At 31.9% G+C, this 142,940-nt stretch overlaps 13 protein-coding genes, 2 long non-coding RNA genes and 2 other non-coding genes across 21 annotated transcripts; 9 read left to right on the forward strand and 8 right to left on the reverse strand.

Moving 5' to 3' along the window:
- Nucleotides 1-5,358: 5,358 nt before the first annotated feature.
- Nucleotides 5,359-8,112, reverse strand: LOC105798960 (secretory carrier-associated membrane protein 3). The gene is made up of 12 exons (XM_012629234.2): nt 8,047-8,112; nt 7,547-7,657; nt 7,084-7,146; nt 6,899-6,932; nt 6,604-6,726; nt 6,422-6,484; nt 6,241-6,334; nt 6,105-6,150; nt 5,956-6,023; nt 5,787-5,835; nt 5,633-5,698; nt 5,359-5,547 (listed from the first exon to the last, which is right to left on the reverse strand). Exons 1-12 carry the CDS (start codon nt 8,110-8,112, stop codon nt 5,458-5,460), a joined length of 873 nt encoding a protein of 290 aa, XP_012484688.1. The 3' UTR covers nt 5,359-5,457.
- A 1,742-nt stretch (nt 8,113-9,854) lies between these two features.
- Nucleotides 9,855-14,735, reverse strand: LOC105798961 (katanin p80 WD40 repeat-containing subunit B1 homolog KTN80.1). 2 transcript variants are annotated; one of them, XM_052620479.1, is made up of 16 exons: nt 14,465-14,735; nt 14,087-14,217; nt 13,870-13,987; nt 13,478-13,704; nt 13,294-13,396; nt 13,044-13,114; nt 12,897-12,971; nt 12,670-12,813; nt 12,450-12,576; nt 11,856-12,275; nt 11,231-11,703; nt 11,034-11,108; nt 10,794-10,906; nt 10,604-10,720; nt 10,431-10,499; nt 9,855-10,287 (listed from the first exon to the last, which is right to left on the reverse strand). In XM_052620479.1, the coding sequence occupies exons 1-16, from the start codon at nt 14,487-14,489 to the stop codon at nt 10,230-10,232; spliced, it is 2,346 nt and encodes a 781-aa protein (XP_052476439.1). In that variant the 5' UTR covers nt 14,490-14,735; the 3' UTR covers nt 9,855-10,229. The 2 variants fall into 2 exon arrangements, with proteins under 2 accessions (XP_052476439.1, XP_012484690.1); XM_012629236.2 differs by lacking the exon at nt 14,465-14,735 and having other exon boundaries at nt 13,478-13,709; nt 14,087-14,106.
- A 16,909-nt stretch (nt 14,736-31,644) lies between these two features.
- On the reverse strand, nt 31,645-34,553 carry LOC105798962 (protein GID8 homolog). The gene is made up of 7 exons (XM_012629238.2): nt 34,415-34,553; nt 34,146-34,248; nt 33,174-33,333; nt 32,974-33,080; nt 32,581-32,712; nt 32,295-32,451; nt 31,645-31,985 (listed from the first exon to the last, which is right to left on the reverse strand). The coding sequence occupies exons 2-7, from the start codon at nt 34,197-34,199 to the stop codon at nt 31,864-31,866; spliced, it is 732 nt and encodes a 243-aa protein (XP_012484692.1). The 5' UTR covers nt 34,200-34,248; nt 34,415-34,553; the 3' UTR covers nt 31,645-31,863.
- Nucleotides 34,554-36,209: 1,656 nt separating this feature from the next.
- Nucleotides 36,210-40,993, forward strand: LOC105798964 (uncharacterized protein At4g04980). The gene is made up of 10 exons (XM_012629240.2): nt 36,210-36,281; nt 36,355-36,546; nt 36,644-36,739; nt 37,043-37,172; nt 37,261-38,482; nt 38,571-38,736; nt 38,947-39,111; nt 39,405-39,557; nt 40,025-40,191; nt 40,699-40,993. Exons 1-10 carry the CDS (start codon nt 36,210-36,212, stop codon nt 40,796-40,798), a joined length of 2,463 nt encoding a protein of 820 aa, XP_012484694.1. The 3' UTR covers nt 40,799-40,993.
- Nucleotides 40,994-43,439: 2,446 nt separating this feature from the next.
- Nucleotides 43,440-45,445, reverse strand: LOC105798965 (polyphenol oxidase, chloroplastic). Its single transcript, XM_012629243.2, has one exon. The coding sequence runs from the start codon at nt 45,311-45,313 to the stop codon at nt 43,559-43,561; it is 1,755 nt and encodes a 584-aa protein (XP_012484697.1). The 5' UTR covers nt 45,314-45,445; the 3' UTR covers nt 43,440-43,558.
- Nucleotides 45,446-50,712: 5,267 nt separating this feature from the next.
- LOC105798966 (probable polyol transporter 4) lies at nt 50,713-52,387 on the forward strand. The gene has a single exon (XM_012629244.2). The coding sequence runs from the start codon at nt 50,844-50,846 to the stop codon at nt 52,197-52,199; it is 1,356 nt and encodes a 451-aa protein (XP_012484698.2). The 5' UTR covers nt 50,713-50,843; the 3' UTR covers nt 52,200-52,387.
- Nucleotides 52,388-54,201: 1,814 nt separating this feature from the next.
- LOC105798967 (uncharacterized) lies at nt 54,202-56,039 on the forward strand. Its single transcript, XM_012629245.2, has 5 exons — nt 54,202-54,365; nt 54,472-54,686; nt 54,811-54,978; nt 55,041-55,276; nt 55,622-56,039. The coding sequence occupies exons 1-5, from the start codon at nt 54,296-54,298 to the stop codon at nt 55,866-55,868; spliced, it is 936 nt and encodes a 311-aa protein (XP_012484699.1). The 5' UTR covers nt 54,202-54,295; the 3' UTR covers nt 55,869-56,039.
- A 2,230-nt stretch (nt 56,040-58,269) lies between these two features.
- Nucleotides 58,270-60,401, reverse strand: LOC105798968 (stem-specific protein TSJT1). Its single transcript, XM_012629246.2, has 4 exons — nt 60,118-60,401; nt 59,271-59,511; nt 59,044-59,164; nt 58,270-58,590 (listed from the first exon to the last, which is right to left on the reverse strand). Exons 1-4 carry the CDS (start codon nt 60,327-60,329, stop codon nt 58,370-58,372), a joined length of 795 nt encoding a protein of 264 aa, XP_012484700.1. The 5' UTR covers nt 60,330-60,401; the 3' UTR covers nt 58,270-58,369.
- Nucleotides 60,402-65,512: 5,111 nt separating this feature from the next.
- LOC128032704 (uncharacterized) lies at nt 65,513-66,404 on the reverse strand. The gene is made up of 2 exons (XR_008188981.1): nt 66,147-66,404; nt 65,513-65,780 (listed from the first exon to the last, which is right to left on the reverse strand). It is a non-coding gene; the product is annotated as an uncharacterized LOC128032704 (long non-coding RNA).
- An 8,405-nt stretch (nt 66,405-74,809) lies between these two features.
- LOC105798969 (E3 ubiquitin-protein ligase AIRP2) lies at nt 74,810-78,168 on the forward strand. Of its 3 annotated transcripts, none has more exons than XM_012629247.2 (5): nt 74,810-75,082; nt 76,279-76,435; nt 76,517-76,583; nt 76,676-76,910; nt 77,666-78,168. In XM_012629247.2, exons 1-5 carry the CDS (start codon nt 75,003-75,005, stop codon nt 77,874-77,876), a joined length of 750 nt encoding a protein of 249 aa, XP_012484701.1. In that variant the 5' UTR covers nt 74,810-75,002; the 3' UTR covers nt 77,877-78,168. The 3 variants fall into 3 exon arrangements, with proteins under 3 accessions (XP_012484701.1, XP_012484702.1, XP_052477326.1); XM_012629248.2 differs by having other exon boundaries at nt 74,811-75,082; nt 76,285-76,435; XM_052621366.1 differs by lacking the exon at nt 74,810-75,082 and having other exon boundaries at nt 75,139-76,435.
- A 12,115-nt stretch (nt 78,169-90,283) lies between these two features.
- Nucleotides 90,284-94,392, forward strand: LOC105798971 (putative nuclear RNA export factor SDE5). Of its 2 annotated transcripts, XM_012629250.2 has the most exons (12): nt 90,286-90,618; nt 91,206-91,893; nt 92,008-92,033; nt 92,324-92,434; nt 92,546-92,589; nt 92,677-92,918; nt 93,035-93,117; nt 93,245-93,301; nt 93,614-93,681; nt 93,781-93,887; nt 93,963-94,033; nt 94,107-94,392. In XM_012629250.2, the coding sequence occupies exons 2-12, from the start codon at nt 91,209-91,211 to the stop codon at nt 94,221-94,223; spliced, it is 1,611 nt and encodes a 536-aa protein (XP_012484704.1). In that variant the 5' UTR covers nt 90,286-90,618; nt 91,206-91,208; the 3' UTR covers nt 94,224-94,392. The 2 variants fall into 2 exon arrangements, 1 of the variants encoding a protein (XP_012484704.1); XR_008189061.1 differs by lacking the exon at nt 94,107-94,392 and having other exon boundaries at nt 90,284-90,618; nt 93,598-93,681; nt 93,963-94,003.
- Nucleotides 94,393-95,208: 816 nt separating this feature from the next.
- LOC105798972 (heat stress transcription factor B-2a) lies at nt 95,209-98,717 on the reverse strand. Its single transcript, XM_012629256.2, has 2 exons — nt 98,288-98,717; nt 95,209-95,804 (listed from the first exon to the last, which is right to left on the reverse strand). The coding sequence occupies exons 1-2, from the start codon at nt 98,555-98,557 to the stop codon at nt 95,505-95,507; spliced, it is 570 nt and encodes a 189-aa protein (XP_012484710.1). The 5' UTR covers nt 98,558-98,717; the 3' UTR covers nt 95,209-95,504.
- A 2,640-nt stretch (nt 98,718-101,357) lies between these two features.
- On the forward strand, nt 101,358-110,509 carry LOC105798973 (lipoxygenase 3, chloroplastic). The gene is made up of 9 exons (XM_012629257.2): nt 101,358-101,771; nt 105,869-106,140; nt 106,446-106,683; nt 106,882-107,217; nt 108,410-108,498; nt 108,606-108,713; nt 108,903-109,204; nt 109,293-109,559; nt 109,636-110,509. Exons 1-9 carry the CDS (start codon nt 101,405-101,407, stop codon nt 110,390-110,392), a joined length of 2,736 nt encoding a protein of 911 aa, XP_012484711.1. The 5' UTR covers nt 101,358-101,404; the 3' UTR covers nt 110,393-110,509.
- Nucleotides 110,510-111,133: 624 nt separating this feature from the next.
- Nucleotides 111,134-115,470, reverse strand: LOC105798974 (probable hexosyltransferase MUCI70). Its single transcript, XM_012629259.2, has 9 exons — nt 114,851-115,470; nt 113,961-114,218; nt 113,628-113,841; nt 113,411-113,520; nt 113,132-113,322; nt 112,826-112,929; nt 112,476-112,663; nt 112,184-112,383; nt 111,134-111,511 (listed from the first exon to the last, which is right to left on the reverse strand). Exons 1-9 carry the CDS (start codon nt 115,089-115,091, stop codon nt 111,365-111,367), a joined length of 1,653 nt encoding a protein of 550 aa, XP_012484713.1. The 5' UTR covers nt 115,092-115,470; the 3' UTR covers nt 111,134-111,364.
- Nucleotides 115,471-120,992: 5,522 nt separating this feature from the next.
- On the forward strand, nt 120,993-121,082 carry TRNAY-GUA (transfer RNA tyrosine (anticodon GUA)). Its single transcript is given in 2 exon segments — nt 120,993-121,029; nt 121,047-121,082. It is a non-coding gene; the product is annotated as a tRNA-Tyr (tRNA).
- Nucleotides 121,083-125,306: 4,224 nt separating this feature from the next.
- LOC105797896 (uncharacterized) lies at nt 125,307-126,044 on the forward strand. Its single transcript, XR_001134845.2, has 2 exons — nt 125,307-125,469; nt 125,711-126,044. It is a non-coding gene; the product is annotated as an uncharacterized LOC105797896 (long non-coding RNA).
- A 3,213-nt stretch (nt 126,045-129,257) lies between these two features.
- TRNAY-GUA (transfer RNA tyrosine (anticodon GUA)) lies at nt 129,258-129,347 on the forward strand. The gene is given in 2 exon segments: nt 129,258-129,294; nt 129,312-129,347. It is a non-coding gene; the product is annotated as a tRNA-Tyr (tRNA).
- Nucleotides 129,348-142,940: the final 13,593 nt, after the last annotated feature.

Below are 142,940 nucleotides of genomic sequence, written 5' to 3' on the forward strand. Positions count from 1 at the left end.
CTCTTGGTTTTGGACTGCACTTATAAAATTTTCAGCCAAACCACTCCTACACATCTGTTCCATGAATTTGTAATTGGCATGACCAAGCCTTTGATGCCAAAGCTTGGATTCATCTGTTGTAGCTGCATAGGCAGTGTCTGAGTCATTTGTCCAGTCCACTACAAAGCTCTTATCAGCCATAGGGACTACCATTAGCATGGATCCACTCTGATCACTGATTTGGCACTGATTATCCTTGAACACCACAGAATAACCTTTCTCCAGCAACTGAGCTATGCTGAGCAGGTTCCTGTTAATTTCAGGCACCAAGAGCACATTTGAAATCACCTTGGCACCTGTGGGAGTGCATATCAGCACATCACCCTTGCCTTCTGCTTTTATGAAGTGACCATTACCAATTTTAACTTTGATTTTGCAGCTTCTGTCCAATGACTTGAAGATTGTAGCATCAGGTGTCATATGGTTGGTACATCCACTGTCTAGGAGCCAACCAGTTGAGAGCCTTCCCTGTCCAGCTGAACATGCCACAACAAAGACTTGCTCCTCTTGGTCACAATCTTCTTTGGCTACTCGAGCCTCAGCTTTCATCTGTTGAGTCTGGTTTTGCCTTGGTTTGCCCTTGCTGTTGCAGACCCTTTCAACATGTCCTTTCTTCTTGCAGTGTTGACACACAGCTTCTGGATTGAACCAGCATTTTTCTTCTGGATGACCAGCCCTTCTACAATGCTTGCAAGTCTGACATTCTTTTCTTGCAGCATCAGACATTGGCTTGTCTTTCCAGGCCTTCTTGCCTTTGTAGGCAGTGTTTGTTTTTGCCTGAAAGGCACCTTCTTGGTGCTCCTCCAGTCTGCTAGCTCTCCTCTGCTCTTGAGCATATAGAGCATTGATCAGCTCTGTCAAAGAGATATTGGACAGGTCCATTGAGTCTTCGAGGGATGATATTTTTGCCTCATACCTCTCAGGCAAAGTTGCAATAACCTTCTCCACTATCCTAGCTTCATTAAACTGCTCTCCAAGGAGCCTAATACTGTTAACCACAGCCATAATCCTGTCAGAATATTGCTTGATAGTTTCTTCTTCCTTCATCTTCAAATTCTCGAAATCTCTCCTCAAATTCAACAACTGTTGCTGCCTTGTCCTTTCTGTCCCTTGAAACTCCTCTTGCAACTTATCCCAGGCCTACTTTGGTGTTTCACAAGCCATAATCCTTGTGAAAATCACATCTGACATTGAGTTTTGGATGCAAGACATGGCCTTGTGCCTCTTAGTCCTCTCACCAGCATGCTGCCTGATCTGAGCCACTGTTGGATTGGCTCTAAGTGGTTCTGGTTCAACATCAGAGTTGACCACCTCCCACAGATCGAAAGCCTGCAGGTAGGTCTTCATTTTGACCACCCAAATATGATAGCCTTCCCCATTGAAGACTTGTGGTGCAGCTGGTGAAAAGTTCGATGAAGCCATTCTCTGAATACCGGGTCCCTTAAGAAATGAGCTCTAGATACCAATTGTTGGTGCTGTAACTGAAAATAACAGACTTGGCAAATCACTTGCACAACAAGTCTCGATACTTGCTAAACAAACAAGAGAATTCGAACAAGAAGAAGAAAGAAAAACTAAGGAAAAATGGAGAGGAAATTGATGAACAAAAGACTGATTTTTCATTCATCATAAGATCATTGGCATAATGCCTATACATAACCAAGCACTAAGCTTGTCAAAAAACAGTAAACTTACACCTAATGGTCACCTAACACCACTAAGCATTGAAACTTGAAATAATTAACTTGTGCATACAAGCAAAGCTGAATTATCAGCTCATACATCAGCAAAAGTACATCAATCATCTACCTAACCTTGTTCTAAATGAACTAATTACATTTCATTAACTAAAATATTACAAAATGAACAAAGCTTGATCAATTGAGCTTGCTCCTATAGCCTCTGCCTTGCTCGACCTTCTTGGCTTGCTTTCTGTCAAGTGTTGGCTGCATGCTGACCAACTTCAACACTTTAATTATCGCTGCTTTATCAGGAGTAATGCCAATGGCTGGATTTGGATCATAGTTGACAGGTTCGTGTGAATAATGTGAAGGGTTCTGCAAGTTTACACCAAACTATACTGTTGAAATTTCCAAACATATATACATAAGTCAAATATGCTATTAGACCCTCTACTTTGTGTAAATTGTGAATTTAGTCCCTTTATATTTTAATTTGATCAATTTTAGTTTTCTTCTACAACTAGGTCATTCTTAGTATTTATATTTTTTTTTTAATTTCAAATTTTCAGTTTTAATACACACTTTAGTCATTAAACTAGTAATTGGCTATTTTTAGTGTTCTGTGAAAAAAGTAAATTGACACAGCATTACACATACTATAGTATTTTTGCTGCATCAAAATTTGAAATTTAGTCAGAACTAAAATTTGAAAGGTATAAAGACCAAAAATGATCAAATTAAAGTCCCGAAATTAAATCCACCACTTACACATAGTACATGGATTAATAACAGAATTTAACCTATATATCATTATATGAAAAGGGTTGAGAGAGAGAGAGGAAACTCACTGAAAAAGGATTAACTTGATCATCTTCTTCGCAGTCAAAAGGGTTCTTATCGTGGTGGGCAGCCATTAATAGGGTTTGAAGTATTTCTGTAGAGACCAATGGAAATGCAATGCAAAGTTATATATTAATGTATGATGAGCAAATTGGGGTTGCTCAAAAGGGAGGGGAAAATGTTCATTATATATACACCAGCGAATTGAAGGAACTTTGTCTTCACTAATAATATGTAACATTGCTTTGAAATTAAAGAGGAAACCCAATTTTGAAACTTGTTGTTATATGCTTGCTTCATTGTTTATGGATTATATATGTCTCGGTATTCTCAGAGAAACATCAACATAGGGTGTTTATCCTGATTGAAAGTGGCGCAGCCACGGCTGCTCGCAGTGTTCCCAACTCCTCAAATCAAATATTTTCTATTTAAATCTTTTATAATTTATAAAATTTAAAATTATTAATAATAAAATTGTACTTTGACTTCTAAAAAATAACAAAAATTTGATTTGATCCTTTAAAAATCATAAAGATATAGATTATTAAAATGGTAAAAATATATAACTTAATTCTGTCCCCAAAAAAATTTTTCTAACTCTGCAACTGCTAATTGATTTCTTAAGGCATAGTGACTTATTTGGCTCTCCAATTTTACAAAAAGAAATTATTTTAGCTATTCATTTAATTTTTCTATTTTTTTTAGTCCTTAAACTTACACGGTTTGTCAAATTACCCAAAATAGATTGAAAAGTTAACAAACATTAACTCTGCTAACGTGACATACACGTGGATTTCCACGTGGGTGTCACATAAGCAATTAATTAATTTTTAAGATTCAAAAAAGTTATAAAAAAAATATTTTTTAATATTTTTAATTTTTAAAAAATTAATTAATTGCTACTTAGTCTACACGTGGGCTGCCACATCATCAAAGTTAACATATGTTAACTTTTCTATCAATTTTGGGGTGGTTTGATAAACAATACATGTTTAAAGGTTAAAAGAAATGAAAAATTAAATGAAATGTTAAAATAATTTTTTTCTATAAAGTTGAAGGCTTAAATAAATCATTATGTCATTTCTTAATTAAATTGAAGTCTAGGTTTTGTTTTTGATATACACAATGTCGTAATTTGAAGTGATTCCAACTCCTAAATTTAAATTTAGGTTAATGAGCTCCAAGCGACGATTCAACGAGCGGTACAATGGATTAGTACCCATCAACAAGTAGAAAAAAACATACCTTAGTTCTAAGTCAAATTGACGGTGAGTGTCAGAAATTGTAGAAGAAAGCTGTTTAGATTTTGGTTTGCAGATTTATGACATTCAAAGTTATTTCATGAAAAAAAAGCCGAACTATAGAAGAGAAGGGGAAGGGGAGTTTTCGATTTATGTAGGTGGTGCGAACAAAGAAGGCCATACAACAACTATTTTAACAGTTCAATAACTTAAATGAAAATTTTCAAATAATTTAGTGACCATTTTGTAACTTTTTGAAGTTGAGTGACCAAAATATAAACTTACTAATAGTTTAGTGACATTGAGTATAGTTTACCCAAATAATTAAGATATCAGTTAAGTCCCTAATTGAAAATTACAACTTATCAATTGTGTACTTAACTGAAAGCTAACAATTAGTTGAAACATTGAAATATAATTTTTTGTCGAAACCCTAATAGATCATTAAGTGATAATATAGTAAATGACGTAACGGCTGATGTGACAATTGACATTGTAAAATGTTAGCGAGGAAGTGAAGAAAATACTGATATAGAGAGCTTAATTGATTTTTAATTATTTTTGGCTTATATGTATTAAATAAACCCTTTAAAAATTGGTTAAGTTTTATTTGGACAAGGACAACCGAATAAAAAGGAAAATCATATCTAAGATATATATATACATGGAGAAGACAAATGAACGAGCTTTAAAACAAATAAATACATCCAAAGAAACCCTACATTTGGCACCATCAAACATACATGTTTACATTCTTAAGATTTTCAATACTTTGTTTTATTATAGTTACAAATTTGTGAGAAATTTAAGGGTGAAAATCAATACATCTAGATGCCACCTTAATAATTTTACGATTTGATAAATATTGTAAATTTAATAATTAAAAGAGATGAAAATTAAAATAATTTTTTTGTAAAGTTGGAAGAAATATTTTATTTGTTGAATATAGGACCCATATTCAATATCTTAAAATCTTTGTCTCGTGAATTAGAATTTTAATCCGTAATTGTTAAATTATTTTAGTATTTGTAACAAATAGTATAGTTGTGTATGTCGAAATATACAATTTATTGTTAATATCACTTGCGTGGGTTTGTTAGTCACAATTGAATCTCTTTAGTATTTTATGTTATTATTAAATTAAATTCTTAGCGTTTTATTCTAAACTTATTTGTTATTAAAGACATCAAATTAAAATTATCAATGATAAACTTCATGAATCAAAATTAAAATCAAGATTTTCATTATATTAATCTCAAATATTATTTTTAATCTCTTTTAGTTTTCTTTCAATTTCAAAATCCTTTTTAAATTTATTTTGGTTTATTGAATAAATACTTTTTATCATTTCTTATAAATAAGATCCTTATTACCCTTATATGAACTGTATAAATTGAATTGCATTAGCTATATAAAACAGGAAAAAAAATACATAATTAACTGGTTCCAACATAAACAATGTATTGAATGTAAATTTCTAAACTTAGAAAACATTGAAATTGAATGATTTTACATCGTCACACGACCCCCCCCCCCCAAAAAAAATACAGCGTCATTGTTCTTTTTCCAGAATAATAATGTGACCTTGCCATGGCAAGGGCTAGATGATGATCAACATGAGAGCTTGCTCAGCTATTTTATTTCATTTTCCTTCATTAACTTGCTGCAGCCATTGCTCTCCCTCTTGCAGCTTGGCTCTTTGCCTCTGCAGCCTTACCGGTTCCCCGGAAAAACCTGTACACTCTCTGCAGAAGCCGAAAACATGGTTAAACAATGATTGTTAGAATAGCAAATGTCAAATAATGTAGTTGACCAATAGTTAAAAGAGACCTGAAAGACCCAGATGCTTAACAGCGCCTCGGCACTGAATAATCCGAACCCGATAAAGTACAAGATCTGTGCAAAGCAAACATCGGTCATGGCTTAAGTTATATAAGCTTTCGAAAATGAAGAAATGAGATTTTGAAGGCATAGCTATCTTTACCCCAAGAATAGCACTTTGGCTCATAGCATCCAATGCACTCAGTATTCCCCTGCATCATGTCATACAGTCCGGCAAGCTATATTACTCAAACTCGAGTCTAAATGTAGGATACTCTAAGAAAAACTTAAGAGTCCAAGCAACGTAGCCGGAAAGTTAAAAAGGAACTTACGGTAACGAAAACCCTTGACGGAATATAGGCGGAGCAACAGCAGCAAAGATGCAGAAGCATATATGTACCTGAAACCAAAGGAACAGTTTATAATAGCTGCCATGCCAAAGCTTGGGGGGGATCACCGGATAAATAAAATGCAATTTTACCATATAAAATATGAAAAACCATCCAAATCTAAATGCACTGTCTTTCCTGCAAGATGATCATGAAATGATAAGTTAAAAGACTGATAAGAACATTATTCAAAGTTTGAAAGCTATATGATCATACAAGTTTGAGTACCTGCAAGCGCGATATAGTGGACGGTACCACAAAAAATAGGCTCCTGGTACCCCAACTATTAAGTAGATGACGGCAAGGAACCAGATTACAATTCCTAAAAAGCAGATGTTTTTTAAGATTCAACACTCAGAATCTAAACAACAGATTATTGCAAATATTAAAGAAGATATGTAAATCCTACCTCTCCCTTTGAGGCTTGCAGCAGAAACAGATATGACATTCCAGACAAGGCAAAGGATCATTCCTGGAGAAATTTACCACATCATTCCATTACTATTAATAGTTCTTTAGGACCAAGTGAAATATATGCAATAAGCTATAATCTAAGCTTTGCATCTGACATGAAGGGTTTACATTACATACCTAATAAAGTGGCGAAAGCTACATATTGCACACGGTGTAGATAATCGGGTATTTCATTTGCAATATCATGGTGTATGATTGGGAAAAATGGTGGCCAATTTTTGATATCCAGAAAAACTCCAGCTGCATTTCAAAACAACTGTTTAGTGTGGGTGACATCAGTGCTAATTGCCAAGACCATGTTAGCCGGACTCGAGTGAGTGATGTATACAGGTATGTTCCAATACAGATAATTTTAACTCCAAAATTTTCAAAAGAGAAAAGATTAATCAAATAGAAAATACAAAAATGTTACCTCTTGCAAGAGCTTCTTCTTTCTTTTTAACTTCCTGCATTCCCCCCAAATATGAGTAAGCATCTAGTTAGTTATAAAGATTAGCACAAACACACTAGATTAACCATAATTAGAATGTAAAACGATCGAACATAAATCAGATAGAATCCACGAGTGTTGGTACTCGAATTTGTTCAGGTATTTACCTCCTCTCTCTTTCTGATTTCAGCTTCCTTGGTTTTAAGTTCTCTCTCTTTATGCTGTAAATTCTACATTTCAAATCTCACAAAAATCAATGTTTCACTTTGAAATAGTTAAAGTAAGGTTAAAATATGTTGTTAGTCCCTGTATTTATCCAGAATTTGATATTTAATCCATGTACTTACAAAGTTAAAAAAATCAAGTTTTCTTATTTCTTTAATTTAAAAATCTCAATCCAACCACTAATATTATTAGTATTTTTTTATCAGAATTTGTTACCTTGACATGTTGATTAGACTACCCTGATATGACGTGCACAAACCAATTTAGCAAAAAAGATTAATAATATTGACAATTGGACCTAAATTTTAAAATCTAAAAGGTAGTGAGATTAGATTCTTAAAAATAAAAGGATAAGAACTAAATTTCAAATTTTTGAAGAGTATAAAGACCTATGACTTAGTTTACCATTTCTTTATCAAGAGCAACGTCAATGGCTGGATGCCGATGACCATAATCAAAGTTGGCTGGTTCATGAGGTAATGCCGAAAGCCTTGAGTGTGAATACTGTGAAGGGTTCTGCAAGAATTTTTTTTTTTTAACAATTATGCAATCATTTTACTGTAAATATTTGTCTAATTGTATTTTAGTCCCTCTATTATATTGAAATTGAGATTTAATACCTCTAGTTTAGTTTGACATAATTTTTTACATGTTAGGGCTGTTAATCTCTGTACTTGTATAAAATTTGAACATATCAATACATCATATTTTAACCACCATATTATAAAAGTAAAAGGATCAATCCAAATTTTCAGCATTGTAGAGGGACTAAAATAAAAATTCGACCTATTTTGTTTTGTTCGTAAAAACTCAAAATAGAAAATAAAAATAAGATTTCAAGTTACTGTACATATATATATTATATGTATATGGAAAGGGTTGAGAGAGAGAGAGAGGGAACTCACTGAAAAAGGATTGACTTGATCATCTTCTTCGTTGTGAAAAGGGTTCTTATCGTGGTGAGCAGCCATTAACAGGGTTTGAAAGTATTTCCTATAAAGACTAATGGAAATGAAAAGTTATATTATTGTATAAGAAGCAACTTTGGGTTTGCTCAAAATGGGATGGCAAATGCTGTTATATATATAAATATATATATACAGAGAAATGAAGGAACACTTGTCTTCATCTTCATTAAAAAAAAGGTGTATTTGCTTTGAGGTTAAAGAGAAAAACGAAATTTAGAAACGAGAGGGTCGACGGCAAGAAAATAGCAGATGATATTATATTTATTTCTTGGCATTTTGTTGAAACAAACGGATTGATCGAAGAAATTGATTTGTTGCTTTATAGCTTGTTTCATTGTATATGTTGGAGAGCGAATAGGATTTACCTATAAGGTCTATTAACTAAAATTTGGGTTTTGATTTTTAGGAATAATTACAAATTAAGTTCTTTAACATTTACCTTTTTTCATCCATTTGATTATTATTATTTTAGCTAAATTTAAGTATTAATCTTAAAAAAGTCTTTTTAATAGAATACTGATTAAAACATTACTTTTTTTAACAATGTTGGTGTGTCAATCCTCATGCTAAACAAATATTTTAAAAATTAAAAATATATATAAAAGTTCATAAAAATTCATAAAAAAAGCATGAAGTTCACATAGATCACCATGTGAGTTGCTATGTTTAAAAGTTTAACATTTTAGCCGGTATTTTCATTAAAAATTAATTCGATATTTTTTTAAACGTTAATGATCAAGCTCAACTCTTTTTAAAATGTTGAGGACTAAATTTAGCTAAACAAAAAATAGGCTAAACCGACAAAAGATGTAAACGGTTAAAGATTAATTTATCATCATGCTTTGATTTTAATGATAAAAGTAACTACTATGTGTAAATATTCTTGATTTTATTTTAATCATAAAGTTAAGATCGTGAGTAGTTTGTGATCACAAGTCCTACTATGCTTAAATAATGTGAAGTTAAATCTCATTAATTTATTTTAGTTTGTGGTGATGATGGTAGTAATAATATATAGATTTATCTATGAATAAGTGTATGGGTAGTTGTATTAAAAATTGATAAAAATAAAATATTATTGAAATTTGGTTTAATTATCAATTTAATTGAATTTTTAACTCAATTGAATTCTCGATTCAATCGATACCTCAATCAATTTCTAGTCCAATCGATTTGATCGGTTGATCTAATTCAATTTAGATAAAATTGAATAAGAGGTAGATACTTATAGGAATGTGAGAGGATTTGACCTCAAAAATTTATAAAATTGTCATTAAATCTTTCCTTTTTTTTTTTGAAATTTTAATTAAGCTGTCAAAATTTAAAATTTTTTCTTTTAATTTTTTGTAAATTTTAGTTAGACCCCAAATTTTTTAGAAATTTTTTATTAAACTCTACTAAAAATTTTAATTAAACCCTCCAAGAGTTAATCCAAAATCCGCCGGTGGGTCAACTCCAAACTACAGTGGAATAAACTAATATGCAAAGCAAGTCAAACTCAAAGAGAATGGACCATTATTTTGGGCATCATTCTCTTGTTGTAATATGGAGTGAGAAGGACATCCAATTTTTATTAAAGACACCAAAAAAACCACCCTATCTTTTGTCTTTCATGAAATTGAAACATTAATACAATGCATTTGTAAGAAATTCAGAAGCCTTATGATCATTCTCTAGTACGATGTTGACCAACAAAGACAAATGAATGCTACTTTTACCAGCTTCAAAGAAATAAAAAAACCAACTTCCAAATAAAGCCTACATTTGGCACCATCAAATGAAGATTAAAACAATATGTATGTATGTATGTATGTATGTCACAGAATATTAACAGGAGAATATTTGCATTGGCACATGCTTACAGAGTTGCATTCGTACATTTTTTTAACGAAGAGCTTACAAACAACAATATATAGCATCAAAGAATGACAAGGCAATTTCCATCTTCAAGTTGTAACCGGCTCGAGTGCCGATGCTTACCGAGCTAGCAGTCGACTACCACCAAAAGCAGGCAGAGCAAAATATAGTAAAGTCACAACCGGCAAACACTGCACTCGAGTCAATTTTTCATGCTTCGGCAGCAAACGGTTTAGATGGTGCCTGGTCGGGAACTTCCATTGTCATTCTTGAAGAACTAGATTCAGTTCGTGTGCACATCGAGCTATGGTACCACCTCTCCTGTAGTAACACAAAGGAAATACCTATTTTTCATGGGGGATATGTTGATATTATATAAACATCATCGCATGCAAACTACCATTGAGGATATCGAGTAATCATTACAACGTTGGATTCGATTAAAAAATGTATTAGCATCTTACCTTTGGAGCAGTGGGAGAAGTTTGTGAATCTTCTCCAGTTGCATGGAACATTGGTTGCAGCATTCTCGCCTGTGCTCAGAAGAAAAATAATCGGTTCATTGCGGCTTTTTCAAACACAATAGATGAGAAACCATAAATGCAGGTATTTGTAAATCAGTATTAATCAATAGCACCTTTGCTCGCCGTGAAGATCAACACTGACACTGCGTGGAGCCAAAGCAGTTAAGCGTATCACAGGACCAAAAACTGCTACAAGCTTCAGGAGCATCTCCAACGAGACAATTACGTGCCTGCATTTTCATATCTCAAGCATTACAAGAACTATATCCTACAACAAGAGCTACAGGTTTGCTCTGAGATTACCTTTCGATTTTGCTATCTAATAAGCCGGTAAGCACCGGAAGTAGGCCAGAGAACAGATCTAAGGTGAGAATCTCCATTTTTTGCATGAAAACACTGATCGAATCTACTTGCACCTGCACCACAAGTAATTTGAGACTTATCTAGCGACAACATGCAAGAAAAGCCTCTGGGTACTACTTGCAAACCATCATCAATAACAGAATAAAGCAACACACATGAAATCTTCCAATAAATACCCACAGAATGGTCTGGCAGCTTCCGTAAGGCATCGATTGCACCTTTGATATCATTCTTTACCCAAAAAAGCCGCACGACCTACATGTTAACCATAAATCAATCAAGAAATCCAACGAAAGAAAGACAAAAATATGAATGATGGAGAATTCATTTCCCAGTTTCTTTTTACAAAAGCAACACTATATACAGCTAAAGTTTACCTGTAACTTTGTCAAGCGTGACCGGAGAGTGCTTACGAATATGTCGTGTGTTTGCATCAGGTTATCAGTTATGCTTCCATCGGTAGCAGAGCTTGGTTCACCCTTTGGAATTTGGCTTTCAATAATACTGACATTCTCATCATTAGAAGAATTCAATCCTCTCAAAGGAATGTGATTTCCAGTCATTGTAGCAGAGGTTGCTTCCCTTTGAGAAAATTGATTTCTCAAAATGATACCATCCGAAGCAGATGTTGATTCCTTTATAGAAATGGCAGTAACGATGCCACTAGATGCATGGCTAGAAATTTGATCTCCAGTAATGCTACCCTTAGAGCTACAAGTTGATTCCATTCTAGAACTTCGATTTCCGGCACAGTTCCCATTATCACTTGCAAGATCGCGACCGCTATTCAATTTCTCTTGTCGTTCAAACCTCTCAACCAAACTACGCGTTGTCCCTGGAACAACCGCCACTGCCAAAGAAGAAATTTCTAGTATCACTACATCATCTAGTTTATATCTCATAAGACTTGTCTTGAATGAAAGAACAATATCACTATATAATTATAGAAGGAAATGTGTAACCATAGAAGCAAATGACAACATGGTATAAACCAAAACTTACAAATATCTTGATTAGGGGATGTCCTAGTTTCAGAATCCAGATCAATTGCACTATCTAACCCAGTTTTCATATCACTATGAGTTCCGGGTTCAACTGCAGCTGACAGCTTTTCAACCTCAAAATTGTTGAAAGATAGTCTTCTAACATGACCTGGTTTGAGCAACATGCCTGATTTTGTCCCTGAAAAGGTAATAGATTCTTCTCCGGTATTCGTATAGTCTTTATCGACATCCTGCAGAACAACACTCGGCTTGGTAACAGACTTGTCACCCGATTGTCCATTGGATTTAATATTAAGTCCTGCTCCAGGACTCTGGTTCTCTGCTGCCTGATTTTTTTCATTGGCATCCAATGGCAGTACCGGTTTCGGAGATTTCAAAGAGACATCTTTTTGCATAACAACGGGGTAACCACCAGCAGCTTATAGCAGAAATGACAACATCATGTCAGAAAAACTATAGCTAAAGGCTTTCACATAAACTATACATTTGGAAACTAAATTCTCTTCTTCACATTTATTTGTCATCAGTGGAGCAATATTTAGACCAACCAGTTCAAAAGGACAAACCCAAAGCAACAGAAAAGAGAACTTACTGTCAACATAGATGTTCTTAATTTCCTTTGTCTCGTAATCAGGCGATAAGGGCCGTGATCCCAAAGTTGACCTCATGAAATTCCCTGCTTTCTCCATATGATCTTTTTGTCCATATGGCACAATATGCTGAGACTTGCACAAACAAGGGTTATACTTGATCAACAGTTCAACATTGAACCAACATAAAAGGAATATGAGTTAAGAAGCCAATACAAATACCGCTATATCTGCTATCCAAACTCCGACCGAATTTCGATAATACGAACAACCCAAAAGTTTGCCTTTATTTATGCAGAGGTCACCGAGTGTCGACCATCCCATATCAGCAGAATTATGACAAACTATTGGCTCCCATGAGTAAACCTACAATTATGAAAAAGAAAATTGAGATGTTTGCTCTTTGATTTCAGATAGAATCTAACCAGTTTTACAATGGAAGATATAACCTTAAAACCATCATCTGATCCACAGAAAAGGGTTTTCCCATCAGGGTGAAAGGTAACTGACCGAGCCCCTTTAGCCTGAAACATAAACATTTCATTGAAGCATGATGAAAAGGCTAATTATATCAACTAGGGGGGTCTTATGTATACCTCAGGTTTGGAAGATCCAATCAGTTCAAAGGTCTCTAAATCCCAGAATTTCACTGTTCTATCTGCTGAACCTGAAAATTTTGGTCACATATCAGTTAGGTTGTTCCCAAGAAAATGCTGGTCTCTAGAGGCATAAAGAGGACTAAAACAAAGCACAAATATTGGATTCATGTGCTCCACATACAAAATGCCAAAAGGAACAAAGTACAATGCATGAGGCACTTAAGGAGTCCTACTGAATCAGGCTCACCTGTGGCAAGGAGAAACTCAAGAGGATGGAAGTTGATGGAACGAATATGTCCTTCGTGAAACTTGAACTCATTCAAGAGTTTCCCAGCAGTTAGATCCCACACCTATTCAGCAGTGAAAAGATGGATATGATTATACTAAACAAACTGACGATTGATTCAATGCAGATTATGATCTCAAGTTACCTTTACAACATTATCGAATCCACCCGAAACTACCCAGCGGCCATCAGGAGAGAATCTAATCGAACTAATGCCTCGAGTATGGCTCTTGTATGTATGTATGCACCCCTTTTTTCTAATATCCCATATCTTTAGACTTCTGTCCATGGAACCAGAAGCAAAGAACTCACCAAATGGATGGAAATCCATGGCCGTGCAATTAGATCTGTGTCCGGTAAATCCACGAACCACTACACTTCAAGAACATCAAGCATTTTATAAGTTACTTCAATTAGATATAAACAGGAGGATATCTTATCCAGCATTATTCTTTTTGTCTACACCTAAGAAACACTATAGCATACAGGTTCAATGCAGCTCATGACATGATTTCCAGGCAGAAATCAATGACTTACTCTTAGTTTCTTCGAGATCCCAAAGCTTTATCGCACCCGTAGATGCTCCAGCAAGCACCGAAACTTCCTCGGAATCGAAAACTAGCGATTCAACCGGACTAGAATGACCACAAAGACTCTGCGCATCAACACACTTAGTCAAGCTCCAATATATATATATATATAACTCTTATTCTTATAAGCATCTATTTATCCAAAAATTAAATTAAAACTTTACCATTAAAGAAGTGGTTTTCCCAATTGCCCAAACATATACTTTATGATCATCTCCACCTGTAATAAGAAGTTTACATGTCTTCTTTCCTATACTTAAACAATTCACATTTGCCGTATGAGCCACAATTTCCTCTATATTCATTTCATCAAGGAAGCAACTAAAGTAATAAACCAAATGCAAATGCCTTTAAGTTTTCATATTTACATTAAATTAAAAAAAAAAAAGAACGAATTTTTTTTCTTCAACTTGAGATTACTTGAGCTCAAGTAACGCTGGTGATTTTTTTTTTTTTCATTTTCCTCTAATTTCTTTACAGCATTTCAATAATAATGACGAAAAATTAAAAACACACACACAAGAATTTAAGGTAAAGGATACGCAGCTTATATCCACGCTTCGCCATTTTTCAACGAAACAAAATCCAGAAACGAGATCGGAAACGAATCTGGAACCGCGATTATAATTAACTTCACTTCACTAGAAATTGTTCCTAAAGAGTAAACTTTAATAATAAAAAAATCGAAAACCTGGAAAAAGAAATTACTTTTCTTAGAATGCAATACCAAGAAAATCTGGAAATCAAAATTCTGGTGAGAAATTGAATATAAAATAGAAATAAAAAAAATGCTTGCTTTTCTTTTTCTTTTTCCTTTTTGGAATATGAGGACGAAAGACTATAAAGTATAAATAAACTATTACATTCAGAATTTCGTAGACTATGATTGATCCTCTGTTTATTATTCATACTAAAATACCATTTTTTGTCTTTTGCTGTCGGAATTCCCAAACTTACTTAATTGCCATTGTCTTCTTTACTCTTGCCCCCGTATTAACGGTTTAATTCGATAGGGTTGATCAATTTTTATGGTTAAAATATGTTGTTAGTCCCTCTAATCTGACAAAATTTGAGATTTAGCCCTTCTAATTAAAAAGTTAAAAATTATGTCTTTTTACTTTTTATTTTATTTAAAAATATCAATCAAGTTATTAAAATTATAAGTATTTTTTAATCAAGATTTGTCAACTTGATATTTTGATTTAACTATCCTCATGTGACATGGCATATGATGCTATAAATTGAAACTTTTTAGAAAACCTACCAATAATGATAATGATTCGACTAGAATTTTAAATTGAAAAAATAAAAATAAAATTAATTTTTAACTTTTAAATATAAGGACTAACATAATATTTTAATCATTTTTTATTTTAATTTATTTAACTCATCATCATGAACAATATTAATGCAATCAATTAATATATAAACTTAAATACAATGATTTTATATTTTAAAAATGATAATAAATATATTATAAAATATTAATACATTAAAATAATTAAAATATATTAAATAGTTCGATTCAATTATAAAATTCAATAATTAATAATTGATCAACATAACTAAATATATCGATACTACAATTGATTTAAACCCTAAGCCCTAAATTAACTTAATCAAATCTATCGCTTAAGTCAATCTTAACCAACTTATGCTCTCCTTAAGAATGACCTATTGAACAATCATAAAATTTTGTCAATGCAGAGTGAATTTAACCGTAAAATTGAAATCTAAATTTTTAAGATTTTAAATTGAGTCTCACTTTATATAAAATATATATGGATTTTTTTTAAAATTATTCTCATTTAAGTTTCACCAAATGGTTCTAAGTTTGGATATGTTTTGGTCATCTAAACATGTTTAAAAATCTATAAAATTTTAAATATTTTTATACAACTCCTAATACTACCCGTACTTCAAACCCATAAAATGAAGAATAATACGCATTTAAGTGCAATCAAATTCACATATTTCTAATTGCTACAATAGTAATAATGTCAACTGAACTAAAACTCTATTATCAAGATTTTTAATATTTAAATTTCAATTATATAATCCTTCCAATTTATTAAATTATTTTTAAATATAAAATGTAAAATGAAATAAGAATTAAATATGTACATAGTATACATGAAATATTTTGATTAATTAACCCTATAAATAAATTTTATTGAATTTAGGACATTATCTTAAATATAAATAGAATCAACTCTATTGTATCTTGAGTATTTAGGTCCGAATCTCATCATATACAATTTATATGTGAATTATTTTTCAAATTAACTCTAATTAGTTAAATTAAATTGAATTTAATGTTTGTAATAGTTGATTTTATTAATATTATTAATATATTTTAATTTCATAAAAATAAAATACAATAATAAATATTCAAAATCCATATCAAATTAAAATTATCCGAATGGATATTTGAAAAAAAATGACGAACCGACAAACATCAAATATTCAATATTTTGCTATTTGTTGTCTTCGGAGGACGAACCTAAGAATGCAAAAATGTTTGTTTAAGTCACTAAGTTGTTAAATTTTTTCTATTTAAAAGTCTAATTATCGAGTACAAAGTGACTATTCAACAATCGATATGGTAAATTAATACCCATTTATGTGTAGAAGAACATACATTAGATCTAAGTTGATTTGGCTGTTAGTGTCAGAGATTGGAGAAGAAAATTATTTGAATTTTAGTTCGCAAATTCACAACGTTCAAATTTGATTCAGGAAAAAGGAACTAAACTGTGGAAGAGAAGGGTAAGGAGAGGTTTCAATTGGTATAGGCGGTGCAAATAAAGAATGTCATACAACAACGATTTTAAAGACTAGTGACTTAAATGAAAATTCTCGAATAGTTGAGTGACCATTTTGTAAAATTTTAAATTTAAAGATGAAGTTTATCATTTTTTTAACTTCAAATTTAATGAAAAAAATCCCAATAAAAATAAAATAACTACCTAATTTGATAAAATTTCTTAGATTTGGAAAATGACGTGTTAAAGAATTAGAAAATAGTAAGATTAAGAAAGGAAGAGAAGTTAGCGGCAATAACAATTAATAACGTGGGAGATTCCTTAAAAGATGTTAATTTATATTGGCTAAATTTCAAAATAATCCTTAAATTAGTTTACTTTTGTTAAATAAGCTTTTTATAATTTTATTGTATTCAAATAAGCTCCTATCTCTTTTCTATAAGGAGACGTCTAGTGAAATTAACCCAAACTCCAATGTCATCGGGAACTTTTTGGCTATTACTCTTAATTTAACCTTTCTTTTGAACGAAATTTGATTTGTCAAAAGTTTATTTAGGTATATTAAGGATTTATTTAAGTAAAAATTAAAATCTAATTGCTTATTTGAGTGTAATAAAATAGAAGAGTTTGTCAAGAAAAAGTGGAAAGTTTAAGGGCTACTCAGTAATATATCCATTTTATTTTATAATTGACATAAACATGGTTGTCTTTATTAAGCGGTTAGCTTAGCTTGTCAGTTGGTTCATTAACTACTTTAATTATGCTTTCTTTTGTCTTAGTCTACACCTTTTCCAAACACAAATATTGAAATTTAACCTTAAAAATTAGGTCCTCTAAATATAATTTTAAAAATTCCATTGTTTATCTTTTATTATTTTTAGGTAAATGATACCCAAGATCATTCTAAATTAACAGTGTTTCTATTTTGATTACTCTAATTTTTTATCAATTTAAGTATTCTAATTAAAATAATTATTCAAATTGATCATTGTCGTTAAAAATTATGTTAATCTACTAACAGATCATTAATATGGTACTTTTTAACTTTTTACTAAAGCTTAAGGACCTCTATGTAATTATTCTAAAATGCTTCAGTTAAATTGATCATGTCAAGTTTTAGCCTTGCCTGCTGTAACAAAGTCTTAAAAGCTGTTAAATTGATCATCTTAACTTTGGGGTTTATCGACTAATTAGCTTTAATAGTTTATTTAATGATAATGTTTCTGGTTGTTGGTCATCTTAACTTTGGGGAGCAAATTTCTAATAATAATAATAATAATAATAATAATAATAATAATATCGGTCATTGTCGGTGGAGTTAAAAAACTCTTAATAAGTCAAGGTGAAATGTTATTAATAATAATATCACATATTAATAAGTTCTATATTAATATCGCAATTCACATAACATCTCATATTATTCATCTATTAAATCATTCTCGTGGTATTCGTTTTACACAATCATATATCAAGAATATCGACACACCCTCAGGGTATTAGCATCTCGTTTCATATAACATGAATCGATCTTTATTTCAATACTTTTTAACATAATCAATTAACAATTATAATTCACATTCGTTTATTAGTACAACCCCTATTAACCAACTTGGATTTGAGAACTGATACCCAGATCAATCTACCAACACACTAAAATACACACTGAAGTGCTGATTGGACATAAATGCACCGATCCTACCAATCACACCACAATACGCTCGTACCCCCAAGATATTTGAGCAGGCGATATGTTCTCAATCCCCATGGTATTAAAGAACTATCATAATATGATATGCAACTAGTGCTAGATCTCCCACCTATTGAAATGGACCCTGTGACATGTCAACTATACCTGTAACTCTATTCGACGCTATTAATAGAGAATTGTTCTTTTTAATCACTATTCAATCACATTAAAACATAAATGACGTTGCGATATCAATATCTGCACGTATGTATACATAGAACATGTTTTAATTCATTTCCAATATAGATAACATCGCAATATCACTATTGTACAAGCCCAAATTTACCCGGGGCCCAATATGGTCCAAATAAAACCAACCCTATACCCACCTAGACCTAACCCAAAATCAGCCCAGTACACTTAAACAAACCCAAACAAACCCAATTACAAACCCAAATCAGATGGCCCAATAAAGACCCAAATCCCAACCCACCTAAATCTAACCCTAACAGCCCACAACCTAAACAAACAAAGAGAAACCCTAGCCTCCTAATCTCTGGCGCCGCACCACCTACCCCGCCACCGTGACGGCCTCCTCCTCCTGCCAAGGCCAACAACTCCCCGCAAAGAGAAAAGAAACACGCAGCGTAAGAAAACAGAGTAATGAGAGATTTTCTTAGATCTTTTTTTCTTTTCTTTCGGCTATAAAGCCGAATGTGTTGCATTGTAAAAGGGGGTCTCGATTTTTCTGTATTTTTCTACGAGATTTTGGGGGGCTCTTTTCTCTTTGTAACCTTTTTATAAGATCTGAAGGAAAAGAAATAAAAACAGTTGCATATTTTTCCATTTTTATTTCTTTTCTTATTTTCAAACAAAATAATAAAAAGGAAGAAGTTTTTCACCTTTTGGTCACCACGGAGTGCTCTGAGGGTCGAGGAGACGATTCGGAGAAAAGGGAGACTTTTGGTCTCCCGCATGCTGGCTGGCGACCGATGACCGATGGTGGCTGACGACCGATGATCGGACTCTCGGCGGTTTCTGGGGAGAGGAGAGGATTTTTGAGAGCTTTTTTGAGTTTTTTTGTAGAGAAAGAAGAAAATGAAATGTTTTGAAAAAAAACTTGACTTAAATAGGCTTTCAAAACGACGTCGTTTTGGTACCTTCTCGTGCACCAAAACGGGCTGCTTTTAAGGTCGACCACAGACGACCCGACCCGCTCCAGGGGGATCCGCGTGTTTTCAATGGAAGGGCCAATTGCAATTTTAGCCCTTCCACTTTTTTAGTATTTTCCAATCAAGTACTTTTAGTTTTTTAATTTTTCCTTGTGATTTTTTACGTTTTCAATTTAGTTCCTTATAAAACTACGTCGTTTTAAAGGAGAAGGACAAATTTCCTTTTTAGTCCCTCCATGTCTCGCGCGTTTTCGGAATGGTCTTTCTCTTTCATTTTATTTGAACTTTGGCCCCGAATCTTTATCCTAGTTTCAAAATTAGTCCTTTTTCGTTATATTTTTGCTATTAAACTAATTAGCTTTCATTATCTTTATTATTAATATATACGTAAGTACATTCTCATAATATATATGTACATATATATATTTTTATAACTTAAATATACATACATATATATATATATATATATATATATATATATATATTTCTTATAGTTTGTAATTTACATACATGTCCACATATATATTTTCTATTTTTATGAATAGATATATATATATATATTTACTTTTTGAAATTTTATAATTCATATATACGTATCCATATATATATTTTTTAAAATATATTCACACACATATATATGCATTATCATTATTTACTTATTTATTTATATATATATTTACTATTTTCAAATTTTGTTATATATACATAAATTTTATTTTATTTTTATTTTGATAATTTTATTTATTTTCATTATTTGTTGTTATTGTCTTATTTGAGGTTTATTTATTACGTGTTCATTATCATTTGAAAAGCATTGTAATCATGTTTGTTTATTACTTATCATTTCATGTATGCTACTGTTTTGTCATTTTTACTTATCTTTGTTGCTATTGCTTGTATTATGTTTATTTACATTATCATATTTATTATTTCATTATGCATATTAACATCGTACTTCAAAAAAGAAAACTTTTCTAAATAAGGCAATATTTAGCATTTGGAAATTCGAGGAAACGTGCCCTAAGGTGCTGGGTGTCGATTTTTCTCGTTCAACCAAATAGCTAAATATCCTTCTAAAAATTTCAAAATAAGGCAATGTTTTGCGTTTGGAAATTCGAGAAAACATGCCCTAAGGTGCTGGGTGTCGATTTTTCTCGTTCAACCAAATGGCTTAATATCCTTTTAAAAATTTTAAAATAAGGCAATGTTTTGCGTTTGGAAATTCGAGAAAACATGCCATAAGGTGCTGGGTGTCGATTTTTCTCGTTTAACCAAATGGCTTAATATCCTTTTAAAAATTTTAAAATAAGACAATGTTTTGTATTTGGAAATTTGAGAAAACATACCCTAAGGTGCTGGGTGTCGATTTTTCTCGTTTAACCAAATTGCCAAATATCCTCTTGAATTTTAATCCATGTCATTCGAGTTTTTTTTAAGGATTGTATTTTAAATTTCTTTAAAGTTTTCAGTTCTCCGACACTAAGACATTAAGTAATCAACTAGGTACCAATTTTGGGCGTATCGAGGGTGCTAATCCTTCCTCGTGGGTAACAGACTCCCGAACCCGTTTTTCTGAATTTCGTGGACCAAACTTGTTGTTTTAATAAAATCCAAATCATTTATTAAAAACAATCACTTTTCGAGGTGATCCGATCACACCTCATCAAAAAGGATCGGTGGCGACTCCCATTTTCGTTTTCATTTTTCAAAACCCAAGTCGACCCCGTTTTCCATCCAAAAAATGGTGTCAACAACTATGTAATCACATATACTCATTTTTTAAACATATCTCAATCATATCAAGTAATGCAATATATTTATATAGCTCAAATATCATATTTAACACAAATACACAAACTACTCTTCATTTTCGATTTAATTCATGTTCAAAATCCATACCACAAGCAAATTATAAGAGCACAAATTTAGATATACACATAAATTCAACAAGATACTAATTCTCAATTACAACTTACCACTTTCCGCTTCATTCAATTCTATATACATTGTCTAGGAGCCTTAAGCTATCAAGTCATAGCATTAAGTTTCAACAACGTTCATTTTATTCACTTTAATCCCCAAATAACTCAACAATAAATTCCTTAATAACCACTTAATATAAACCTTAACTTTGTCTACTTCATTTCTAGCATGGTTTTAACATAAAATAACCCTAGTTCTCATCAATTTCATGGTTTCATGCTTCAATACTTTTATGAGCATATCCATTGCAAGTTGGGTAAAACTTACCAATTGCTAATTCTAACAAATGGGCTAATTTTAACTACTAACTTAAGTTAATATTTCGACAAAAATTGAAAGGAAAAAAAGTCTCTTACCAAGATCCAAAGCTCATGGCTAAAGGAGGAAGATTCCATGCATTTCTTTCTCTTTCTCTTTCTCTTTCTCTTTCTTTCTTTCATACTTATAGCATAAATAAATTTTAGTTAATTTATTTCATTATAAATCAGTGGGTAAGATTTTATATTGAATGACTTTGTAGATTTTAATAGTGAGATTCATGTTAGTCCACTAACATGAATGGTGGGTGGTTTCACTACACCAAAATAGGATTGGTGAATCCGAATTATATTAACAAATATCATTAATGTAGTCATAAACCAACTAAAAATCTGACTAAGGCAAGTGTACCTATCAATTAATAGTATAGCTACGGTTAGCAAAGATATCATTCCCACGAAGACTAAAAGTATTAGTAACTACTGCATTTATATTATTTGACCGATAAATTTAGGTGATTGATTAAAACTAAAATTAACTAAATTAATTAACTACGAACACGACAAAGAACAATTTAGGAAAATAAACTATTAACAGCCAAGAAGTGAAACAAATACCCAGGAAAGAAGTTATATTACCTAGATTTCATCTTTCATTATCAATCTAAATTACACAATTTCTTCATTTAGTATCTTAATTCGTAAAAATACCTAAATTATGCTAATATCTCTCTTCAAGAATAAGAGCAACTAACTCTAGGTTGATTAATTGAAATTTCTTTCTACTTAAAACTCCTATTATCACATTAACTCGATCTATGAATTCCCTATTAGATTTTACTCTAATCCGATAGATTTATATCTTTTTTTTTTAGTATTGCATGCAACTCCACTCAATTACGCTAGATTTACTCTTAAACAAGGTCTATTCCTCCTCTGATTTAAGCATATCAAACATGGATTAATAGTTTGGAAATATTAAACCAATAATTAAGCACACATAATTGAGAACAAGATCTAAGTATTTATTGCATAAAATAAAAATCAAACGGTAGAATCCATAGGGTTCATCTCCCTAGGTATTTAGAAAATTAGTTTATGGTTGCAAATAAAAACATCCAAAATACAATATAATCACAAAAAATAAAGAAACTCATAATAATCTCCAAAGAAATCAAAAGGCATTCTTCAATCTTGATGGAAATCTGCTTTAGAATCCGCTTCAATGGTGTTTTTCGAGTTGTTTTCTTGAGTATTCTATGGCGGCTCACTCCTATCTTCTTATTTTTGTCATATATAGGTCTTAGAATGCCCGAAAAACCCTAAAAATTACGTTTTTCCACTGTTTGGAGTGCAAATCGCAAAACCGACACGACCTGCCACATGGTCGTGTGGCAGTCCGTATGGCTCACATGGTCGTGTTGAATGGTCCAACCTGTGTGGCTCCTGTAACTCGCTTTGATTTTACGGTTTTCATTTGTTTTTCGCTCATTTTGCTCCCAAATGCTCTCCTAAGTATAAAAAACATGAATTTAAAGGATTAGGAGCATAAAATTCACTATTAGCATCAAATAATCACTCAAAAATGCATTAAGAATGAGGCTAAAAACATGTTACTTTTAACACCTATCAATCGTGTGTTAATTCTCTCTTTACTTTGCATTTAACCTTTTTATTCGATTTTGTTCTAATGACAGTTAAAACGAAATTGCTTTTCAAGTGCAAACCGAAGATTTTTTCATCTATATTTTTTAATTGATGATTTAGAAGAAAAAAGTTTCAAGTGTAAATATATAGTAGTAAGAAAATAAATAATGGAAGGGAATCCAATGCATAACACTCCATTTTGTAATTATTAATAATTATTACATGTTGAAATTCATGCTTATCATAATTTTCTCTCAAACACATTGCAGCATTTACCTCAAAAAGTACAATAATAAAGTCAAGTCTTCAAATGCTTTTAAGAACAGAACCCGGTTGTATATACTCATTTCACTTTTTATTTTATTCTAAAATATTTTATATATATAATTTCAAAACTCACCTCCTAAATCGGTTCAATTAGTTCAACTGATTACATCAATTCATTTCCTCGAATTCTTTTATCAATTAAAACAAACTATTGGACGATATTACCGAATAAGTTGAATCATTGAATGTTAATGGTTCAAGAATCTAAATTTTACGACTATGGTTAGCAACACTCATATACCAAGAATCAAGGTTTTATAAAATTTTAGGTGTGTTTGGAAAGCCACGTAGAAATTAAATTTGAGTGTAATGGTTTTGTAGTTACACATATGTGGCATGATTGATTAACTACTATAAGTAGTGGATCAAACAAAATTGCGTGTAATTGGAACATACTAATTACACTTTTCAATTTTTAAAAGGAATGAGGAAATTAGAGTAATTACAAAAAAAATACACTCAAATTAATTAATCTGTAGCCTTACAAACATGCTCGTATATGATTTAAGTTCAAAGTGTTGTTTTTGTACAATAATAATATTATTTTAATTTTAGTATATATATTTTTATTTTTTAAAATATAATTATATGTTATTTTATTAATCTCATTTAAAATAATCCCAAAATTTTATTGATGAAAGATACTTTCCTACTCAAACTAAATGTTTAGCTAAATTAGATAGTGCTTATTATAAATTATTTATACTAGATTACATACTATTCCTTTTGATTATTTATATTTGACCAGTGATCAACTGATGATAATAACAGGTATATGTTTAATCTTAGAGAGAATAAACTAACAAAAATAAAATGCTAGAATAATTAGATAAAATTACATATAATTTGTATTTTCTTTTTAATTTTATAAGTAATCATAATATCAAATACTTTCTTGGACTAACAAATTATATGTGATTATTTGATTTTAAATTTTATTTCTTGTTTATATATTTTTTTCTCAAGTCTTATCAATAATTTTTATAATAATTAATAATATTTTAGAATTTAAAATTATGAATATATGTAATTCAATTTATACCATCAAATAAAATTTATGGTACTTTAGCAGTTGCCTACTTGTTATTCATGTGGGTAACAGACGATTGTAATTGTTTATATATCGGCCCATGTCTATTACACCGGTGCTTGATCTCAATAAACTTATTTATGGGTCGAGTCATCCGCTCAAGCTTGAAGGTTCGTTCTAAAAATGAGAAGATTTAGATAAAATATGATGCCTGCAAAATGGGTTTTTGGTAAAATTTAAAGTTCATTTTCTATATAAGCCAAGTCTTGGATAAGATTTTTTTGCCCCGAGCTCGGCCCGACCTAGTCCAAATATATTATCTTATAAAAAATATTAATTAATTATATATATATTTATATTAAATCACTAATCCAATAACAATTAAACTCATTATCCAAAATCTAAAAAAAAAAAAACTTACCCAACTAAATAACCCAACCCAAAATATAAAATTTTAAAATTATATTTAATACAATAAAATATTTATTTATGTTTTTTAATATAATATAATTATTTTAATATAATAAAATAATTATTATATTTATGGTAGTGTTTTTAATATTTAATGTGTTAAAAAATATCTTTTTAGTCATTATATTTTTTAAGAAATTTATTTTAAACATGAGCGGGCTGAGTTAATTCCGAATTTACCTTTCTTAAATTAAGCTAAGAATGAGCAAAAAAAAAAAGAAAACCTTTTTTAAAATTGGACCAGAATCAAAGTTGAAAAATTAATTTAAATACTTGGTATGGACTCAACAAGACTATAGGAGTAAACTAATCTGCTTTATATCTGTAGATGGACTTGAGAAGTGAGAAGATTGGGCTTTGACCTTACCTTTTTTTGTTGTTCATGGCAACACATCTTACCATCCATCATCACTTGTCGTACATAGGAATCACAAAAAATCGAATAATTTGAATAAAATAGATTATTTTGAAAGTGAAAATACATGTGAGATGATTTTTTTTTTATAATAATTGTTTATCTTATCTCGCTCTACTCCACTATATAAAATTTAGTTATTATATATATAACTATTAAGAGGGTAAAAATGTCAAAACATATTATAGAAAAAAATTATATATTCCTTGTTTAAATTTTTTGAACAATTATATTTAAATATTTACTTACTTTTAAAAAAGAAACAAAGTGAGGTGCGAACGGATGCATTTAACATCTATAGAGGTGATAGTGATTTTTCAAGATTATACATCCATAATGAAACGTGGCAAGTGATGGAGCAGAGCGTGCTAATTGTGGAGCGGTGATAGATTGTAGCAACATTTGCTCCGTCCGTCCATTGTCATCCTTAGCCACAAATCAAAATAAGTAATTTTAGTTTTGTCAAGAGTCATTTGAACAAGTTGGTTTTTAATTTTATAATATGTTATTTTTTACATATTATATTAAATATATAATATTATAATGTAAATATTAAAAATATGTTAAGTTATTAAGATTAGGGTGATATTGGTTTGGTTTGATTGAGTTTTTGAATCATTCATCATAATTTAGTTCAATTCACTTGATTAGGTTCTCGATTTTTCTACATTAATTTTTTTTTTGGATTTTAGATCTATTTTTACATAATGAGCTTTGTTGGCTTTTGAATATTATTTGACAAAATTTCAAAGTCTTTTTCATAAGTATTTCTTAAAAACAATAATTTTTAAAGAACTTCTAAATTATTTTCAGTATTTTTATTTTAATATATAATTAATTTTATATAAAATATAAAATAAAATTTAATTCAATTTTAGGTAACAAAGTGATTTTTAAACTTACATTCCATAAACCGTCCAAACAACTTGGTTCGAGTTGATTTTAGTTCTTTGATTTTCCTTACTCAACCCTAATTAAGATTTTAATAAAATAGGTGTAAACTTAAATAAAGTTTAGATTAATTATTTATAAATATGAATGAAATTGGTCAAAAGTTAAGATTTATACTTTAAAATTATGCCAGGCTTAAACAAACATGGCATACAGAACTTAGACTCAAACCCTACCACTAAAATCTCTAATGACAACTAATTGTAAAGGTTAAAATACGCCTAAGCTCCTATAGTTTTATATGTTTAAAATTTAATCCTTATATTTTTATTTCAAGGTTTAGTCCTTATGCTTTTCTCTTTTAAAATCCAAATCTAATTAATAACACTGTTAAAATTCTTTTATTAAATCTATGTTCATTATAACATTATTTTTTAGTTACATAAAGTAAGTGTTTTATAATTTCAAAATGTCACACTAATAAATTTAACCAAAAAAAGCTTTAATGATGTTAATATTTAGACATGAATTTTGAAAATAAAAAGACTAAATTCCTAAAATAAAAATAAATGACTAAATTTCAAATTTACAAAAAGTAAGCTTGTAAAATTTGGATTCGAACTCTAAATTTATTAGATATTTTCTCTTGACAGTGGTTGCATGAATATATGAGATAAACTTGGTTCTTATTGTACTTGACGTCAATATATGCACGTTAAAACCTATGTTCTAAGGACCTAAATGAGTGTCTAACACATATATCTTGACATCTCTATTTAAAAATACATCAAATATGAATATTGTTATACATCAATGATCATCAGCCTGAATCCAAGTAGGATCTTGCAACCTAAATAGGTCCCACCAGACAATTGAGTGTGAGGCAAACCATGAGGGAAGCTCACGAACCCAGCTCGCAAGGAGAGTTCACACGAACAAAGGGAAGGTCGCAGTCTCAATTCGTATATACTCCAGGAGCTTGGAGACAGGAGACTGCGTGGTCTAGTAGGCAACCCAGAGTGAAACACGTGTCCAGCATACTTGAAGTCCACTCAAAATATAAGTCCTAGGGATAGTGGGGTCAAGTCGTAAACAATAACAATATGTATAAATATCTGAACGTTCTCATTAATAAAATGTGATAAAATATTACTCAACAAATATTAAAAAAGAAGAAAAAAAAACGAAAAACAAAATATCGATGGTATAGAACTATGTATCATGAAAATCATTTCATCGGTAAATTAAGTTTTAGGGTTTGAAAGCAGACACACAGAAGCGTCTGAATCCTAAATTCAAATCCTAAAAAAGAAAATCCCATTTCTCCCAAGCTCCTATCACGTATGTGTTCCATCACCATGACGCCAATGCAATGAGGGGCTTTCTAATTGTCTAAGCTGCCATCAGCTTGAAAATGGTAGCTTTCAACGTTAATTATTGAGCTCAACGACCTGTCGAGATGCTCATATGTAGCAATAGCCGCAGGCCTTAAATATCAGTACAAAAGTTTGTTGCAGAGCAGAACCTGACACTTTCTGAACTTTCACGACAACTAGCCTGAGCCCATAATAGGAAATGAAATGAATAGTTGTTATTTTCATCATTGATATGTGTTAGATTCAATTTGTATTGGGAGAGATTTAGGTTATTTGGACTGTGATTTATTTGAATCACATTTTAAATTTTTGAACTCTAGTTTAACAATGTTTTTAAAAAGTGCTTTTGAAAAGTGTTGTGAAAAAGTGTTTTTGAAAAGTTTGGTTTAAAAGTTGAGTATTTAATATTGCTGTCAAAAAGTGCTTTTGAGAAATAAAATGTCAATTTTAAACATGTTATTATCAAGTAACAAATATGCATTTAAATAATATTTAAATTAGTTAATATTATTATATTTTAGTAAGAATATAAAAATTTATTATAACTTGTTGTTAATATTTTAATATATGCAATATAAATTTAAAATATTTTTAAGCAATAAATATTAATTATTTATAAAATTTAATTAGAATATATAAACTATATTTTAAATGTTTAAATATAACCATTAAATATTTGTAATTAGTATTTTTAAAATTTATTTTTAATTAATGATTTTAACACATTTGTAATTAAGCACCAAGAAACAAAAAAAAGAGAAAATACTATTATTGGAGGAGTGAAAAAGTAATTAAGCACCAAAAGGCTTTTGGGAGAGAAAAAGCTAAAAAGTTTTAGCTTCTTAAATTTCAGCCAAAAGCAACTTGTTTAGTACAAATTTTCTTTAAAAGTATTTTTGGAGTCAGAAGTGTTTTTTTTAAGCACTACTAAACAAGCCCTTAGTCTCAAGTAAATTTAATTATTTTGGATTCAAATTTATCAATAATATTTATCAAGCCCTTAGTTTTTCATTTGAATCTAAAATTTGGGTTATGATTATTTCAAGATACTTGTTTATTTGAGATATTTTGAGTTTAAATTATTTTAGATTTTTGATGATTTCTTAATTTTATATTCGAGTTTTTGAATTTTTAGAGTCAAATTAAGAATTCGAATTAATTGGTCAGAATTCATTATTCTAATTTAGAGATTATTTAAAATGTGAGTAAATTCTTTCAAAAAAAAAATTACACCCAAGGTTACTAAACTATTAGTAAGTTTAAATTTTTAAAATAGTTATTATATGGCCTTCTTTATCCGCACCCTCTGTACTAATCAGAAGCTCCTCTTCCCCTTCTCTTCTACTGTTCAGTTGTTTTTTTTAATAAAATAACTTTGAACATCACGAATTTGTGAATAAAAATTCAAATAGTTTTCTTCTCTGATCACCAGCACTAACTGTTAGATCAACTTGGATCTAAGATATATTCTTCTACTCATTGGTGTGTATTGATCGACTATATCAATCGTTGAATCATCACTTGGAGCTCGTTAATCAGGCTTTTATTTTTATTTAAAATAGAACTTAACAACCTAGTAACTTAAATAATTTCTTTTTTAATAATTCAATGATTGAAATGAAAATTTTCAAATAGTTCAATGACTATTTTATAATGTTTTGAAATATAATTTAGTCTTGAAATATTATATTTCCATATCCATACTGGAACAGATACAATCAACTTGGATAGGAGCCAAAACTAGGGACAAAGATTGCTGTGTCGGCTTAGAAGGATGGGATTTGAGACAGGGGACCAGCAATTCCCAACTGTAGGAAAAAAACACATTGAATCAAAGAGTGGAGTTGTTAATGAGACAAAAGGGAATTTGATTAAGAATCTAGAAATGCAAAATGACTTTGAAGATAAAGACAACAAAACAGGAGATCATCCAATAACACTCACATTGCCTCAATCCTCTACAAATAACTGAATAAACTTTTACTCTTGATTTTGATTCATCACTGTAGGGTTTTGAATTTTTGCTTTGTTTTCACATTTGAAATTGTTTTTGGTACAACCTTGATACCAAAAGTGCTGCACATTAAAGACTTGGGGTCCATTAAAACCTAAACGGTTGTATGTTTGTTTGAGTTTTTTCCCTTTTTTTTTACGACGGTAATAAGTGGACTTGAAAATAGATTTAGATGGTTTTTTCTGGTTTTTTCAGTGTAAAGTAATTTGTGCTCTAAAACACTCTTCAATAATTAAGTTAGTGAGAGAACTTTACAATGGAAAAACTAAGGAAATGAAGTTGCAGAGATGGATTAATATGCCCTTATGCTTAATCCCTAATGATCATTATGTGTTTGAAATTAAACTATAACGATCAAGTTTCATATAGGGCAACATGGGAGAAATTACCTTAAACCCATGGTTATGTAACTTGAAAATTTTGAATCCGAGTTCAAACTTGAAGTTCTTACCGCCGCTTGAGCTTGGATAGACCTGACTGTAATCTCCGTTAAAACCCAGGTGGTTGTGTGATTTTATGAGTTTTAGGTACTTGTAGATGGATTTAAATACTCTTGGATTTCTGTAAGGCGAAGGTAAACTCTAAGGGCATCAAAATTATGTGCTCTAAAACATTTTCAAATGCTTAACCCCTAAGGGTTTCAATGGATCCCAAAGTCCTTTAACCTCATGTTTACATATCGAGATTAAGCTATAATAATCAAGTTTCAAGACATTTTTCTGAATCGATACCTCTCTTGTAGGGGACAACATGGGAGAAATGACCTTAAATCCTATGGTTACATAAGTTGCAAATTTCAAATTCGAGTTTAAGCCCGAATTTTTTACCAACACTTGAAACTTGATTAGATTCTACACTAGGCTAAAGTTTGAGGGTATAAATTAAGAGAGTACTGAGAAGTAGAGAAAGTAGTTGTAGACTTGTCATCTGATGGTGAAAATACATTCATAGGAAAAGGCTCTCTGCCCATTATATCTCTATTTTTTCCCCCCACTTTCAGTCTTTTTGGGGTGGAATTTTAGCATCCCAATGAAATTCCCCCAAAATTTCCCCTTTTCTTTGTCTTTATTGTTCCTCCATTGCTGCTTCTGCAAACCCTTCGTAAAATCTCCCTTTTAAAATCCCTTCCTCTCTTTCCACTTCCTCTTCATTTAGCCTAAAGGGATCACTGAGTTTTGGTTCTAAAAAGAATGGGAGCTTATGTTGATTTCATAGGAACTTTGGATTGGGTGAATAGTTATGGTAAGAAGCAATGCAAAAGCCTCTTTTGGAGAGCCAAAGCAGCATTGAAGAAAACTGTGAAGAACCATAAGAGAAAACAGCAGTGCATATTCCAATATGATCCTTCAAGTTATGCTCTCAATTTCGACGATGGTTGTTGCCGGTCAGATACTGGTTTAGAAGCAAACATGATCGGACTTAACCAGTTTCGGGATTGCTCACAATGTAAGAACATCATGTGTGTTTATCACGTTCCTCGTGTCAAATCTTAAATCAAAGCTTTTGCTTTTCTTTTATGTTCTTTGTTTGTTCATTTAGTTATGTAGAAATGCAGATTTGAAATTTGAATCTCGATATCCACAATCTCGGAAAAAAATTAGGGTTTTGTTCTTCCTTTTTTCTTTTTTTTTTTTAAAATTGTCAAATGGAATCTCCATTAAAGGTATATAAATGCATGAACAGCAAATTGTACAATGGCTTAAGGGGACTGGATTTTCACCTAAGAACAAAGTAAACATCAATCAAAGGCTGAAAATAAAACATCAATCACATCTTAGCAAATGAAATCCAACAAATTCCTAGCTAGTCATTATGAAGAGGTTACAAGCATAAAACCACTTCGTTCGTCACGATCTAGAGGATCGTTCAAGGCAACTTGATTCCCTCAAAATGACTTGCAAGCCTTTCAAACCGTAGGATCTTCAAGAGTGGCATTCGACAAATCGTTTATTCGAGGATAAGCAGCTTTCTCATCGAGTTGATTTTGAGCCCATATCAGCATCTTTAGCAAGCTTGGAAGCTTGGGGTCTGGAACTCCAGCATGCAGATTAAGCAGATTTTGTTAATTCTCGAAGGCAGGCGAAATAAACCCAAAGCTTAAATCATGTCAACTATGTACAAAGCAAACAATTGCATTCTTCTTTTCCTGGTTTTTCGTTTTTATTTAACAAGCAGGTATCAAGGCCAGACCACTAAAGAACTAAGTAGGTTGTGCATAAAATTGAAAGGTAATCCGTAATTGTAAACAAGAAATGCACGATCACACTGAAGTTCCATTCCCTGTAGAAAGTTAAGACAAAACCTAGAAAAGTTGGTATCGAGTAACAACAGACAAACCTTTTTCATGACTCTGGCTAGTAAGAATGGCAGCGTTCACCTCACTTGCTGTCTTAAGTCGCTGTGATATGTCCAGAAGTTCTCCGACTGGGCAGTTTGAAACATCTTCAAAAGCCAAGAGCGATACAGTTCTCTCCAACTCCTCTAAAAAGCTTTGCTGCAGAAAAGAATCGATACTTTAAATCCGCATTTTAGCAAGAACTGAATAATGCTAGTTACATGTCCAAATCAGAAGCAAAATAAGCATTCATAAAAGAGTTTTCGAGTAAGAATGAAGAAGAGTTACATTTTCTTCTCCCCTAGGTGCGAGCTCCTCTTGAGCAAACTCCAAGGCTTCTTCTATTTTTCCGTTCCTAATCAATTCTATCAATCTCTGTTGTTGGAGATGGAAAAAGAGTTGCGGATTTGTATCCAATATCTACAGAAAAGAAATGAATTTCCAGAAAGTGAAGATAGTTTCAAAATATTAGTTTCTTTTACAGCAAGTATTGGAAAAATATTCATATCGGAAATCGAATGTTGCTTGGCCACCACTAAATACAGGATTATTCATTTGAATCAAAATTTTTACCATTCATATAGCAGATTTCATATTAGACGTATAATAACAATGAATCAGTGATGATCAATAGAGTTTTAGTAGTTACAGAAGTCATTGCATCGTAATCAAACATACTACCTCGGGATTTAAATCGTTAACTTTCTCGATCGCATCCTCAACATTTCCACTTTGTACAGCCTTTTTAACAGCCATGCGATCCGTGATTGTTGCAAGATCAATATCTGCTGTTCCACAATAAGGAAAACAAAACTAAAACTCGAAGAACAGGAGTAACAGAGCGAGCACAAGAGTAAGCATTGATCTTCTTTATAGGATACGCTCAGTTCCCGATTCCATTTGGAATTTTTCAGCAGCTTCAACATAACCCTCGGTGACGAGAAAATTCATCACCAATTTATTCATGTCTTCTTTCCTTATTTTAACATCGTTTAATCTCTTTTCCCACTCTTCCCGTGTAATCACTTTCTTCGAGGTAGCCTGTTAACAAAACAATTTGAATCGTAAATACATTCCATTACAATACAAATTGGAACATAATCCATTCACTGGTAATCTACTATGTCCCTCATACATATTTCAATACAAATAAGATGCTGTAATTTCAATACAAATACGATGCTGACAGTTTCTGAACCGACTATCTTTAATCCCAATATAGTTGGGGTCGGCTACAGCCACCATCCTCTCTTCGAGTTCTACTTATTTCACATCCAACTAATGCACGCATCCCTTGATATACATCCTACATAGCCAAATCACCATAAATAGTTTTCTCTAGACCTAACTCGGAATCAAGTAAGCTCATTTCTAATTCTACCCTTCCTAGCATTTCAATACATCCATCTCAACATTACATCTTGGCTATACTCATCTTTTATATACATTGCTTCGAGTTAGGCTAACACTCCGTACCGTAAAGCGAAACATGTTCGATATTCGTCCTTTCGGAACTTCTCTTTTGAACTCAAATACATATTGCAATCATACAAACTTGACACAAAAACATCTCAGTTCTCCATCCATGCCCATTATTCAGTATGACAATTTAAGAGGAAAAAGAATATACTAAGCTAAGCTAAGCGAAAGTTAGATTTATCTTTTATCTAGATTAAAGATTTAATTATTACAAATATATATATATAGTACAGTAAAAAAAATCATATTGCATAGCTAACTTCTAATTGCTTTCACAGCTAAAAATTAAAGATTAAACATGTTTATTTTTCTTAAAAGAATCAACGATCAAATTATCCCAAAATCATCAAAAAAAAAAAAAAAAGGAATTATACCATTTGTTCTTCAATTTCAGCTAGTTGACGAATCACAAACCAGAACAGTGACATCAGTGCTCCACCTTCACTCCCATTTTATTCCCAAATTGCTCAACTATCCCTACAAAATATATTTATACATATAAAGAGAAGAACCCAGAAATTTCATATCAAAAAAGATTTCAGCTCTTCTTTTCTTATCTGAAACTCAACTGAACAATTAGTCAACAAATAAAATCCCTTTTTTCCGACTGAAATTAGGAAAAAGAAAAAGAAAAAGAAAATACCTTTGAGAAAGACGGATTGAGAAAATGATTGAAATTGCAATGATTGTATATACTTATATGAAATTGAAAAATACTAATAAAAAAGGTATTCTTTTTCTTGGGTTTCCAAAGCTGTTCTCGTTGCGATCCCTTTCTTTTCTTTTAATGTTTTGCTAAGCTGTATATATATACATATTTTTTTGTGAGATTGATTGGGCCATAGCCGACATTGTTGAGACCTAAGAGTTGGGTTTAAGATTCTGGGTCTCAATCTATGGGGCCTCAAGCATATTTTTCATTTTGAAAATGTTCTTTGATGATAGCTCCTTGCCCAACATTAGATTTGTTGATAGGTCTGATTGGATCGGATTGCAATTCGAATATAATCCAGACGAACCTTTTCACTATTCATTTAATATTGAACTTTTTAGAAAATTATTAATATTTTATATATTTTGTAATTAAATTTAAATAAAATTGTATTTGAAGCCTAGCTAAGTGCGAGCTAAAGCCAAATTTATCTTGTCTTGTCCAAGCTTGATGAGATTACCTCCGCTATAGCATCATCCCCTAGCTTTGCCATCCTAACACTGTTAGCATGGCTCCGCCACAAACACCGTTATGTCAAGATTTTAATAATACACAAGTCAGCCATCTTTGACAAACAATCTATACAATAAGACAATTACCATTTGGTCTAATTTAAGAGATATCACATTGCTCATTTAACAAGGATCTTGGAAGGGACTGATTAGGAACCTCCATGTGTCCTATTTGATTACCTATATAAATTCTCTCTCATCTTAAGAATAGATAAGTTCACTCATCTCTTACCTTACAATCTCTCTCATCTACCAATCTTCTCTATTCTCTCGTCTCTCTCCACCTTGTTCCCCATATTCTCTATTAGCACAATACTGCTCTCCTCTTAAGTAGGATGAACCATCATTGATCTCCACCACATCCTCCTCTAAGCTACTTCCATGTATAACATATCCATAGTAAGTACATTATCTTATCTGAAATTTGTATTTGGTTTTTCAAGAATGTAACTCTAAATGTGATGACGATGATAAGTTCCTTTACCATTTGGACATAAGTAAGATATAAAAAAATTCAAATTCAATTCCATCATCATTAAGCTCTAGTCTCAGGTCCCTTCTTTCTCCCCAATTTCTTTAGAGTAGGAATAACAAAAGAGGAAGCGGTCCTCTCCGCCCATGATAAATTATTATTTAATCTCTTCAAAAATTATAAAATTATAAATTACATTTTTATTCCCATTATCAAAGACTAGTTGGCCACCTTCCAAAGATAAAACCCATTACCATGATCTTGTTAGAGGTTAAAAACCTAACGTAGCAATATAAGAAAAAAACCATAGGCATTGACAAAAGACAGATAAGATGCCCCCCTCCATAAATATATCTATTTATTTTCTATCATTGACTTGTCTTATTACAGTAAGTAATGTTTGACTTTGTCATTTTAAGTATACTTTGGTTGTTATTATTGTTGTTTCAGGCCAAAAATCTAGCTCATCTCTCCTGATACTTTGCATGCAAATAATACTAATAATAAACAATTAAATTTATGAACAAACCCCAAAACTAGTTTTCTTTCAATTTTTTAAAATTTTTTTATCTGTAAACAAAAAAAGTGTTCACTTTTTGACAGACAAAACGTTTGGAATTTGAATTGGCTTTGTCATTCTCATGTATACATGTTTATATTTTGTATGTTAGTCCAACACCATTGAAGACTTTGTAAAGCTTTTCCTTTATTGTGTATATATTACCTTCTTGGTCTAATAATCATGCCCCCAATTTGCTGTGGTTTGTCATCAATGTCAATGTTGTTTGGTAGCAAATCAGTAAAACTTGGCCAGGTAATTTTTGTTCAGACATAAGTAATATATGAATCCATATAAAAATTAATCGAAAATTCGATATTTTTCGCAGCGATTGAAAACGTATCCGAAGTCGATGGAAAACAGGAATTGGAAGAAAACGATGCGTTCTCGTTTCAAAAAGGATAGCTCATCTCAACCCGCATGTAATTTCATTCTTATAATGGAACTTCGGAAAAAAGTTGTAACCTTTCGCGACATTATTGACCTACCACCTTGTAGTACCTTGGTTTCAACACATCAGGTATTATCAACATCTCCAATTTTGTACAATTTTTTATATTCAGATTAATCCTTTTTTTTTCTTATCTTACATCCCTTAAATCCTGAATTTCTGACAGTTGTTATTAGGAACATTGAGAGATCTCCAAAAGTTCTACCCTGGAAGCTTACCACAATTCCACAAGTCAGAACTGAAAAGATTACCACTTGATAAGGTTTGATTTGAGCAATTAATGATTTCACCAAATTCTTCTCTCTCAACAACATGTTGAGCAATTTAATTTATGCCCATTTTGAAAACAGTATGTTTTTTTCATTAATTCTACATCATTTTAATTGATATAATAATAAATTTAGTCTTCAAAACTTACAAATTTCATCAATTAATATATGTTTCAAGCTAATTTTCTTATATTTTTAAAATTGATAACAATTAAATTATTCTAATTTTTGAGAGATTGAATATTGATTTATATCATATAATCTAACCATCTATATGAAAAAATTTGCATAAACAGATGTTGTTATACTTTTGCAAGGCATTGCAAGAACTTGGAGATAACACATCAAAGATGAATGATGAGCGGATAAACAAAAATAAATATGATATATATGAGAACAACAATTGCAAAAATGTTGATAAACTAAGTACGTAATCTCCTCTTCGAATGGGTTTTCGATTTTCTTGATTTTTATTTTGTTTATTACATCTTTTTCATGTTTCTTTTTTTGGTAGTTGAATTTGCCATGGCGGAACTCAATGTGTTGATCAAAATGGCCAGAGAGCAATTCGATATAGCCGCCCCCGACGACGAGGGGGGCGGAAACAAAGGGTTGGATCCTAAAACTAACTCGTTCAAGAAGGAAATGAAGAAATCTTGTTCGAAAATAAGCTCCGGTTGCTCTTCCCCAACATCGGTCATCCCGGAAGTGGCGACTGATGAACCGAATTCTTCGTCCGTTACGTTCTCTTTTAGGGTTCAATCGGTGGGAAAATTGAATTCGACGGATGTTAAGCGACTCAAGTTACATATGTTTCCGAGTTTTGGGCTTCAGCTTCCCAGTTGTTTGAACCCAAAGAAGATCGCTAGTGTCGGAGACATCAACGTCGACGATGAAGAAAAAGAAAAGAAAGAGGCAAAGGGTGATGATGGATCTTTAGTGATTAATGCAGAAGAAAAGAAAGAAGCAAAGGGTGATGATGGATCTTTAGTGATGAATGCATCCATTGTTGACAAAGACGAAGGTCACATTGATGAAAATAAGAGACTAAAAGAGCCGGTTTCTAATGATGATAATACTAAAAACGGTAATGATGGATGCAATGATACTAAATTAGCACCAACAACAGCTGAAGTTTCACCGTCACCAGCACCATCGGCGGAAGTTTCATCGACAATACCGTCTCCGCCGCCACCGCCTGCTTCCTTGCAGCCGAAGGAAAATGTAGTATCAGGAGGACCACCATTGCCCCCATCCCCGAAGTTGGAGCCAAAAGAACCAGAAGTGCCCAAAACTGAAACAGCAATCCCACCGCCACCTCCTCCTCCGGGGAAGTCAACTTCGGAGGCATCCGGGGGACCCCCTCCTCCGCCACCTCCAGTACCTTCTGCATCAGGAGGAGGAGGAGCACCACCACCAGCACCCTCACTATCCAGAACGCTTACGAAAAAATTTGGACCAACGCCACCACCACCGCCACCCGGGTCACAGGCAAATGGTGGGGCTAATCCGCCGCCTCCTCCGCCTCCCGGAGGAAAATCTGTCCGCACTAAGAGAGGAGGTACTAGATTGAAGAGATCAAGTCATATGGGTAACCTATATAGGAATCTCAAGAGCAAAGTAGAAGGATCTCCAATGCAAGGCAAAGCATTTGGTAAAAAAAAAGGTGGTGGTGGGGTTAAAAACAACAGCAGTGGGCAAGGCATGGCTGATGCATTAGCAGAGATTACAAAGAAGTAAATTTCCGATACTCACACTCCAATCCAAATAATCCAAATAATATAAGTCACATTGACTTACCATATTTATTCCTTTTGGTCTCAGATCAGCTTATTTCCAACAAATTGAAGAAGATGTTGAGAAGTATTCAAAATCAATCTATGAGCTCAAAGGTGCCATTGGAAAGTTCAAGACAAAGGACATGAATGAGTTGCTTCAGTTCTATAAAGAAGTAGAATCCGTTCTCGAGAACCTAACAGATGAAACTCAGGTAATTTCGAGCTTGTTTAATTTAAGTTTGTTGTTAAAAGTTTTTTGAATTTGGGTTATTTTGATTTGGTTTATTATAAGAGTTGATAATTTTAAGTTGGGGACTACGTGGGTTTATTATAAGAGTTGATAACATTTTTTATTTGGGTTTAATCTGAATCTGAATCTGAATCAAAATCGATGTTTAGCCTCCAATGTTTATGGATCGCAGGTTCTAGCAAGGATTGAAGATTTCCCAACAAAAAAGTTGGAAGCATTAAGGACATCTTCTACACTTTACTCCAAATTAGAATCAATGATTAAAGAACTCAAGAACCTGAAGATTGAACCTCCTTTGCCACAACTACTTGACAAGGTTTCTCGTTCCTTCACTAAGGTACCGTTTTGGCTCTTCCGTATTACCTGAAAATTATAGGACCGTTCCGTCCAGTACTGTTTTTTGGTGAGGGTTTAGCTAACATGCCACGTTTTTAAATACTAGAGTTTTTTTTTTAGTGTTGGAAGATAAAACCCATATTAAAACATAATATTAGACTTGTTGAAGATATACTCCTCAACAAATTTAGTGTTGGAAGACAAAATATTGGACTTGTTGTCTTTGATAACATTGCATTCAAAGCCATTTTTCAAGAACTCATTAAAATGCTCAAGTTATGTTACAATTTTCAGATCAAAGGTGACATAGATGCTTTGGAGCGAACCAAAGATGAAGAAGCCAAGATATTTAAGGGCTACAATATTGAATTTGACTTCCAAATTATTGTGCGAATCAAAGAAACCATGGTTGACGTTTCCTCCGATTGCATGGAGTTGGCATTGAAGGTAACTCCAAACTCCAATATTTTTTATCAGTGTAGAGCCGAGCTCAAGCAATTTGAAAATTCAAACGAGTTAAATTTGAGTATCTTAATACTTAATAGCTTATGAGCTTAATATATTGAAAATTTTTGAATTTATCTCGAGCACAATCATAAATAATCGAACTTGAAGTTGAATACGAAAATTGATTTTATTCTTTACTTGTTAAACAAGTTTAGCAAGTTTAAGTAGATTGATTTTTTTTCTTGAATTGAGCTTGACCCTAAAGAATGAAACTCAATGGAGCTTGAATCGAGCTTAGAAACCCGAATTTCAAATTGAGCCATAACTTTCTACGATTTTTAACTCCACTCTCATAATTGGATTTTTTTTACGACTTGAGCTTAGCTTGACTCAATTATACTCGTGTGTATATATGTCGAGCTTATCATAATTGGGATTTCCATTGTGTTTTTTGGGACTTATTTCAGGAGAGAAGAGAAGGTGATGGGCAAAACAAAAATGGCGGCGTTAAGTTGCTATGGAGAGTTTTCCAATTCGCTTTCCAGGTTTACACATTTGCCGGCGGACATGATGAACGTGCTGAGAAGTTGACACAAGAATTGGCTCAAGAAATTGAGAAGGAGGCCGAAAACCAGTAATTAACTGATCTAATTCGATTCCTTTTATAAATATATGAACCATCTCAAACCTGGTTTTATTTATTACTTTAGGTCTGAAATCCTTATATTAATTGAATCGGGATATGATGGTTTAAGTTATTTTGCCAACTCTATTTAGAAATTATAATTAGTAATTAGGGTTTAAGTTAAACATGCCAAAATTAAAACCCAAACATGAAAGCCTAACCCGATAAATTTGAACCAAAATCAACCCAATTTAATTTAAGCATAAAAAAGCCAACAAACCAGAAAACTATTTTGAACCCAAAACAATTCAAAATCGAAATAATTTGAAAAGATAACATGAAAGATTTAAACCTATAATGATCCAATTTGAGAAACTCAAGTCTCAAACTTAAACAATTCAAACTCAAAATAATTAAAAAAAATCAAAACCCAAATTGATTCAACTCAAAATGAACTTCTATTTTACACAAAAATGTAAAATTATTAATGTTTTCTTCTTTCTTTTCTTTTTTCAGAAATGAGGCAACACCAACACCAAGAAGAAGGAAAAATAAGCCACGAAGAATGGCATCTCGAAAGAACACGTGTCCAACTTGTAAGACGGGACCTACTTAGTTGGAAAACGTCACGGTTTTGTTTTAATGAATTGGAGGGTTACACTTTTTGGTGTAGATAAGAAAAAAATGATTGTATGAAACAGTGACGTCACGTCATTTTGTATATTTTTTGTCAATAGTTTAATGCCATATCAACATTTTCATCTTAAATCTAAGTATTTTCATCTTGAAAAAAATCAAATCTAAATGAAAATCCATAAATTCAAGATGAAATTACTAATATAACATCAAACTATATTAGAAATGGATAATCCTCTCTCGTAGATAAAATATTCCCTTCATTGTTTATATTAAGAAAAGAATTTGTACATTCATCATTCATATATATGAAATGTTTTGGGAGAGGGAATATGATGTTTTTAGATTTTAAATTCCTTTATTCTATAATTTGTGAGAAATAATTCTTTTGTACGATTTTAAATAATTGTATAAAGCATGAATACTAAATTTCTCTAAATATTTATAGTAACTTTAATTTCATTACAAAATAAGTATATACACCTTATATATGTATTTAGTCATACAATTTATATTATTTTAAAAATCCGAAAATTGTCCTAAAATATTTTTAAAAAATCAAATAAAACCCAACTTGATTTTCATTATATTTTTCAGAAATTCAAGTGTACGACTAGAAAATTTTATATGAAATCATGCAAAGAAAATTGGGGATTAAAATGTGCACCCTAATGACAAATCTCAAGATAATTATTAATTAAGGTTGACTTTGTTAATAAACCAAAAAAAAAAAAATGCAACTCATTTTTATACTTAGAAACTAACCCATTTTTTCTAACATATGATGCATTAGCTGAAGAAAGAAAAATGCAAGTGGCTTCAATGGAAATGGTCATATTAGGGGGGCAAAGTATGCTTTTCTTGAAGGGTTAGATTGCCCATTTAATTTTTATATTTTAGATAAGTAATTTTGTGTTCCCCTCAATGCCGATATGATATGTTGATTCCAAACCCCAAAACTTACATGACCTTCACTTCCTCTGAATTCGAAATCTAATCTTCATTCAATCCATTTAATCTAATTCAAAGGGTTGTTTATTAATAAATCAAATATTTATAAAAAGAGTAAAATTTAAGAATTAAAAATTGTAACGATATTTAAATCTTGCTTGTAAAAGTAAAATATACCAAATTTTATCAAATGTTGAATCACAAATCGATGAAAGTTCCTGCTAATTCCCTTCATTATAGGAACTATCACAAATTAGTCTTTCTATAATTAAATAAATCAATTTAGTTCATGGACTTTTAAAATCAAATAATGTTAAAGTGTAAATTAAGGCTTTTTACCCAAATAATATTTTTTAAAAAATTAATTACGAAAATGGTATGAGAAACAAATTAATTACGAAAAGTGTTCCGCAGGTGCCGCCTAACATATTGGCGACACTAGACTGAAATGTGATGACCTAAAATATTCAGGGACCCTATATGTAAATTTTCCATTTCAATTGGCTGCTGGGAAAAAGCTTTAAATAGGGTAAATTATTTCATAAACCTCCTTGCTTATTATTTCCTTTTATTCCCCTTCAACACCAAAAATAGAAAGGTTTTTCTAAAACTTTTATAATTATAATTTTATTATTAATTTGATTTACGTACATGGTATAAAATTATAAATATAAAAGCTCTAGAAAATTTTATTATGTATAAATTATAATTTTTAGTTAAATTTATTGTTTCCAAATATAATGTGAGCAAAAGAAAACTACTATGAATATCATTAATCGCTATGTTAGACATAATTTGAACGACAAATTTTTTTTTTTGAAAAATAAATAAAATTTATTTTCAATTGGAATCGGCTATTTTACAAAAATACTTTTTAGTAGAAAAAACTTTTTGGACTAATTGGTAAGAGGCCTCTCTATTTTTGGTGTTGAAGGGGAATAAAAAGAAAATAATAAACAATGAGGGTTTATAAAGCAATTAACCCTATTTAAGGTTTCGTGCCATGACACTGTCAGATGACACCTTTGGGAAACTTACATGTCAGGTCCCTGAATATTTTAGGTCATCACACTTCAGTCTGGTGCTGCCAATATGTCAGGCGGCACCTGCCAATATTTTTTATTTGGGTAAAAAAGTCGTAAATTCAACATTTATTATTTAAAAAGTGACATGATTTTTTTTATTTGCAGTCCAACTCCAAGAAAAAAATTTCACTTGTAAACTGTAAAAACTTTCAAAATATTAACTATATGTTAAAGAATTTGGTGCATGGTATTGTGACCATAATAAAAATAATCAAATTAGTCTCTTTATTATTATATATGGATCAATTTATTTCATATACTATTAGAAAAGAATCAAATAAGGTCGAATTATAACAAAGGTAACATTTACTATTTAAAAATACATGAAATTTTTTTTTTCATTTGCAATTCAACTCCAAACAAAATGTTTCACTTGCATAACTATAAAAGATTTCAAAACAGTAACTATATGTTAAACAATGAAAAATATTTTTAAAGAGTAAATGTTAACTCTATTAAAATTTAATATTATTTGATTTTTTAATAAATAAAAATTAAATTTGTCCATTTAATAGTAATGTAATCACTTTAACTCGATCCCTATAATAAATATATACCTACCAAAAAAAATTTCAACATCACAAATAAAGTAATGCTCATTTTTTTTTATTGCTAAAACAAGAGATAGTAATAGTACATCTCAATAAACAAACAAAACATTAGACAATTAATAATTTTGTCTAAAAAAACATGAAACTAGTAGATCAATCTCGAGCAAACTCAATTTTGATGCCACCAATCTTAGCTAAACCCTTACCAAATTTAGGCACCAAAGTGACCACAACACCATCATCATCCTCAGCATCCAATTCCTCCAGCAAATCCGTCAACCCTAACCTCAAAAATGTTGCCATTTTCTTCCCATGCTTATGTTTATGCGGCACATTGACGAAACTCCCCGCGAATTCGGTGTTGTCTGGTCCGATCACCGTGTCATCTTCATCGTTAATGTACACATCAAATTTCACCACTTGATGTCGGTCAAATTCGATGTTCTCAATCACCAACACCTCCTCTTCTTCTTCCTTTTCTTTTCTACTCCTTGATTTCTTCGGCCTTGCAACTTCGAGGCTGACGATATCGTCTAAAACGAGAGGGAACTTAACATTTCTTACAACCTTTTTCTTTGTCTCTGCCGCATTGGCAACTCCCAAAGCTCTTTTCACTTTACTTATAACCCTTTTAGGTGTTGGCTTGGTTTTTAACCAAGGGATTTCGACGTTTTGATACTCGTATCGTAATTTCTTAGTGTCAAGGCAATCACGAACCTTAACACGTACAAGATTAGCATTTTCATCGTAGAAAAGAAAAGCCGAGTCTAACCAATCCGAGTCGGTGAAATCGGTTCGTTTCCCTCCCAATGTCTTCCAAACCGACCACATCCGGTCCACATTTGAGTGATGAGCATAGAAAATAGGGTCTCTCCCGGCCGAATAAAAGTTCCCCATGTTCTCAAAATTCTGTTGCGTGTTGTCACCGCACCAAATGTGGACCGGCCCGTGAGGGATGTTCTCAAGGGAACCGGCACCGGGGTCCGGTTCCTCCCCGGCACGATAAGCATTCCCTAGGAAAAGCTTAGCAGTTTTCCCATTAGACACCATTTGCCTATACATGACGTTGAGGTTACTCGATATCTGATCTTTACTTGACAAGGTTTCGTCAACGCCGTTGTAATCGAGATCGAGAAGGGTCGGCGGTTTATGACGGGCGTTACGAAGCTTATCGTAGAGGGGAGAATTAGGGTTTGCATAAATAGCAGGCATTTGCATGCCGGCAGGAGAATCCCAATTCCAAAATGGCATTGCAAAAGTTGGATCATCAATCAATTTCCCTAATATTTTTTCAAAGAAATAAAGATAAAATCTATGAAAGGGGAAAAACAGCCATGAATTATGAACTTGAAGATCAAGATCAGGGAACCCTAATTGATGATAAGCACCATCACAATAAGCACAATGAACATTTGCTTGTTGCATGAAACTACGTGGATCACTAGCAGGGAGAGCTTTCATTAGCTCAATGGCCTTGGAAAATTTAGCCAAGTAATCATCATTAACTAAATGAGCTGCTGGCCGAGTTTGTAATGGGGCATTCGAAGGAGGGAGGACGAAATCCACGATTTTCGTCGACGGCGGTGGGCAACAATTGATGTTTGCGGCACCGGTAGGTAGGTCCGGTCGACCGCAATGAGTGAAGTCCGGGCCGGTGACCGGCTTCGCAAATGCTAACGAATCGTTAAGCGAGGATACGCCGTAAAGACCTCCAAGGCCAAGGAGAATGTCTCTTCTATCAAACTTGTTTTGATCATCACCATTTGTGGCTTTGCATGACACTGGTTTGGATATGAAGTTTGGCTTTCGTTTACCGGGTATTGAAAGTTGGGAAGTTTTTGGAAGGAAAGAAGTGGCGGTGCCGCTGCCGCCGGATATGGCCACCGATGGTGGTAAAAGAGAAGCCATACTTTGGTCTAATGACAAATGTGATCTATGAAGTAAGAAGATGAAAATGAGGTTTTATAATGCATAAAATTAGACTTTATGGTAATGCACGTTAGAGAATTTCCATTCTTTGACAAATGTTAAAAGACAATTTACAATATGCACGCCACCTTAGAGCCACTATGTTGTATATTTTATACAAATTTTATCTAATCTTTAACAATTTTATAATTAATTTTATTATAGGTTCGATAATGTGTTTTAGCGTACTCAAACTCACATTTTCCTAAATTAACAATAATGCTTATACCAATGAGTTAAGATTAATCAATTATTAACTATTCATATTTTCTAATTAATGTCAATTTGGGAATATTGTTTTTAATGGAAAGCCTAAATATAGTAATATTTTTTTACATATTATAATAACAATTTGAGGTGATTAGTTGAAACTTAATGAAGAAGATTAGTTACACCTAATCCATTATTAAGCAACCTCGTAAATTGTTTTCTCTAAGAAAAGTCAGACATTTGTTTCAAATAACATGTGGAAACACCACATCTCTGCCTGTTTGGGGACTGGATTTGTTTTTTCTTTTAATATTGCATTGCTTTTCATTATTTTATCGATGATCAAATGTGGTAGTTTACTTTTCAGATTTAAAATATCAATTCTGTTATAAACGCAGTTAAAATTTTTGTTTTCAATTTTTTCTGTTGAAAATTAGTATTTTATTTTAAAATGTTAAACCAGTGAATTTTAAAAAAAAGAAGATAAATTTTAAAATATACATAAACTTTGATTTGGTGTTATTTTACATATAAAACTTTGATTTTGATTCAAATGTACGTACTTAAAGAAATAAATACATATATATATATTAGATAAATATAATTATTTTTGTATGCAATATGTAAAAGTAAAATGATGCTATATTCATAATTGTGTTAGTGGTTAGTGAAAATTAAATAAAATCAAAATTTCATGTATCTAACATTATAGTTTTGATATTAAATTAGAATTTTGATATCCATAGAAATTTTGGTATGACTTTAAAAATTTTGGTTCAAGCTATTGGTGAGACCACGAGCTAGAAAAGAGAATTTTAATATACCAAACTATCTAATGGTTTCATTAAAAGTAGTAGTATAGCGTTAGAAATTTTGATAGAAGCTCTTACGGGCGAGAAAGGGAAAATTTTGATCTTAAATTAGGAATTTTGATATCCATAGAAATTTTGGTATGACTTTAAAAATTTGGTTCAAGCTATTGGTGAGACTACAAGCTACAAAAAAGAATTTTAATATACCAAAAAATCTAATGGTTTCATTAAAAATATTAGTATAGCGTTAGAAATTTTGATACAAACTCAGACGGGTGAGAAAGGGAAATTTTGATATTTAAATAGGAATTTTAATATCCATAAAAATTTGGTATGACTTTAAAAATTTGGGTTGAAGCTAAAAGAGAAATTTAATATACCATTTTATTGAAAATATTAGTATATATAGAATCAAGGCATGGGTATGTAAACTAGTTTAATATATCTTAAAATTAAACCATGAATTACTTACACTTCTTCTTCTAATTATTTCAATTACCCTTAATCCGGTGGGCGGGAAAACATAATACGTAGATATGGGAGAAACTTAATATACAAAATAAAATTTATCAATCAAATTTTAAATCATTTAATTAACTACTCAGTCCTTTTAATATTATCTTCATCGAGGAATAAATGTTGGTGGATGGGAATGAAGTTCACCAGGTTGGGCCAAACATTGGCTGGTTTGTGTCAAGGTATTTATTTAGTTTTCAAGTTCCGTGAATTGGTTTGGTGGTCCTGATTACAAGCAAACGAATCCAAATCTGCATTTTCTTTTATAAAACATGTATTTTGTTAGAGGGGCATTAAGAAATGGAAAAAAGTGCCTTGTGGTTTATTATCTCTACTGATTCTGGCTACGAGAGCTTTGGCGCTGATTTGTGGTATGGTTAGCTGGTGAAAGCCCCGCTAGTTAATTGATCTAGTTTGTGTGTTGCTTTGGAGTGGTAGATGGAAAGAAATTACAAACCGTGGATATTGCGGAATCCTTGGTTGATGTTCTGGCAAAAGCAGGATAAGGAGTCCTTCGTTTTTTTTTTAAGTTTGGAGGTGATTATTGTTCGCTGCTTATTGTCTTTCGAAAAGAGATGCAACAATATTGAAGAGACAACTATCTCGCTTCCAAATATATCTGGGCAGGATTAAATATATGACAAGATTGCCTAAAATTGTAATCATTGTTGATCAGCAAGAAGAATATACGACTCTTCGACAATTTGTTTAATCGATACAAATAGCGATCTCGGTCTTGCAGATATTTCAATTCCAGCAAATGATGACGCTATAGCTTCAATTCAATTAATTCTTAACAAATTAGTAGTCGCAATTTGTGAGGGTCGTTCTAGCTATATACAAAATCCTTGATTAATAATAGGATAAATATATTATTTTTTGGAACTACATAGATCTATGGAATCGGTTATTATATCTTGAAACGCACAAAAGAGATAAAAAAATTGTGAATATTGTGTGATTAGTTTCACGGTGTCAAAATATATAGAATTTGAGTAGGTAAGAGAAGATTGAATTAAAATAATATTTTTTAAGTAAAGTTTTATTTTAGTGAAAGAGGAATACGAATGGTATATCATGTTGGGTGTGAAAGTAGGCATAATTAAAATACAATGTACCAAATAATTTGTGAATAAATGTCCACCTTCCAAGTAGTCCAATCTCAAGTCTTCCTTTCATTTCTTTCTTTATTTTTTTCTTCTTTGGTGGTTAGTAATTTGTATGATAAATAAATTCTTCCAACATTAGTTTCTGGATTCGCCATAACTAAACAATTTACAAGAGCAACACCAATTAAGGCTTCAATCATACTTATAAACATAGATATAATTTTGATTAATGAATGGATCAGTCTCAATTGTACAATTAAATTTGTATTAAATAATTATTTGTAAAATTTAGAGACAATGATAATATAATTTTTATTATTTAGTTCTTAATTAATTTAAACGGTTTTTTAATTATTTATTATTTGTTTTATAATATTTTAAATGTTTTATAATATACCAAATAATTTTAAATATAATTTTTTAAAACGTTTGAATAAAAATATTATAAAATAAATAATAAATAATTAAAAACAAATTTAAAAAAACGTTTGAATAAAAATATTATAAAACATTTAAAATATTATAAAATAAATAATAAATAATTAAAAACAAATTTTAAAAAACGTTTGAATAAAAATATTATAAAACATTTAAAATATTATAAAACTAATAAATATTTTAAAAATAAAAAATGTTTGAATAAACAAATATTATAAAACATTTAAAATATGCATTTACAATATTATAAAACAAATAATAAATAATTTTTAAAAAATTCAAAAAAATTTTGAATAAAAAAATTATAAAACAAATAATAAATAAACCAGAAAAAGGACAAAAGGTGCGTTGGAAGTGGCCAAAATTATTTAGCTCCAAAAAAAAGGAAAATTTGTTTAAAGCTCCCCTATTTTTTCAAAATTTATAATATTTTCCTAGTATTTATACAAGTGGCGCCATTTTATATAACTCCACCAAAAAATTGATTTTTTATCCCAATTACTGACATGTTGGTGATGCCAAACAATTTGGTTCCACCAACTTTTACTTTAAATTTTAGATTATTTAAGTATTTTATCAAAAAAATAGTTCATTTATATAATTAATTAATTTTTTTGAGTTAGTTTAAAAATCCCGTATCTTTGCTTGGTCCTGTCGGAACCTAAAAATATGACAATATCCATAAATACATAAAAGGCTAAAATATACTATAGATTCCTGTACACTTTACAAATTTATAATTTAGTTCTTATACTTTTATTTTTAAGAATTTAGTCTCTCCACTTTTTAGATTTTAAAAATTAGATTCAATTGTAAACACCTATGTGACATTTTGAAATAAAAAAAAATACTCACTTGGTAGCAGTGTAACTAAAAGATAATGTTGTAATAAACCTGAATTTAACAAAATCTGAAAAGTAGAAGGTCTAAATTCCTAGAAATAAAAGGATAAGGATTAAATTCTAAATTTGTAAAGTGAACAGGACCTATAGCTTATTTTAACCTAAATAAAAATAGATAAGTACCAAAAAATCTTCATCTTTTATTTATTTCAGAAACAAAAAACAAAGGCGAAGATAGTTTTTCTCTTATGTCTTCCTCTCTATTCTTTTTTCTTTTTCCTTCAAAATAAAAGCAGAATAATTTATAAAAAGAAATGCTAATAAAATATTCATTTGTTGAAAATATAGTAAAATTGGGAGATAAACTATACATATAAGATTATACAATGTTTGGAAAATTGACTAATTCAATAGGAGTGCAGGAAAATGGGAACGACAGCAACAAGTACGAGAGAATTGAAACATATGCAGCAGAAGAGGAAATTATGCTTACAGATAATAATAATAATAAGCTGCAACCAAAAACGGCAAAAGACGAGGATGATATTGTAAATGTTCAAAATATAAGGGACGATATGAGGAAATATGTTGTGGCTTGCGCCATTTTTGCCTCTCTCAATTCTGTGCTTCTTGGCTACGGTTTGTGTCTTCACCATTTCTCTCTCTCTCTCAATTTCTTTTTGCAACATTTATTTTTTTAATTTGATTTAAAATTGTTCTCTTGGTTTTATCTGTTTAATTAGAGAAATCCAGTTATTTTTTAAATATTTGATTAAGGGTAGATTTGGATGGACGATTAGTTTACTTTTTGTCTCACACTACGCTATCTAATCTCATTGTTATCGCCCATCCAAACCTAGATGAATGCAGTGGTTGATGGTTCTTGTTTTCTTCTTGATTTTCATCAAATTCTATATTATTATTTGTTAATCTAACCTCACTGCTAAAATGTGTATTTTCGATCTTAAAAGTAAACTTTTTTTTCTTTTAATTCTGTCAAATTGGACAAATATTATAATTTTTATCCTTTTCTACTTGCGTGTAATTTTGTCTGATTGTGTAGAAAATATCAAATTGTATACATTTTAAAAAAAAAAAAATAGCCTATGAACTGAAAATATACCTTCAGAAAAGGGTAGGAGTAGATCAAAAGGGTAGCTACTTGGCCCCCGAAAGTGGTAAACTTCAGACTTATGATTCATCTACGATCTCATAAAGTAATTTTCTGACTTCAATCCTAGACTGGATTGATAAACTAAATCTGAAAAAATTCAAAATAGAAGGGCCTTTTGTAGAGTTTCATACTCTTCCAACTCTAACACTCGTATCTCAAGTATATACATTGATATCGATATTTGAAAATATCAATATAATCCTCTAAAAATCTTTACAAAACTAATCACATACTCGTATCCAACGCTACACCCGAATTCAAATATCCTACATATATGCAACCCTTTTCCTATTTTCTTTGAACAAAAAACATATTATCTACTTATATATATGATTATATGTTGTAACCTTGTTGACAGATGTGGGTGTTATGAGTGGAGCAATTATATTCATCCAACAAGATTTAAAGATAACAGAGACCCAACAAGAAATCCTTGTCGGAATTTTAAGCATTCTTTCACTTTTGGGTAGTTTAGCTGGTGGCAAAATATCAGACACCATTGGTAGGAAATGGACCATAGCCTTAGCCTGCATTGTTTTTCAGTCAGGTGCAGCTATTATGGCCTTGGCACCATCTTATCAAGTACTCATGATAGGTAGACTCTTAGCTGGAACCGGGATCGGTTTCGGCATCATGATCGCCCCGGTATACATTGCCGAGATATCCCCTTCCATCGCTCGAGGTTCCCTTACTTCCTTCCCTGAGATCTTTATCAACCTAGGGATTCTCCTCGGATACATCTCGAATTACGTATTTTCGGGGCTTCCGGTACATTCAAATTGGCGAATCATGCTCGGTGTGGGGATCGCTCCCTCGGTTTTCCTTGGATTCGCCTTGTTCATAATCCCTGAATCCCCTCGATGGCTCGTGATGCAAAACCGAATCGAGGAAGCAAGGACCGTGCTTTTGAAGACGTATGATAATACAAAAGAAGTAGACGAAAGGTTAGCCGAAATACAAATGGCCGCTAGGATTGCGAATGCGGATAAGTACAAAGAGAAAGCCGTATGGCTCGAGATATTAAACCCGAGTCCCGCCATTAAACGCATGTTGATCACCGGTTGTGGAATCCAATGCTTCCAACAGATCTCGGGTATCGACGCGACCGTGTATTATAGTCCGACAATCTTTAAAGATGCTGGCATAAAAGGGAACTCCGAACTTCTTGCAGCAACAGTTGCTGTTGGGTTCACTAAAACAATGTTCATTTTCGTTGCAGTATTTCTCATTGACAAATTAGGTAGAAAACCTTTGCTTTATATAAGCACAATAGGGATGACAATCAGCTTATTTTGTTTGAGCTTCACTTTGACATTTCTCGGGGACCAACGGTTCGGGATCGGACTCGCTATCCTCTTCGTTTGCTCGAATGTAGCTTTCTTCTCGGTCGGGATTGGACCGATATGTTGGGTGGTTTCGTCCGAGATATTCCCTCTACGGCTTCGAGCTCAAGCATCCGGTCTTGGAGCGGTGGGTAGTAGGGTTAGTAGTGGCGTCATTTGCATGTCGTTCCTAACGTTGTCTCGTGCCATCACGGTGGGAGGGACGTTCTTCCTGTTCTCGGTGATTTCGGCTCTATCCGTCGTGTTCGTCCACACGTGCGTGCCGGAAACGAAAGGGAAATCATTGGAACAAATCGAAATGTTGTTTCAAAAGGGAAGTGAATTGCAAGTTGGTGGGGAGATTGAGATGGGAGATGCAGAATGCTTGGTGCAGAGACAATGAAATTTTGTTATTAGTTCTTATAGATTGGGATAATCGCAAAAAGAATTCCCATACAATTTTCAATACCCGTATTTTTGTTCCTCTATCATTTTCCTACCTTGATCTAAATTTTCCACGTGGCATTGTGGTTAGAAAAGACTAGACTTGTATAAAATTTTCCCAATAAAATTTAATTTTTATTAACCCTATACCCTCTGTTCCTCCCCAGCACTGACCCACACAGGTCCGGAATGAAACCCCACCGTAGCCTCGGATTCCATCACCTCTCCATTGATTCAATAATATAATTAAAATATTTTAATTTATTCAAATATTATAATATAAATTTTTTAAATAATAAATCAAGCATTTTTAACATATTAAACATACAATGTAATTTTACTTTACATAATTAATGCAATTTTATTCAAAGCAATAACTAATTAACATAATTAACTCTAATAGTAACTAAATAATAATTGATATGCTTTGAATTCTATTCAAATAATAACTCTATTTTTTATAAATAAAATTAGCACAACTTTTTTAATTAATAGTTGTAAGTTAAATTCTAATTATTTTTGAACGTGTAATCACCACAACTTCTATTAAATTATAATTTCTATGAAATCATTTTTAATTAAATATTTATCAAACTTATTTAGTAATAAAAACGTGTTATTTAAATTTCGTGGTCCAATCAAATGAATTAACCAATTGGACCGACGATGACTAAAAATATCATGGATTTAAACCTTGTGTGTTGGTCTGATGGCTAGAGTATTTATTGTCCCAGGTGTGACTTGAGTCCGAGTCGCGCTAATTGCATTGCTTTTAGTGCTTTGCCCTCCTTTTATAATTCACCAAAAAAAATCATGAATTTGATCTTCAATTTTGTAATTAGCCTAACTCGATGTAACTATTTAGTATTATCTTTTCTATTGGCTTCAAAGCCGACTTTACGAAATCTTTGTCCGATTTTTCCACAGGTTTAATTTTTATATTATTCATATAAAATATGGGTAAATTACACCATTAATCATTTAATTATGGATAAATTTTATTTTTATCACTTAACTAAAAATATTACAATTTGTTCACTAATATTTTAAAATTTGTTTCTATGTTACATGACCCTTTTTATATGGTACAATAACAATTTTAGTCCTTGAATCTTATATTTCCTATCCATTTAACTCTTATTTTATATAAAATTATTTTTTAAAAATAGAAAAATTATACATAAAAATTCTAGAAATATAAAATCTCGAATATGTTGTTTTTGAATGACTAATATGTGTAGGAAATAAATAAAATTATCATTCAATAAAATTCAATAACAAATAATAAAAAACGAAACAAAAAAAATCATTACATGCTTCCTTAGTGTTTTTTGAAACCAAAGTAGTAATATTGTCAAGTTGAGTTCCAGACCCTTGAAGAACATCCAGAATTTATACTATAGAAGCTTGTGAAATTGAACTTGATCCCTTATTTTAGTCAAAAAATATAAAATGTACCACAAAATTTTTCTTTTAAATTCATTTAAATTATTTTTCAAAACCCAAATTGTAAAAACAATTTATATTATGTTTTTTTTTCTTGTAATGAAAAGCTATGTTAAAAAACAAAAGTGATAAAAAACAAAAAAAATTTTTGCTTAGTGTTTTATTTTTCTATGTTTTTAAATAATGAATATTGGATCTTTTTATACAAATAATATAAAAAGAATTTCAATTTTCTCTCAATTTCTCCATTTTTAATTTTGTCTACTTTTATTTAATTTTTAATTTTATAATTTTATAAATTTTTAAAATAATATAAATTTTTTATAATTTTATTTATGATTAAGATAAAATTAATAAAAATATAAAAATTGAAGATTAATTTAAAAATATTAGTGACTAAATTATAACGTTTTAATTTAGAGACCAAAATAAAAATGGACTCATAATCTCTAACTAATGTATTTCACCATTATTAGAACCTTACTCATGGGCCTGAAACGTAATCCCTTTGGGTCCAAACCTATCTGGTTTCCTATTTTTTCAACGAAGCTTCACTGCTGAACTAACAAAGAAAAACATAACAAAAAAAACGAAGCTTAGCACATAACAATGGATCAAATCCAGCACAACTTCATCACTGTACGAGGTCTAAAATTTCACGTTGCAGATCTCGGTGAAGGTAAAAAAATGGGTTCCACTTCGATTTGATTTTTCTCCACTTCTCTTACCATATTCATCGACTTATTTTAATCGAATAATTTTGGGTTTTCCAATTTCATCTTCAGGTTCTAACGTGGTACTCTTCTTACATGGATTCCCTGAGATATGGTATTCATGGCGATACCAAATGGTAGCTTTAGCCAATGCTGGGTTCCGTACCCTTGCACCCGATTACAGAGGTTACGGACTATCCGACATACCACCCGAACCCGAAAAGACAACCTTTGCCGACCTCGTTGCCGACCTTGTTGCTATCTTAGATCACCTGGGAATTAATAAGGTTCGAATGAGTTAGGGTTTATAAACTTGTATATGCACACCATGTTGCTGTTGTTTGCTTGAGTGAAAATGTGCATCATTGGTTCTTTACCTTTCGTTGCTTTGTTCTATGTTTATGTGCGTAGGTTTTCGTTGTTGCAAAGGATTTTGGGGTCAGACCTGCTTATCTGTTAACTCTGCTTCATCCCCATCGAGTGTCGTGTGTTGTAACATTGGGTGTCCCACATGTTCCTTTGGAACCTCGGAAGTATCGAGAGTCTCTCCCGGAAGGCTTCTACATTTCAAGATGGAATGTATGTTTTGGATTACTTATTGTTGAAATGTACTGTTTTTATTTGGTTTGGATTTCCTGCAGGAACCTGGACGAGCGGAGGCTGATTTCGGACGATTCGATGCTAAAACCGTTGTGAGGAACATCTACATACTGTTCTCGAGAAGTGAAATACCAATCGCAGATGAAAAACAGGAGGTCATGGATATGGTGGATGCTTCTGTTCCTCTTCCACCTTGGTTCACCGAGGAAGATCTCGCAACATACGGAGCTTTATATGAGAAATCCGGATTCAAGACTGCATTACAAGTTCCATATAGGTATGGCGTTATTCCTAACAAAAACCAGTGATATATTCCGAGCATTTCATGGTCCTTTTGTCATTATGGATATGAAATAGCAGCAGGTCGACCATACCATCAGCCTATATAGAGTCATGTAGAATGCAATGCTTTTAAGTATTAACCACACTACGATTGCAAGTTTCAAACTAGTCAAGTTTTAGTTTCGATTTATGCTTTTTGTAGGTCATAGCAGCAGCAGGTTGACCATACCATCAGCGTATAGAGTTGTGTAGAATGCAACGCTTATAAGTATTAACCACACTACGATTGCAAGTTTCTGTAAACTAGTTGTGTCTTAGTTCAGGTTTATGCTTTTTGTAGGTCATTCGATGAAGACTTTGGGATAACAGATCCAATAGTTAAAGTTCCGGCATTACTGATAATGGGTTGCAAAGATTATGTCTTGAAATTTCCTGGGATGGAAGAATACATAAAGTTTGGGAAGGCAAAAGAACTTGTACCTGATTTGGATATAATATATTTGCCTGAAGGAACCCACTTTGTTCAAGAGCAATCACCCGAGCTCGTGAACGAGCTAATTCTGGACTTCCTCCGGAGCCATATGTGATAGTGTGCCGTGTCTAAGATTTGAATGGTGTTTGTATGGATATGAAACACAGTTACTGTAATGTAATTAGGGGACAACAGGCTATGTGTATGGTTTTATTGACTGGAATAAATCAGAGACCCACTGGTAGTGGAGACCCTAAATGCAAGATACCATTAATTTTTAGATGAATTTGATTCTCCGCGTTGGTTGTTTATTTTTATTAATACGCTGAAGTAATTGGATTATATTTTATCCTCTCTACTTAGAAAATAGATAAATTATTTATTGCATGCAAGATCAAAGAGTCCATTTTTATTGTTAAGTGCTGACATGACTGATGCAATAACTAAATAATGTGCCTCATGTTGACACGAAAGGACTAATTCAAGCAAAATGAGTAGTATTTTTAATAGAATAAATAGATGAAATTGTTAATGTGGAGGGACTAAATTAAACAACAGGGCTGTGATACATAGAATGAAATTTTTGACAGAAGAAATAATTGACTCGTATAAAGATTAATTTATCTAAATTTTTAGTAAGGGGAAAAAGTTGCGATCCTATTTCTAATACAGTGGCAACTATGGCATTTTCACCACCTACAATACAATTCTACATGTTTATGTTGTATGTTTTATTTTTTCAAAATTGATAAATGTTTCAGTTATTTTGAAATTGTAGCTCTTGCATTTTATTTAGGCATAATGAGTTTTTTTCACTCTTGAACTATGAAAAAAAAACTATTTAGCCTTTAAATTCTTTTTTCATCTTTTTGTAACTTATGGTGTGGCATTTCAACCCACACAATCAGCACCACGTCACGTCACTAATCAATTAATTTTCAAAAAATAAAAATAAATGTATAAAAAGAAGAAGAATCGCGGAAAGGACTTTCTCTGTCCTATGCTTATCTGCTTCTTGTTTCATTCTGTCCTGAGCCCTCTCAAGTGAAATTGGATTAGTTTCCTCGCGGCCTCACGTTGTTGTAGACTTCTATCCACAATAGCTACCAGGGATGCCCCAACCAAATATGGCATGTGATGAGAGGGAGCTTGGTCGTACAATGCCTCATAATGGGTGAGTGGAAGGTGGAGTTGTACCACCACTCAGCCAATGGAAGCCAACTCTCCCAGTCTTGTGGCCTCTCCCCAGACATACATCTCAAATATCCTTCAAGGCATCTATTCAAGACTTCAGTGAATCTCGCATACCGTGTAATTTATAGATATTGTCCATGAATTCTTGAGCTACAGCAACAACAATAAAGGGGTGTGCTAGGGCAAAAAAATAACCATACTTAGTAAGGCGATCAACCACCACAAAAATAACACTCTTACCTCTTGAACAAGAGAGTCCTTCTATGAAGTACATAAAAATGGATAACCAAGCCCTCTCTAAGGGCAGAGGCTGCAACAGTCCTGTGGAAGCAACCTTTTCTGATTTACACCTCTGACATGTGAAACATTCTCTCACCATCTCTTAACATCATTGGTTAAACCCTTCCAATATAAAAGACTAGTCAGCCTACTTTTCATTGCATGTACCCCTGAATGACCACTGTTGGATTCAATCGGGCCTCAACTGAATCCTATGGTGTCGGCTATATGGTGGTCACCACCAAAGAAAGGGTGGGTTAAACTAACACGGGTGGAGTTGTGTCGTACTTTAGCAATTGTACTTCGGTGGGAAGCGTGTTTAGAGATGCTGATACGTGATGGTTGTATGGGTTTTCAATAGCGGTTGGTAGGAAAACAACTTTTCGAGTTGAAGCGCGTATCATACTGGAAAGATTGCGCATAGCATGAGAGAAAGGATTCAGGCAATTAAAACTAGAATACAATAATGCACTTCTAGTTGAGACTTTGCTAGAGTTGCCAGTAGTAGTCTGGTACAATTACGTTTAATTAATTGCATTTTCATACGAACTTGGAAGATAAGACATTGTCATACTCCAAGATCTCAAAATGCGATTGCTAATAAAACGGTTAAGTACGAAAATAATGGTACATCGAATTTATTGATATTTATAGATCCACCAATAAAGTTTAGTACAACGGGTTTTGCAGTTCGAGAGTACTGCTTTTACACGAGTTTGATTGTTTCGATGTAATCACTTAGTATTGTTCTTTTTAACCAAAAAAAACTTAATTTAATTTTTTTATAGATTTTATAATTTTTATCACAAATGCCACGTGAGCACTAAGATGCCATGTTAGTAAGTTAGCAAAAAAGTTAATTTTTTTCCATCTTTTTGACCAAAGACTATAATTTGAGGGTCAAAAAAGGTATGGAAAAAATTTTGAAGGGCTAAAATAAAATTTTTATATAGTTCGAGGGTGAAAAAAAGTCATTTAGCCTTTTTATCTATCGAACATTTCTTTCTAAATTTTAAAGTGATAAAATTCATAAACAAGAGTAATAAAGCCAAAGGAAAACACAATAATCATTAAAAATCATAAGGAATAAATTCCGTGGGGATGCATATCATATCCCAATCTTGTTAGTATATATCTTATCAATCAAGCTTTCGAGCCTCGCAGCGCCCAATTAGCTTCACTGCCGACTCGTGGCATGCCGCGGCCGCTGCCACCACCACTACTTCCGCTTATTCTCGACTGAACATCGGCCATGAAATTAGCTCCACACATCACTCCTTCACTATCAATTCTAGGCATTGCCTTCATTTGGCTCTTTGGATGCTCAAAACTCATCAATCCTTGCTCACTATAGAACATACATCCTACATTTAAAAAAAAAAATCAAGCTGAATTAGAGTAGAGTGATTAAATATCAAATTTTAACATAATATAAGGGCTAAATTCACAATTAAACCTAAAAAGAATAATAAAATTTGAGATTTAATCTTTATATTTTAAAAACTAAAATTCAATCATTTTACTTTTTCATAAAAAATCCTAATCTAATCATTATCGTAGTTGGTAGTTTCTGATAAAATTTATCAACTTACTATGTTTATTTCCGATCAAACATATATCAGCCTAATCAAAATTTCAAGTTGATAAATTTTGATAGAAAATACTTACAATTTTAACGAATGGGCTGAGATTTTTAAATAGAAAAAAAAGTAGGAGGAGGACTTAATTCCTTTTAACATTTTAAATATAAGAACTAAATGTTAAATTTTATGTAAGTACAAGGACTACAAAGCATATTTTAACAAAAAAACACATACCAGCAGGAAATGGTGCAAACGATTTGGCACAGCTTTCTTTTATAACCTTTAAATCATCTGAAACAGCCACAGATCCATCAGCTGCAACTCCCCAAAAGAGTTCAACCCCTCCATCTGCACTCTACATCACATTAAATAAACATAAAATTAAACCCGAGATACGAGAAGCGAATACGAATGAACCAATTGAAGTAACTTCGAATTTTAATTTCGAGTTAACTCTTTACCACTGCAGCAAATACTGTTCGAGCTTTGGCATCGTAGATGACGAACCCATAGCTACCTTCAATGTGGTTGAGGACTTGATGTGGTGGGTATGGACCACGGTCTCTAAGGGTCCTATATGCCTCAATGATGAACATTGCTTCATTGGTGCCCCTTGATAGACCATATTGCCTTAAGAGGCTACATAGATTGTTCAAATTACCCATGAATATGCAATGCATTTCATCCACTCCACTAAACAACCTGCAATTTCAGTCATAAAACATTAAACAAAAGAAAAAGGGTTTCCTTTTTTCTTTTTAATGTATTGTTGAAGTATTTAGGTTAAATTATAGTTTAGTCCATCTATTATACTCAAATATAAGATTTAATTTTTATACTTTAATTTACGATAATTTGATCCCTCTATTATTGTTATAATGTTATTAGTGAATCCTAGATCCCTAATAATTTGATCCCTTACTAAAATGGATTACTTTCATATTAGATCCCTCCATAAAAGTTATACTAAATTTAATCAAAATCCTTTCTAACGTAAAAATTTAATTTTAACCCCACCTAAAAACTTCTTTTAATACAAAATTTCTAACTTTGCACATGCAAAGGTTGAACCCCAAGGGCGAACTTAGGGGTTGACAGGCCATGGTCCTTAAATGAGAAATTTCATGTTTATTTCTTTAATAAAATTATATTTTGAATTTTTTAATAATTTATTTTTTTAAAAAAATTAAAAATATAGATTATTAAAATAATATAACTCGATTTAAATTTAAATTTTTTTTCTAACTTCGCACCTATTAAAAATATAAGCAAGGGATCAAAACCATAATTTAATGAGAATATGATTACCTTTTATAAGTGGAGGAAGGATTGTGGGGTGGAACATAAGCCAAAGAAGCCGAAGATCCAAACCGCATTGAAAAAGCGTTGGTGGGATTTGAAGAAACAAAACCATTAAGGATTTCAAAGGGAAGCTTAGGCTTCATTGATGAAGTGAATGAAGCTGGACTCTGCAGCTCTTGGGGTGGATTCACTATCCCTTTGCTGAATATTGCCAACATATTTCCTTTGCTGAATACACAGATCTGAACGAATAATCAATATGAGGAACACCGAGTACGGTGACGATATATATATAATGTTGAGGGAGAGAGATGATGACGTGGAAACCTTATCCAATGTCAATAGATGTATGATTTGGTTACACGTTTTTTCTCGACAAGATCTTCGGTATATGTACCCAATTTTCTTTAATGTTGGAAGTAGGAAGGAGATTGAGTGGGTTTCTGTTAAATGGTCTAATTTCACTTTGCCCTTCTTGGAACTTTAGTGATCTAATTTTAATCCGTTTTAGCTCTTTTGGGTAAAAAGACCTCTCCAATCCCTCCCACTTTCAAATTTGAGCAAATTAGTACCTATCAAAAAATTGAGCACTGTGATTTGGTCCCTGTAAATTTTAAAAGTGAGTAATTATGGTGTTAATATCTTTCGTCAATTGTGCATAATTTCGATTAGAATAGTAACAAACTTAGCTCCTGGTGTTTACATATTTTGTTAATTTGGTCTTGATTCTAAAAAGTTCAACTTCAACATTTACACATTCAGCCTCAACAAATTAACAAAAATACATCGTGACAAATTTATAGAATGTATAAATTATGATAGCTAAATTTATTATTACACCAATAAAATTTATGTCAAATTGACGGAAAAACATTATAATTAAATCTGGAGTATTAAAGATAATATAAACAATGACTTAGGAGTTTCGTTGTGAATATTTAATTATGCATTTTTCTTATTTGATTGAAACGATAGTCGGTGATGCCTTAAAACTCACGATTCCAACTCCTCACCAAATTCTTCTTCTTCTTCACTCGCAAATGGCGTAATATTACATTTATTTCTTATTTAATATTAAATTATTTTTTTACATCTTTTATCAATTTTATTATTTAATTAAATTTGACTCTTAACCTTTTAAAAATAGTCGAATCTGACCATCAACTTTAAAAAAAACTCAGATGGTTGTTTTTCTAATAGAAATACAAACTAAAATTTTAAAACATATGCATAACAATCTATATGTACCTTATGCTATTCTTTTTAACTTTTATGAACTTTTTATATTTTTTATTTTTAAATATTTCATAACTTTTAATTATTTGTTAATATGACATATAAGATAAATAGTATCATATTAGTATAAAGTACATTTGGATTAACATCGCTAAAAATTAATGTTTTAGTCAGCATTTTTATTAAAAAAAGTGATTCGATTCTTTTAGCTTAGAAAGAGAATAATGATCAAATTGATAAAATATGTAAACGTTGAGGGTTAAATTTGACATTATGCTACCAATTGAACAATCTGATCAATTCGTCTTGTTTGATTAAATAAAATTAAAAAATTAATTTAATGAATTTTTAACTCGATTTTCAAATTAATCAATTTAATCTCTCCTTTTAAATTAATATCCTAATTAATTTTTAATTAAATTAGTTTAACCCATCGATTTAATCTAATTTAAACAATTATGGGAAAATAATTAAATATAAAATATAAAATAATTTAATCAAAGTGAGAATAAAAGTTAAATATAAAATTAATATAATATAATTTAGAGGCTAAATTAATAAACGGTGAGGAAGTGAGGGTGAACTGAGTCAGCACATCGTTTCTGCCGCTGACTTTCAGAACTGTCGGAAACGATAAGATCATCCAATATTCGACGTCTTCATTTTATAATAACATCAACCATTTTCTTTTTTTCTTTTTTCTTTTTCTTTTTATTTCCATTACCATTTTAATTTCATTTTATTCATAAATATATAACTTTAAAGATAAAATTTGTTTGAAATCTTTTTTTTTCTTTTATAATTAAGCTATTTTACATCACAATCATATTTTCTCTTTTTAATAATACTATTTTTAATATTTGAATTAAATTATCTTTCTATATATCTTATCACTACATCAACGGTGAAATATAAAATTCAACATAATTCTAATTGCATTGCTAATTATAAGTTTCGAGTTGAACTGAAGCTACTTAGTACAAGGAACTACTTTTACCCATAAGTTAGTCAAGTTTAGAGATGACAACCGGTAAAGTGAGACAGTTTTTTGCTTGTTCCGATCACAACTCAATATATTTTCAACATAACTTTGATCCAGACTCAACCGAAAAACAAATATTAATTTATGCGTTCTGAACCCGACTCAAAATTAAATATTAATTTACCGCTCTGAACCCAACCTGAAAAAAAAAATCAAAATTATGCTTGACTTTGGCCTGACTTAACTCAGTCCAACACGTCGTGATTCTTTTAAATATTTGTATCAAAATAAAATAATAATTTTTATTTTTTATTAATTTTATATACTATTATTGTTTTCTAAATATAATTATGCTAGAGAAAATATTAATATAAAATTTATTATCATATATTTTAAATTGTTTTGATAATTATCTTGGGCCAAGAATTTTTTCTTAACCTAACATCAACCTGATGTAACTCGCTCTAGCTGAATATAATAAACTAATTTTACTTTGAATTTACTTTACAATTAAATAATTACACTTAATAATAATTTAATATTATAAATATCATAATTATCTTCCCTACTTTCCATTTCCCTTTATCTATTGATTTTTTTTTTTTAGCAAGAAAATGCCTGTTTGGATGCAATCCAAGGCCAGTGCGTTTTGGAAAAAAATTGGGTGCAACTGAAAACACTTTCATTGCGGTCGCCTTTGGAACACCTCTCCATTGTGGTGAGTTTAGCCAACTGATACATATTCTAGGTCTAACCCTCCTTCAAGCATAATGAAAAAGTTACACTAACATATGCCTCACTTGAGTCTAATGATACATCACTCAATTACCTCAACAAAGTGTTGAGATTTAGTGCCTTTCCTATAGTATTTTTTGTCTAAATTTATTTATATTTTTTAATAAATTGGTTTAATAAAATATCCATTAATTACATTAATATTCTTTATATATTGTTCTTAATATTTTTTGCACGCAAAACAAAATGAAAGCAAATATTGGTTCATTGGTTATCTGACTTCCACGGTATGCAGTACTATTTACAATAATGAAATTCATAGCTCAACTAATAGGTAAATATATCATCTCATTAACATTACATGATAGATAAAAAGTAAACGTGATCGCAGGTCGTTTGTCTTTACAACAAATGACTCGATTACTATTTGATAGTAATTAACTTTTCATGAAGGAAAATGTAATGGTTAACATGAGATAAAATAGATTCATATTGGGAGAATGAATTTATTCCAAAGAGATTAAGGATATCCTATGAGGATAACACACTTATGAAAAAGTCATTAGACGAACACTTATTAAGTAGTTTTCGTAATGATATGTAATTAGGGAGAGCTCAGTCGCAATACTATAGTGGAATGGTTTCGTGACTAAATAAGTTCATAATTAATAAGCGAAAAGCTAGAACTTAATTATAAATTATTTGAGCCTTAATTATATATATTTAATCGATCCCTTTGCTAGCTTGTTAAAACCAAAAATGAATTGTATGTAGGATCAAATGAACATAGATGAATGAAAATGATGAAGTTAGAGAAATGGGTGCATTCACAAATAAATGCTTTTTCTCACCAAGTATCAAAGTCGTTTTCTTAACCTTATTTTTTTCAATAACTAGAATCAAAATCAGGTTGTGTTACGTTTATAATATAAATTGATCTTGAATTTTCTCTTATTTATGTTTGGTTAATTTTGATAAGGTGTGACATTCTTTTAATTATATGTATGTTTTGGGTTATGTATGTAAATAATTGTATTTAATTACATATATGATAAAGTAATTTTGTTAATATTTTGATTCCTAAAATTAGATTGGATGTAATTTTAGGTTTTAATAAATTTGGGATATGTAATTAGATCGTAAACTATCATCTCCACATAGGTTTTTGTTTTATTTTTAGAATTATTCATGTGAGCCGGAAACAGATTTAGGATTTTTATAACCTAATTTTTCGACGAAACTAGGAGAACCAAGACATATTCAAAACCGATCAAGTTAGCAATTAAATCACTAGTTAAAAAAAAATTTCAAACATGCAAATTTCAAATCTATATCCTGCACCACACCAAAACATCTCGCCACACACCTGCTTCTTAAAGGAGACTTCACTCAACACATTTGTCTTAAGAGAAGACAGTTTTAACCTCCCTATCAACTGAGAGCAATTGTTACGCATCCTTTGCCTGACCCTCTGCCAAACCTTGCCAAGAGCCTCCTCCCTTGACACATGACTTGTTTGAGTCTAAGTGATAAGGAATAAGGCAGATGAATGAGGAAGTGGATCATAAAGTTTGTCAAAATCGCAAATTTGACTTAGGGCTCTAGACATTTGGAAAGAAACTTGGATTTTGACACAACCTGAAACACAATCAAATCCAAGTTAGATAAAGCAATTAAAATAAATAACTAAGATAGTTAAAATATAATAATAAATCTACGATTAGAAAAATAAGGAAGAAAATAAAGAAGATAGATGAAAAGATAGAACGTGGTATGTAAAAGTCCTAAAAAGTCTTGGAAATACAAAAAATCTATAACCCCCTTCAAGCGGCTCTAATTTTCCCTCCAAGAAAGAAAGTTTGGCAAGAAAAATTTTGAAGTTGATCCCCATAATCTGAAAAGATTATTAAAACTCTTCTAAAAGAAACTCAAGAGAAATTCTTGAAAAAAAAAACTCAAAGAGAATTTATTAACTCAAGAGAGAAGTTGAATAATAATGAATTGAATGATTTGTGTACAATTTGACCTTTCATAGGCTGAGCCACCCGGCCCATCCTGAAAGCCCACCCAAAAAGTGAGAGGGTGTGAGTAAAAATATAGGCCCGAAGAATAGACTTGGGTAAAAAAATAAGACCCGTTTAGAAAATGAGCTGAGTCTCAAGCAAGGTTTTTTTGGCCTGAGCCTAACCCAGCCCAAATATACAAAAAATTTGTTGCTTTTTTTATTGTTCTTGCTTCTTCTTTTTTTGCTATTTTCTTGTTGCTTTTTTTTCCTCCACTATTTTGCTACTATTTCACTATTTTGTTGTTATTGTTTGGATATTGTATAACTTTTGTTTTATTGTTAATTTTGTTACTATTTTAGAGGCATTTGCTTGTTAAGTTGCACCTATCTTAGTCTTATTTAAGTGTACATATTATTTTTTTAATTTAATTTGTTGGGAGATATTTATTTTAATGTTTTTAGTATTTTTGATGTATTATATATGAGCAAGCCCAAATTTGCCCGGGGCCCATTAACCCAAAAACAGGAGGCCCAAAAAATAAATTGGCCCAATTGGGCCCAAAAATTAAAAAAACATCAGGGAACCCTAGGGTTCCTTGCCTTTCCAGCGCCGCTTCTCTATCCCGCTCCCATGTGCGTCGTACGCTGCTGTCATACCTACCCTCTGCTCGTACCAGCCCACCATCACGTCCTCTCCGCATCTCTGACTCACTGTAAAGAAGAAAAACACGCAACCAGGCATAGAGACAGACCACAAACAGGGGAAAGGGGGACTAATTTATTTTTTTCTCTCTTCTTATTTCGGTTATAAAATCGACTATTGTAAAAACAGAGGGGGGATTTTTTTTCACTTTTTTTTCTTTTCCTTTCGGCAAAAGCCGAATTTACTGTAAAAGAAGAAAGGCTTTTCTCTTCTTTTGGGTTTTGCTAGGAACATTAAGAAATAAAAAAATCAGAAACCAAGGTGATTAGTTTTTTTTTTATTTTCTCTATCTTTTAAATTTTTTTCTTTGCGATTTTGCTTTTTTTTATTTTTATCTATATTCGGGAACAATAAAAAAGGGAAAGGGTACTCACCTGAGCACCGTATTTTCGTCGTCGGAGTCCCTCCTCTCCATTGCTGAAGTCGGGCATAAAGAGTGAAGGGACCCCTTTTCCTTCTTATCTTTTTCTCGTAGAGGAGAGGGACCGAAAGCTCTGTCCCGCGTGACGCTCGTCGCCGTTCTTGGGGGGCGCCGTGACGGTGCACGGTGGTCTGGTTTTTGGTCCCCTAAAGACTTGGTCGAAAACCTAATGGAGAAAGGTGGGGCATTTTTTTGTTTTGTTAAAGAGAACAGGCAGCAAATGAAAGGAAAATGGCAGCTCTTATTATGGCAAAACGGCGTCGTTTGGTGCCAGATTCAATGGCCCAAAACGGCGTCGTATGGAGGGCCAACCCGACCCGCTCCAGGGGGGATCCGCACGTTTTCATAAAATGGGTTATTTGCAATCCAGGTCCTTCCACGTTTATGTGCCTTTTAATTTACTCCTTTGTTTTTTTTTTACATTTGGCCCCGAAATTTTATTTCATTTTCAATCGGGTCCCTGACCCGCTGACGCACTAAAAAGGGACACGTGGCTGGATGTGGGATTATTTCCCATTTGCCCCTCCTAGTTTTTCAGCGCGTTCGATGGGGTCCTCTAATTTATTTGCGATTTGTTCCCAAATTTTATTTTTTGTATTCAATTTAGCCCTCTGTTTATATCTTGGTTATTTTATTATTAAAACTAATAAGTTATTATTATTATTATTATTATTATTATTATTATTATCTATGTCTTGTTAATCTCAAATTTTATTTTATATATATATATATGCGCATACATACATATTTATAATATATACACGTACATAACCCTTTTTTATATTTATATATATAAATACTTATATGTTATATATAGTTTACACTTCATATATATATGTACGCATATGCATAAATTTTTCAATTTACATCTATATACGTTCATATAATTTATAATTTAAATATATAGATACACATACATAAATATCTCATCTTTTATAATTAGTATTGTTATCGTTGTTTTATTTGATATTTATTTATTCATTTATTGAAGTGTTCATTATTTTTGTGAAATGCTTTAGATTTTTATTCATTTTTATTTCATCTATCTTTGATTCGTTTATTATGTATTTTATTTGTTGCTCATTTTAGTTGTGCTTGTATTATTTTACTTACATTATTATCATTGTTATTCCATGACGCTCATTTTATTTAGATTTCAAAAAAAAAAGAAATTTTAAAAATATAAGTAATATTCGATATTTTAGATCTTCGAGAGAATCGAGCCCTAATGTATTAGGTTTCGACTTTTTTCGTTGAATTTAAATAATCGAGATTACTCTTTTAAAAATGATAAAAAGCTCGTTATCGAGAATTCAATACGTTGTGTCCTAACGCATTGGATGTGACACGTTGTTTTCTTAAGACGAGGATTTTTCGAAATAAATGCAATATTCAATGTTTAATATTTTGAGAAATTGTGCCCTAACTTATTGTATTACAATTTCTTCATTTGATTTAAACAAATGAATATTCTTTTAAACTTTATTACACGAATCTTTTCAAACTCAAGTTTTAAACGATATCGGGAATTAAAAAAGGATCGTGTCCTAACTTACTGGTCGTGATCCCTTTTTTAATCCAAGATAGTTAAATATATTTTAAATAAGTATTTTTTTATTCGCGTATCGAGAATTCGAGACATTGTGTCCTAATTTACTGGATATTATTCTCTTTCTCTGATAACGTGAAATATGCCCCTTTTCCTGAAAATTTTTAACGTTTTAATACAAGGATCGTATTTTTTAAAATTTTTTAAAGTTCTCAATTTTCGACATTAAAACATTAACTAATCAACTAGGTACCAATTTTCCTATATCAGGATAGGATTACCCATTCGGGCTAAATCCTTTTTACTGTCAATTCCTTTTCAGAGATCTATCGAATTTTCCTTCCATTCAACCGGGATTTCTTCCCCTTTTTATCAAATATATCAATGTTTCATCAAATTTCATATAATGAACATTCAAATCATATTCACATCAATAACAAACATTTCAGGCATTTAAGAATATAGTTCAAGTTACACGAACTTACCTCGACACTTGTTCGTAACCAAAAGTCTACTAATCCCGAACTTTTTCTTTTCCTCGATCTAGCTTCGTATTTGAATTTTCCGGATCTAAATAAATAAATTTAATTATTAATCTAATACTTTTCATGTTCATATGTAACATTCTCTATAATTCTATTATTATTTATACTGCATTCAAAGTTGTCTCACTGAGTCACAGTCACTAAATTATTTATATCTTGAGCTACGGAACCTCAAATTAAGATCCGTTAATTTTCCCTGAAACTAGACTCACATGTATTCTTACCATAAAAATTTCAAAATTTTTGGTTTAGCCAATAAGTACAATTTATTTTTTAAAGTTTTCCCTATTTCACTGTTTGATAGTTTCGACCCTTCTTCACTAAAAATTAATTATCTCATTGTACAGAATTCAGATGATGTTTCCATTTGTTTCTTCTGAAAATAGACTCATTAAGGATTCTAACCATATAAATTATAACTCATAATAATTTTTGTACAATTTTTAATGATTTTCCAAAGTCAGAAAAGGGGAACCCGAATTCATTTTGACCTTGTCTCACAAAATCTATTATATCCCATGATTTACAATTTCATTGCTTACACCGTTTCTTATATAAGAAACTATACTCAATAAGATTTAATTTTATATTTTATTCATTCTCTAATTTGATCTCTACAATTTTTGGTGATTTTTCAAAATTAGAGTACTGCTGCTGTCCAAAACTGTTTTAGTGTATGATGTTAATTACCATTTTTCCCTAAACTTTCAATAAATGATAATTTCATCCCTGCTCAATTAACCTCTCAATTGAGCTGATTTTTCTCAATCAACACTTTATCCCATCACTTCAAATTACTTTATAAGCTTTGGAAATCAGAATTTTAGCACTAGACTTTAATTCTAAACTTTTTCACAATTAGATCCTACAAATCAATTTCTATTGAAATTTCCTAATAAAATCATCTCATAAACAGATTAAAGCTCCAATTTCATCTATTTCATCATAAAATTCCAGAACATATTCATAGAAACTTTCAAATTCATTCATAAAATCAAAAACTAATGAATTTAGTAGTAGGACCTAGTTGTAAAAGTCTTAGAAACACAAAAATTACAAGAAAAATGCAAGGATTAACTCACTTGGTGCAAAAATTATGAAAAACCAGCTTGACGAAACCCTTAGGACGTTTTTGGCTGATGGGAATGCAGTAAAATAAAGAGGAATCTAGATAATTCCACTTTAGTCCTAACTTTTAAAGTAAATTTTGCAATATTCCAATTTTACCCTTAATTCTTCAATTCTCCTGATTTTTTTCTCAGCGTATGCCACCCAAAATATCTTCTTTTGGGATTATTTACAATTTATGTCCCTCCTCATTTAACCATTGAGCTATTTAATCTCCTAGTAACTTTTACAAAATTTTCAATTTAGTCCTTTTCACTTAATTGACTACCCAAACATTAAAATTTTCTAACGAAATTTTAATATCATATTACTAACACTTCATAAATATTTAAAAAAATATTTTTGACTCGGTTTCTGAGATTGAAGTCTCGATACCTTATTTTTACCCAATTTCTTCAATAATTTCTTTTCTAACTAACCACTAAATCGGTAAAATTTTTCTATCGATATTTTCATAATATTTTCCTATCATACCAATATTCATGCAAAAATATTAAAATAAATTCTCTTTAAATCAGATTTGTTGTTATGAAATCACTATTCTGATAACCTTGAATTTGGGCCATTACAATTCTTCTTGAAATATATTAAAATTTAAGAAAATTGGTATGATTATATACCTACTCACGAACCGATTATCGTTCCAGAGTTAGCGTGCGCTCCGGATTACATACCATGGTTTAGGATCCATGGCAAGTCATATTTCTGTTCGAAGAGTAGAGACGTCAGCAAATTCGTGTCGAAAGGGAATGACGGGGACCTTTAAATCGAATAAGAAGGGACGATGGCATGCCGATCAATAGCGTCCACACAATCACCGGGCCCAACACCTCAACCGACAACACCCACACCACAACCTCTTTAGATTATGGCAGGTGAGTATCCTAGCACTTATATGTATCCTAACCCTTATATGTTTCCTTTTTCCAGTCTTATGCCAGGTTGGAATGCATGGCTCGGTGTATCTCCTTTTCTGATGAATCTAACTCAACCGACGATATATAAGCCATCGTTGCAGGAGAGATCACACGAGGTACCGTCGGGAAGCTCATCTCATTATCAATCCTCATCGCCTTATAAGAATCAAACACCTCCGCCGTAGGTGATGCAAACACCTCCACATTCTTTATTCTATCAAGGTGGGTCATCCTCCCAACACCCATAACCACAACCCCCGCCGAAAGCTGAACCAAAGAGGAATCCAGTGCGTAAACCACCCTTATGTGGCACTGATTTCGACCAGTACATACATTGATTTTTTAATGTATTTGTACAAACTGTTTTTATATTGTTTCATTTAATAAAATAAAAGTTGTTTTTAATATTTTAATATTAAATTATTTTTATGTTTTTAATAAAATAGAAGTTATTTTGAATAAGGCAAAAGAAATACTGCAACATAGTTTCATTAGAGAAATTATCAACTATTTCGATTTGGACATGATCGAATTGTATGACCTGGGTTCCTACACCATCCGCACAACTTCTGTTAGTTTGTTCTTTCCCGGATATTCATATTATTATGTATTTACTCGAGCAAGGTCGACCTTTTGATTTGCAACGTAATTCTCTATCTGGTAACAACTTAAACGGTGTAAACGATACAGACGACCACTTACGTTTATCTAGGACCGGTGGAAATACGTGTCTCCACACATTGTACATGTATTCTATTTTGTACACTTCGTCGACATATCTCATGAGATCCAAACGGAGATTCTGACAAGCTGTAATTTCATGAGCGCATGGATAACGATGTGCGTCAAACGTCCTATAGTTACAAGTCTTATTTCTCAGGTGTACACGATATTTCCCGCCGGTAATACATTGGTTCGGTCTATCAAACTGCATCACACGAAACCATAGGTTGTCGCGATTGTGACACACTGTGTGCATGGTGTTGACCCGCGCCTTCGCCTTATTAATTTCTTACAATACCTTCCGGTACCATACATGATCTCCCTACATTTAGCCTTTATAACTAGTCACTCATTTTGGAAATAGTGTCACTAAAAGAATGTCTCTCGCACAACCGAGGTTATCGGCAAATAACGTGTTCCTTTTAGAACAGAATTTATGCATTCAGTCAGGCTTGAGGTCATATGACCATATCGTATGCCGTCGTCGTATACTTGTGTCCACTGTTCGAAAGGTATGTTTCAGAAGTCTGCGCCTCGTTTGTTAACTGAACGCAAAATCACCAACATCTCATGAAAACAATCCTTATTGATATCGTATTTCTAGCATTGAACATCGACCCATCGATGTGCATGTCCCATCCACTAACCGAGTGTCATGCAGGAGTTGTGTATTCTATACTTCTACCAAACACGGGTGCTTCCGTGTTCTGCCTCCCACTAACGGAGTGTCGGGTAGGGGTCGTGTATTCTTCTCGAATAGTAGTAGATGTTGAAGTCACAAATGCTTCATTTGGCGATAAAAATTGTACATATAACTCAAGATAGAGTGACCCACTAGTGAGATGAGTCTACACCATCGCCTCCAAGCTATGACCACCTTTGATATCAAATGAATCATATGTCACGGGATCAATCGAAGCACAAAATCGATACTTAATAGACGAAACTCTCATTGGCGTCGTTCCGAAGATTTTACACCTAATTCTTTTACGAAGTTCTATCAAATCTATATTTTGGTTAAAAACCAATTGCGTTGTATTATCCGATAAAAAAACAATGCCATTCTATGTGTCATGGACCTCACAATCATAGTAAATAACAGCACTAATACATTCACTCATCTTCAATTTCTATTTTGCTTAGCCTCTCTAATTTTTCTTGCTATAGCTTATGCAACCTGATAATGAAATTTGGCTCATTTATAGCTAATTTTTCTTGCTGTAACTTATACAACCTGATAATGAAATTTGGCTCATTTATAGCCTAAGGCCAAACAAAAATTACTGTAGAAAAAGAGCATTCACGTGAGAGCTTTTTTCATCAATTTTGCTAACAGTGCATCCTGCTTGAAGCATTTTTGACACAATTTATTCAGAACCATCTTCTCAAAATTATTTTTTTAGGAACTACTGTAGAAAAAAGAGCGTCAATGTGGGAGCTTTTTTTTCAGTATTTTTGCTGACAGTGCATCCTGCTTAAAGCATTTTTTACACCATTTGTTCAGAATCGTCTTCTCAAAATTATTTTTTAGGAACTACTGTAGAAAAAGAGCGTTCACGTGAGAGCTTTTTTCAATATTTTTGCTGACAGTGCATCCTGCTTGAAGCGTTTTTAACACTATTTGTTCAGAATCGTCTTCTCAAAATTATTTTTTAGGAACTACTGTAGAAAAAGAGCGTCTACGTTTGAGCTTTTTTCAGTAATTTTGATGACAGTGCATTCTGCTTGAAGCGTTTTTGATATTATCTTTTCAGAACCGTATTCTCAAAATTAATTTTTCTGAAACTATTGTAGAAAAAAACTAAAATCCTTATTGTCAATATAATTTTTCCTAAACCCTAAACCTACACAAAATTATTTTTAAAAAAACTAAACCCTAATTTAATTAATTTTCTTAAAAACTCTAAACCCTAATTTAATTAATTTATTTTAAACCCTAAAACCTAATTTAATTATTTTAAAAAAACTCTAAGCCTTGATTTATTTTTTAAAACTCTTAAACCATACACCGTAACCCTAAATTATTTTAACAAACCCTTAAACCCTAAACTTAAATTATTTTAACAAAACCCTAATCTTAACCCCGGATTATTTTAACAGAACCCTAACCCTAAACCCTAAACAAAAAACTCTAGGGACTAAAGATGCAAAAAGCCCTAACCCTAGAAAAACACGAAGCAAATCGTGTCCCTGGGGGAGCGATTTTGCTACGTCAGCAAAACGCTTCCACGTCAGCATGTTTTATGCTGACATGGAAAAATCGCTCCCCTAGGGACGCGATTTATTGAAATTTCACCCAAAAACGCTCCTACGTGGATGCGTTTTATATATGTCAGCCTTTTCCAATAAATAATGAAAAATTGACCTATTTCCGTAAATAAAATTGAAAAGGGGCCTTTATTGGTAAAATAGTCTAGAAAATATATTGAAAAAAAAAGTTCAAAATATTGGAGGAGGCGTATAAGGAAAGATACGGAAAGCAAAAGTGAAAGGTGGCAGACAAATTGACAAAAAAACACAAAAAGAAAATTCTAAGAATAGAAAAAGAATAAAAAATAAAAACCTTGAAATGAATTTATGTACACGTATACCTTAATACTTAATATTTGATTTAGTTCAATAATTTTTTACTATTTCATGTCGACCCGATTAATTAGATAGGGATATTGTGGAGATTTCCATATCGGATTAGGGGCGTCACAATCACCACCTTTCGCTTTAATTTACTTTTTTCAGAGGGCCCCACAATTATTCATTTGTTAATGGTTTTATAAAAATTAAACTGTATCAATAAAATCTTAAGTATAATAAAATAATTAAAATATCATAATATTGTATAAAAGAATGACTAAAACCATAACTTGATGTATAAAAAATAAATTAAATCATATTATAAATAAAAATAATCATTAAATAATTTATTAAAAAGTTTTGATAGGCGTTCAATATTTTATTTTTTTATAGTATTAAATAAAAATAAATGCTTTTAAGACGTTATACTAGTTCATTTGTCGGGTGGACTGTCTCGCTAGATTGGTTGGACTGGTTTTAGTTCGGATTTTGAGTAAAATGTTTTAATTTTGATTCTGGTCGCTTCAGGTTAAATCAAAGTTAAATGATTTTAAAATTATTTTTATTTAAATTAATTATAAAAATATATAAATATTTAAAAAATTAATTTTATTATTCGTAAAACATACCATTTGAGCAAGTAAAGCTAGATTTAGGCTGAACTGACTTAATTTAGTTCATACACAATCTCGAATAAGACAGTGTAATTTTATATATAATTATTGAATTAAATAATTTATTCCAAAAATCACATCATTACAAATGAATTATTCGCTTTTAAAAATCAATCAATGTTATAAAAATTAGATTAATGAATGAATGGGTTAAATTGATTTAAAAAAATAGCTTTACAAAAATAAGAAAAACCAAATCATAGTAAAAAATTGAATTTTAAATAAAATAAGATAAAATAAAATGATGGAACAAATTCAAGTTGCAATGATGGATTTAAAGGAGGGATGGAATTCGATTGCGATAAGTTTGGCATCAATGCACCAATTATTTATAAAAAATTAAAATTAAAATAATAAATGAAGGCTATTAGTGAGCCTTTAAAAAAGTTAAAAATACCTACAGTAACATAGCATATAGTTTTAAACGCTCCACGACAGACCATTATCCACGTGTCACCTTTTAACACATTGCCTTCACTTTCAAATACAAATGCCACAGTCACCGGCACCTACAACCACCCCCACCAAAAGCCCAGGGATATACAGAGACCTCTTCTCTGTCACTAAGAGATACAAAACACACACACGCATAGATTCTCTCTTTCAATAAAAGAAGAAGAAGAAGGAAATTAGGGTTTTTTCTTTTGTGGGGTTTTGATTTTTTGGGGGAATTTTGGGGGTTTTTTGGGTGGGGGAAGAGAGATGTATATAGGTTCCATGCGAAAGTCTTTCAAGGACTCTCTTAAAGTACTTGAAGCTGATATTCAACATGCCAATACTCTGTAATTCTTCTTCTTCTTCTTTTTTTTAAATACCATTTTCATTTTGGGGTTTTTGAATTTTTTTTTTATGTTTTCTTTTTTAAGTTTGTGTTTGGACTTTGGAATGTATGCTACAGTTCATCAAGTTTGAAGCTTTTTTCCCAACAACCCAGAGAAGCTTCTTCTTTTTTTTTCTTTTAATTTTGACATTTTAACTTTGGGTTTCATAATTCAGATCATTTTCTTTTAATCATTTCCCAATGAAAAATTTGGGTAGCAATAATTTTTTTTAGTTCTTGAAGATATTGAAAGAAACACTTGATTTTTTTTTCCCGAGGGGAGGACACAGTTTCTAAACCCATAAATCGTAGTTGAAATAGTTTCAATTGAGCTTAATTATGTTTTTTCTAGATATAGTACCTTTTTGATGAAGTTATATCTTCCAGCTTTTTTAAGTGAGTAATGCATTTAATATTTCTAGTTATATGATAGGTTGAGTTCAATTTCTTTATCTGGCACTTATTTTCCCCAATTGGACACTATATTTCTTAATTATGAGTGCCATTTTTTTATATAATCTTTTATTTTGGTAATGTTAAAATAGAGTAACAAAACAGTGCAATGTTTCTTTTCAGAGATTGCATGTTTGTGAGGATAATTTTCGTTATCTTTATAGATTTTTTATCTTTTTGTTTATCCATCTAACTTCACGTGGTCAATGGGTTCCACTTGATTGTACTGCTTTCAATATTATATCCTTTGATCACTATAATATCAGTATGAAGATCCAATAATCATCAATTACTGGTCCCAGCTCATTTAAGGCATGAATTTAGTGATTTGATTCTTGTATATTTGTAACATTTCTTCTTTTTTGGGGTTGTTCTTTGTTGTACTGATCGGTATAGTTGATGTAAATTGCTTGTCAGTTGAGTAATTCAGTAAGTTCTATGGTTATAACCAACGGTCAGTTAAGTTCCGGCATCTTAAACAGCTAGAAGATAAAGTATACATTTCTCTGTGGTTGCTGAAACCGGGGTCTTACAAGTAACTAATACGGTTCCTTTGAACTTGAATAGTTGGACAGAAGTGTACTGCTAGATGAAACCATTGTTGTTGTAGTTGTGTTTGTTGATGAGTATTTTTAGATTCGTATTGCTTAATATCATCATTATGTTCTTCTTATCCTGTGTAAAATGGCCATCGTGTAATGCAAGGTGCAGGGCTTCTGATTTTCCGAGGGAATATGACGGTGAATGCCTTCAAATGAGAATGTCATACAGTCCGGCTGCACACCTCTTCCTATTCTTGGTGCAGTGGACTGACTGTCACCTTGCAGGTGCACTCGGGCTGTTAAGAATCTTAATTTACAAGGTTATATTTTGTTACTTCATGTTTAGCTCTTGATGTCATAGTGAAAATTAGCTGTTTCTTCATCGTTATCATATCTTGCAGGTTTATGTCGATGGTACTACCACCATGTCTACACATGAAAGGAAAGCAAGTATAAGAGAGTTCTATGGTATCTATTCTCAATTTGTATGTTTTGTTACACTTATAAACTATAGTTCTTATTTCGAGCTATTCTAATGCTTCCATGTTTTCTGTATCCAGCTGTTATCTATCCCTCTTTACTGCAACTTCAGAGGGGTGTCACTGATACCGAAGATAAAAAACAGAAAGCAGTGTGCATGGAAAGGTACCGAAGAAATGACGACAAGGAGTATAGGCAGCTTATTGACGTTGATGTTGAAAGAGAAGAAGAATGTGGAATATGCATGGAGTTGAACGGTAAAATTGTGCTACCGAACTGCAATCATGCCATGTGCTTGAAATGTTACCGTGAATGGTATTCTTCCTCCCCCTGCACTTGATCCCCTTATCCCTCTTTCATTAGCTGTTGATATTTTTTATATCAATGATGATGTTTTCCTTACAACTGTACATGTCATCCAGTATTGACATAGTTGCTTTTGATTGTTTTTGGGTTTTTTATCGGGTCCTTACTTCAGCTTCATGCTTGTTCTTTGAACTCTATATCGGGTTTTAAGAACTGTTGATGTCATCATTCGGTAGTTGTCTTGAGCTAAGCAAATTGCTTTACCACTTAAGTAAAACTTATGCATCTATTTTTGTGGTTCAACTAGAGAGGGATTGTTGACTGGTTGCTACACCTTTAAACCGAAGGGGCACCATTGAATCTAACTCAGATGGTGTTCTTAAGAAATAACCGAGTAAATGTTCTAGGTTGGTGTCCAGTTTTCTTCATACAGTTTCCCGATCAAAGCTCCAAACAACAAAGTAGAGCTGAAAAGTGTTGGCCCTTGTAATATGCAATCCGGTAATTTTATCTTTGATAACTTTGCAATGTTGTCTACCGTTTTCCTTTTGGAATGCTTATAACCCTTTTCAGTCCATCTCGTGTTTAGAGATTGTCAATGGATGGTTCATCTACTGGCAGTCTTAAAATCGTGACTAGTCATTCAAACCATGACATGTTTTGAACACGTCCAATATAAGTGCTAATTTCTCACTCACTGAATCTCAGGTTTATGTTTTTTTTTTTTTTTTTTCTCATGATACTTTCGTTGCAATGAATTGCAGGCGGACTAGATCACAGTCGTGCCCTTTCTGTCGTGATAGTCTAAAGAGAGTAAACTCCGGGGATCTCTGGGTATTCACCGACAGCCGGAATATAATTGACATGGCCACCGTGACAAGGGAGAACCTTAGAAGGCTTTTCCTGTATATAGATAAGTTGCCACTAATTGTCCCTGATACTATTTTTGATACTTACGATTCCCACCTAAGGTGATCAAGTACATTCTAATATATACCTTATCTGCGGTCGAAGTATTTTCTGGTCGATGATTTCTCTCAATTACATAAAAGTCCGAATTACTCGGTTCTGGAAAAATGTAGTTAGGTTAGCTACTGCTGCAGTGGTTTCCATGCCCAAAGTTATTGTGGGGCTGGTGCTGAAGTTGAGGTAGTTCATATAGGAGGAGCCCTTCAAAGTTGTATTTACTACATTTGTACATGCTTGTATAGCCTGATGCTTGATATGATAAATATCATTTTCTAATCTTATATATGGCTTTTTATTATATTTGGGGTTGTGCTCTTTTTCTTGTTTTGATTTTTGTCAATTTTGTCTTGAATTCGAAAAATTAATTCAAGTCCAAAGGTGGTGATGAGGTAATCATGTTTTACAAAAAATTTTCAAGCTTTTAGACTAATGTTGATAAAAAGAATTTTAGGATAAAAGTGAAAAGAAGTTATTAAATTCAGGATTAAATAATACTTTATTTATATTAATTTCATTGAAATAACTAAAGTTCATTGTTGTTATTAAATCTTTTCATTGGATAAAACAACTTTTAATCGGTAACTTTTTTATTAAATATTTAAATTTTTATTTTGCAAATTAATTTCTTCCTTTCATAGTAATTGGTGGTGTTTTGAGATTTATTGGTATAATTGAAAATTTTATTTTGTGGGTCATTTTACTACATTCGTTCAATTAAAAGAGGATACATCATCTTCCTTTTCTACATCATATGTACATCCGAACTAAACTTTCAAATCAAAGATGATACGTCCTCTTTTAATTGGGCGAGACTATGGATAATATATTAAAAATGATTCATAAAATAATTTCTTGTATAATTGATACATATCAATCTTAAATTGATATTAAGTAATGTAAATTCAATCTGATTAAAATATTAATGCATTTGTTTTGATGTGTTTTCACTCTATTTTAGTCCATACTAGTTTGTAATCGACATATCAATGGAACAAATGAAAATGGTAAGCGTTAAATTTAATTTTTAAATATTATTTAAGAATTTTTTTATTTATGCATTTTTAGATAATTATTAATTTATTATTTGTTATAAAAGTTTGTAGATCGGATATTGGAATGCAATATCCGGAATATGCATGGTCCTCCATCACCGTTGGTAGAGAACTACCTGCGGGAAGCGGGTTTTTGGCACGTGGCGACGGTAGGCCGGGGATGCAAGGTGGACCTGAAACTAATCAGTGCGTTGATCGAGAGGTGGAGACCCGAGACGCATACATTCCATCTTCCATGTGGAGAGTGCACTATCACTTTGGAAGATGTCAGTCTGCAATTGGGATTACCGGTGGACGAGTGATACGAGCCAAGGAGGTGACACTCAAGGGGTTGTTTTTCCTAGTGGTCCAATTACTCGAAGCAAGGCACGACAATTAAAATTAAAGATGAATGCTTTTGTCCAAGACTTTGTTGCTACAAATTTAATTCATCATGTTCGTGACATTGACAAATACGAGAATGCAATTCACTGGACCAATCTTGGAATAGTGAAAGCCCATAAATTGGTAGATTAATCTTTTATGTATATTATTATTTTTATTATTTACTTAATTCTCATTGGTTGGGACACATCATTTATGAGTTAAGTAATTTTATTGGTTAGGTTATTATTTATTTATTTTCTTAGATAATTTTAAAGAGTTTTATTAGGATTCAATTACTCTTTAAAGAGTTTTTATTAGGATTCAATTACTCTTGAAAGAGTTTTATTAGGATTCAATTACTCTTGTAATTTGCCTATAAATAGGCTTGTTTTCTACACATTGAGAGATGAATAAAAAGAAGAGTATTTGTTTTCTTTCAAATTTGTGTGAGGCAAATTTTTTGGGAGTAGAGTGATTCTTCTCTTGCTATTTAGTTTGGAGTTTGTTACTTTCGAGGGTATTTCGGAGTTGCAAATATTCAAATTTCTTTCCCATTCATCGGTGTTTCTAGAGGTTATTCTTCTAGGGGTTTCGTAGGGAGCCGCTCAATCATTGACGTTTTTGGTTACAAGTTAACCAAGAGTTCCATAGGGCAAATCTATCCTTTTTATTATTTATTTATTTATTTATTATTATTTTAACTAATTTTATTTATTCTCGTTTTATTTCTAATTTGTGTTTCTCTTGTGTCTAGATCCGGGATTCCGCATCAGTTGGTATCAGATTCAGGCCATTCGGTGTTATTTTCGAAGCTAAAATCAAATCCGAAACGAGTCAAAATACCTAAAACACTTTTCATCGGTTTCTTCGATTCTCTTTTTTGTGAAGTTTGTGTTTATTCTCCTCTTATTCTTTAAAAAAACAAAAAAAACAAAAAAGCGCAAAAAAAAAGAGAGTAAAAAGCGCAAAAAAAAAAGTTGCCTACCTTTCATACGTAGGTTTCTTCTTTTCCTATTATTGTTATTATTTTTATTTTATTTTTTCCCAAAATTGATTTTTTTCCCCTTCTTTCTTGACTCAAGTATAATTAAAGCTTCAATTTTTAAAAATCTTAAGACACCAAACATTTCCGATTTTTTGTTTTCCTTTAAATTGGGTGGAGTTTTCTTAAGTTTTCTTCTTATTAAAGCTTTTCTTTGACTCTAGAGTTAGGGATCGTTGCAGGTCTACGTTTTTTTTTGTTTCTCTTACGTTTTCTAACACTTTGTTTCTTCTTGTGTTAGCAGATATTAAAGGCACGCACAATTCCTTCATCCGTGTAGCCTCCATTACAAATTGCTTCGTCAAGTTTATTGGCCTCTTAAAGCAATTAGGATCTTCATTGTTTCTTTGAAGTTTGCACCTCCATTATTTGATCTTGATTAGTAACCCTTTCCAAATATATTTACAAGTTTTGAATCATTCAGAGAGTTATTCTTTTGAGAGCTAACGAGTGAGATTATTATTATTTTTTCTTGTTCCTGTTTGTGTGATTTTTCACAGATACCATGCCGATCACTAGATCCCAAACTAGTAAAAATGAAGAGGATGAGCAAAAAAGAGATAACGATCCTTTGGTCGAGTTGTTACAAAAGAGATGAAAAGTTGCAAACTCAAGTCGAACATCGCATGACCCAGATGATACAAGAGCAAAGGGAGTATCTTGATGCAAAACTTACAACTCAAGAGAGATACATTGCCGATAATTACAAGAAGTTGAACGAAGCCTTTATAAGCCGATCAAATTCGCGATCGAACTTTTTAAACGAAGGAGGACCATGTTTTTGATGATGACTTTGAGTCCGAGTATGTACCTAGAGAAAGGGTGGAACGAAACAATGACACCCCAAACCAAAATTTCCTTCTTTCTCAGGGAAGAATGATCCTGATGCTTACCTTGATTGGGAGGAAAAGATGGAAGCAATCTTTGCTTGTTACAATTACTCTGATGAGAAAAAGGTAACATACGCTGTCACTGAGTTCATTAATTATGCACTAACATGGTGGAATCAATTATGTAAAAGCAGGATTCTTTATAGAGAGCAACTTTGTTACTACTTGGGTTGAAATGAAGCGCATCTTACGAAAACGGTTTGTTCCACCATACTATTATCGAGAACTCCATCAAAGACTCCAACATCTTGTTCAAGGAGATAGATCTGTGGATGACTACTACAAAGAGATGGAGACTATTCAGATTAGAGCCAATCTTGTTGAAGAGGGCCGAGGTGACTATGGCTAGATTCCTTGCGGCCTAAAGCCCGAGATTGCAAATCGAGTTGAGTTACAACACTACATGGATGTTGAAGAGATGCTTCAAACCGCACTCACCATTGAAAAGCAATTACGAAAGCATGGGACACCGAGGGGTGCTAGTTCAGTTTCTAATCCTGCTTGGAGAGGAAATTGGCAAAAACAAGATGATAGATTGTGGAATGGGAGAGATCACGGTTCAAGCCAAATGAGCCTAAAACTTACTCCAAAGATAAAGGTATGCCTAATTCATTTAAAGGTTCTACTTCTACTAATCGAGCTCCATCTTCTTCTTCTACTTCTCCTAGTGCCATTAAGCAGCCAAAAGATATTACCTGCTTCAAATGCCAAGGAAGGGGTCAGTATGCTCGAGAATGCCCTAATAAAAAGTCTTTGGTAATTCGAGAAGATGGCGAGGTTGATTTTGAGTCTGATAACGAAGATGAGATGCCTCCTTTGGAAGATGCTGATGATGTGCATACTCATGATGAATATGAAGAATACTTGGAGTATGGTGAGAAAGCACTTGTTGCTCGAAGGGCTTTAAATGTCCAGTTTAAAGAGGAAGGGCGTGAACAAAGAGATAATATTTTCCACACGAGATGTTTGATTGGTGGACAACCTAGTTCATTGATCATCAATAGTGGAAGTTGCACCAATGTGGTGAGTTCTTCCCTTGGTGAGAAACTTGACCTACCTTGTGTGAAGCATCCAAGGCCATACCGCTTACAATGGCTGAATGATAGTGGGGAGGTAAAAGTATCTAAACAATGCTTAGTTTCATTTTCTATTGGTAGATACTCTGATAAAGTTTTGTGTGATGTTGTTCCAATGCAAGCTGGGCACATATTACTTGGACGGCCATGGCAGTTTGATCGACGAGTAAATCATGATGGTTTCCTTAACCAATATACTTTTGTGTTCCTTGGAAAGAAGTTTACTTTGGCTCCACTTCCTCCTCAAGAAGTCTACAATGATCAACTCAAACTTGTTAGTGAGATGGGTAAGGGAAGTGAGGTAAAATCATTGAAAAATTTGAGAGTAAAGAGGCCCTTAGTGTTAAAAGCCAACTTAAAAGCCCAACATTGGTGAGTGATTGCACACACAAGTCACGAGATGAGAAAGTGAGTTTATTCGCTAGGTTTGAGATATCAAATTTGCTCTTTGTACAAAACAAACATTTGTAATTATTAGGTTTAGGAAAACTTTATTTTGACTAACCCTAATACACATTTGCCTAGTTGTTTTGTTGATCTTTTGCGGATTTTGAGGATGTATTTCCTTACGAAATGCCTAAGGATTACCTCCTTTACGAGGATTGAACATCAAATTGACTTTGTGCCTGGTTCGAGTATTCCGAATAGACCAGTCTATCGAAGAAATCCTGAAGAAACTAAGGAGTTGCAAAGGCAAGTTGAAGATATCTTAGAGAAAGGGTTAATTCGTGAGAGTCTAAGCCCTTGTGCGGTCCCTGTACTTCTCGTCCCAAAAAAAGATGGTTCTTGGAGAATGTGTGTTGATTGTCGTGCTGTCAACAAGATTACGGTAAAGTATCGATATTCAATTCCTCGATTAGATGATATGTTGGATGAGCTTAATGGTGCATGCATTTTCTCTAAAATTGACTTAAAAAGTGGTTACCATCAAATAAGAATGAAACAAGGTGATGAATGGAAAACTGCTTTTAAGACTAAGTATGACCTATATGAGTGGTTAGTTATGCCATTTGGCTTAACTAATGCTCCTAGCACATTCATGAGATTAATGAACCACATACTTAGACCTTTTTTAGGAAAATTTGTCGTTGTGTATTTTGATGACATACTGATTTATAGCAAAACTTTGAATGATCATGTTGGGCATGTTAAATTAGTATTGGATGTGTTAAGGCATGAACGACTCTTTGCTAATCTTGAAAAATGCACCTTTTGTATGGATAAGCTTATTTTTTTGGGTTTTGTGATAAGTTCTACAGGAATCCATGTGGATGAGGAGAAGGTAAAGGCAATTCAAGAATGGCCTATCCCTAAAACTGTTTCTGAGGTAAGGTCTTTCCTTGGGTTAGCGGTTTTTACATGAGTTTGTTCGTAACTTTTCCACAATTGCTTCACCTTTGACTGCACTTATTAAAAAGGATGTATCTTTTCATTGGACAGATAAGCAAGAATTAGCATTTAATGAACTTAAAGATAAATTGTGTAATGCTCCTATTCTTGTTTTACCTAATTTTGAAAAGACCTTTGAGATTGAATGTGATGCTTCTGGTGTAGGTATAGGTGCCGTCCTCATGCAAGATAGTAAACCACTAGCCTACTTTAGTGAGAAACTTGGTGGAGCACATTTGAACTATTCGACCTATGATAAAGAGTTGTATGCCTTGGTAAGGGCATTAGAAGTTTGGCAACATTACCTTTTACCAAAGGAGTTTGTGATTCACACTGACCATGAATCACTTAAGCACTTAAAGAGACAAGGTAAGTTGAACAAGCGACATGCGAGGTGGGTTGAATTTATTGAATCTTTTTCTTATGTTATAAGGTATAAGAAAGGTAAAGATAATATTGTGGCTGATGCTCTATCAAGGAGGTACACTTTACTTAGTACTTTGCATACTAAGTTATTAGGTTTTGAGTATCTCAAAGATTTATATGCAACTGATTCTGATTTTGCAAGCATTTATGACGCATGTGAACATGGTGCATTTCACAAATTTTATAAGCATGATGGCTATCTTTTTCTAAATAATAGACTATGCTTACCAAAGTGTTCAATGCGAGAATTGTTGGTTCGAGAGGCTCATAGTGGTGGTCTTATGGGTCATTTTGGAGTCACTAAGACTTATGATGTTTTACATGAGCATTTTTATTGGCCTAACATGCGAAAACTTGTTGAAAAATTTGCTCTACTTGCATTACTTGTAAACAAGCTAAATCCTTTGTGATGCCTCATGGTCTATATACTCCTCTTCCTGTTCCTAGTTCACCTTGGACTGACATTTCAATGGATTTTGTAATAGGTTTACCAAGGACAAAGCGTGGACGAGATAGCATCTATGTGGTTGTGGATCGATTTTCTAAAATGGCTCATTTCATTCCATGCCATAAGACTGATGATGCAACCCATGTTGCCGATCTATTTTTCTGTGAAGTTGTGAGATTACATGGAATCCCTAGGACTATCGTTTCCGATAGAGATGCAAAATTTCTTAGTCACTTTTGGAAGGTGTTATGGGGTAAGTTAGGTACTAAACTACTTTACTCTACTACATGCCACCCTCAAACTGATGGTCAAACCGAGGTGGTAAATCGAGTTTTGGGATCTTTGCTTAGAGCCATAATAGGTAAGAATGTTAAATATTGGGAAGAATGGATACCCTATGTTGAGTTTGCTTATAATCGCTTCGTTCATTCTTCCATGTGTTTTACTCCTTTTGAGATTGTATATGGCTTTAATCCACTTATCGTTTTAGATTTGCTTCCTTTACCTTTGAATGAGATTGCTAATTTAGATGGTGAAAGGAAAGTGATTTAGTGAAAGAGATCCATGAGAAGGCTCGTAAAGCCATTGAGAAAAGAATGAGTCCAATGCACATCGAGCTAATAAAGGCGAAAGCAAGTCTTGTTTGAACCTGGAGATTGGGTATGGGTGCATATGATGAAGGAACGATTTCCTTCTAAGAGAAAGAATAAACTTGATGCACGAGGAGATGGACCATTCCAAGTACTCGAGAAAATAAATGACAATGCTTATCGCATTGATCTTCCTGGTGAGTATAGTGTTAGTGCTACTTTCAATGTTTCTGATCTTTCTCCTTTTGAATTTGATGCAGGTTCAGATTCGAGGACGAATCTTCTTGAAGAGGGGGAGAATGATACGAGCCAATGAGGTGACACTCAAGGGGTTGTTTTTCCTAGTGGTCCAATTACTCGAAGCAAGGCACGACAATTAAAATTAAAGATGAATGCTTTTGTCCAATACTTTGTTGCTACAAATTTAATTCATCATGTTCGTGACATTGACAAATACGAGAATGCAATTCACTGGACCAATCTTGGAATAGTGAAAGCCCATAAATTGGTGGATTAATCTTTTATGTATATTATTATTATTATTTACTTAATTCTCATTGGTTGGGACACATCATTTATGAGTTAAGTAATTTTATTGGTTAGGTTATTATTTATTTATTTTCTTAGATAATTTTAAAGAGTTTTATTAGGATTCAATTACTCTTTAAAGAGTTTTTATTAGGATTCAATTACTCTTGAAAGAGTTTTATTAGGATTCAATTACTCTTGTAATTTTCCTATAAATAGGCTTGTTTTCTACACATTGAGAGATGAATAAAAGAAGAGTATTTGTTTTCTTTCAAATTTGTGTGAGGCAAATTTTTGGGAGTAGAGTGATTCTTCTCTTGCTATTTAGTTTGGAGTTTGTTACTTTCGAGGGTATTTCGGAGTTGCAAATATTCAAATTTCTTTCCCGTTCATCGGTGTTTCTAGAGGTTATTCTTCTAGGGGTTTCGTAGGGAGCCGCTCAATCATTGGCGTTTTTGGTTACAAGTTAACCAAGAGTTCCATAGGGCAAATCTATCATTTTTATTATTTATTTATTTATTTATTATTATTTTAACTAATTTTATTTATTCTCGTTTTATTTCTAATTTGTGTTTCTCTTGTGTCTAGATCCGGGATTCCGCATCAACGAGTACCCAGTCACCGGGTCTGCCCAATCTAGCGATTGGCTTGCGGTGTGCTACGAGCTTTTAGGCGCTATTTCGGAGAAAATGGACGAAGGTAAGATCGAGATGGGCTGGTTACGAGACACATTCTCAGATCCGGATGACGATTCAACCGAAATAGAAAGAATCCGATATGCTCGGCCATACATTCTTCAGTTAATTGGAGGTTATCTGATGCCCAACTTGTCACGGAGCCGCGTACATCTAAGATGGCTGTTGAAACTCGTTGATTTTAGAACAGCTGGTGAATTGAGTTAGGGGTCTGCCGTCTTGGCAACGTTATATCGGGAGATGTGCGGGGCGACTTCAAAAATCCTTCTGATAAATCATCCTGCTTTGATTTTATCTTAAAAACCCATAAACACGAAACGTAATCCAATTTTGAATAAATTTTAATTAATTTAATTACGAAACCCTAAACCTTAATCTCTTATTTATTTACTTTTTTCTCCAAAAATCCTAAAAACCCTACAAACCCTAAGGTGGGAAACACGGCGAAATCGCATCCCCAGGGGCGCGCTACGTGCTAGGAAATCGCGTCCACTTCAGCGCGCTTTGCTGACGTGGACACAAATTGCGCTTCAGAGGACGCGATTTGTTGCCATGTCAGCAAAGCGCATTAACGTGGACGCGATTTAGGGGAAAATGGCCCATTCCGGTAAATAATAAAATACCGGGCCCATTTCGGTAAATTTAAAAAAAATTGGCTTTTTTTGGTATTTTGCCCTCAAAACACTTCACTTTCATTGCTCATCACTCTTTTTTTTTTTTTTGAGAAACCTATTTATATATAATCCCTTCGCAGTTATCATTTCATCACCATATAAATCACCAAAAATAAATGACGAAAAAGGAGCTAAAAATGCTGCCATTATTATTGTTTGTGTAAACATTTTCATCGTCGATATTCATGGTGGTTAAGAGGTATGAACGATAGTGGGAGGGAGAACACCAGTGAACGACGCAAAGATAGACAAAGAGATGCAAGCTTTGGAGAGACTTAGGATGGACGAACACAACAAAGACCAATGGAGGGATGGATCAATTACAGTTTTCTCATGTGGTGGAGGCTAAGAAACAAATAGACTGAGGTATCAAATAATTTTTTATAATTTTTATTTTTTCTTTTGGTGATGAAAAAGAAATTACACGACACAATTTATATAGGTAAACCCAAATTTCCAAACAAGGATATTTCAAAAATGTGTAAACCTTGACTTCTCAAGTGAGCCAACTTGACCAACTTATCGGTTTCTTGATTCTTTTCTCTAGATATGTGACAAATATTTTAATGGCAAATCTGATACAATAGCTGAAGAATCCTTCTGATCAAATCTGAATTGGACCCTCCTATAAGACTTTCCTGAATGACCATAACCACCTTCAAGCTGTCTGATTGGATCAACACATTGTCAAAACCTCAATCAATTAAGATGTCTAATTCATCCAATATGCCCCACAATTCAGCTTCGAACACTAAATAGTTGTCCAAGAACCTATTAAAGCCAATGATCCACTCCACATTTTCTCACAACTCCCCCATTTTATTTTTAGTAAAGGTTATATTTTTAATTATTGGAAATGAGAAAATTTTGGCTTATAACTTTTTTATATATTTTTAGTTTGTTTTATAATTTTGCTATTTTTTATAATATTTTGCAATTTTTTAAACATTTTTATAATTTTTAAATATTTTTATGATTTTATATAAATATATCTATCTGTATTGGTTTTGGTTAGATGTTGACTTAAATTAATCTAAAATGGATATATTTATAACTTTGTTCTTTAAGCTTATTAATGACAACTCTATATAATAATCGAATAATTTCAGTATTCTTTTGGATAGGTAAACTTTTTTTACGACATAACTACAAAAGACATTTAAATTTTTTTATAAATTTGGTTTGTTGAAACTCTAAAAAGTTCAATTATCAAATCTTTGGAGAATATTTTCATAATGTTCTTTTTGTTGATTAACAATATTATTTGAGGTTTGATCAAACTCTTGGGATTGGTTGGAGGTAAAGCTTGCAGAAGAATTGATTCTCCTAAGGAAAGGAAACATCTTTTTGTTTTCGTATTTCCTACGGGGGTTCTACTATCAAATTTTCATAATTACTACCATTGCCTACAGGGTTAGACTCTATCCTTAATGCACCTAACCCATGGCTAACCGAACTATGTATCAATATTCAACAAAAATAATAATACATTAATAGAGGCAGATAAACCAAAACTCGAAAATATTGAAAACAAATTTGAAGATTTTAAAAACTTAGAATTGCTGTTGATGTCTGTCCACTTTTGGCTGGGAATTATTCCTGCTGATGTCAAAGAATATTTACTCTTCATTTTTTGTTGTTTTTGGCAAAAATTCATTACTAAATCATTCCTGTTCATTTTTTAGTTGTTTCTGACAGAGAATCTTTACTATTGATGTTTGTCTTCTTTTGGTAGAGAAATACTCTTGTTCACCCTGATCATTTTTTATTTTTTTATTTTATGTTTTGGTGATTGTTATTGTGGTTGTGTCATCTGTAAGATCTACCGCTTTGATCAAAGATGTTGAGGATTTCCCATCTTTTGAGTTAGAATCTATGGAAGCATCTCAGTCATTAGTTTTTTGTATTCCTTCTTGGCTTTGATCTGAGCTAACATTGTGTTGGCAGATGATTTGGCTTAAAAAAATTTTGCTGTAGTTTGATCTAGGGTAGCAGGCTTACATAATCTTGGGTTTTTAATGAAATAATCATCCAAATACTTGAAATTATATTTTTCATCATTAAATTTGTCCCACTATTTCGTACCGAAATTCAAAACTAATAATGGGATTCCCATATATAAGTTATTTTCATAAGAATAATTTCTGGAAACAAGCCAAGAAATACACAATTTTGAGAAGAACTGGATTGTTCAATAGACGTGTTTTTGGTCCACTTCTGGCTGGAATTTGTCAAAGAACTTGGATCATAAATTTTGAATTTTTTCTAGTAGGATGTCAAAAGGAGATGGTGCATACCAGTTCTATAATTATTTTCTGTTTCAAAATTTAAGTTTCAAATTATTATTTCCATAAGTTTCAAAAATTATTTAAAATTTATATTGTTTTTCATAAAATTTAATACTTTTTATAATTTGAAAAACAATTGATATATATTTACATATAATATTAAAAAAACATCGAAAATCAAAATGATATACCGAAACGAAAAGGGTATGTTGTGGCCTCTTCCTAAAAAGAAAAAGTTGTTCCGACATTATTTATCCATATTTTACAGTGGTCTTTTAAAATAGAAATAAATGGTATAATTTAAGTTTCCTCCTCTATTATGTAAAAGTTTATAATTTTATCTTTATATTTTAATTTCATATCATTTACTCTTTTTAGTCTAAACTATTCACAATTTTCGATAAAACACTAATCGGAAATATCTTTTGTCAGGCGAAATGTTAATGATATCAAACAACTTAATTCAATAAACTTATGCTTTAAGGTATTATTAGAAAATAATTCACATAAACACTTCTATAACAATTTGGACATAAGAAAAATATAATTATTAGGTTCGGTTAATTTAGTTAATTATAGTTTAGCCACAGACTGATTAACCGAATTAGATCGATTTGGTCGATTAATTCGTTTTTAACTGAAGTTTGAACACCCCTACTCAGTAACTCAAGAGAATTTAACAATTTTGTTAAAAGTAATCAGTAATTTTATAATAAATAAATTCAGTATTACATTATTGTAAACAACTTTATAAGAAATTATTTATGAAAAAACTATAATGTTATAACAAAATCAGTAATTTTAAGTAACTCATAAAAATTAGAGTATCAAATTATCACATCACACATTAAAGTATAAGGACTAGCATAAATTTTTTGTATAATAGAGGGACCAAAAGCATTAATTATACATCAACTGATCTTAGTGGCTAAAAGAACCTCCATTTTCTGAAAACTTGCAAAGGAAGGAGTGAGTGCTAATAATTTCGATGAAAATGAAACTTTCTGAGCAAAGTTTCGACAACTTATTAAAGGAGGAATTGGGTTGAAAGGAAGATTGAAAAATCAAAACAAATAATCCAAATTACAAACCTATTTTAGTATATAATACCCACATTTGCAAATGAAGTATCAAAGCAAGCTGTGGAGCCAAGTTATTCAGAGCGCCAAAATCCTTTTATTCTCTTTCCCCTTTGCTTGCTTTTTCTTCTTCTTTTTAATTGTTAAGTTCTCTATAAATAATTCACAAGAATTTCAATTAGCTTCCTCCAAAAACCCTTTGGTGGTAAGTTCTTTAAAACTCTCTCTTTTCTTTTCTTTTTTTTTCATCTTGTTGTTAAATAGCGGTTTTGATTTGAATTTTAAAATATTTTCTCTTTTATCTGAAATGAGGGGTTTTTTTTTTCTTTCAATTTCTTATTAGTTGTTAACGAAATATTTAATTCCATGATTTCATGCTTTTTCCTTTTAGTGTAGCCATTAAGATGTTACCATGAAAGAAACAAAGTTACTTCATTTATGCTTCAAAGATGGAATCTTTCTTGCATGCATTTTGCATGATTGTCCTAAAGAAAAGTACAGTGGAACAATCAAAGTTGTGTTGGGTTACGATTAAGATGAACTTGGCATTATATCAATGGCTAACTATTAACTTAAAGAAAAGGGTTATTTGTTTCCTTTTTTTTTTTATAATTTCTTTTCTATGTTTTGATTTAACTTTTCTGGTGATTTCGGTAATTCATGTTTGTTTCAAATCCATGTTCTTTTCAATAATGTTCTAATGCTGATCATGGATGACAAATTCTTTGTTTAAATATATAAATCTTGTCATTTGTACCCTAAATTGTACATTGAATCCTTTCTTATTTCCAGTAAATGGAGGTTTCTAGCTTAAATGGATTGCAAAATGAGGAGGAGGCATTGAACAGTTTGCTTGATGCTTTCGGATCCCTTTTTTCTCTTAATGACATCGCTTCTGCTTACTGTGAGGCCGGCCGGAATCCGGATTTGGCTGGTTTAATTCTATGTGAAATGCAGGGGATCCCTCCTTTAGTTGCCACCGATCAATCTAACAACGAGGTGAAAAACAATGAAACTTCGGGATCAAGTTATGTTAAAAGTTCACAAAATAATTCACAAGCAAGTGAGGTTTTTACGGTGGATCAACCGGTTTCAGCTGCTACTGATGAATGTAGTGGCAAGAGGAAAAAGGATGAACCTATGGAATCATCTCGTTGTAATAGTTTTCAACGTTCTTGTCAAGAAAATGGGGGTTTAAGTTCTCCGAAGCAAAAGGCGAGACCGGTTTCAGGAGGCACTGTTTCGAGCATGCTAGGAAAGGGGTATATGAAATCTGTCCCTTTGGCTAATGGCTCGTATCCAGGAACCAAACCTATGAAAGTGGACTCAAAGGAGATGCCAATGTCCTTGTTTTGGGGTGAAGAACTCGAACCCAGTAGTCAGAACGAGGACCGTATGCACAAGGATATGGAAGATTTTCTTTTCAAGATGCTAGGAGAGGGATTTCGATTGGAAAGGGACATGATTCGAGAAGTTCTCAGTAAACCAACATCTTTCAAATTCATACGAAATCATATATCATTGTTAATTGAATTTTGAGTCAATATTACGTTTGTTTAACTGCTAATCAAGTTTTATTTTTTTAAATATGCAGATAGCTGTGGATACAACATGCAAAAGGTATGGAACCATGGACAATGTCCTCGTTTTAGAGAATCTTAAGTTCGTATTAAACGGATCTGCACTTGCTAAGCTTTGTTAGTGCAATTTATTGTGCATTATTTGGGAAAATGAAGTTTCTATTGTTATTTTATTATTGTTCATTGACCTTTTAATGGCAGTTTACATTGCGGAACATGATAATCCTGAAGGTTTCTTAACGGTTGTGAATGACATTTCTCTATTTACTATGGTACGTTTGAACTTGTTAGAACTGATGAATATTCCTTTTCTCTCTCTTGACTTATAAGAGCATGAAGAAGCTTCTTGACTGGTCAGCCGTGAGTTTGGACAAAGAGAAAAAACCGTCAGCCATGAGTTTGGACAAAGAGAAAAAACCTCTTGGCGAGTCCGGTGAAAAGGTTAGTCTTGTGATTGTGTAAACCGGCTACGAGCTGGTTTTGTTGTTCTTTGTGAGATTAAAATAAATGTGATGACGCTTATCTTTTTCTTTTTCTCTTCTGTTTTTGTAGACTAACGATATACATCTAAGGACCAGTAGACCTTCACAAGAAAAGTACGTCGTATGAATTCTTGTTGAGTTCATATTGTTTGTTCCACATTTTACAACACCTGATGAACCTTCCCATGGTTTACTCTCTAGCATGAACATAGTCTTGAATGCGGATGTAGCAGAAAGACAACAGAAGGACGGAAATGATCTCCAAAAGGAAGTCTTGGCTGCTCTGTTCGGTGCTCCTGAGAGATCCGAGGAATTGCCTAGGAGATCAAAGAGGCCAGCAAGAAGGCCTATTGCATTAGGAGAAATCGTGGAAAGGCCTCTAATTGATGTTACTGCTGAGCCAAAGGTTGATAGAGTTCGCTCACAAGAAGATAAAAAAGACGGTACATTTTCTTGTCCATTTGACTTTGAACTTTCATAACCAAGTAAATTTGCAGTACTTTGGGTTCCTTTTTTTTAAGTGAATTCTAGTATATCTTGTTTCGATGTTTACTTGCAGATGAAGATGAAGAAGATAGTTTCCAGGTTCTTCGAAGAGCCGTGAAGGAATATAGGGGTACAATGAAGGAATACTATAAAGCTGTAAGTCTTGAGTTTTTTAAATGTCAGTCCTTCGTATTTGCACAATGCCACTTTTCTCAAATGTCCGATGCCGTTTATACAATATCAATCCCTTTTATATTCTGAACTTCTTTATGTTCTTTGTCAGGCTGTTGATGCTTTTGCTAAGGGGGATCAAGATGAAGCAAACAAACTTCTCGAACAGGTAACATATATGCGTGTTCCATAGATACTCTTTGCTTCCAAAAGGATGAGATACAAGTTAAATTGACCTATTTTTCCTGGGAACTTACGGATAAAGTAGATAAAGAGTAGTAAACCGAGTGAAAGGAAGTTTTCCCAATGCTAAGCTTTGGTGTCAGGTGTTCAACTTTGTTAGCAAAGCGTATCTGGCTGCAGGAGCTTTGTTTTTTAATTTAAACTTAAAAATATGAGTTCCGATAGGTATTCAGTTTTAGGCTAATTGGGTGTTAATATATAAGTTAAATGACACCAGTGAAGGACTTTGGTGTGGCAGGGACAATTTTTTCAAGAAAAGGCTCGCCAAGCCGATGAAGAATCCAATCAAAAGATTTTTGAAACTCGGTTAGCTTCTTGTTCTTCGACCATGTTTGCAGAAGAAGCCTGTTGGTTCTTTCATTCGCTCTCACTCTCTATTATCGTTTTCCCAATTGTATTTCTCAGGAACACCGAGACAGAAGACGAAATGTTGCTCGAATTGCACAATCATGGCACAAGGGAGGCAATCCAGCTTTTGAAGTGTCACTTATCTTCACTAGCCGGCATCCCATGTAAGTCACCGCTCTCCCGATTTGATTCTACTCTCGAACTAAACTGTTCTACTCACGGTTGTGTTTTACAATCAGCCTTCAAGTACCTAAAGGTCATTATCAATACCGACAAAGAAGACTCCTCAAAAGGCACTTGTAGACGATTGGTAAGACCACCTAAATGAGACGATTTAAACCCTCGGCTTAAATCGAATAGTTTAACCATATTATTCGTTACAGGTGATGAAGCTATTGCAGAAGGAATCAATCAGTTGGAGTGAAGGAGAAACTTCAGGGATAATATTGATTCAATTGGATAATATCAACCCCAAAAGATTGAGTTTTGCTAAAAACTAGCATTGCTTCAATTTGGTATCTCAAAAAACCATTCAACTTTTTTAAATTATGAACTAATATCCATTGTTTTAAAAACTCAGATTTAAAGAGTGAAAGTAAATTTTCAAGTTTTGGCATTGTTGTAAACTCTCTCTCTATATGTATTTGGAAGTACTTTATTGTCATCATATATACATTTGTGTTAAACTAATGTAAAAAAAATGAACGCAAAACTATTATCCTGTTTGAATAATGGGTTTATTATTTTGTGTTTAACATAATTCAGAGTTAATGATTATGTATGTTTGACTTGTATGCTTTGATATATTGACAACTAAAGCATCTCAAAGTAGAAAGTTGTAAGTTGGTACATCGAGTGAGTGCTTGTGTTCATGTTTGAAACAATGCCTACTCAGCATGTAATCTGAGTTCGAAAGTGAAAATCAGGAGTTTATTGGGAAACTGAAACAAATTTTACAAGTTTCTCAAAGTAACTTGTTATGTTGCAATTGCAAGGTAAGAGATTTCCTTGCGGGGTTTATATGGATTTAGGCTTTCCAACCTTAATAGTTAATTTTTTGGGTATGGTTCTCCAAAGGTTTGTATCAATTGGTATCAGAGTCAGCCATTATGCTTTTCAGTTGCAATCGTACAGCGCAGGTGGTGATGTCAACATTGTAGTGTTTGCCCGGGGCTAGATTAAGCTAGAGCAAAGGCTACCCGCATGGGCGCCGAGGTTGCGGAGCTTGGTGGATTGTTAATGAGACTTGATTCTACATAAGGAAGTAAGAGATTTACTAGCGGGGTTTATATGGATCCTAGGGCCTCCAACCTCAATAGCTAGCTTTTGGATTCTAGTCCGATTTAGGAAAAGTGCAGATTGATTGCAAAACTAATTGGTTGCAACTCTTCAATCAATCTTACTAACTGGTGTCCAACTACGTTGATTTGTGTCATTTGTAATATTGGTCTCATTTTGACCATGCTTCCACCCATAAGTTCTCAACAAGATGAACGTTGGATCAGAGTTGGGTTGGACGGGTAAAATCCGTTTCATCCAACCATGACCTAATCCATTCAAATAATTTTTTTTTCTTTTCGGCCTAAATAATTGTTTTTTTATACAATATCAACTTACAAATTGAAGAAAAAGAATTACATCAACAGAGTTTAAACCTTGATAATTGGGATCTCAACAAAAAAAAACCTTAACAATTTTTTTTCTCAAGCACCGATGAACAAGAACCACCAAATTCACCCATCTACCATTAACGCTAAAGCAACTTCCTTTGGTTGTGAAAATCATTTTGGTCCCATATGTTGAGCAATGCAATCCAACAACTTGATTTCTAGGGCTTTGAATTGAGCTATTTGGGTCTCCAATTCCACTTTTTCTTTCCTTAAATTCTCGTTTTCTTCCATCAATGTTTGTTGATTCCCATTCTTCATCATCATATTATCTTCATCACCACAATTAGACTTCAAAAATGCAGTGGTTGCCTCAGTTTTCTTCCTTGTTATCTCCACTAACATATGCTTATATCCTCTCTTGAATTTCTCATGCTTGAATTCCCATCTTTTTGATGATGTTTTCTTAAAACCCTGTTTCAAAATTCTCGAAACTTTTAACTCAGTTAATTCATACAATCATATTTAAAAAGTGATATTTAGTTAGTTGAAAGTTTAAATTTCAATATCCGCAATCATTTATGAACTTTTGAGTTTAGTTCAATTAAGTCTTATAGCGATGGTTAAACCTATTCAAAAAGCAAACTTCTCACTCAAGCTCAAAGGCTCACTTGATATTTGAAAGGTTTGAATAAAAAATAAAAAGCCCTCAAAATTTGTTTTAAAAAAAACAATTAAGTCCCTACTTTTTTTTTGCACTCAATTTGGTACTTAAACTTTTAAAGTGTATCAAAAAGCCCCTCAAACTTTTTCAAAAAGAAAAACAATTAAGCCCCTTTGTTTTTTTTGCACTTTAAGGGTACTTGAACTTTCAAAATATATTAAAAAAGCCATTTTACCGTTAAAGTTAACTGTTAAAGTTGATTGCCTCTAATTTTTTTTAGTTAAAGTCATCATGTGTCATAACCTCGGAGTGATATGTGGCAAAAAATTATAAAACTATTAAAATCATAAAAATTATTAAAATTTAGTAAAAATATAAAAATTTAAAATTTATTAAAATTAGAAAAAAATGTAAAAACAGTAAAAAATTAGGGACAATTAACTTTAACGGTCAAATGTTAAAGTTAACGGTAAAAACTTTTTGATACATTTTGAAAGTTTAAATACCCATAAAGTGCAAAAAAAACTATGATTTAATTGCTTTAAAAAAAACTTGATGATGTTTTCCACCGTTATACCTAAAAAAAATTAGGATCTAGAAATGAGTTTAAGGAAAAAAATCATTTAAAATATTGATCATAGGGCTACAATAGTTAAGGTCCAAAACTGAGCTTAACTTTTTTTTAATATATGATGTAATTTATTCAAAATTAAATGTATAATTTTTTAATACGGATTCACTTATATAAATGTAAAATTAACAAGTTTTTATATTATTTTATAATTTTTATTGATATTTTAATAGTTCAAGCATTAAATTTCACGTTCTATTCATGTAGATCATGTATGTTAAATTTGAAGAAAAGAAATTTTTTAACTATTTATTTTATGTAAAAATTTCAACTGTTAAATATATATTAATATATATAGACAAAATTTTAGATAGATATGATAGAGACATTAGATCAATTTGAAATTTAACATGCACAGCAAATACAATTATAGTGATAAATTCAATTATTGGATTATTTGTTAAAATATTAATTATAAAAAATTATAAATAAATCCCTTCTTTACTATTTTTAAATAAAAATATTAATACTTTAATACAAATATTTAAAATATGATAGGTTAATAAGTTGTTTATATTTAAAAATATTAAACATATATGATTATTAAATATTAAACAAATAACATAAGAGAGAAATCCACCAACGTCGGTGTAAAAATTTACATCATTTCATAACTTTTCCTATCATTGGTATTTTAACAATCCAACAATTGAATTTATAAATATAATTGTGATTGCGTGCATATAAAATTTCTAATCAATCTAATATCTTCATCATATTGATCTAAAATTTTGTTTATATTAATATATATTTCACAATTGAATTTTTTTCACATAAAACAAATAGTTAAAAGAATTATTTTGTGCTAAACTTAACTTGCACGATCTATATGAATGTAACATGATCAATCCTATATTAGTTTTACATTGGTATAAGTAGATTCATTCCCAATAACATATATTAAAAAAATGGTAAACTATAAAAATAGCCACTTTTGTTTACCTCAGATTACATTTTAGTCATTTATGTTTGAAATGTTATGTTTTAGTCACTTACGTTATCGTTTTGTTAGGAAGTGGTCACTCTGCATTTAACTGTTAGGGAGGTAATGGAGCTTAACGGTAGAGTGACCACTTTGTAACAAAACGATAATGTAAGTGACTAAAACGTAACATTTCAAACATAAGTGATTAAAATGTAATATGAGGCAAACAAAAGTGACTATTTTTGGAGTTTACCCTTAAAAAGATTAAAAAAAAAAAAAAAAACTACCTACTTGGTCACTCAATTTTTAAAGCACATTCATTTTGGTCACCCAAAAACATTATTATAATTTCGTCACCAAATGTTTAGGGTTGGTTGGATACGCCAAATCATGTTTACTTAAAAAAATATTATGTTTAAATAAAATTGAATTAACTAATTACAAATAGGAATAGACTTAACCAAAACTTGAGGTTCATGTCGAATAAAAAGAACTTGATGATATCAAATATAAACCCAAACCAAATCCGATCCGATCGACAATTGGTTGGTATTGAAAATGCAATTTGTTTTCCATATAATCAAAATATGAACTCGTTTGAAATCAAACCACATTTAAATAGGTAGTCAACAATAGCCATAAACATTAATTTTCTGAAACCCAACGCTGTTGAAAGATCAAACGAAGCTTTTAATGCAAAAATAATAATAATAATTGCAGAAAAAAATTAAACTCACATATGTATTAAGTTGGCGAATGAAGCTAGAAAAGTTGTTGTGCTTGAAATATCTGGGCAAAGTTAAATCCGAGAAATCCGTAGGCGACCAAACTATGAATCCGTTTCCTTCATCATTCCATGAAACTATTTTCTTGTATTCTCCTCCTCCTCCTTCTTCAGCTTCTTCTAATAAAGCATAAGTCTTCAACAAAAATGGAGCTGTGCCTTTTGTAACAAGACTCTTGCTCTTGTTATTTTGATAATTAGGATCTTCCAATTCCAATTCCATTTCTTTTTCTTCCCTTTTCGATCTCGGTAATTTGTTTCCCAGAATACATATTCCTTTTATAATTCATGTATTCTTATTAAATTTATTAATTTTGACCCAGACTCAGATTAACCTAAATTCAAAAATGACATCATCCATCCCCATGATCCGAATCTAAAACAAAATAAAATAAATTGAAACCCAATATTGTGTTTTTTGGAGTAATTCAGGAGAAAATTATATATATGGGTCATTTAATGAAAATTATTTATCTTAGGCTATAAAATATTAAAAAACATGCAGAAATTAAATCCTCCCACAAGTTGAGAGAAAAACAATGGCAGTCAAGTCTGACTATTTCTGGAAGTTTCTTTCTTTTTACGTATAATGTATTTATTTTTCTGCTGTATTCTGAAGAACGATATAATTTTGTCACGTGATTTAATTCTATATAATTTTGACAACATCCATTGAGATGTTTATAATAAATTGAAATCTTGTTTTTCTTCTTCTTTTTGTCAAGGAATGTTGTAGGTTGAAGTTTAATTATTTTAGGTTTAAATTATAAATTTTGTATAAATATTGAAAAGTACTTAAATATAATATAAGATCTCATTTTTAATTTACATTTTATTCGATTTAAGTCTTCTCAAATATGCCTTCTGCCCTAATTTATTTTGGTATAGGTCTAGATATTATTCCGATTGTCAATCTTATTGTGCTTTATAAGGATTAATTCTAATTATTGTTATTTAAATGTGTATCATTTGTAATTGCCCATATAAACTAATTCAAAAAGTATATGCATCTTTCGATCACTCAACTTCAAAAAGTTATAAAATATTTCGACAACCGGTATGGTGGATCGACGAGTAGAAGAACATACCAAGTTGATCTGACAGTCAATATTGAAGATTAGAGAAGAAAGTTGTTTAGATTTCGGTCCGCAGATTCTAATGTTCAGAGGTGTTTCATGAAAAAAGATAGAGAACTTTCAATTGATGCAAATAAACCGATAATTACACTCATTAGATTTTTGGACCAAAAATGAATAATATTTCAGGTTGACAAAGTCGTTTCGTGTGGACGCGATTGGGTTATGTCAATTAAATGTGTGATGAAAAGTAAAATTAGTACAAATTTGAGTTATCCATTGAATGTGTGATGAAAGTGGTGCATATAAAAAATAATAATGAAGATTAATTAATTAACCAAACCGACCTATTTTTACGCAGATTATGTCAATTATCGCAGATTTTCTATTTTTACGTGATATAAAAAATAGTCAGATAGATGGGTTTAAACGCAACTTGTAAGCTTATATAAGAACTGCAAGTTCCTAGCCCTTTCTTCCTCTTAACTTTTGACGTCTTGGTTTTTCTCTTTCTTCTGCATCTTTTTTATTTTAGCTTAATACCACTTTTGGTCCTTGCATTATGACTTAATTATTATTTTGGTATTTATACTGTTTTTTATCAGTTTAATATTTGTACTTTCATTCTATAACCCTTTTACCCTAACCCAAATTTCCTTTAAAAAATTAAATCAACTAATGCCACACTGCTACATGGGAAAAAATCACTTAAAAATCATAAAAATTAAAAAACCTCAAAAATTTTAAAACTCAGAAAATTATAAAAAATCATTATATATTTTTGGAAATTATAAAAAATTAAATTATAAGCCTGCAAAATATAAAATTGTAAAAAATTAATTTTTTAAGAAAATTTTAGAAAATTATGAAACTTTTTTAGAATTTGATGGTATTTTGTATACATGAAGATGGTAAGCCCCTGAACATGGCGTCAGTATTTGGCTTTAAATGGATGAAAGTGGATTTGTACGGAAATCAAACTGGATTGGCAGCATTGACAGTCATTTCCCATATACCAAGATAGTAAGCTTTTTTCTGTATATAGATCATGAATATATATCCATATTGGCTACACATACAGCTTGCTCTTAACCCTTTCCATCATAATTTGGTATTAAAGTAGATGATCTTCAAAAGTTTGGTTTGAAAAATAAAATTGTTTTTGAAAGTTTTACGAAAATATGTTTTTTAAAAAAAAAATTAAGTGTTTATTATTATAAAAAATTATTAATAAGTGTTGAGTAATGTGATAAAATACGTTACACTTTAAAAATGAGATGTAAATTTAAATTTTAGAAATAATATTATTAAGAGGATTAGTCAATCAAAAACTTCGAAAATAAACTTATAATGGGCAAGAGTGGTACAATAAAAATAAAATATAATTATTACCTAATTAATATTTTAGAAATTTATAGTAACATATAAATATATACTCTTTTTGACACAAAAAAGCGTTTAGAAGTACTTATAATCCCTCCGTAGCCTATAAATAGGAGAATAATGCGCTTCAGCGCATTTGAACTTACGTTTTTTTACATTAACAACAACGTTTATACCAATCGAACTCATATAAATACATTTATATTATATATATGTGAAAAATAATTATAAAAATACAGATAAATCTAAAAGATACAACAAAATATATAGATACGTAGCAATATTAAAAGGAAAAGGGTAGCCCATGAATACGTTCCTAATAACCTTACTAGAGACAAAAGAGTCAGATAAATAATCATATCTTAATTTGAAACTTAATTAAACTGATTCATAGACTCACTTTTTCAAAAAATAATATTAACAACTAACCTCTGATATAATAAGAAATGCCTTTCATTGCTTATGTGGAGTATAAATTTGTACACCAACTTCCCGACCCACACACATTTAGTATCTCTCCAAGTTGATGGATTGGTATAAAATCAAGAGGCAAGCACAGTGTTCTAACATTGTTTATTACTATATAAATTAGTGTTTCAGAAGGTACGTTCATGGCAGGAACCAGGGAAATCCTTTATTCACTCCCAATGGCTACCAGGTTGCCTACAAAATCTTCTATTTATAACCATTTCAACCGCCACCTTCATCAGCATAACCGACTTCCTCGTTCAAACTATTTGCCTTACGATTCGGGCAAGAGGTTGTTGGTGCAACCGAGGAAGGTGGTGGTGGTGGCGGCAACTCCGATTAAAGCGGCAGCTGAAACGGCGGTGCAATGCCAGGTGAAAGCTGTGGTGACGGTGAAGTGTGGTTCCATGGAATACGTGAAAGATATGGTGTTTCGTTGGTTAGATTCGGACGCGCATAGAGCTCAAACAGGCGTTGTTCTTCAGCTTGTTAGCACTCAAGTTGATCCAAGTAAGCATCTCTTTTCCAGAAGTTATATGAAGTTTGGTGAGATTTTTCATGTTGGTTTTAGGGTTTTTATAGATTATGCTTTCTTATAATACTATCTTTAAAATTTGAACTCAAGTATTTTTGAGAGTGCAATATACTCTATCATAGTACCAACATTCCCAAAGAGAGAATTTGGATTAAAAACCCTAGACATTATCAAGAGAAACCATTATAAATCTCAAAAGATTACTCTTTATAAGTCATAAAATGAACATGAAATATATATTCATCATATAAAAAAAACTAGTTCGTATACATCTGAAACCGTATAACTATTTAATTTTTGATTAATTTTATAATATTATTTTTAAAAATAAATTTATTAAATTAAAATATTTTGTGAATTCAAATAATTAACCAAGTTGCTCTATGAATAGAATGTACATCACAATAATAATTGGATTTCAAGTAAATTAAAGGAATTAAAATTAAAATATTAAAAAATTCAAATACTCACTTCACTATTATTCTTAATCAACACAAAATTCATCTTAAACTCTAAATTTTAAATTTTAAATTTAATTAAACTCTAAACTTATAAATTATATTTGAGTTGAATTTCTATTATATCGTTATTTTTAATAATAATTAATTATTATTATTATTAAAATAGCTAAGCTAATAAAAAATTTGAAATTTATAATTTTATTTGAACAAACCTTTATATTTATTTATATAAATAAGCTTTTATTATGCTCAAATAAGGTTTTCTTTTTAAAATATATTTTTATATCATTGAATTACAACTCACACATCCACAAGCAATAAAATTTGATCAGATACAAATAATGATAAAAATTCATTTTTTAAAGGAATAATTAATAAAATAAAATTATATCCTCAATATTTATAAATATAAAAATATTATTATACATCCATCTATACACAATTTTCTTGATTCGATTTCAAATACAGTAAATTATGGCTAAAAACAAGGAGAAAAAAAATCTATCAACTGACCGGTAGGTGTTACAAAAATGGTTGGATGGTGATTGCTGACCAACTCAACTACATACTAGACAATAAGTTCGCAAATTAGAGTCCGACAAATCAAACCCTAATCGGATCTAAATATGATAAAAATGTTCATACGAAACGGATCATTCTCTCATCCAGACACATTCATGTCATTTTTCTCACATGAAATATCAATAACAAAAAATTAAAATCGAATTCACAATACTTTTGATAGTTTTTTCACAATGACGAAGGCAAAGTTAAAAATAAAATCAAAGAAACCCAGATCTTGGTCTTGTTGCATTTGATGACCTCAACAACAATTGTAATAAATGTGGTTTTCCGACAAAAAAATTTATAAGATTCAGGTACGAATTGTAAGAGAGCTATTGTAGTAGGCTGTCATGTAATATTAATCCACCATGCATGTGTAATGGTTCCCCACCATTGACATAGTTTCCTATCAACTTGCTCTCCATCTCACTACTCTGAATTTAATGTCCAGTGAGAGATGAAAGGTTTAATAGAATTTATCATTATAAATATTAAATTAAATACTTAATTAAAGGAGAAATCACCTATTTACTTCAAATTCCAACATAAATTTCAGTGTTGTGTCGAACGGCCAATCTCGAAATTTTACGAAATGTTTGTTATTATTATGTTAATTTTTACAAAATTAAACTAAATATATGCAATAAAATCTTATAAAATTAGGGTTGTAATGTAAGAATCGTAAAATTTTGACGTAATACTAAATACTTTAAAATTTATCATGTCAAATTAGAAAAAAATAAAAATTTAATGTGAAAAGGTACATGAATTCATAAATATATAATAAAATCTGAGTTTTTTATGAAGATGGAATGTCTAAAACTTGTGTTATGTGTAATTTGAAGGTCGTAACCTTAATATGTCACTCTTGCATATTAACTTTAATTTCTAGTTAATCTATCATCAATTAGAAATTAGTTATTTGAGTATCTACACATACTTAGCTTTATTAAATAACTAACAAGAATCTGTATTATATCACTTCTAATTTGAGCTAACCTTTTATTATAGTAAATAATTAATATGTAATTATTCTCATTTTATATATGCTGATGGGGGAGGTAAAAGTATCATGGAGGCCCTTATACTAAGAGTTAGATTGCATTTTGCTCCCTTTACTAAAAAAATAGACAAATGAGTCTATCTACATTAGATCAAAGAGCAAATGGGTCCTCATGTTAAAATTTTCATCTATTTTTACTGTTAAAAATTGGTCATTATACATCAACATGAGGCACACATAGCAAGCCATGTGTAATTGTTTTGCTATTCTATCAACCACGCTAATTTTAAACAATAGAAATAGATGGAATTGTTTTACAAAAAAGAATCAAACATATAAGGACTAATTTTCCTACTTCTTGAATAAAGAGAAAAAAACGCAATCTAACTCTTAGTACATGAGTCTCTGTGATATTATTATCGTGTGTTTGTACGTGTGTGAAATTCATTTTCATTTGTTTATTTTAAATTTATTTGTATTTGTGTTGATTAAAATTTGTGTGCAATTCTTTTATGAACATATACGTAAATATGTTCCACAAATGATTAAAAAACAAATATTAATAAATATATTTTTATTTATAGACATAAAACAATAAAAAAGTAATAAGTACACTAGTAATAAATAAATAAACAAGAATAATATATTAATTGTGTATTATATAATTCAACAATAAAAGAACTTTAAATGAATTTTAATAATTTAATAAATGAATTTATTCATAAATATGTTTTATTCGTGTTTGCTAGTTTACCTAATTTGATAAATGAATACAAAGTGAACTATTCATTGTTTGATATAATATATGAAAATATTGATAAAATTAAAATACCTGTTAATTGTTTGAGAATAAATTATATTAAGATCATCCTAAAAGTATAGTTTTTATGCACCAATAAAATAATGCCACGTCATTGAATTTTAAAGATAATAAAGTATTATTATATACTCATCTATATTTAATATCTTCTCCAACTTAATTTAACTTTAATTAATTTACTAAAATAATTAATTTTTAAATTATAAACAAACGTATTTTCTTATTTTACAAATTTTAATCATTTTTCCCTTAAGTTAATATTTTTATTTTGTGCAACCAATTTAAAAAAAGTAAATCTTGTGTAATTTTTTCCATGTCATTGACACATAATTTTAGTAATTTTTTTAGCCAAAGCCCTAAAGCTTTAACTCGAACCTTGAACCCTGAATCCTAAGGTTCAAGGTTTAAGATTTAAGGTTTATAGTTTGGATTCAGGGTTTAAGATTTAGGGTTACGAGTTTAAGGTTCAAGGTTCGAGATTTAGGGTTTAGGGTTCAAGATTCTAGATTCAGGGTAAAAAAAAATAATCAAAATTTTGTGTCAATGGGATGGGAAAAATTGTTGAAATGTAATTAAATAATTGAGAATGGACAATGAATAATGTCGTGGGAAGGATCCATAAAATAATTTCTCTATGGATTAGTGTATAATATTAGTTTATTGTCTTTAAAATTTGATGATGTGACAAAATGTTATTGGTGCTTAAAATTTTAGTTTTAAAATTATCCTAATATAAGTTATTCCTAATTATTTTTATAAGATTAAGAAAAATAATAAAATATATAACATAATTAAAAAAATGAGGGTCAATTTAGTAAATATGGACGAAGGCAAAGTGATTTTGACCTCCAAAATGATAAATTTATCATTTAGCCTCTTAAATTTTTTTGAAATTAAATATTAGTATTATAATAAAATTACTTTTTGACCTCGGATCACCTTAAAGCAATTTTGTGGTTTCACCTTGATTAATAAATATATCATGAAAGACAAAATTTACCTAAATCCAAATTCTTTTATGAAAAAGAAGAAAACCACCCACCCTCACTAAAACCTGATTTCCTAAGGGTCAAAACATAAAGATTTGGAGATTTTTGGCCATCCCTATTTAAGATTACTAGAATCGAAGATATATGATCAAACAAAAAGTGGTAGAAAATAGGGATTATTAGTTGAATCATTTTTGCATAAGTTTTATTACTTGTTGGAATCACTTTGTTGAAGATTCTGAGAATCCAAAGCTAAGCAAGGAAGCGAAGATCTACTGGTCAATAAATCCGAAAACAAAAGGTGGTAACAAAATCAGCCTTGAAGTTGAATTTGTGGTAGATGCAAATTTTGGGGTTCCAGGAGCCATTATAGTGACCAACAAATATAAAAAAGAGTTCTATTTGGAAAGCATCGTCGCCATTGAAGGACTGGTTCATTTTGCTTGCAATTCTTGGGTTCAACCACATGGTTTCCATGCTCACAACAGGATCTTTTTTTCAAACAAGGTTCAATTCATCTCTTCTTTTTAGTTTTTCATGATTATTTTAGAGTCTTAACTTTTACAAAAATGCTCAAATAAAGTTTTTTCATGCACTTTAACTTAATTTGTAGTAAAAGTTATATGAATGCTAACGTATTTATAACAAAACATGTGACAGTTGAATAAGCTATTTAAATGAATCCTTATTTTTAAATTTTTTTATTTAATTAAACCAAATGAATCAAGAATCAATATTACGATCTATTCGACTACCCGTTCGATTTTGAAAACTTTAGTATAATTCTTGCAATATTGTTTTGGATTGGGCAGGTATATTTACCTAATGACACACCGGTGGGGCTAAAAAGGCTTAGGGAAAAGGAATTACAGCAATTAAGAGGCAATAGCGACGATAGTAGAACGACATCAGATAGAATTTATGACTATGACGTTTATAATGACTTGGGTAATCCAGATAAAGGAGATGAATTTGTACGACCAATTCTTGGAAATCAAAGTCAACCCTACCCAAGACGGTGTCGCTCCAAGCGTCCTCCAACCAGTTCAGGTTCATATCTTATTATATATGTTGTTTATATTAATCCTACATATTGCATATATTATTAATCAATTTATTATATGTTATTTTTAAATGTACCCTTGTGTTCTAAATATAAAATTTTCACGTATGATAAAATTTAGAGTATAAATTTTTTTTTAAAATGGTGGTAAACTGAAGATGTCGGATATTCTTAAAACACCACAGACGTAAATGTGGAATCTCCGGTAAGCAAATACATGCCGAAGTATGTACCGAGAGACGAAGCATTCGGAGATTTGAAGGCGAAAGCGATCACCGAAGGCAAGTGGAAAGCAATGCTGAGAAGCCTAGTTCCTACACTAAAACAGAAGGCGGCCATTAACGGCGAAGCTATCAAGAGCTTTTCCGACATTACTGAACTGTACAAAGAGAGTCTTCCACCTTTTGAAGAAGGCGGTGATGAATGTTGGGAGAAAGGTGGTTTGCCCAAGTTGCTTAATAAGATGATCAAAGAGTGTGGGCAAGATGTTTTCAAGTTTGATTCTCCAAAGCTCATTTCTAGTAAGCACTATATTTCCTTTCCCTTTAGCCTTTTTTTCGTGTAGATTCTGACCTAATTTAAGGTGATGTGAATTACCATTTACAGTAGAAACTAAAGTGGAGTAATTGTTTGAACCGGTTAAATTGAGAATTGACTAGTATATCATCTTAAATAAAGGAATTGACCCAGATTGTTAAAATTTGGAAATTGAGACAAAAAAAATTTATGGTTGAATTGGTTTATAATTTATAATTATTTTTTGTTAAAATTTATAAATTTTTAGTTATTTATTTAATTATTATTGGACCAACAGTCAAATCAATTACAATATTGTTTGAACCGAAATAGTTGGACAAGGAATGGGTCGGCGTATCAGTTTGAAATAAGTCATTAGACAAGTTGACTTATAAGGAGCTAGTATGGACCGGTTGGATCAGGCAAAAAATTGATTCAACTGCGCGGTTGAATCAAATTGTTTTTATTTTTAAAATTTGTAATGATTTATTTAATTAAACTGGTCTAACCGATTGAGTTGTGAAAACCTTGACCAATTAATCCAAGAACTAGTTATTGATCGATTTGACCGCCAATTTGATTTTTAAAACATTTATCTAGAACCGAACAAATAAGAATTTTTTTGTATTATTGATATCCATTTTATGGTCCATATTTGAGGTTCGTGGTTGTCTCTCCCAATAGTGCCGCCTCCAAGGTTCAAACCTATGAGTGTAATGTGTCTTACTACTACACTCAACAATTAATGGTAAAAAATAAGATTTTTTTAACAAAAATATTTTGGATTTTTCATTATATTTTGACTTATTTCATGTTAAGTTCTTGTGGTTTTTATGATGTTTAATGTCTTTTTGAATTTTTAAATTATTATCAATTTTTTAATATTTTAAAATGGTTTAACCAAAATTAGAAATAATGTAAACAGGTAATGGAAAAATGACGTGAGCTCAAAATGATTGAGTCTTGAATTCAAGTATCAAACTCTAATGACAAACCTCAAAATCAGTTGATCTAAAAATCATATTGAAAAATACGAATGATGATTTAACTGGAAAAAACTCAAACGTAGATTAACTTAATCCAGAATTAACCCAATTCGTCGGATTGATAAATCTATGAGTCATATCCCCTTCCATGTCTATGTATGGATGAACTGAATCTAGTTGTGATGTTCTAAACCACTGCCCCAATTTTCAGGGGATATTCCATCATGCTGTTTACGAGATGATGAATTGGGACGTTTAACACTTGCAGGCATGAATCCCTTAAGCATAGAAAGGCTCAAGGTGAGGGGAGAAAAACCAACAACCATTACATAAAAATTCAATTACAACACATAAAACAAGAACAAAAATTGAACTATTTTTGCTGAAAATATGTGTTTTTTTTTCAGGTGTTTCCACCAGTTAGCAACCTGGATCCCTCTATTTATGGTCCTCAAGATTCAGCCTTGAAAGAAGAACAAATTATATGTCACCTTAATGGGATGAGTGTACAACAGGTATGGCAAAATGAAGCTTCTCTCGACTTGTTTGATTAAATTCCCAAAAGAACTTTTGTGAGCTTTAAACTTGGGTGTTCATGTTTTGATACGATGATTAAGTATGGGATTATGTTAGTTCTAATGCTAGGTTTTCATGGTGGAGTGAGGAATAAGTTGATTATGTTAGTTTTAATGGTATGTTTTCAGGCAATAGAAGAGAATAAATTGTTTATTTTGGATTATCATGATGTTTACCTTCCATTTCTCGACCGCATAAACGCTCATCCAACCAAAAAAGCATATGCAACTCGAACGATCTTTGTCTTGACCGATATGGGATCATTAAAGCCAATTGCTATTGAGCTCAGCTTGCCGGAGAAGAACCGGAATGGACCACCGAAGTGTGTCGTCACTCCTCCTGTTGATGCCACTACCTGCTGGTTGTGGCAACTTGGTAAAGCTCATGTCTGCTCGAACGATGCCGGTGCTCATCAACTAATTCATCACTGGTATATTTGCAAATCTTATTTAGCCCTCCCATATATCATCAAAAAGACTGAAACTGGATGATGAATCAAGGAATTGATGGCTGCACAGGTTGAGGACTCATGCATGCCTTGAACCTTTTATCATAGCAGCGCATCGGCAACTTAGCGTAATGCATCCGATTTACAAACTTCTTCATTGTCACATGCGATACACGATGGATGTAAACGCACAGGGTCGACAGCTTCTCCTTAATGCTGGAGGAATTATCGAGTCCCACTTCTTCACTGCAGCATGTTCAATGGAGGTTTCTGCTTCTGTATATCAGAATTGGTGGCGCTTTGACATGGAAAGCCTTCCTGCAGACTTGATTCGAAGGTGAAAACCTTAACCGTCCTCGTTGTCTTGCATTTCATGTTGGATCTCATTTAACTTGAATCTCATTTCTGTTTAGAGGAATGGCAGTACCAGATGCAACCGAGCCACATGGACTTAAACTACTCATCGAAGACTATCCATACGCAACAGACGGCTTACTGATATGGTCTGCGATCGAGCAACTAGTTCAAGCCTATGTACACTACTACTACCCAGAAGCAAATATCATTGAATCAGACTCAGAACTCAATGCATGGTACCATGAATCCATCAACATAGGCCATGCAGATATTCGACATGCCAGCTGGTGGCTGAAACTCTCGACTCCAAACAATCTTATCTCTATCCTCACCACCATTATCTGGCTTGCATCAGCGCACCATGCGGCGGTGAACTTCGGGATGTACCCTTATGGCGGGTATTTCCCAGTACGGCCACCATTTATGCGACGACTAGTCCCAAACGAACGCGACCCCGACTACACAACTTTCCTCGCGGATCCAGAGGGATATTTCCTAGCATCATTGCCATGTTTAGATCAAATGTTGCACTATATATCTGTTCTTGACATACTATCCACACATTCAGCTGATGAAGAGTATTTGGGAGATAGAAAAGACCTTTCAGCATGGGCTGGAGACCCTGAAATTGTTGAAGCATTGTACAAATTTTCCATGGAAATGAAGAAGATAGGGAAAGAGATTGAAAAAAGAAATGGTGACCCAAATCTTAGGAATAGATGTGGGGCTGGGATTTCACCATATGAGCTACTTTTGCCATCATCAGGACCTGGAGTTACTTGCAGGGGTGTGCCTAACAGTGTCTCAATTTGAAGGTAAAAAAAAAAAAATCTATTTTATTCATTTTTAGTTAATGTTTATGAGTTTTACTTGGCAAACATTCAACATTTAAGAAATCAATAGCAAGCAAATTGAATTTTACTTAGCCAATCTATGTTTTTGGTTAAATTCTGCCATTAGTCTCTATACTTTGCAAAAGTTATGGATTTAGTCCCTCACTTTAATTTGATCAGTCAATTTTAGTCTCAGAAATTTTAGTCTTGATTCAAACAGTAACAGTTAAAATTCGCTTGATTAAATTCAGTTACTAGTCTTGTACTATGTGTACTGTTGTAGATTTAGTTCATATTCTCCAATTAGATCATTTTAAGTTCCTATACTCTTCAAATTTTGAAATTTAAGTCTTTCCCTTAGTTTGGATGGGAGGTGCGTTTACCTACGGTTAGTGTAAAAACAGCGATAACAATGAGATTAAATATTGTAGTGTGAGATAAAAAGTAAACTAAACGCACAGCACCACACCGTATCCAATCGCCCATTCAAACCCCACCTTTGACACAAATGAAGATAATTAATCTATCAACTGAATTTTTAATGAGTAATATTTGAAAATAACAAGTTGAATATGGTATTTGCACATATGATTATATGTTTGTCGAATCAGATTTTGAAATGAGTTTAACAGTTATTATTTAGTGAGAGCTGAAATTTTATAATTTGAAAAGTACAATAGGACTAAAACCACAACAAACTTTCCTAAAATACAAGGACTAATAGCAGAAATTAACTTTTTTTTAATAAGATTATTGGTCGATGAAAATACACAAGGTAAAAGTTAAAAGAAACAAAAATGGATGAATCGCATTGTTTCTTTTTTTTTTTTTTTTTTTGAGCAAAAATTACAACACTCTTGAATGATATTCCAAGCCCCGCCATGAATGTTCCAAAAAAGTGGGGAAGGAAAAAGAATGGTAAATTTTGATTTTTAGACAACTGGTTATAACATTAAACTATTTCCTTACTAACTTTACGATGATGTCTAGCGCCTGACTTCCTATCTCTTCTACGTCTTGGTGGGACCTTCCTTTGTGAAGGATAAATGACCGGAGGAGCCCTTTGAGCCAATAGGGCTAAAACATCCTTATGGTATTTCTGCAAATAACAAATAGAGGCAAAGAATAAAGAGGTCAAGACCAGAAAGAAAAAGTTCAAAAGTGTCACGGTTTTCTCTCGAAAATAAGCCTCACAAGTATGGAGTTTAAGTCTCTACATAAAAATTATAATGGATCCTCGGAGTTTTCAAGTCCGACATGCAAATTTCAACCATGGTATGGTTATCGCATAATCTTACAGATGTGCAAGAAATGAATCCTTGCCTAAAATCCATGTATGAGAGCGTTAACGATTGAAACCATCAATGGTGAGGAAGAGTAAGTCATGAAGTGATAATGGGAGAGCGGTAACCAATTTGAAACCGTACATGGTGAGGAAGAATAAGTCATGAAGTGATATAATGGAAGCGAGTTTGAAAAACGGTTTATCAATCGTGAGGCATAACAAAAGTTAGAAATATTGGAGAATCATTGAGGGTTTTACAGCAACTTTAATGAAAAATGATTTCATCCCTCCGGTGGGAAAACAAGCACCCGAAATATCGGAGATTTGCCAACGAACAAATATAAAATCAGATTCAAGAGACAGCGAAGAACTCCGCAAATACGCAAGTTTGGAATTTACAGGATATGATCATTAGCCGAAAAAGGAAATCCCTTCATTAAGCATATTTCGTAATGAAGAATGCAAAAGAACAGAAAAATAAAATACCTGAATGACAAAGTTGCGCCTTTCGCAGTCCAAGAACATATTGACAGTCCAATTCGTCTTTGCCGCAATCTTATCCCTTACGGTTGAAAAACTAATTTGGTCTCGGGAAGTAAAACGGTCAACTTCGTTGAACCAAAGACAAGTAAAGAGGTTGCTAATCGGAATATGCTCCCTTATAATCACACATCCTTCAGGAACATCTGCAGAGCCAACAATTAAAGCAAAACTTCATTACAGCTAAAACAAGCACAATTAAACACAGTAAGACACGAGCAACTATCTTGTAACACACCGCTCGTAATAGGATGTTTAGCCTCGGAATATGGTGTCAAGCCCTCTCTTTTATAAAATTCAACTTGATGATCAATCGAGGCATTATCATATTTGCCTGCAGCTTTATTTGCCTCAGCTTCAACAAACACATCAAAGCGTTTATAATGCCGAGAAATTGCAAGGGTAGCATTTTTCCTCCACAAGAACCTGAAGGAAGAGATTTAAGAGTCAGAATAAAAAATCATTGGCCTGGAAACCAGCTCCTAATTTGGCAGAAAATTATCAAACCAGGGCCAAAGAATTTGTGAGAGTAATCACAAAGTGATTTTTTTTTTCTTTTTAATTCTGTGTGAAAGAATTCCGAAGTACCTCTCAAGTATTTGATACGGATCAGCAACAAGCTCAAGTTTCCCATCAATCCATAAAGAATAACGAGCATTCGGAAATAGCCTATGTAGTAGAAGCTTCGGGATCTATTACGGGCATAACACATGTCAAAAGGCATAAAACTTCTTTACATATACATTTTAACATATAGGCATAGAACTGGTCGGTTCCTATTTTTGTATAATGAATAAAGTAATGCAGACCATATTCATCATCATTTATCAAGCTGGGGATTCTCTAACTCCAATCTAAAATCAAAGAACATTTGTGTGCGTTTTGAACATTTACCTTTCCATTCCGCCTTCCGTCAGTGTAAGGAAGATCACGTACAAGAACAATTCTCCATACTCCAATCTTATTATTCTCATACTTCCCTTTCAAATCAGCTTCCGTTTCTTCATCAACGAACATATAGAAGCAGACAGTTTGCTTGGAATATTCACTAATATTCCTCGGCTGTTGTATGACATCAAAAGCTCCTGCAATAGAATTTGATTATTCAATAAATTTCATCATCTTATAACATAATGAATCGAAATAAAATAAAATATAGTAGAAGTATGCTACCGAATATTGCTGATGCAACAACGACTCCATTACATTGCTCCATCTCGAGAAGATCACTGTCATAGATGTCGAATCCTGTCCCACGGCCAGGTTTGCATCCTTTGACAAATCTGGAAAAACGCATAACATACATGAACCGAATTACTAAATTTCTCTTTCAAATTGTGTTCACTTTCAAAAATTTAACCCCAAAATGAAAAAGAGATTTGAACCATACCCACAATGCATATTCATTGACTCTCTTATGTCATATGAATCATTACGCTGCTTCAAAGTAGGATACCCACCAAAGTCGGAACCTCCAAATTCCGTTTCTCTATTTAAATTTTCCTCAAAAATATATGTTAAATTTTTAATAACAGGAGAAAACGATGGGACTTTTGGCATCAAGGCAACAGCTTCCTCCACGGGAAGATAACATACAGGACAAGCTGTGTCATAAACAAGCAACAAAAACTTAAAAAGAACATATTTCGGTGTGGGAAAACCGAACCGGCAATGTCAAATACCAAATGCAAAGCTAAATTGAGAACAAAATTACAAAACTTACGACGTGGTCCAGTTCTTTTTTTGTCTGCTGGTGGAGGGGGTAAAGTAAAAGTGTTGCATGGATGCCCCGGAGGAAGAGTGTAGCCGAGAAAATAAGATGGAGGAGGAGGGTGCATTACTCCAACTTTGGTTTCTTTCACACTAACTGCTAAAGATGTCCAATTGTCGATCCGGATACTTTGCACTACATTTATCAAGGGATTATTTAGGGCCAAATTATCATTTACCTTAGAGCCATTGTCATTCTCCTGATCTTCACCTGTAAAAAAAGCCAAAATACATTCAAATTCTCGAACCGTAACCTCAAAACAACTAAAGCCAATTGAGATAATGCAAACTAAATTGTTCTTAGCTTGAACTTGAATCTAACTTTCATCAAAAACTATTTAGAAAAAAGGGAAAAAATGAATCAAATAAAAATTTAAAATAAAATTCATGTTTGACAATGAACATAAGAAATCCACTTCAATTGAGTCATTATCATTAGCAGACTAAATTATCCTGAGCTTGAACTTTAATAGAACCTTCTATATATGCATATACATATATAACAAGGAATCAAACAAAAATTGAAAGTACTCTCCAAGTTTGCCAATGAACAAAAGCAATTCGACTGTGTTGAATCATTAACATTAGCAAACTAGATTGTCCTGAGCTAGAACTTGAATGTGGCATTCCAAAAATTTATATAATATATGTGTGTGTGTGTGTGTGTGTATTCTCAACTCAATTTGGATCAATGAGCAATGTATCACCAATGTTACTAAAGTGTGCAGTTTTTGCCTACTTCTTTCATAAAAAAAAAAATTGCCCAAGAATCACTACTTCACTATAAACAATCCAAAAAAGGAAGTGAAATAAAGGGAGAAAAGAAGCAGCAGCAAACTTTACCAAAATATACGACCCAAATAAAAACGGCAGCTGAGATGACACAAAGAAGCAACATCCCAACCTTCTTCCGACCAGCAAACTTACAGATCCAATGAATCAATGTTTCTTTTTCTTTCAACATTTTAGAATAAGCCTTAGTTCTTGTAGCTGAAGCCGCTTGAATGGGCAAAACACCATTCAGCCCTTGTTTATCCAGTGATCCATAGCTCCCTGAACGAATCCCCAATGACCCTCCACTCATTATCTTCTTTATCAAAAACCCAATTTCACCCCTTTCATTAAAACTTCAAAAAAAAAAAAGAATATAAAATGAAAAAAAGAGAGGCTATAACTACATTAGTTTAAAAAACAATAACTCAAACAGCAAAACACCCACTTTCCCCCCAAAATCATTGGGGAGCCACCCAAATCGAACTCAGATGCAGCTCAATTATGAAAAAAAAAATAAGTTGAAGAATTTAAGGGAAAAACAAATCTGGGTTTTTCAGTTTTTGGCTTTTTTACGATTGATTTTTTATAAGGGTTTTTTGTGAAATCGAGGGATCAAATCTCAGATCACACAATTTTCGAGCTAATAATAATAATTCTTATTACAAGTTACAACCTTTTTCAGTTTTGGAATGGGATTTTTATCATCTCTGTCTTATATGATCTTCTTTGATGTTAAATGATCGTACGGCTTTGGATTGTTAATTTTTTGTACTAATTTGTAATAAAATAAAAATAAGGTTACTCTAAATGACAATAGTCAAACAAATTCTTAATGAGAATTTTCAATATTTTATCCATAAAAATTTCCATGTTGGGTTAAAAAACATAAGTAGACAAACATTGAGAGAACCGGAAAGGAATCTGTGTCTTGCTTTTTTATTTAAAAAAAAGGATAATTGTTAATCCAATTAGCAATTTAATTATGTTGATTGGAGGTCAACCTTGAGCTCTTGGTCGATGGTTGTATCTTGTAGGCGTATTTTTTATAATTAATTTTTAATATTGATATTTTTTTCGTGAGTTTGCAGGTTATATCTATACCAACGATCGATTGATATGCTCTCTCAAGTGAGAGATAGAACCCTCAAGTGGGACAATACATTCTGTTGAGGGTTCGAGATCCACCCCCTCGACAAAAAAGTGCCTTTCCATTTAGGGTTTGAGACCTAACCCCCTCAATAATTCAATATTTTAGAGCATCAATTTGAACCAGTACAACCAAAATATCGTTTGCTATATTTTAATTAATGATAAAGTAACATTTAGTTGACAACTTTTCTTTTCTCACTTTAGTTCATGAACTTTTTTTATCCACGTTAGTCCCAAAACTTAGTGATTTTTTTAATTTGGTCCCTGCACTTGAATTTTGTTTAAATATAATGATGTGGCACTTTATAATTGTGCCATGACATCACTTAATTTTTTTAAAACTATAATTTCTTTCTATTTTTGTATTTTTTAGATTTTATCTATTTTTAAAACAAATTCAAGTTCGTTACCAAATTGAGAAAATGTATTAAATTCTTGAACTAATGTGAACCAAAAAATATAGGGATCAAGTTGAAATTTTTATCAAATTTAGGGACTAAATATTGCTTTATCCCTTTTAATTATTATATAGTTTTGTTGTTTTTATATTACTTGGAGCTTGTTACTTGTTATTATTATTATTTATTTCCCAATGCATTCAGTGGAACGAGCATAATGACTAATTCTTTGTGTTCTGTAGACCCATTAAGGGGGTAAACGCTTACCACAAGTTTTAAAGCTTCTTCATATCCAAAGCAATGATCGAACCCTTGACCACCATGATGGTTTTTTTTAAAACAAAAATTTTATTGATATGGAAAGCATTACACCTACAAAGAAAGAATATTAGATGAGCTCGATACAAATGGCATAATCATCTAACCAAAAGTCAGACTGTACTGATCGAACAATGGCACTAATAAAATGTCAATCACTAGATCGTAAGATTCCGACATGGAGTGTCGAATCCTTCAATAGACAAAGCATAACTCGCCAAAATCATCACGCATTGAGAAACAAAAAAAACTTATATCTAGCGAAAAAGAGAAGCGCCTTAATCAGTGGTGGAGAGAGGATGAATATAGTATTTAATTATGTTTGAAAGTATATTTGTCAATTTTGACACAAATACAAAAATTTGATTCGATTAATCCATACCTAAACTTGACCAAATACGATTTAATCATAAAAAATCAATGATTTGAATTTATTTAACTTGAACTTGAAATACCTCAAAATAAAAAATGTCTCAAACTCAAAAATAACTCAAATTCGAAATTATTCAAGCCCTAAGTAACCCAAACAAGAACTCGACGTGACCAAAACTTCAATTGATCCTGTACAGACCAATTTTTGACCCTGGGCCTAGTACCCAAACTAAACCCACTACCCAAATTAGGCCCAATGGTAAAAAACCCCTAAGCCCAACAACAACAGCCCATAAACTAAAAAATTCACACAAACCCTAACCCTAACCCTAGCTCCACCAGCTGCGATACCGACCCCAAGCTGCCACTCCTCTACCACTGCTCTCTACACCTTACGCCATCGCCAAGCGCGCTCACTGCAAAGATGAAACAAACACGCAAGGCAGAACCAAATAGTAGCAGAACAATAATAGAAGCTATAACATTGTATCAATCTGCTATAAAAGCAAAAAGAAAATGTAACTTTAGGGGGGGGGCCGAACTTCATTCTTGTAACAGGGGGCTTTTCTTTTCTTTTTTTTTTGGTAGCATTTACAGAAATAAAAAAGCAAAAAAAGTTTAAAGGTGATTGCCAGTGTTCTATCTTATTTTCGATTTCTTCTCGGATATATTTTTTTCTTTTTTGTTTATTTACTTATATACATATATAATATAAAGAGAAAAGTGCAAAAAAATAAAAAATACTTTTTTCGAAATTTATGCGGTGGTAGTGAGAGCCGAGCGGTGGGCCTTGGCTAGGAATCTGGACTTAGTCTAGAGAGGATTCTTTTCTTTCTTCTTTTTTTCTTTTCAATGCTCAAATGATTTTTTCTCAAAACATTGATTTTATACCCTTGTAAAAGCAGCGCCGTTTTGGCTCGGCTCAAAACACCCAAAACGACGTCGTTTCACTCCCTGCACTGTGTGTCGAGACCACCCGCTTCTGAGGTCCAGCGTTCGACTTTTGGGATATTTTCGCTTTGGTCCTTCCGCATTTTATATTTTCTAATGCAGTTTATTTTATTTGCAATTTTGACCCAATTATTTTTCTTTTATTTCGATTTGGTCCTGTCGAACGGCGTCATTTTTGAGGAAAGGTTAAATTTCCTTTTTAGTCCCTCCATGTTACATGCGCGTTCAGAACGGTCCTTCCCTTTTAATTTATTTATGATTTAACCCCAAATTTTGTTTTAAAATTTCAATTCGGTCCTCTTTTCGTTATTTTGGTTATTTTATTAATAAATCTATTATGATTATCATTATTATTATTATTTTATTTCCTCATTTATATATATATATATACATATATTTGCAAATTTCAATTTTGCTATACATATATGTACATGCGTGCATTTTATATTATACGTACATATTTTTATAATTTATTTATTTATATATGTATACATACTCATATATTTATTTTATTTTATTTTAATAATTTTAAAATATACATATACATATATTTTCATATTTTTATAAATTTATGTGTGTACACATGTTTATATAACAAACATACTTATATTGTATATATTTTTGCATTTTATAATCTATATACATATATATGTATAAATACTTATATTTTATATCTTATAATTCATATATATTTTTCATATTTTTATAATTTTACGTATATATTTACATATATATATATATATTTCTCTTAAATGTACATATACATGTTCATATTTTATAATTTTCATATATTTTCCTTTATTGTTTTGTGTGATCATTTATGCATTTATTTATATGCCCATTTTTTTATACTTTAGTTTATTTATTTATTTGCTATGATATATGCATGATTGATTTATTCCATTATTCGTTTTTGTTATCATTGTTCATATTATCATATTATTATCCCATTGTGCATATTAACACTATACTTCAAAATTAAAAATTTTAAAATAAGGCAATGTTTTGCGTTTGGGAAATTCGAGAAAACGTGCCCTAAGGTGTTGGGTGTCGATTTTTCTCGTTCAACCAAATGGCTTAATATCCTTCTTAAAAATTTTAAAATAAGGCAATGTTTTGAGTTTGGAAATTCGAGAAAACATGCCCTAAGGTGCTGGGTGTCTATTTTTCTCGTTCAACCAAATGGCTTAATATCCTTCTTAAAAATTTCAAAATAAGGCAATGTTTTGCGTTTGGAAATTTGAGAAAACATGTCCTAAGGTGCTGGGTGTCGATTTTTCTCATTCAACCAAATAGTTAAATATCCCTTCAAAAATTTCAAAATAAGGTAATGTTTTGCGTTTGGAAATTCGAGGAACGTGCCCTAAGGTGCTGGGTTTCGATTTCTCATTTATCCAAATTACCAAATATCCTTTTGAATTTTAATCAATGCCATTCGAGTTTTTTTTTAAGGATCGTATTTTAAATTTCTTTAAAGTTTTCAGTTTTTCGACACTAAGACATTAAGTAATCAACTAGGTACCAATTTTGGGCGTATCGAGGGTGCTAATCCTTCCTCGTGCGTAACCGACTCCCGAACCCATTTTTCTGAATTTCGTGGACCAAAATCGTTGTTTTAATAAAATTAAATCGTTTATTAAAGCAACCGCTTTGCAAGGTGATCCAATCACACCTCATCAAAAAGGATCGGTGGCGACTTCCATTTTCGTTTTCATTTTCCAAAACCCAAGTCGACCCCGTTTTCATCCAAAAAATGGTGTCAACAGATCCAAATTCAAAACAACATAGAAAATCCCAAAACTATCTAAACCTTAAATTAACTCGAAAAATATTAAAACTCCAATTAAATTAATCTAAATTGATGCGACTAAAAATCAACCTAATTCACCCAAACGGCAAGTTTATTCAAAACCATGAATCACATGCATTTGAGATATATTTTTTATTTTTTATTTTTAATTGAGTTTATTTTATATCTATAAATTTATATTTTACATTATTTTTATATATATTAACAACATTTTGTTAAATTGATTCATTATAATGTTATTTTTTAGTTACATGACTATCAATGGAGTATTTTTATTTAAAATGTGACATCAACAAAATTGACAAAAAAATTAACAATGTCAACAATTAGACTTGATTTTAAATCTGAAAAATAGATGGACTAAATTCTTGAAAATAGAAATGTAGAAACTAAATTGCAAATTTGTGGAGTACATAGACTTATGACATATCTTAACCTTTATACTACAAAACATTTATTATATATATATATTTATAATTATAACAAATAATAATTATTAAAATGTTAATATTGAATATTTTCAATAATATGTGAAGAATATTGTTTTAAAATTATTATTTAAATAAATTAAAATATTAAATATTTTATTAAAATAATAAATTATATTAATTATAAATATAAATAATTAAACATGTATGTTTAATAATATTGAAAAATATAATATTTTATATTAATATTTTAAATATTTTTAAAATAAAATAAAATTTATTATCAATATAATAATATTAAGCTTGATTTAAGTTAAGTTTTATATAAAATAAAATTACCTATAAATGAGCTCTTTTCCGAAAATAACTTATGCTTTTCAAAAGGGCAAATCATTTTACATGAAAAATAGCTTATTTTCCGTTGACCAAGTTATTTTCGTGAAACAAATATAGAAAATGTAGAAAACATTTTAGTAAAACATTTTACATGTAAACAAACGGACTCTAAATATTAAAATTTTAAATTAAACTTGAATCTTTGGCTAAGGTCTTTGTTTGTGGGCTTAAATTCATTGTGTATTTTTCGATTTTAACAGATTCTTTAATATTAAACTTATTACTTGAGGATTGACTTAAATTATTTTTTGTTTGAATAATTTTAAGTTTTTACTTTTCAATCATGATCACTTAGACATTAGTTTTGAGTTGAGTTAACTTGAAAGTTTGACATTTTGAGAAAGTCCTTTTAATTATATATTTGTAAATTCTTCTCCGGTGTACATCGTCCGACCTTAGCTCAGTTGGTAGAGCGGAGGACTGTAGTGAGATTACTCTAAGAAATCCTTAGGTCGCTGGTTCGAATCCGGCAGGTCGGATTCATTTTTCCAAGAGTATCTTTTTGGGTTAATTCCAACAATGGTCCCCGAATGATGTTTTAGATTTTAAATTGGTCTCTATTTAAGGGTGAACAATCAGTTCGGACGGTTTATTTTCGGAACCGACTTAACCGACCTAGACCTATCAAACTCAAACCGACTGACCATCCTTGAGTTATTGAGACTTTTTTTTTAATTCATATTTGTTTGTGTGTTTTTTATTTGAAAATTTAGAAAAGAGATATTACATGATAAGATTTAAGTTAATAGGGACCAAATTACAATGATTTTAATATCTAGAAATTTGGGAGAAAGGGACTGGTTTATAAAAATCTGAAAAATCTGGGTTGTTTTTGGGAGAACCAAATTCTGTTTTCAGGGACTAAAATTGTAAAACAATACAAAATTGAACTTTAAAGATTAAATTGTAATATTGCAAAATTATAATTTTAGGGATTATTTTATAAAATCTATAGGTTGTTTAGTAAATTCTAGAAAATATAGGAATGGGTTCAGCTTTTATTTTTTTCTAATTGGGTCACATTTTATTAGATTTAATGGGTTTAAAGGTTATTGGATTAATGGTTTCGGTTTAAATTTATTGGGCTGCGTTTAGTGGGTAATATATATATTTTAAATAATATAACACAAAAGGGTTTTTTTCTGTCTATTTGACCGACCAAATTGAAAAAATTGATGTTGAAACCGATAAGATTGCCAAAGCCAACTACAACTTTTCGGTTAAAATCGATTTTTGCTCATCTCTATAACGGTCTTCAAAACACTCTAATTGAATGGTTAAAGTATTAACAAAATTTAGAAGGATTGTCTTTTTTTTTTGGGATAATGCAACATTTAGCCATTAGACTGATAAATTATTTCCAATTTGGTCCATGAATTTTTTTTTGTCTACGTTAGTCTCAATTTAGTACTTAAACTTGAATTTTGTTAAGATGCGATGATGTGACACTATAAGATTATGTCATGTTATCATTCCAAAATTTTAAAATTTATATCAAATCTAAAGAATAATTAAAATTGTAAGAAATTATAAATTTTAGAAAAGTACATGTCAAAGTACCACATTACATACCTTAATAGAATCCAAGTCCAAAGATCAAAGATCAAATTAAAAAAGCTACCACATTTCGTGATTAATGTGCATAAAAATTCACAATTAATGTAAAAATTACCAAATTTAAAGATTAAATATTATTTTATTATTTTTTAACTCACCATATCCAAAGTGATTCATGGAATAAATATATAGATGGTAGTAAACTAATAATTCACTGAGTCATTCATTATTAACGCTTTTAGGACTCAAATAACATTTTTAAAGTTTAAAAATCATTTTAAATCTTGATAAATCAGAGTTCAAAGAAATTTGGTCTGACTAACTCTATCTTTTAATACAAGCTCCTTCTTTGTGTGAGATTTTTTTATAAAAATTATTTCTTAAATCATATTGTTATACAAGGGAGGAGGAGGTAGAGAGGAAAAGGGGCTGACGCAATAGAGACCGATTCATCTAAACAGGTGGAAAACTGAAAAAGCACAAGAGGAAAAAGAAAGTTGCCATGAAGGCAAAAAAGGCAAAAAGTAAAGGAATAAGTGTTTAAGGTTGCTAATGAGATAGACAATCCTTTTCCCTCCATTTGGAGGTTATTTATAGGGAAAGTCTTCTTGTCTGGTAGTAGTGATGTGGCAAGGTGGTTATCATCATGGAGTACGTGATGGACGTGCATAATGAGACCCATTATGTTATTCCTTTTGAGATGGTACAAGTTTGTTATGTCTAGGTGGGCACTAAAGAAAGTATTCACATTGAAAAGTAGGTGTCTGATCATGGTAAATTGGAAGCCAGATGGAAGGGGACTTCCATCTATTAATTGATAGTCTCACGACAGATGGTTAGTTTGAGAGATTGAACGGTCGAGGATAGTCCGATTAGCAGGAGGTGAAGAACTGTCTTCAACTATCCACCTAATACTTTCTGAGAGTGCCACTTGCCTAGCCCGAATGGACATATAACACATATATATTATCATATTACAAGGTTTTGGCTACAAATATAAATAAACACTTGTTCACATGATTTTTTTTTTTTTACATTTGGCATTAACTTATTTGACACATGTTCACACCTTTTTTGCATAAATTCTTCAAATATTGATTGTTTCACAATTTCATCCCTCCTCTAAATATAATTGAAATTAATTTAATATAATTGAAATTAATTTACTTAATATATATGTTGACACCATTTTTTGGATGAAAAACGGGGTCGACTTGGGTTTTGAAAAACAAAAACGGGAGTCGCCACCAATCCTTTTTTGATAAGGTGTGATCGGATCACCTTGAAAAGTGGTTGTTTTAATAAACAATTTAATTTTATTAAAACGACGATTTTGGTCCACGAAATTGAGAAAAAGCGGGTTCGGAGTCGATTACATACGAGGAAGGATTAGCACCCTCGTCGCCCAAAATTGGTACCTAGTTGATTACTTAATGTCTTAATGTCGAAAATTGAAAACTTTAAAGAAATTTAAAATACGATCCTTAAAAAAAACTCGAATGGCATGGATTAAAATTCAAGAGGATATTTGGCAATTTGGTTTAAACGAGAAATCGAAATCCAGCACCTTAGGACACGTCCCTCGAATTTCCAAACGCAAAACATTGCCTTATTTCGAATTTTTTTTTAAAGGATATTTAGCCATTTGGTTTAACGAGAAAAATCGACACCCAGCACCTTAGGGCACTTTTTCTCGAATTTCCCAAACGCAAAACATTGCCTTATTTTTAAAATTATTTTAAAATTTTTTAAAGGATATTAAGCCATTTGGTTAAGCGAGAAAAATCGACACTCAGCACCTTAGGGCACGTTTTCTCGAATTTCTAAACGCTAAATATTGTCTCATTTAGAAAAATTTATTTTTGAAGTATGGTGTCAATACGCATAATGGAATAATAAATATGATAATGTAAAAAAGATGAGAAACGAATAATAAAATAAATCAATCATGCATATACCATAGCAAATAAATAAATAAATAAACTAAAGCATAAAATGGACATATACATACATACATAAATGAACATAAAAATAAAGGAAAATATATGAAAATTATAAAACATGAAAAATATGTATGTACAATAATAAACAAATGTGAAGCATAACAAATAATAATGACGGACATGTAAATAAATAAATGAATAAGATTAACAAAATTATAAAATATATATACATCTATATATATGTATAAAATTATGAAAATATAAAAAACATATGCATATATACGTATTATTACATGAAAAATTATGTAAGTGTATGTATATACATATATACTTATACAACAATCATCAAATATAAAAAGTCTATATATGTAGGTATATATATGAATCATAAAATAAAGAATATATACAAATACATATTTTAATATATGTAAAATAAAAATAAATAAATAAATATATATGTATATACATATTCATGAGAAAATATATATATATAGATATGTATAAAAAATACGAATATTTATGTATATATTAAATAGGTTATAAAATATATATATATACGTTTGTATGTATGTAAAAATAAATTATTATAAAATATGGACGTGCATAATGCATATATGTATATATAGAATAAAAGTAAAGCTGAAAATAATATCAAACTAATTAATATAGTAATATAATAGTAACAAATAAATAAAAAGGAAAATAAAACTAATAATAATTAATAATAGTAAAAATAATAACAATAATAAGGTTAAATAATAAAAATGTTAAAAATACTGACTAAATCGAAATAAAATAAAAAATACAGGGCTGATTCGAAAATAAAAAGGCGACAAGTATCAAATTGCGACGCGCAAAAAAAGAAGAGACCAAAACAGTAAATTTATCCATGCCTTTAAAACGACGTAGCTTCGGGGGACCAAATTGCAAATCGAAACAAATTACTGGGCGAATTAAAAAACAGAAGGCAATTGATTGTAAAACTATTTAAAAGCGGAAGGGCTAAAGGGATAAATAACCCAAAGCTCAAAAACACGCGGATCCTCCGGGTCGGATCGGGTCGACACGCGGGTAAAAGGGCATTAAGGCCAAAACGGCGTCGTTTTGGCCACTGGGGTTAAGGCCCAAAACGGCGCCGTTTCAACCCTCTATAAAAAACAAATTTTTTTCTCAAATTTTCATTTCTCCTCTTCTTCCAAAAAAAACCAGAAATTCTCTCACACCCTCTCCCTTTCTCCAGAAACCGGCCAAGGGCCCGGCCGTTGACCGCCGGAGCCGCGCGCGGCGGCGGGGAGACCAAAAGTCTCCTTTTCTCCGCCGAATGGTCTCCTCGTCCTCCTGATCGCTCCGACGTCGGTAAAAGAGGGTAAAAATGCCTCCTTTCTTGTTTTATTTTATATTTCGAAATAAAAAAATAAATAAAAACGAAATAAAAAAGAGTGACCTTTTATTGCTTTTTTAATCTTTGTTCTTCAGATTTTTCTTTTTTTTTTTCGAAGAACCCCCTTTTACATTTTCGAATGGCTTTTATATAGCCATTTTTTACATATTTTTTTACTTGTCATTTCTGTTTCTGTTTGCTACTTGCGTGTTCTTTCTTCTTGCAGGTGATTTGATGGCACAAGTGGGCGACGTGGGACGTGCGGCGGTGGCAGAGCGGCGGCCAGCAAGTGGACGACCCTAGGTGCGGCGCACCTAGGGTTAGGGTTACATTTTTTTGTTGTTTTCTGATTTGGGCTAGGTTTGGGTATTTGGGCTGAGGGTTAGTGGGTTAGGCTAGTTGGGTATTGGGTTGCTGATTTGGGCTTTGGTTTTGGTGTGGTTAGGCTTGTATTTGGGCCTGGGTAGTTGGGCTTGGTTTAGTTTGTTGGGTTTGGGTTGGTTGTTTAAAATGGGCCTGTACAATATATTTTTTAATTTATGATATTAGTTTTTATTAAATTTGAATTGTTACATTCGGTTCTAAAATAACTGCTTATTTGTAAGGATGAATTTGAATAATTTTTAAAATATTTATTAAATTGAATATTGTCCAGTTATATTTTCAATGAAATTGATTGGTTTTATATGCAAATAAAATTTTCAGTTTTATTTAAAAAAATATTTTATAGTATTTTTTATTTTAGTTTAAACGTTTTAAATGGTTATAATGAATTATGGTAATACTATTTTTAAAAAGTCATACAGAGTATGTGAGACACAATATCTTAAACAAATATACATATGTTATGTATATTCTTTTATTTTCTATATTGGTTTATATATTAATTAATTAAATTATTTTAAAATTTAAAATAGTTATAAATTTATGTAATAACGATAATTTTTAACATAAACGTATAATTATTTGGTATACATTAAAGTTCTTGAAAAAATACATACTTAAATATTTATTTTGTTAAATTAATATCATATAGAAAATAGGCTTAATACCATTTTGGCCTCTGTACTATAATAGAATTCTCACATAGGCCCTTTTACTATTTTTGGTTAGTTTGCCCTTTAACTTCTTTTTTGTTAAAATATTAAACCAACCGATGACATGTTGTCACATGTTAAAAATAAAAATATTTAAAATTTAATTAAAATAATAAAATATTCAAAACCAAAAAAATGCAAACATAAAATAATAAATTAATCATAATATATTTGAAAATTATAAAAATTATTTTAAAATAATTTATAAGCATGTGAAACTTCCAAAATTTAAAAATATCATAAAATTTAAAATTGATTTCTTTTTGAATTTTAGATTTTTATAATATTTTAGTATTTTATTAAAAATAAGAATTTTATGGTATTTTTATGATATTCTAGGTTTTTTTCATTTTAATGATTTTTAAAAAATAAGTTTTTAAAGTAAAAGAATACTATAAATTTCTTGAAAGTTTCATAAAATTCTAAAATTTTCTAATAATCCTAAATTCAAATTTAAAAAAATTATAAGTTTTTTAAATTTTTTGAGGTTTTGCTTACTTGTAATTTTATTTTTTATAATTTTAAAAATAAATTAAGATCTTTTATGGTTTTCCTGTGTTTTAAGATTTTTGTTTTTTAAATTATGGTTTTTGGGGATTTTAATGATTTTTTTACATTTTTAAAATTTTTAAGTCAATCGAAACTAGTCACGGAAAAAAATTATTAGTTTGGAATTTTAAGATTTTTAGAAAAATAAAAATAAAAATAAAAACCTTATACTAGGGTTACTTATAAATATGGTAAAATTCAAAAAAATTAATATTGTAAAATGAAAAAATTGTTTGGAATTTTAGGGTTTTAGAAAATGTTATAATTTTGTGAAAATTTTTAAGAATTTGATGGTATTTTATATTAAAAAATACTCAAGTTTCTTTAAAAATACAAAAAAATTCCTAAAATTTGCCCAAAAACCCATAAAATTATTCAAAATTTTAATGAAATTGTAAAATTTCTAAAACCTAAAATTTCAAAGAAAGCTCATGCTTATAATTTTTTTGGAAGTTTCACATACTTGTACTTAAAAATCATTTTTATAAATTTCTAAAATATATTATGATTTTAATTTTATAAATTTCTAATTTTTCATATTTTTGGGATTTTAATGATTTTTTGGACTTTTAAGTAAAATTTAAAAGTTGTTTACACATGGCAGTGCATCATTTTTTTAAACAGAAACTGTAGAAGGGGTTAACTTGAGTGACAAAATGAAAATCTATGGGGGCAAAGTGGTTGAAAAATAGTAAAAGGGCCAAAGTGAAAATTTCAGTATAACACATGGGCTAAAATGGTATTAAGCCTAAAAATATTATAGATGATTTTTACGAACATTGTAATAAAACATTTATTTTAAAATTTAGCTCCATATTTATATGATTTTTCAAGCAATCATATTTATATGATTTTATCTTTAATCATTTTATTTCTCAAACATTACGTATTTTAAAGTTATTTTGAATTAATAAATAAATATAATTCAATAAATATGTACAGTAAATCCATGCATCACACATGATAAAAATTAGTGAAATTATAAATATTAATCATGGTTAAATATTAATTAAAAATAAAATATTTATTTTAATTTTTAGATCCATAAATATAAATATAAATATAAATTATTTAATTAGTACTCTAAAAATAATTATTTTAGATTTGGATCAATTTAACTTGAAATTACTTGAACCCAAGTGACCAAAACTTCAAATGGTTTAAATCCAAAACAATTCAATAAAAATCTCAATTCTCAAACCCTAAACTTAAATTGATCCAAACCAAAAATTAACTAAAAAATCTTAAAACTCAAATTAAATTGATCTAAATTTATGCAAATGAAAAGCAATTTAATCCACCCAAATGACATGTTTATTCAGAAGTATGATAAACATGTTGCAAATGAGTAATATCATAATAGAATGTAGATTATTTTTTAGGGTGTAACTAAGGTGCCTTCCGTATTCGTGTTACAATCAATGAAAATTAATTCTTTCGAAGTATGTGGTTATCTTTTCTAACAATGCTTTATGTTATTTGTCTTTATAATGCCTACGTTGCTAAGAAACTATATTGGATACGTGAAATCCTCCCAAGGACACCATAGAAAACATTTTAACTTCTAAAAATTATTCAATAAATGCATATCTCAATCAAATCTAGATAAATAATGGTTTATTTGAATAGGGATGAGATTAATTTTGGTAAAATTAAAACAATGATATTAGTTTTTATAGTGATGAGATTAATGTTTTGGATTCAATCTACGGTAATGTGAATTATGATGTGAAATTAACTCTTACGATTGGAGCATAAAACTCCAGTCAAAATTGTGAAGTATGTATAGATTAAAAATAATATATGTATTTGATGTGAGATCTAAAGGTAGCCTAAGTAGTACATGAGATAATATTATTAGTAGGAATTTTAGGAGTTGAAATTAAATTATCTATATCTTTATAATTTTTAAAAAATTAAATTAAAATTTTATTATTTTTAGGGGGGTTAAAGTACAATTTTATATTTACTAATTTAAAGGACCAAAATGGAAAAATTATCATATTTTAGGGGGAGGGATAAGTTAATTTAGGTCAGTTTTGAATTGAGTTAATTTAGAAGCTTAACATTTTGAGAAAGCCCTTCCATTTGATATATATTTGTATATTCTTTGATTGTGAACATCGTCCGACCTTAGCTCAGTTGGTAGAGCGGAGGACTGTAGTGAGGTCACTCAAAGTAATCCTTAGGTCGCTGGTTCGAATCCGGCAGGTCGGAAATTTTTGCTTTATTTCGGGTTAATTTCAACAATGATCCACGAATGATGTTTCAGATTTTGTAACGCATATGGTAAAAGTCTACCTTGAATCCCTATAGTAAAGTTCATTTTAAACCCTTTACCAATTATTTATTCTATATTAAAATTTTATTCAAATCTTACAACTTTCCCTTAATTACTTATAATATAGACAAAATATATTATACCCATAAAAAATTTCATGTATTTTTGAATTATTATATAGCTGAAATTAAAATTAATAATATACCACTTGATACATTATTAATGTTTTGAAGACTTAATTTAGGAACTAATTTAAAATTTAAAATAAAAAACAATTAAATTTGGATAAAAGTTTAACAACATTTGATACAGTTAAGGCTATCTTTTAATACTAAATCCCCGAATTTTCTTATAAAAATGATTTCTTAAATGATATTTTAAATGTGAATCATGTTTAAAAATTAAGGCATAATGATTTATTTGACCCTTCAACTTTATAAAAAATTATTTTAGCTTTCTATTTAATTTTTCGCATTTTTAGCTCTTAAACTTGAGTTATTTGTCAAATTGCTCCAAAATGAATGGAAAAGTTAACATTTTTTGAACTTTGTTTATGTTTCATACATGTAGATTGCCATGTGGATGACAAGTTAGCATTTAATTAATTTTAAAATTTAAAATTAATTAAATATTGATGTGTTATCTACGTGGTAATCTACATATATGTCATATTAGTAAAGTTAAAAATGTCAACTTTCCATCAAATATTGGGTGATTTGACAGAACAAATGCAAGATCAATGGTTAAAAGAAACAAAAACTTAAATGGATGACTAAAATTATTTTTTTTATAAAATTGAAGGGCCAAAAATTTATTATGCCAAAAATAATAAATATTAATTAAAACAAAACATTTATTTTAAAAAAATATTAGCCCCATAAGTATAATGGTAAGTTATTCAATTAGTAGCTACAAAGAGAAGTCTCTTAATTAGTCAAATAATTTTTTAGTGAATTACAAGAAAATAGTAAAACCTTAATAGCAACATGACTTGAACGATTCAAACCTGACCATATTTAAGTTGATGAACACCTTAACCATCATGATAATACATGAGATTTTAAATAATTTTTAATTATTATCATCTTTTAAATGACTTAATACATTTCATTCATCATGATGATGATTTTGGGTAACGGTAGGTTAGAAGTAAAATCTCGGATTGAATATTTCAATCCAATCATACACATCTATTGCAATCATTTTAGGGCACAAAACATTCAACTTTATCAATATCCTAATCCATAATTAGTATATATCTTGAAAATTAAGCATCATTATATATATATATATATATATATGTTCCTTGGATGTTCTTGTCTGACTCATTATGCCATATTCTAACAACAATAATGCATGTGTTTGGGATGAGGGACAAAATCGACTTGATTGATTTCTTTCTACTCCATTCATAGAATCCTAATCCCCTTAGTCACTATTCTCATTTTCAAACCACCTAATTTAGTAATATGTCTTCACACTCATTTCAATAAATTATGATTTAATTTAATTTAATTAAGATAAATCAATAATTAAAACTTAAATTAACGTAAATTTAAAGTGATCGAAACTATGATTTAAACTCAAAATAATTTGAAAAACAATTAAAACTTAAAATCTAAATTCAAGATTACCTAACCCATAGTAGGTCCGTTTTAATATTTTAGGAGTCTTAGACCAAACAATAAATTGGGATCCCTTTTAAGAAAAGATTATAGAATGTAATACAACAAAATAAAAATTACGGTTCCTTTTCTTTCCTTTTTTTCTTTCTGCAATGAAGTGTCGATTAGAAGATTTAGAAAATGTTAAAACTTTTTTTTTTCACGTTAAAAACTAAAGAAAATTTTTTTTGAGCCGAAATTTTTTTTGGGCCCCTTCCAGCCATGGCCCCTAGGCAGCCACACTCTCAAACTACCCCAAGGTCGGCCCTAACCCAAAAATATTAATGCTATAAATAAAGATTAAACAAATTTTAAGCATAGACTAATTAATTACATGTTAAAGAAAATCTGAATGATAAATTATTATACTTGTCAAGTCATACAAGGCTAGCTAGAAATATCAAACCATCGTTTTAAAAAGAAAAACATCTATGTAAGCCTTTAAAATAGAAAAAGAAATTATTTGAATTACACAAGTATATTTTACTTATTATAATTGAATTTTTTAAAAATAACATATAGTATTTTAAAATTTTATGCATTTATTATTGTATTTATAATATTTATAATATTTTTTAAATGAAAAAATTGAAAAAAATCTCAAATCCTACTATTCCACTATATCAACTCTAGCAACCATGCCCAAGTCTGAGTGCAACAGCCTCCAATAGCTCCTCGGCGGCTTCCCCACCAAATGCAAACCATCATCAGCACCATGTACCCACTTAGCCATAAAATTTGCAGTAGTATTACAAACTCTTGCTTCTCTAGCTTGATAGTCCAGTACCGTTAAAGCATGCCCATAATTCGTCAAACCAACAAGCATACATGTTCCCCTCCCAATCCTCGAAATACTAACTATAAGGCCTCAATATCATCACTCTCCACAATCGCCTGTCGGAATACCTTAGCCCAACCCACCTCCAATCCATCTAGCACAACCCACAACTCCAAGTGGAGCACCAACGTGATTCAAATCTTCCTAGAGAACTTGACAAGTAACATCCCTCGCTCGGTCCAGTCGCTAGACCTGAGTTTCAAGATGCTACTATAATTATCAAAATGTTTTATGATATAACAAATAAAAGTGTTTTTGATTAAAATTTATTTTTGAACAAAGAAATTATAAAGTTCAAAGCATAAAAATCATTTCAAAACGTCTAAACGTCTTAGAAAATGTTTTGAACACTTAGAACACGTTTGGACAAAATTCAAAAATGGTTCAACTCTTTTAAGTCAATTGAAACATTTTTAAATCGATTGAAAAATTGTTCCCTACAAAAAGTATCAATACCTTTTATAAAGTATCGATACCCATACAATTTTCACTGATACTTTTTTCAAGATCAATACCACTCTTGCTTACGGACTTGAAACAAAAATTGAACAGTCACAATAAAAATCAATACCTTTTCAAAAAGTTTTGTAGCGACTTAAAATTTTCACATTCACTAGTTGAGGTTGTTACGAAAGGAAATCTTATATTGACGGTTATTGAAAACTTGGAAAAAGTCTCAATTTTACTTAAAAAGAGGAGTTGCCACCGATCCTTTTTCTAGGTATGATCGGACACCTATTAAATTCTCGTTTTAAAATTCCTTTACGAAGAGTCGATTTTAGGTCTGCGTCAAAATCCAGAGAAAATCAGAGTTCGGGAATCGGTTACGCACGAGGAAGGTATTGACACCCTCGTGACACCCGAAATCGGTATCTCACTAAGCGCGTGTTGTCTTAAATTTTAAAAATACGAGTTCAATTTAATGTTTAATTGTGATCCGATAGAAAATTAAAAATTTTGATAAACTACACATTATTATATTCTATATATATTTTTTAAAATGCAATTTGATAATTTACGAGTAATTACAAAAATAAAGATTTTATTTTTAAAAAACGAGAATTTCTGAATTTCTGAATTTTTTAATTTTTAGAAGGGTGTCCCGTATTTAACAAAAATCCAAGATATCCACCCCACATAGCAATGAAATCAATGGCTTAATGTTAAACCGATTCGTTGCCTTATGTATTGAAATGATTTTAAATTAAAAATTGCAAATAAAGTTAACATAATAATATTCTAAAAGGCTATTTAAAGATGCTAATTTAATTAAAATGAGATATCATTTAAATACATGGACTAAATAAATAAATAAAAATAGATTAAAAGTTTACCAAAAGTCCAAAGTTATGAGTTTGATCCAATGGGTTGCACAATTCGAGACCATTTTTTTTCTCTTTTCTTTTTTTTTTATTACTTTGGGCTGCCTCAAGTGTTGGGCATTGTTGGGTTGGGCGATTCTTGGTGTTGAATTTATTCTTTGGGCGGGCCTCTCTTGTATTGGACATTCTTTGAGTCTATTGGATTGGGCCTCTACTAGGTCTGCTGGATTGGGTCTGCTAGGTCTGCTGGATTGGGTCTGCTGAGTCTGCTGTATTTGGTTTGCTGGATTGGGCCTGTTGCTGTTGGATCTGTTGCTGGCAACGGGTCGAATCTGGTTCGTGTTGGATCCGATCGGTGGTACGGGTCAGGTCGTGTCGGATCCGACTATTTTTTTTATTTTTTTCTTTCTTCTTCTTCTTCTTCTCTTCTTCTCTCTAATCCTAGCCCCTTCAGCCGTCGACGTTTCCTTTGCCCTGTGGTACAACGGCCTCCGGTGTTCTTCTTTTTTTTCTTCTCTTGTCCCTTCTTCTTCTCCATTTCTCTTTTCTCTTCTCTCTTTTCTGTTCTTGTTTTATTTATTATTTTTTTCAAAATTTTTGAAGACCTAAAGGCGCCGAGGCCCGTTCCAGTCACCATCGTTTGTCACCCGTCGCTCTGGTTCCCATCAACCCTCAGTGGCCATAGCCGGATTCTCCTCTTCGTCGGTGTCTCTCTCTCTTGAAGGTGAGTTTTCATTTGTTTATTTATTTTACACTTGGTTATTACTATTGTTTGGGTTTCAGTGACGGTGGTAAAGGAAATGGCAAGGTAGTGGGGGCGATGGAAGTCATGGTGGCAGTGGGGGGAAACGACCGTGGCGATTCGAAGGTAAAAACCTTGTTTTTTTCTTCTTGAAGCTTTTTTTCTGTTCTTGGTTGCCTATTTTTGAAAAGAAAAAAAGTCCTTTTATTGTTGTTGATTTCTCCTTCTTTCTCTCTATTTTCAGGTAGTAGTGGAGGGCTATCATGAACCTAGGTCGGCCACCGAAAATAACTGAGGGTGGGGGGCGAAGTGTGCCTCGCCGCTGCTAGGGGACAGTCTGACGCGCCAGAAGGACTGGATTGTAGATGACGCAAAACTACTGGGGATACAACACAATTTTAGAAAAAGTGGGGGCTAAAAATGTAATTTTAGAAAAAATAGGAGGCCAAAATGTAATTTTAAAAAAGTGGGGGGCCAAAATGTAAATAGTATTCTTGTATTTTTTCTAATTTTCCTTTTCTTTTTTTCTTATTATTAACTTTTATATTATTTTTTTAAAATTAATATAACATTAAAAACTAAATACACTAATGGGCTAAAGCCCCAAACAAATCCAAAATTAGATTAGTATAAGCCCAATTATCCAATCACAACAGGCCCAGTCATTGGGCCCATATGAGACAGGTTCAAACCCTAAATCTATTGATCCAAAAATACTTCGAGCTCAAATTATCCAAACCCGTAATTTGGAAATAAAAATTAAAACACGAGACTCGAACCAGACAAAAATTAGTGATTACAGTTGCCCCTCTTTGCTCATCGCTGTGAAACAAGGATAGAGTAAAGACTTAAAAGCATTGAATTTTGTTCGATTGCCCGATTTTTCTTTCTTTCTTTCTTTCTTTTTTTGAAAAAAGAGCTTGACTCACGATGCAATTTTTGAAAGTAACGAATACTTCGAAAAAGCATCCACTTGACAACAAACTGGAAATTAAAATACCTCAGCGAGCAATAAAAAAAAAGCTGAAATGGATTTAGGCGGAACCAGAATTTTGAAAACAAATAAAAGACTAAAATTTAAAATACCTCGACGTGCAATCCGAAGCTCAACTCACCTATCGGATTATGAGTTGATCTTTGAAAAATAGAAATTAAAAATACCTCGATGTGCGACCCGAGGCTCAACTCACCTATCGGATTATGAGTTGATTTTTTGAAAAACAGAAACTGAAAATAGCTCAGCGTGCAACTTGAGGCTCAACTCACCTATCGGATTATGAGTTTATTTTTTGAAAAATAGAAGTTGAAAATATCTCGGTGTGCAACCCGAGGCTCAACTCACCTCTCGAATTATGAGTTGATTTTTTTGAAAAATAGAAGTTGAAAATACCTCGGCGTGCGACCCGAAGCTCAACTCACCTATTGGATTATGAGTTGATATTTGAAAAATAGAAATTGAAAATACCTCGATGTGCAACCCAAGGCTCAACTCATCTCTCAGATTATGAGTTGATTTTTTGAAAAAAGAAAAAAGAAATAATTTCTGAGAGAATCAGAATTTCGAAAAAGATTATCAGATGAAACTCGAAAGCCTTCTTTTTCATTGATTTAGTGCAGCTGGCACCAAAATATCTTATTCTACTCAATACTTGTATATGTCATGTGTGATGTTATTATGATATGCACGTGTTTGTCCTAAATGTTTTTATGCCTAAATGATCATGCAGTGCACTTGGGCTGTTTGTCAAACTCACTTAAATGCCATTTTTTTTGTCATGGTTTTTGTGATGGCCCACATTCTTCTCTATTATTTCCTCAACCCTTGAATTTTCTCTCAGGTTTTGTACTCCTCCTCAAGTTTTATGAGTAACCCATATTTCTTCGTACATCACTCTCCTGCCCCCTATTGAACTTTGTTCTTGCTTCGAGGCCCTTGTACTTATCAAATTCTCATCCGGATAATACTCAACATTCCTTTTGTTTAGAGCATGTCATTTTACTATTTATCATTTAAAAAAACCAAACATGAGATGCTTGAGAATGGCAAAGTAGGCATGAAGGAAATACCTCACATTCATATTTTATTTCAAAAGCAACAAATAAAGAAAATTGACAAGGAATAGTTCAATAAAGAAAGCGTCAAAAAGAAAAAAACAAATTTAATAACCGTGAATGCCCTAGATATCTAATGCATGAACTTCTCCACGTTTCTTCATCAAGGATCTTTTTGAGCATAGCCTCTTGTGTAGAAGATTTCGAGCTTTTGAGAATGCTTCAAATATTGTAATTTCGTCATTTGATTCCCTGTTCAAGTCGTCTTACTCCTTAAGTTCAAACTTGCTTCATTAGGACACCTTTTTGGGTTTTTATCCTAATCCTGTTTGTTTATCAAGACACCCTTTTTTCGGGTTTTCATATTGATTTGATTTGATTGATTTTTTTAGGCATAATATTTCTTCACAACATCTGAGTTCACTTGATTAGGTAACTCTTTCTCATCCATCTCAATGAGAATCAGAGCTCCTCCCGATAAAGTATTTTTTACAACGTACGGTCCTTCCCAATTTGGTGTCCATTTTCTTTGAAAGTCTTTTTGTATTGGGAGGATCTTTCTTAGTACAAGCTCTCATTCACAGAATTCTATTGGACGCACCTTTTTGTCATGAGCCGTGATCATTCTCTTCTGGCACATCTGCCCATAACAAATTGCCTTCAAGCGTTTTCCTTTGATAAGGTTTAGCTAATCATATCTACCTCGAACCCACTCTGATTCTTCTAGTTTTGATTCCATCAAGACGCATAGGGATGGGATCTCAACTTCGATGGGCAGAACTACTTCCATTTCGTAGACCAGAGAGAAAGGAGTTACTCCCGTAGATGTCCGTACAAAGGTGCGATATGCGTACAAAGTGAATGCTAGCTTCTTGTGCCAATCTTTATATGTCTCAGTCATCTTCCCGATAATTCATTTAATGTTTTTGTTAGCCCCTTCTACTACTCTGTTCATTTTCGGGCGATAGGGTGAGGAATTATGATACTTTATCTGAAATTGCTTACACTCTTCTTTAATCATCTTGTTGTTCAAATTCAAAGCATTATTTGAAATGATTCTCTCAGGAAAACTATATCGGCATATGATCTCCTTTTTTAGGAACTTGCAGATTATGGTCTTCGTTACGTTAGCAAACAAAGTGACTTCTACCGATTTTGTGAAGTAATTTATAACCACAAAGATGAATTGATGCCCATTAGAAGCCTTCGGGGAAATTGGCCCTATAAAATCTATACCCCACATAGAAAAAGGCAATGGAGAAGTCATAACATCCATACCCCATCTAGTATTTTTCTGGCTTCAACAGCGTCCACGCATCTCATAAGCATTTGATCCTTTCCTCTTTTGTATAGAATATCCCCATCAATAACAAATCCAATCGCCATTCTCTTGATTGTCCTTTTGTCATTCTCATTTGCTTGCTCGGGATACCTTTGATTCTTGATATATTGCAAGATATCATGGAACCATGGTCGTTCATTTGACTCTTTCTCAATGCTAAAACAATGTGCAGGGGCCTCTTATATGCTTATTTAGAGAGACACTATTTCAGTTTCTCTGTTTGCTTTGAACATTGAAGCCAAGGTGGCCAGGGCGATAGCCAATTGGTTTTCTTCTTGTAGGAAGTAGTTAAAAGTCATTCATTTGAATTCTTTGACTAGTTCCACAACAAGATCGTGATATTTGACTAATTTTAAATCCCTCGCTTCCCAATCTCCACGGATTTGATAAATCACTAATGTTGAGTCCTCGTACATCTCTAAAATTTTGATTTTCCGTTTGATAGTTGCACGAAGTCCTATGATGCAAGCTTTATATTCATCTATATTATTGGTATAGAAGAAATTCAATATGGCAGTAAGCGAGTAATGGTTCCCTTCCGATAATACTAAGACTGTTCCTATCCCGTGCCCCAATGCATTCGATGCACCATTAAAGCTCATCTTCCATGATTTCTATTTTGATGACACATCTTCTTTTCCAGAAATGCACATCAAGTCTTCATCCAAAAAATTGAATCTTAAAGGCTCATACTCATCCATTGCTCGACTTGCTAAGAAGTCAGCTATTGCGCTTTCTTTTATTGACTTTTGGCTCACATACGCGACGTCATACTCAGACAATAGGATCTGCCATCATGCCATTCTCCCTAAGAGTGCAGGTGATTCCATCATGTACTTTATTGGGTCCAGTTTTGAAATTAACCATGTCGTATGGTACAACCTATATTGTCTAATCCTTCGAACTACCCAAACCAATGCGCAACAGAATTTTTCAATTGATGGGTACTTTGCCTCATACTCTGTGAACTTTTTGCTGAAGTAGTAAATCGCCTTTTCTCTTTTCCCTGAGTTATCATGTTGCCCTAATACGCAACTCATTGAGTTTTCGAACATGGTTAGATACAATATTAAAGATTTTCTGCGGATCGATGGTACTAGTACCGGGGGACTAGACACATACTGTTTTATCTTGTCGAAGGCCACTTGGCACTCTTCGTTCCATTCTCCCGGATTATGTTTTCGAAGGAGTTGAAAAATTGGGTCACACTTGTTGGTAAGTTGAGCAATGAATCGAGCAATGTAATTCAACCTTCCTAAAAATCCTCTGACTTCTTTTTGTGTGCGTGGAGGTGACAATTCTTGTATGGCTTTTATCTTGTATGGATCAACCTCAATACCTCTCTTACTGACAATGAAACCTAGCAGTTTTCCCGAGGTAGCCCCAAACTTACACTTGGCTGGGTTAAACTTCACTTGGAACTTTCTTAATCTTTCAAACAGCTTCTTGAGATTCTCGTTATGCTCTTTTTCTTCCCGAGGTTTGGCGATCATATCATCGACATAAACTTCTATTTCTTTGTGCATCATGTCATGGAACAACATTACCATGTCTCTCTGATATGTTGCCCTAGCATTCTTTAATCCTAATGGCATCACCTTATAATAGAACATTCCCCACATTATTATGAATGTGGTTTTCGTCATATCCTCGTGAGCCATCTTTATCTGATTATAACCCGAGAAACTATCCATGAAAGAAAAATAATGAATGTTTTGTCGTACTATCCACCAACGTATCGATGTGTGGTAAAAGAAAATTGTCCTTGGGGCTTGCTCGATTCAAATCGCGATAATCCACGTACATTCGTACCTTGACATCTTTCTTCAGTATCGGGACTATGTTAGCTACCCATTTTGGATATTTAGAGACTTGTAGGAAGCCATCATCAAATTGTTTCTTGACTTCTTATTTTATCTTTAACAGCATTTCAGGTCTCATCCTTCTTAACTTCTGTTGAATAGGTTTGCATTCTGGTTTCAGTGGGAGCCTATGGACCACAATATCTGTGTTCAACCTTTGCATGTCCTGATAAGACCAGACAAATACATCCTTGTACTCACAGAGCAAGGCGATCGAATTTCATTTGGTGTTCTCTGAAATGGAGGTCCCAATCTTCACTTCTTGTTTCTTTTCTTCATTTCCCAAGTTCACTATCTCAACAGATCCTTGATGGGGTAGGATCTGTTTCTCTTCTTGTTCTACCATTCTTAGTAATTCAGGAGACGAGACACAATTAACATTTTTCTCGGCTTTGAATTCTTCTAAACAAATAGCCTTTTCGAAATCGATTTCAGGATTTGTAACGAAATTGTTCATCTTATTGATATCCGAACACCTGAAAGGTGAATGAAAAAAGAAAAATATAGAGGACCATCAAAGTATTGGAATCAACGAACACAATGTTATGGAAAGATATGAGTGAAAGGCTATGAAGAGAGGGAATAATTACGAAGCTAATGGAAATTAAAAGATCATGACAATATGCATCTTCATTAATGTTCATTGAAATGATAAAGAGCAAACATAAGCTCTTAAAAATGGACCCTACTACTTAGGGACACACACGAAATAGAGAATGAATATTGGGCATTACTCTGGAGAGGACTTAAAAACTACAAGGACATCCACAATAGTCCAATTATTCAATACATATCCTGGAGGACAAGGGCGTATCATTGAAACATCCTCAATTGCATCACCCTCGTTGTCAACAACATTTATGCTGATATTCTGAAGACCCTTTTCAATCAATAAAAAAGTACTCCGCGGATTGTCTTCCTCCGAGTACATCATTTCCGCAGATGTAAAGATCTCTGACAAATGAGGATGCGTTATCTGCTCCCATTCTAATTCTCAACCTGAGGTTCTTGCGATTCTTCTTTCTTGATTTTTTTGTAATTATCTTCTTCTTTGACGTATATCTGGCTCGAACCCTAAACTGTATCGAGCTCTGTGGTACGTTGGTTTCAAAGCTCTAGCTATCCCTTGCTGATATCTTCCCAAACCTTTCTTCGCTCGAGCTTCTTTTCCTACAGTCAGCTTAATTTCCATCTTGGTATTCCTTGACAAATTGGGTGTGGGAATCTTATTCCCTTCGGTAATAAATGTGGCACTGATAAATTTAAAGGAACGAAAAGAACATTCCACGATATTCTTGCTTACTTCGATATAGGGTGCATCAGTAGAGATAGATGCAGCGATGTCTTCCTCACCAGCGATAGTAATCAAGTGACTATTTATGATACACTTCACTTTTTGATGAAGAGATAAAGGAGCTGCCCCAGCATAATGAATCCAAGGCCTTCCTAAAAGGCAATTGTATGAAGGCGTGATGTCCATGACTTAGAACTCGATATCATATGTGCATGGTCCCACCTCTTGAGGAATTTGGATCTTTCTCATAACCTCTCGTCGTGTCCCATCAAATGCCCTTACTGTGGAGTGACAAGGCCTTAGATAAGACATATCAAATGGCATCCTAGAAAGTGTGGCCAAAGGCATGACATTGAGTGCAGACCTGTAGTCGATGAGCACATTCGGTACTATGTAACCCTTACAATTGGTTGTGATGTGTAATGCTTTTACAGAGCCCCTACCATTCGACGGTATTTCATCATCACTAAAAGAGATGAAATTATCTGCATTCATGTTATTTACCTACCTATTGAGCTTTTCTACAGATACATTACTCACCACATAAGCTTGATTTAACACTTTTAGCAAGGCGTTTCGATGTGACTCTAAGTTCAACAATAGAGATAATACTGAGATTCGCACTGGCTGCTTGTTTAATTGCTCCACGATGTTATATTCACTGTGCTTAATGAACTTTAAAAATTTATGTGTTTCCTCCTCATTCATAGGTCTTTTAACTTCTTGCTCAGACGGTATTTCAACATCGACCTCCACCTCATGCATCGGTGCTTTTCCTTTCTGGTTTAAGTCAGGGGCTTTCTTCCTTAGTTCAACCATCTCGGGGGAATAACAACTCTTGCTGCGGGTAAAGTGTCCTACTCCGCTAACACCTTCATTTGTAGCATTTGACTTTTCACTTTTAGGTACAACAATGTTGACATCATATTTCCATGGTACCGCCTTATTGTCCTTGTAAGGGAAAAAAGATGACACTTTAATTATCACATTTGGTTTAACTTCCCCCTTCTTTGCCTCGTAATAAATCACCAAAGACCGATCGACGTATAAGGGATAACTAATGGTTGATTATCTGAAACGCATATTTCCCCTTCCTCGGCCTTCTCCATTCTATCAAAGATCTTGACCTCCTTATTATCCATAATGTCCTGAAGTAGTTTTCTGAGTTCCTCACAAGATTGGATGTCATGCCCTTCGACGCCATGGAAATCACAAAAACTTTGACCTTTTGTATTTTCTTCTTTAAAAATTTCGTTGGATGGACAGAACAAACCCTTTTCAACTATTATCTCCCATACATTTCGCAAAGGCGTCCTTACTTCGGCAACATAGCTTTTGGCTCGCCATTTGTCTTTATTTCTCACCGCATTCACATTGCCATCAGTATGGTTAGGAAGAGGGTTTCCAGCCACATTACTAACACCATCAAATCGTAGAATGCTAACATCGATGATACATTGAACCCCCATTTTAAAGGCAAGGCAATTCTCTATAGAGTGCGCCTGATTTCCAGCGTGATACATGCAACTAGCGTTAGGATCATACCACTTGGGTATGGGGGCTTTAGGGATGCCATATAATGTCGGGATATTAATTGTTTCTCTAATAGTTTCGGGTATAATTCTCCATATGACACAGAAATTGGGGTGAACTGGGGTTTTTCAGACCTAGGTTTTGCTGGTCTTTGTTCATTTTTGGGTTGGCCTCGTATAGGCATGGTTGGTGGGAACATGGTGAAGGGTCTTTGGTTATTCATGGTGAAGGGTCTTGGGGAGAAAAGTAGAAGTTTGAAAGTGGACGATAACGAGGTTGTGATTAGGCTGGGTACGGATTAGAGATATAGTGGCTCTCGGTTCCAACCATATGGGTTTTGCCTAATTTTTCCTTACATGTACTGCCCTTTTTGAAATCTTAGGGCCTTCCGTCCTCTCACTCTTGATGGCGTTTTCTATAAGCTCCCCGGATATTACAATGTCTGCGAAGTCTTTCGTGGCACTTCCTACTAGCTTATCGTAAAGTGGCACTTTTAGAGTGCTGATGAAGAGGACCGTTATCTCAGTTTTAGTTAATGGGGGTTCTACTTGAGCCGAGATATCCCTCTATCTTTGTGCATATTGTTTAAAAGTCTCCGTCGGCTTCTTTTCCATCATCTGCAAAGTTAGTCGATTAGGTACCATATCTGATACATGCTTGTATTGCTCACAAAATGCTGATGCTAAGTATTTTCATTATCGGATCCTTTCTCTACTGAGCTGATTATACCATCGAAGAGCTGGTCTGACCAAACTATCTTAAAATCAATGTATCAACAATTTATCCTCATTCACATAGCCAGTCATCTTCCGGAAAAACATGAAAAGATGCATTTTTGGACATCTTGTCCCATCATATTTGTCAAAATCTAGTGCATTGA

Source organism: Gossypium raimondii, chromosome 9, assembly GCF_025698545.1.
Source record: "Gossypium raimondii isolate GPD5lz chromosome 9, ASM2569854v1, whole genome shotgun sequence".
Classification (NCBI taxonomy): domain Eukaryota; kingdom Viridiplantae; phylum Streptophyta; class Magnoliopsida; order Malvales; family Malvaceae; genus Gossypium; species Gossypium raimondii.

What these genes read in the sequence shown, in the direction of transcription:
- LOC105798960 (XM_012629234.2), bottom strand. Translation starts at nt 8,112, where the DNA reads ATGGCTGCTCACCACGATAAGAACCCTTTTCACAACGAAGAAGATGAT. An exon ending in CCACTATATCGCGCTTGCAG is followed by an intron (nt 6,151 to 6,240) that starts GTACTCAAACTT and finishes ATCATCTTGCAG; the next exon opens with GAAAGACAGTGCATTTAGAT. An exon ending in CGTCAAGGGTTTTCGTTACC is followed by an intron (nt 5,836 to 5,955) that starts GTAAGTTCCTTT and finishes GACATGATGCAG; the next exon opens with GGGAATACTGAGTGCATTGG.
- LOC105798961 (XM_052620479.1), bottom strand. Translation starts at nt 14,489, where the DNA reads ATGGCGAAGCGTGGATATAAGCTGC. An exon ending in GGAAAACCACTTCTTTAATG is followed by an intron (nt 13,988 to 14,086) that starts GTAAAGTTTTAA and finishes GTTGATGCGCAG; the next exon opens with AGTCTTTGTGGTCATTCTAG. An exon ending in TTGGATCTTCCAAACCTGAG is followed by an intron (nt 12,972 to 13,043) that starts GTATACATAAGA and finishes TTTATGTTTCAG; the next exon opens with GCTAAAGGGGCTCGGTCAGT.
- LOC105798962 (XM_012629238.2), bottom strand. Translation starts at nt 34,199, where the DNA reads ATGTCACTGTTCTGGTTTGTGATTCGTCAACTAGCTGAAATTGAAGAA. An exon ending in CTGAAATTGAAGAACAAATG is followed by an intron (nt 33,334 to 34,145) that starts GTATAATTCCTT and finishes TTTTGTTAACAG; the next exon opens with GCTACCTCGAAGAAAGTGAT. An exon ending in AATGGAATCGGGAACTGAGC is followed by an intron (nt 33,081 to 33,173) that starts GTATCCTATAAA and finishes ATTGTGGAACAG; the next exon opens with CAGATATTGATCTTGCAACA.
- LOC105798964 (XM_012629240.2), top strand. Translation starts at nt 36,210, where the DNA reads ATGCCCCCAATTTGCTGTGGTTTGTCATCAATGTCAATGTTGTTTGGT. An exon ending in AATCAGTAAAACTTGGCCAG is followed by an intron (nt 36,282 to 36,354) that starts GTAATTTTTGTT and finishes TATTTTTCGCAG; the next exon opens with CGATTGAAAACGTATCCGAA. An exon ending in GAGAAGGAGGCCGAAAACCA is followed by an intron (nt 40,192 to 40,698) that starts GTAATTAACTGA and finishes TTCTTTTTTCAG; the next exon opens with AAATGAGGCAACACCAACAC.
- LOC105798965 (XM_012629243.2), bottom strand. Translation starts at nt 45,313, where the DNA reads ATGGCTTCTCTTTTACCACCATCGGTGGCCATATCCGGCGGCAGCGGC.
- LOC105798966 (XM_012629244.2), top strand. Translation starts at nt 50,844, where the DNA reads ATGAGTGGAGCAATTATATTCATCCAACAAGATTTAAAGATAACAGAG.
- LOC105798967 (XM_012629245.2), top strand. Translation starts at nt 54,296, where the DNA reads ATGGATCAAATCCAGCACAACTTCATCACTGTACGAGGTCTAAAATTT. An exon ending in TCTACATTTCAAGATGGAAT is followed by an intron (nt 54,979 to 55,040) that starts GTATGTTTTGGA and finishes GATTTCCTGCAG; the next exon opens with GAACCTGGACGAGCGGAGGC. An exon ending in GCATTACAAGTTCCATATAG is followed by an intron (nt 55,277 to 55,621) that starts GTATGGCGTTAT and finishes TGCTTTTTGTAG; the next exon opens with GTCATTCGATGAAGACTTTG.
- LOC105798968 (XM_012629246.2), bottom strand. Translation starts at nt 60,329, where the DNA reads ATGTTGGCAATATTCAGCAAAGGGATAGTGAATCCACCCCAAGAGCTG. An exon ending in CCTTCCTCCACTTATAAAAG is followed by an intron (nt 59,512 to 60,117) that starts GTAATCATATTC and finishes CTGAAATTGCAG; the next exon opens with GTTGTTTAGTGGAGTGGATG. An exon ending in GAACAGTATTTGCTGCAGTG is followed by an intron (nt 59,165 to 59,270) that starts GTAAAGAGTTAA and finishes AATGTGATGTAG; the next exon opens with AGTGCAGATGGAGGGGTTGA.
- LOC105798969 (XM_052621366.1), top strand. Translation starts at nt 76,196, where the DNA reads ATGAGTATTTTTAGATTCGTATTGCTTAATATCATCATTATGTTCTTC. An exon ending in TAAGAATCTTAATTTACAAG is followed by an intron (nt 76,436 to 76,516) that starts GTTATATTTTGT and finishes CATATCTTGCAG; the next exon opens with GTTTATGTCGATGGTACTAC. An exon ending in TTGAAATGTTACCGTGAATG is followed by an intron (nt 76,911 to 77,665) that starts GTATTCTTCCTC and finishes AATGAATTGCAG; the next exon opens with GCGGACTAGATCACAGTCGT.
- LOC105798971 (XM_012629250.2), top strand. Translation starts at nt 91,209, where the DNA reads ATGGAGGTTTCTAGCTTAAATGGATTGCAAAATGAGGAGGAGGCATTG. An exon ending in ACAAGAAGATAAAAAAGACG is followed by an intron (nt 92,919 to 93,034) that starts GTACATTTTCTT and finishes GTTTACTTGCAG; the next exon opens with ATGAAGATGAAGAAGATAGT. An exon ending in TGAAGGAATACTATAAAGCT is followed by an intron (nt 93,118 to 93,244) that starts GTAAGTCTTGAG and finishes GTTCTTTGTCAG; the next exon opens with GCTGTTGATGCTTTTGCTAA.
- LOC105798972 (XM_012629256.2), bottom strand. Translation starts at nt 98,557, where the DNA reads ATGGAATTGGAATTGGAAGATCCTAATTATCAAAATAACAAGAGCAAG. An exon ending in TTCGCCAACTTAATACATAT is followed by an intron (nt 95,805 to 98,287) that starts GTGAGTTTAATT and finishes ATTTTGAAACAG; the next exon opens with GGTTTTAAGAAAACATCATC.
- LOC105798973 (XM_012629257.2), top strand. Translation starts at nt 101,405, where the DNA reads ATGGCAGGAACCAGGGAAATCCTTTATTCACTCCCAATGGCTACCAGG. An exon ending in GGATCTTTTTTTCAAACAAG is followed by an intron (nt 106,141 to 106,445) that starts GTTCAATTCATC and finishes TGGATTGGGCAG; the next exon opens with GTATATTTACCTAATGACAC. An exon ending in ATGGGATGAGTGTACAACAG is followed by an intron (nt 108,714 to 108,902) that starts GTATGGCAAAAT and finishes GTATGTTTTCAG; the next exon opens with GCAATAGAAGAGAATAAATT.
- LOC105798974 (XM_012629259.2), bottom strand. Translation starts at nt 115,091, where the DNA reads ATGAGTGGAGGGTCATTGGGGATTCGTTCAGGGAGCTATGGATCACTG. An exon ending in CCGTATCAAATACTTGAGAG is followed by an intron (nt 112,664 to 112,825) that starts GTACTTCGGAAT and finishes CTCTTCCTTCAG; the next exon opens with GTTCTTGTGGAGGAAAAATG. An exon ending in GGCGCAACTTTGTCATTCAG is followed by an intron (nt 111,512 to 112,183) that starts GTATTTTATTTT and finishes TGTTATTTGCAG; the next exon opens with AAATACCATAAGGATGTTTT.